We start from the raw sequence: 123,762 nt of genomic DNA on the forward strand, positions 1-123,762 counted from the left end.
AGGCGGAGGAAATGGTGATGCCGCGGGTGGGGCAGGGAAGGCATGGTCTGAGGCGGGCCCTGCACTCCTGCTGTTTATCTTGGGCTGCCCACCTCCCTCCTCTCGGCTGCCTGGAGGCCCCAGAGGCCTGTTTCTAAGGGTTCTTGCTATTGTCCATGAAGGATGAGAGCCCCGAGTGGCCAGCAGAGGGCCCAGGAGGCCTTCATCTTCCAGAGCCAAACCCAGGGCAGCGGTGCCCCCTCCTGGGCACGCAAGGATTTTTTTATGAACGCTCTCAGATCTCCATTTCCAAATGTTGGTATGGCCTGGGGTCCAGCTAGACCCCCCCACCTCACCCCCCCACCACCCCCCCGCCAGGAGAAATAAGATTGGCCGCTATCAGGGGGAGGGGAGCCTAGCCTCCCCCACCTCACACGGACTTGAGGGAAGGGAAACCATCTCGCGTTACCCCCATTTTACACATGAGGAAATCGGACTGGGGCTCAGAGAGGTAAAGTGACTTGCTCAGGTCGCACAGCTAATAAATGGCAGCCGGTGCTTTTCTCCCCACCTACTGGGAGGGCTGGCGAGGGTAAGGCAGTGGGGTCCACTTTGGTCTTGCTGACTGGCCTCGCCTGTTGGTTTCTTTCTCTCCTTCACTGTGTGGTCAGGGTTCTGAGCCATGAGAGGGAGCATCGTGGCCTGTTCTCGCCCTAAAATTGGGACCACCGGCCTGGAGGCCTGGCCCAGAGCTGTCAGGGAGGCCAGCGCCACCAGGCAGCATCAGAGATCCTGATGAGGCCTTGGTCTGGGACGCTTATCTCCCTTGGAAAAGCTCCGCTCTCCAGCCCAACAGGGAGCCCCCTGGAGCCCCCTGAGTCTGTGCTTTGGGGGTGCGGGGGGGGGGGGAGTAGCAAAGAGAGAGAGGCTGGTCCCATGGTTCCTGGACAAGTTCCTAGAAACGTGAGGCCTGTGATGAGCTGGGGTGTCAGGAACAACAGCCTTTGGGGAGAAAGGAGGCCCCAGATGTGTCCACTTCCTCTCCCCCAGAGCCGTGCGGGGAGTCCCCACCAAGAGCAGCCCCTCCTCTGGGCAGGGTGAGGGAGGTAAGGCTGACCGGTCTCCTTCCTAGGTGTATTCCCGGCACCAGGCCCAGTGCCGGCACAGCGTGAACACGCAGTGCTTGTTGAATGAGTGAATGAATGAATGAATGAATTGCTGCTGAGGTTATGCCAGTCTGGGCTTTACCACCCGGGGATTCATTCCTGGAAGCTGAGCTGGTGACCCTCCATTTTCTGCCTCCTTGGCATTTGGACATAATCAGCCCCGGACGGTTGTGAGGGAATGAGCTACCCCCCAGGTTTACAGGGGTCTGCCTAGCCCAGAGGCTCTATAGCGAGGGGTCAGTGTAGTCAGGAGCCCAGGCAGGGGCTGGACTTGTGGCAGAGACTCCCCTGGCCAGGCCATGGACAGTTGGAGTTAGTGGGTGACGTGACCTCCTGCTGGGAGTTCTAGCCACGGCCATGAGCTGCACACCATCCCCTCCACCGCCTGGGACTCCTGTCATCTGTGGAATCCGTGGGCAGCAGGGCTGGAAGTGGCCTTAAGGCATCAGACCTGACCCACATTGCTCAGAGGGGTGGACACTGGGGTGAAGAGGAACAGTGAGTGACTCGCCCAGGGTTGCACAGCAAAATGATGTCAGCAGAGACCACCAAACGCAGGTGTGCGGCCTCTCAGCAGCAAGGCACCAACCAGCTCACACGTGTTTACTGACTCGAATGGAACTCGAATGAAGACCTCGTCCAGGCATCTGTTCAGTTATCACTCAGCACACATGGCGATACCTACTATGCGTACACTGGCATCTGTTCAGTTATCAGCACACATGGCGATACCTACTATGCGTACACTGGCATCTGTTCAGTTATCAGCACACATGGCGATACCTACTATGCGTACACTGGCAACTGTTCAGTTATCAGCACACGTGGCGATACCTACTATGCGTACACTGGCATCTGTTCAGTTATCAGCACACATGGCGATACCTACTATGCGTACACTGGCATTTCTCAACCGGCACTAGTGACCTTTAGGGCCAGGTCACTCATTGATCACCCCACACCAGGGATCAAGCCCGCAACCTGGGCATGTGCCTGACTGGGAATCACACCGTGACCTCCTGGTTCATAGGTCAACCTCAACCACTGAGCCACACCGGCCGGGCTGTGGGTTTTAACTTCAAATCAGTGAGCTTAGCTCATATACTTTATTGTCACTTTTGTACTTTTAGGACTTATTTCTGTTATGCAATTTTTTTCTGTTAACTACATTTTCATTTTGGTCTGTCCTACCTTGCTTTGGCTGCATTGATTTTTATTTTTCTGATATTAAAATCATACAATTTATAAAATCCACATACTTATAAAGCCCATACTTACGTTTAGTTTTCACTATCAATTTCTAAACTTCATCAGTCTTCCATGCCTTCCTCCCACCACATCTAAAAGCCAAGCACTAGTGTCCTTTCACCCGTCACTGGTTTCTTGCTCTGGATTTGAATTCCAGATTGTCAGGAACACACTTTGTGTGTGGGCATCATTCTTGGTTTGATTAACAATGGACTTTTCTATGCTACTACCCATCCTTATTTCTCAAAGCTTATTGCTCAACTCTGGATTCATTTCTTTACTTGCTCGTATACTCAGAGAGTTTAGCTGGGTATAAAATTCGAGGTTCAAAGTTCCTGCAGCTCTGGCTCAGTTGGTTGGAGCGTCATCCCATACACCAAAAAGGTTGCAGGTTCAATTCCCACTCAGGGCACATACGTAGGTTGCAGGTTCCATCCCCAGTTGGGGTGTGTACGGGAAGCAGCCGATTGATGTTTCTCTCTAACATCTCCCTCTCTCTCTCTCTCCCTTCATTTCTCTCTAAAATCAATAAAAAACATTTCTGCAGATGAGGATTAAAAAAAAATTCTTTTTTTTTTTTTTTTTTAAAAATTCTTGCCTTTGTAGTCCAACAATACATTGAAATAATTACTTGTCTTGTTGTGTCTGTTGCTGCTGAAAATTTTAGTTACAGCTGATATTTGCTCATTTGTAAGCAATCTGGTTTTGTTTTTTAGAAAACGTTTAGAGTTTTATCATTAAGATTCTCAAATTTCACAAAACATATCTAAGAGTGGAATTTATGGCTTCAGTTTCTATCGTGTTTGGCATTTATGAGAAACCCCTTGCCTGCCTGCCCCTCAGGGAACCTCCTAACACTTTCCAGGGCAACCCCAATTGTAAGAGTGGAGCCCAGGGCTGGTGTGGGGTGTACTCGGCTCTCGTAGTCCTGGAGGCCTCCTCCCTGCAGTGTGCCCGGCCGGCCCTACCTACACGGCCCCCTGCTTCTGGCTCGCGATGTGCGCTGGGCAGAGTTAGTGAGAGGCAGGCAGGGAGAAGCCTCCCTCAGCAGGGCATCATCTCCGCTCCGACCCGCTCTCACTCCCGTCTGCACGTCCCTCCCACACCGGGTCCAGTCTTTCCTTTCCCCAAGGGTTTCTCATAGTCTGTGGAGTCGGGTTCCAGAACCTATCAACCTCTGAGGCCTCTCTGGCAACCAGGCCAGCCTGGGGTTTGTTGAGAAGAGGGGGGCCCTCGCCTCTTGGTGCCCCCTCCTGTCCCATCCCGTCCGGCACCTGAGTGGGTGCTCTGGACAGAGCAGGCTGGGAGCCCGTGTCTGCCCGTCTCCCACGCTGATTTCATCACTTCCTTTTGTCTCCTCCGCAGTCAGACTGGTTCTTCAGTGATGACGAGGACAAGGGAGAGAGAGTAAGTGGTGCAGAGGGCAGGCGGGGGGCGGGGGGGGTCCGGTCTGAGGTGGGCCCTCTTCCCAGGTTGGGGGCGGGGGAAGCAAGACTCCAGCAGGAGAAGGTCCCCGCCCTGTGCACCCCACTCTGAGGGAGGAAACATAGACCCACACCGAGAGGAGACACATCCTTGCCTCCGGGAGTTCTCAGTCGGGGGGCGGGGGCGGATATAGGCCTCTAAAGAAACAGTGTCCAGTAGCAAAGGCAGACGCCCACCTTGGAGTCTTCTGCAGCGGTGTAGCCTCAGGAAGGTCCAGGCTGGTGGGGGAGACACAGCTCCCTCAGCGGAGGGAGCAGCTCAGGACTCTGAGGCTCGATCAAGGTGTTGGGGAGGCACAAAACGGTCCAACGGAGACCTGCCCTCGAGGGTGCCTGCGTGATGAGGGAGACAGCACTGCCCGGCGGAGCCAGTCTGTGGAGGAGACGTGCGCCCTGCCTCCAGGGGACCCCGTTCTGCAGGGTCCAGGCTGGCCGTCTGAGGGCCTGGTGGCTGACCCTCCTTCTGTTTGCAGACCCCTGTGGATGACAAGGAGCCGCAGTCAGTGCCCAACATCGAGTATCTCCTGCCCAACATTGGCAGGACAGTGCCCCCTGGCGACCCAGGTCCGGGTGAGTGCAGGGTCCCGGGAGGGGTGGGGGTGAGGGTGGGCCCTGCATCCCTGAGGGTCCCAGATGCCCTGCACCTGCCCCGCGGGGCCCTTCCCTCCCCCACCACCGAGAAGGGGCTGTGGCAGGGCTTCTCTCTCTCTGGGGAGGTCCAGCTTGCCTGTGCGCCCACCTCCTCATCTGCTCAGCTGCCCCCACCCCAGGGCTGGGGAGGAGTTTTGTTCACCCTCCTTCACTGGTTTCTTTCCTGAGCTTTTTATTTCTCATGGGCTGTGTCCTTCTGGGCATGTTTCTCTTTTTAATTTTTCTTCCTTTTCTCCTTGCACCCCTCCATCCCTCCTCCCTCTTCTCCCTCTGCTCTCCTCCCACACCCTGGATCCTGTTCCTTCTCTTCTCCTCCCTCCCCCTCCTCCAGCGGACCTGTTGGAGATTTAAAGGGTACAGTGTGGCGTCGCGGCCTCGGTCACTAACAGTGGCGGGTGATTATAAGAAGGCTGGGCAGGCACGAGGGGCAGGCGGGGACATCCGGGCTGTGAGGACCTCACCCTGACATGCCAGCTCCCCATGATTGCTAACAACCCTGTGCCAGTCCCCTTCCATCTGGAAGGCCCTTCTCAGGAGGAGGGAGGCACTTGCTAGAGCTAGATCCTGTCCCCTGGCCAGGAAGCCTGGGCACCGCATGGCTGCCCTCCCGGTGATCCCCCTCCCGAGGCCTCTCTGTGCCCAGCTGGCTACGTCTGGTGATCTGGGCAGGGGGAGGCTTGGCTGGGAGCAGGACCCAGCCTCTCCGACACCAGTGACACCACCTTTCAGAAGCCTCTTATGGCTGTAGCTCCTGCCTCACTCCCCTTCAAGGACTGACTCTCTCTGCTTCTGAAACCAGAGCCCCTCCTATTTGCAGGCCTTCGGCCATCCTCATAGGAGAGCAGCCACGAGCTCCTCCCACCCTGGGAGTGACCTCACCTCGGTCCTTTGGTCCTGTCTCTGACAGGAGGTGTGTCACAGCACCCTTAGCTGCAAGAGGCAGGCTGGGGAGGGCCCAGACGACGTGGGTGGGGATGGCAGAGGAGCCCTCGTCTCTTCTAGTCACCCGCTGCCGCTCCCTGCCCCGTGGTGTGTCGCTGTGTGGTCAGCACATCTGCTCTCACCGTGTGCGGGGTGGGCTGGGGAGGAGGCCTCTAACCTGCTTGCCAGTGAGTGTGGATTAACTGCACTGCCCGCTGCCCCCTCGGGCCGGGGAGGGCACGCATCAGCTGCTCCCTGCCCGTTCTGGAGGAGACGCTGCCAGGCTTGGTTGTGGTTCCTTCTCCACCCCCGTCCTATTCCGGGAGCGGGACCCAGGCCCCACGGAGGCAATCACGACCTAACTCTCCGGTTATAAACGAGGGCCTCACGTCCCGACGGGGAACCCAGCAGGGCTCTAGCCCCCAGGCCACTCTGCCTCCTGTGTCCCACCCACTTCATGTCGGCCCTGCATTCGATCATTCATTCATTCACATGGTCCTCTCATGTCCTGCAAGTGGGGGGTGAGGGTGGGTGTCGGGCACCCTCCTCTGCACTGTGTGGTCTCCATTCTCCAGAGCATCTGTGATTTGCTGTGTCTCGCTGTTGTGGCTTCGTGGGCTGCACCTGGTACCGGGTGCTTCACAGTAACCGGGAGAGGAGGGGGAGAGGAGCTAGGCCCCCCAGAAGCCCCTCTTGCCCTTAACCCTGGGCACATGAGGCGTCAGTGGCTGGCAGCCTGGTGGCCCGTCCTGCCTCACAAGGAAGCGGTGACTGACATCCTACTCTGCTCCATCCCTATCCCATTGGAACTGGCCTCAGAGGCCCCGGATGTCCCAGGCCCAGGGGGGGTCTCCGGTTTCCGGACTCCCTGGTTTCCAAAGCCTTTGAAGAGGGAATGGTGTTCACACGTATCAGCCTGCTCCTGCCCCATCCAACGTTCCTTTCCTTTCTGTTCTCACCCACAGATCCCACCACCTGTAGTTCAGCCAAGTCCAAGGTAAGTGCCAAGGCGGTTCTGAAGGCTTTCTCCCTGGACAGGGCAGCCCCGGGACCTTTCAGCCAAGGGAACTGGGAGGATCGCCAGTAGACCCCGAGGAAAGCTGGTGGTCACTGGGAAGGAAGATAGGAAACACGGGTGTCCGAGAGACACTGAGAAGCGGCTCTCCTGGACCGTGCTTGGCGAGGCATCTGGTGCAGTGAAGGCTCTGGCTGGGAGGCAGTGTTGTCCAAGTGTTAGAAGTCCTGGGTTTGAATTCTGGCTCCACCACTTGGTAGCTTCGGGGCACTGGGCAAGTTACTTAACCTCTTTCAGATCCTCAACTGTAAATGATGGCTAATATTTATCCCCATCAATGGAGTTAACAATCAATATGTCCCATATAACAATGTTTAAGGTCTTTGGAGAGCCCAAAGCGAGCGGAAGGAAGGAAATAATAAAGATAAGAGCAGAAATCGATGAAATAGAAAGCTATTGAGAAAAATCAATAAAATCAAAGCTGGTTCTTAGAACCAGACCTCACCACCAGCTACTCGCCCACTCCAGCCTGCCCTCTGAGACAGAACCCGGCAGGCGAGGCTGCTGCCCCAGGCAGACCCTGCCCTGTGGTGAGCGTAGAGCTTGCTGGCCAGGCGTGTCCTAGTCAGCTCAGGCTGCTGCACAGAACACCACAGCGGCTTAGGCAACAGGAACTCATTTTCTCGCAGTGCTGGAGGCTAGATCCAAAACCCAGCCCTTAGCATGGTCAGTTTCTGGTGAGAGCTCCTTCCTGGCTTGTAGGTGGCTGCCCCCTCCCTGTGTCCTCAGATGGCACAGACAGAGAGCAAGAGACTTCCGTGGCGTCTCTTCTTATAGGAGCACTAATGTCACCGTAAGGGCCCCCCCTCATAGCCTCTTCTAAAGCTAGTCAGTGAAATCAGTTAAATACTGGCTGGTTGAGCTGGGCTCATGTCTGTCTGGGTCTCTAAGTACTGGCTGGGTCCCAGTGAGCCCACGGTGCCTGACACAGAGCAGGTACTCACTATGCGTCAGACGAATGCCCTGGAAAGAAGATGGCTCTAGTCTGCAGAGGTCCCCTGTGCCTTCTCCATAAAGCCTCCGCCGGCATACCTCTGGCGATGGGGAGCTCATTCCATCACAGACTTCTGTGGCAGAGAACAAGGTCATTAGAGTAGCCTGAATCCCACCCAGTGCACCTGCTAGCCTCCTGGTTTCCCATAGCTTCTCCTGGACTGACCCCTTGACCTTCGGGTGAGTCTGCTGACCTCTGCATTCACTGGCAGTGACCATTCTGACCTCATTACTTCTGTAACTAGTTGGCATGAGAGGGTAATTTGGTCAGATGGTCCCCCAGCCTCGAGTTTCTGAGAAAATGGCCAAGACAGAACGCGGCACTGGCCACCAGGTGCCTCAGACCGATCATCGCAGTGCTGCCATGTCGCAGAACCCCAGGGGTGCCTTCTGGAGTCGTGCAGTGTGGGCAGCCGTGGCCCAGGACCACGTGCCCGTGAGTCCCGAATCCCTGACATGCTCCGGCTTCCTTAGAACTAACTGATGTGAGGGAATGCATAGGACGCAGTGGCCACGCCGCCTTCTCTGTCTCCACTCATTGGTACACTGTGGCCTGTGAGGGGGTGTCCCAGGGCATGTCATTGCAGCCAGCAGGGGGATCACTCCCAGCATCTGCTTCTGCAGGGCTTCCTATGCTGAGGGAACGCCACTCGCCCATTTGCTCATTCACTTAACATTTATTATTTGTTGAGCACCTACTATGGGCCAGGCGTCATGGGTGGAGGCACAAAGAAGCCATAGACCTAGCCTGCTCTCAGAGAACTCAGAGTTTGATATAGATGATGCGGAAACAACGCTATTCTGATGTGAAAAGAGCTGGCATAGATGTATCTTCAAAGGGCTATGGCAGGGATGGGGAATGGCCCACCCGTGGGCTGTATTAGGCCCAAAAATTCACCTGGTCTGGCCCTGCCAAGGCATTAGGGGTGCCTTAATTAAATGTTTAGCCAAGGATAGGCTAATTTTTAAGTTGATCATTTTATGATGTTACAGACACCCCAGAAGAAAGGTTCCCCGGCCCTGGGCTAGGGGAACAGAGAAGGGGTTTACCAGCTCAAAGGAAGGGCTGGGAGGTTGCTGCACGGAGGGTGCCCTGATTGCGCTGGGCCTAGTAGGAGGAGTAAGAACTCATCCAGCAAATAGGGCACAGCTCCCATTTGGCAGTAGGGCTGGCCTTTGGACTGATCCGGGGTTAAGGGTTGCTGGGGTTGGGCGCTGGGGACAAGGCTGAAATGCAGCCAGTGAGGTGCGGCGGGAAAGGGAAGTGAACTTGAGCAGGTTGCCCTGGAGAGGCCTGTAGGCACTGAGGCGGTGGAAAGGCCGGAGGGAGGGGCTGGGAGCTGTGGTCCGAGAAAGGCCCCTGCCAGGAGCTGGTGCTTGTAGCCCAGGCCAGTCTGTGTGCACTGGGTTCAAACGATCCAGTATCACTGACGGCTGAGAGACTACTGTCGCCAGAGCTGAGTCTGAAAGGGTTTCTCTAGCGCTGCCTACGGAGCATGGAGCGGAAGTTGGGGGCGGGGAGGTGCCAGGCCAGCACCCAGCCCACAGGAAGGAGTTGAGAGTCTGGATTAAGACCGGAAGGGGTGCCACGAAGGCTTCTAGGTCGGGGGAGGGCGGCAGGGGTCCCCAGGGCGGAGGGACAGCCGTGCAGGGGACGGTGTGGGAGGCCTGCGGGGCTGGCATCCTGGTGGGCACGCGGAGGGCGCGGAGGCCTCCTGCCGGGGGCGGGGTGAGAGGGAGGCGCTGGCGCGAGTCTGGGCACCCCCTGAACCCCGACCCGTCTCCCCGCAGGGCTCGTGGGCCCCCAAGAAGGAGCCTTACGCCCGGGAGATGCTGGCGATCTCCTTCATCTCGGCCGTCAACCGCAAGCGGAAGAAGCGGCGGGAGGCGCGCGGGCTGGGCAGCAGCACGGACGACGACTCGGAGCAGGAGGCGCACCAGCCGGGGGCACTGCCGCCCGCGCCCCGCGCCCCGGACCCGCCGGAGGGCCCGCCGCCGGGCGCCGCCGCCCAGGAGGGCCCCGCGGCGGCGCGGGAGGAGCGGCCGGCGGCCGACACGCGCTCCATCGTCTCGGGCTACTCCACGCTGTCCACCATGGACCGCAGCGTGTGCTCGGGCGCCGGCGGGAGGCGGCCGGGCGCCGGGGACGAGGCGGACGACGAGCGCAGCGAGCTGAGCCACGTGGAGACGGACACGGAGGGCGGCGCGGGGCCCGCGGGGCGCCTGGCGCGCCGGCCCTCGTTCACCTCGCACCACCTCATGCCCTGCGACACCCTGGCGCGCCGCCGCCTGGCCCGGACCCGCGCCGACGGCGAGGCGGCGGGCGCCGGGCGGGGAGGGGCCCGCGGCGCCGCGGACGCGCCCGGCTCCGCCTCGTCCAGCAGCCAGGAGTCGCTGCGCCCCCCGGCGGCCGCGGCGGGCACCGTGCTGGGCGCGCGGCCCTCGCGCCTGGAGGCCCTGCGGCTGCGCCTCCGCGGCACCGCCGACGACTTGCTGGCCGTGCGGCTGCGGCGGCCGCTGTCGCCCGAGACGCGCCGGCGCCGGAGCAGCTGGCGCCGCCACACGGTGGTGGTGCAGAGCCCGCTGACCGACCTCAACTTCAACGAGTGGAAGGAGCTGGACGCGGGGGGCTCCCCGGCGCCCGCGGGCCCGCGCGCGCACAGCGACCACAAGGACTCGGGGCTCAGCAGCCTGGAGTCCACCAAGGCGCGCGCCCCGTCGTCCGCCGCCTCGCTGCCGCCCGCGCCCGGGGACCCGGGGGCCCTGCAGAGCCAGGCCCCGCGCCGCTCGGCCGCCGCCCGCCTCCACCCGTGTCTGTGACCCGCCCCGCCCCGCCCCGCCCCGCCCCGCCCCGCCTGGGACTCGGCCCCCCTGGGGGAGCGGGCGTCCCCGCCGGCGCGCACCCCCTCCCCTGTTTCCCGGGGCGCTGCGGCCGCGTCTCTCCGGTCGGTGCGCCGGGATCGAGAGGGAGCGGGCGGAGTGTGGGTGGGGGAGAAGGAAGAGGCTGCGGGGGGGCCGAGTCCCCTGGTAAATGGCAGGGTGTGCCCGTATGGGCCTCTCTGTGCCTGCACTTAAAGACCCTTGTTGGCCATGGGGTGTGGATAGGGAACCCCGAGTCTCAGACTAAAGGAAAGACACTGGGTGATGCTGGTTCTTCCCTTCCCTCCTCTGGCCCCTCCCCCACCCATTAGCGCCTAGCGAAGGGGGTGGGGGCGGGGGTGTCTGGGAGAGGGGGTAAAGGTGCTGGTGTCCGTGGGAGGGGTGTCGTGTGTGTAGTCACTGTCCAAAGGTGTTTCCAGTAGCGACTTCTGCCGCCCCTGCTTTCTCTGTCTCCCCACCCCCTGCAGGGCTCCCGCCCTTGGTACCCCCGGGGATCCTTCCCCCTGATGCTTTTCAGAGCCAGAGAAGGGGGGCGGGGCCGCTCCACGGAGGCAGGACTCACTCTCACCAGGTATATTCCCCCACCAACCTTTTGGCAAACTCTGAATCACCCCCCGCCCCACCCCCACCCAATAGCGCTTTGACCATGGGGAGCTGTCCATTCCCCAGTTTGGGGAGGGTCCAGGGTCCCTCCCCTACTAGACCTCCCTTGCCTCTCTCTCTGTTCTTCCAGCTGTGCCTGCTTCTTCCACAACTCAGGCACACAGACCCTCACCTTCTGCCCCTTGGGGGTTAGTAAAACATCCCGTCTCTCTCTCTCTCTCTCTCTCTCTCTCTCTCTCTCTCTCTCTCTCTCTCTCTCTCTCACACACACACACACACACACACTGATTTACGGGGTCTGAGCTGGGCTGGTCCTTCAGGATGGGCGAGACCCAGCCCCCTGTCCTCCTCCCTCCCGTTGTAAATAGACCCGCCATCCCCAGGCCGCCCACACACGCCCTCACTCATTCCAGGGAAGCCCGCGTGGGGCGTGAACCCTACTGCCACTGTCTGTCAGTCCTCTTGGTTTATGCAAAGATTTGCTGTAAAGTAGATTTCTCTCTCCTTCCTCCCCCCTTCCTTTTATTGTAAATATTGTCTCTAAATGTGTAACATATTATAAAGAATTTATAAGGATTTTTAAAGATGTTCTGCTCATTTAAAGAAGTGTTGTAACAGTGTTGGATAAGCCTCTGGCCCCACGTCCGCATGTCTCCTTTCACTGTGTCTTTGACACACCTACCTAGGCAACAACTAAGAGTTCCTGCTTCTGAAAAGTTCTGTCTTAAAAGTATAGTCTATATCTTGGAAATAAATGGCCTTCCTTGAGGCACAAGTCAGATGTCTCACTTGTTCTGGAGGGAGGAGAGGGCCAGAGGAGGTGGGGGAAGAGTGAGGGTTAGGGGGGCTGGACCAGGGGGTGGCGGAGTGGAGGCAAAGCTCTTCCGCCTGGTAATTTTGTGGGCGTCTTGTTCTGGGAGACGGGAGTGAGTGGTGGCAGGGGCACAGAACACAGGACGGAAGGGCAGGTGACGCTCATTGCGCGGAGGTTTCCATGCCTCTAGAAATACAGAGCGCGGGCGTGTTTTCCTTCTCAGGTCTGCCTGGACCTTCAGAATGGTCCAGAGGTGCTGCTATCACCGGACAAGCAATGGGTCCGGGCTGCCTGGCACTACTTGAGCCAATTAAGCAGAGACAGGGTTGAATCATTATGAGCGTTTATTCCAGTATTGCCGCAGTATGGGAGAGCAGCAGGTTATCCACAAAAACCTCTCTGCAGCCACCATAAGCCAGCTGCTTATAAGTACAAAGAAAAGTAGGCAAAAGGGCAGTTTACAGATATGCAAAAGGACTAGGGGTCTCCAAAGGGCTTCGTGATATGCAAGGTCTGGGGTTAAGTGGGGAAATAGCTAAAGGGAGTGCCAAAATTAACAGGTGAGCAGGCTGGAGATTTGCAAAGGCCTGCAGGTGTGCAAAAAGAGCTGGGACTCCTCAAAGGGCTGGCGATTTTGGTTTCTATAACAAATCTTTGTTAATCTTTCCATGATAACAGGCAGCTCCAAATGGAGAGGAAGGGCTGCATCTCTAGGTCAGCTGCTCCAGCCAGGGTAGAATGTGCCTTCTTTAATCAGAATAAAACAACCCTGCTTAACAGAGCATGATTCATATTTCTTACAATACTAGCTGGTTCCCCAGGATTCTATTTCTGCCCCCTTTCACTGCCAAGAAGACAGGAAGGAGGCTTGGACAAGGCGCAGGCCACTGATAGGGCCCATCCCAGCCAGCTGTCATCATAGGCACTCCAGGCTCTGACACTACCCCAAGGGGACATTACGGGTTCTGCCCACTGTCTTATTCACACGTGCAAACTCACAGCATGGTATGTTTTCCTTCTATGTCTTGGCTCTATACTTTTCCTTGCCAGCTTCCAGGCTGCCTTTGATGAGCCTAGTATTCCTATGTAAGAAAATCAGGTGACAATCATCAAAGATAACCAAGGGTTATAGTGAGGGTTAGGGTTAGGGAAAGGGTTGTTACTGTTGTCAAGGGTCTAGTTCAGTGATGGCGAACCTATGACACGCGTGTCAGAGGTGACACGCGAACTCTTTTTTTTGGTTGATTTTTCTTTGTTAAATGGCATTTAAATATATAAAATAAATATCAAAAATATAAGTCGTCGTTTTACTATGGTTGCAAATATCAAAAAATTTCTATATGTGACACGGCACCAGAGTTAAGTTAGGGTTTTTCAAAATGCTGACACGCCGAGCTCAAAAGGTTCGCCATCACTGGTCTAGTTCAAGGGTCAAGCATCAAGAGTTAGGGTAAAAGGTCATGTGTCAAAGTTTCGTGATCAAGGGTTGAAGGTCTGGGGTCAAGTGTCAACGTTCAGGGTTCAAGGGTCAGAGGTCAAAGGTCATGGGGTCTGATATCTAGGGTTATGCTGAGGGTTAGGGTTGTTAAGGGTCTAGGTCAAGGGTTAGGGTCAGGGGTCAAATTTCAGAGATCAAAGGCCAGGGCTCAAGGTTGGGGTCACAGGTTAAACACCATTGAGGTCAAAGGTCAGCTGTCAAGGGTCAGGGGTCAAAGGTCAATGTTCAGGAGTCAAGGGTCTAAGGTCTAGGGTTATGGTTAGGGTTGTCAAGTTTTGGGATCAAGGGTCAAAGGTCAAGAGTAAAAGTCAATGTGTCAAGTACCTAAGGTCAGGTGTCAAGGTCAGGGTGGTCAAGGGTCAAAGATCAATGGTTAAGGGTCAGAAGTCAAAGTGCATGGTGTCAAAGACTAGGGCTAGTGCTAGGGGTTTGGGGTTAAAGGTTAGGGTTGCTAGGATAGTTAAGGGTCTAGGTCGAGTGTCAAGGTTTAGGGTCAAAGGTCAGGGTTCGGGGGGGTCAACATTCAGAGGTCAAAGGTCAGGGGTCAAGGTTTATCATTCGGGTGTCAAGGGCCAGGGGCCAAAGGTCAGCAGGCAGGGGGTCAAGTGTCAGGGTTCTAAGGTCTAGGGCAAGCATGTCAAACTCGCGGCCGGCAGGCCACATGTCCTGTTTAAATAAAGGAGGCATTGTCTAGGGCTGGTCTATTGGGGGTAGAGGAGTCCCAGTAATACCCCAGGCTTCAGTGAAGCAGGAGAATGCCTAAGAGGGCAGCCTGAGGACCTTTAGAATGTGCTGGAACAGTGGTGCAGCCTTCAGAATGCCAGGCAAACCGAAAAGCCCATCAGGACATCTGGCCACTCAGTGGTGGGGCAGGCTGGCCTCTGCTATGATCACCTGGAAGGGTCCGGCAGCTTTCTGGCTACAGGGTCAGGGTCAGGGCCCCCACCCAATCAGAACCAAGAATAAACCTCCTCTCAGGGCTCTTTCCATTTCCGAGGAGAATGGGGGAAGTGGAGCCAGTAGGCCTTTGAGGAGAAGGCGGAAATGCAACATGGTGGGGGCTGAAACTCGACCAGCAGACAGTGTTTCAAACCGTGGGTTCTGACCCATTGAAAGGTCATGAAATCAATTTAGTGGGTTGCGACTGATATGTTTAGAATTTAACAGAAAACACCAGAGTGCACTGTCTTATGTCAGTGCCGTTTCACTAACTGTATGGGTGTGTGTGTGTGTACATGTCTGAGTCGCTGAGATGAGAAATGGGGACTATAGAGATAATCAGACCCTACTTCATTTGGGGAGAAAGCATTGGGTTTTGGGTCAGGCAGAGCTGGATTCTAATCCTCAGTGCACCTTACTGGCTATATGACGCTGAGCCAGACATCTAACATCTCTGGCTCCGTCGCCCACAGGAGTCAGCAACGCCAGTAGCGACCTCACCGATGGTGGTGAAGCAGCTTAGCCAAGAGATGTCCCTCTCCAGCCTCCCGGAGCTGGTCTCAGGCCCTTGGGGGCAGCTGCAGCCCCTGTGTGTTCCTGCCCCTCCTCCCCTGAGCCTTGCTTGTGGTGCAGTTGGCTCCCAGGGACCCCCCTCCTCTGCCCCACCCATCCCCGCACCTTCCAGGGTGACGCGGAGAAATGATGAGACAGCAGCCTATAGGAAGGAGATCCAGGAGAGGAAAAAGAAACAAGTTTTATTTAAGCCCCAAACACTCGGCTAGAAAACCGAAAAAGGAGAGCAGGAAAGTGGGGAGAAGAAAAAGGACATTAAAAAAGAGAGACAGAGAAAACACAGCAACCCTTTTCCATTTAGAAATTGTCAAGTTACACTGACAGAGGTCACAGAATATCCACAGAAGCCATCACTGCTACACCAACACGGGCCCTACGGGGTGGACCGGGCAGGGTGTGGAGCCAGGGCTCGCCCCGGGGGGGCCCACCTGGGACCCCTCTCCGAGCCCGAGGCTCCTAGGGAAACAGCATATTGTGGAAGGGGCGGGAGAGAGAGCCCCCGTGTGAGTATCACAGCACAGTGGGCGGGGGCTGGGAGGACCAGGTACAAGGGCCCCCCAGGCGGTTTAGTTTTCTCTTGGTCAAGCACACACGGATGGACAGAGCAGCGAGGCGCATGCAGCTGGAGGGGAGGGGGAGGCATTGACGTGCTGTGGGCTTTGAGAGGCCAAGGGGATGGGGGCTTGGGAGGGCGGCCAGAGCAAGTGGTGCAGGGATGATGGAACAGTTCATCACACAGGCACTTCCGCACGCCTGGGTCTACACACATTTGCACACTCCCACACAGGTCAACATGCACCTCCATGTACACCCCCCTGTCCACACATGTGGCCCACATACATACAGTCTCTTGCAGCTACACACATCTGCACACACACATCACACGCGCTCTCATATGCAAAAGCTCTTCCACACCGACGTGCAGGTGGGCAAGTGCTGATGCCCAAGCAGGTTCCACGCACCTACGGGCGCACACCTCCCCGCCTACGGGGGCGGTAACCCACCCCTGTGCACACACGCTTCCCACCACGCACGGGGAAGTGGATTTGTGCCGGTGTACACGGACACGCAGGCTGTGCACAATTCCACGCAAATGCCTCTCAGCCCGTAATGTGCAGGAGCCGAAGTGAAAGAAAGATGCGAATCCCGCTGGGCTCCACGTGAGCAGGTGGGGCGGGCCCAGGGTTCCCTCCCTCTGCCCCCTGGGGGATGGACACTCCCCCCTGCCCCCCCCTCCCCACAAAGGGACATTCAACTCAGGACAATGACGGTGGGGCACACATTCAGGTCACCGGGCTGAGGGTGGGAGGTGAGGGCAAGTGAAAAGTAGCAAGCGAAGAGTCATGGAGTGGAGGGAGGAGGGGGCACCACTCCCCCCTCCCCTCCCAAGTCAGGGGTCTCTGTACAGCCAAGTCAAACCACACCATGTTACTGGACCACAGAAGCCAGGCCATGTGCCCACCCTCCAGCCCCCCTCCCCCGCCAAAACAGCGGCCAGGGAGAGAGTGCCGTGGTTTTCTTTTTTTTTTTTCTTTTTTAAATATTTATATATATTTATATTACGTATATTATATATATAATATGTAAATATATTTTTAAAACAATATAAAATGTTAAGACACTTCACTTAAATGTAAAGAGTTGCCTGCAATTAAAAGTAATTGCATCATTTATGAGGTCCTTTTTTTTTTTTTTTCTATTTTCCAGGTTTTGTTTTTTTTCAGGAGGGATTTTTTTCCTCTTCTTTTGTTCTTTTTCAAAAAGGCTTACTTGCCTTTGTACAAAAATGATCCAAAGCTAGAAAACAAGAATGAATCAACAAAAAAAACAAAAAACAAAAAAAAAAGAGAAATGAAGAAACACAACCCAGTTTTCCCTCCCTCCCCAGCCCTCAACAGCTCCCCGGGAAGGGACCTTCCCACCAGGTCCCAGGGCCCAGAGGCGCTGCCTTCAGTGGCTCCTTCTTTCTGTGCTTCTCTCAGGGAGACTCATCCCAGCCCTCCCTCCCCTGCGCGTACCCCACTTTGTGCTCCAAACAGTACCCCTGCTCCCTGGGGCTGCACTCCACCCTCCTCCTCCTTCCGCACCCACAGAGTCTCCCTGTGGGCCCCTCACTCTGCCCTCTGCGGGGCCAGGCTGAGAACCAAAACTGGTTTCCCTCCGCCCCGCTCAGGCCAAAAGCCAGGCGGGTGTCCGCAGGTGGGGGCCTGGCCTCAGGGACCCTCAAGGATCTCCCCAGCGGTCACCGGCTCCCCATTCAAAGACCACGTCGTATCCCTTCCCTGAAAGCCCTCCGATCTCAAAGAGGATGGTTGAAGGTCTAGTCCCCCTACCCCTGGGGTCAGAGCCATCCTCACGGCTCCTGTCAGCCTCCTCTGTATTCCCCCCATTTCCCTCACAACCAGACCCTTCCCACCCACCAGGCCTCAACATCTAATCATCTAGGCCCTCCATTCCTGCCCACCCCGCCCCCTGAAATAAGTTAATGTCGTTTAAAGTGCTAAATTAGGAAACTAAAAGTTCCAAACACCCCTCCTGGGCTGCCGGCTCCCAAGGCAGTGTCTCCAGGGCCAGGCTGTCTGCTCCCCGCACCGTCCACAGCCAATAGTCCACAGGGGCCCCTCCTCCCCTTGGCGCAGGCCAGGTGGCCCCTCATCACAGGAAGGGAGTCCCAGGAAGCCAAGTCCTCTCCAAGGACACAGATTCAACGGCCCCACGTACCCCACACCCATCCTGAGGCCCCTCAAGCTCTGAGGCCCCTCCAGTCCCAAAATCTTGACTCCAGGCCCACCAGGGAGCAAAGAAACAGCCGTGTTCAGAGTTCAGTCACTGCGGAGCTGGGACAGGCGGGGTGCCTCCAGGGCCACGGTCTGCCTGCGTCCCACTTCCCAGCCTGGCACGGGTTGGTCCAATGTCCAGCTTCCAGAGGAGGGGGGAGCCGGGTCTTGCTGCTCCAAGTCTCCGGGGCTCAGAGCTTGTTTGGAGTGCTCTTAGGAAGTTGGGGGGAGGGGGGGAGGGGGGAGGACGGGGGAGGTGCAGGAACTTCAGGATGGACTTGGACAGAGGAGTGGACAAAGAGAAAAGGGAGGGAAGATGATAGGAAGTGGGCCATTTTAGAACAGGAAGTCAAAGGAAGGTGGTGTGTTTTGGTTCTCAGTTTTACTGTTTTGCTTTTTATTTTTAAAAAAGAACGATAATTAAAAGTGAATCGTTTTTAAAAAAAAAAACACCAAAAACACCAACAGGGGGTGGGGAGAGAGAGACGCGAGGAGGGCCACCCCTGTGGCAACCCTCCCCAGGGTCTGAGGATGGAGTGGGGATGGGGGGGAGATGAAGGGAAGAGCAGGGAGATCCATGTCGGGGGTCAGGGAGGGGGGCAGGCTGGGGTGGAGGTGCGAGGGGGCCTCTAAAAGGAGATGGAAGAATTCCTTGCCCCAAACGAAGTCAATACGGGGATAGAGGTTCTGGAAGCCGAGGGCTTTTCTGAGACTGGGCTTGAGGTCTCATTCGACCCGCTCGTCTCTCTAGACGGTTTAGTGGCCTGGAACACAAACAGGGGTCAGGGGTCAGAGAGAGGAAGGGAGAGCCTTCATGCTGGCCCCCAGCTGAAGCTTTAAAATAGGAAAAAACCTCCACATGTCCGAGAGAAAAGTAACTGCAGAAGGAAGAAACCGTCTGAAGAGAGTGGTCCCTTTGAGACAGGGCAGGGGGGGCACAGCAGGGCAGAAGGGGGCACGGAGTTGGACCAAAGGGCCTGGGAACTGGGGTGGGAACACAGGTCCAAGGTTACTGATAGGAAAGAGAGAAGGTGGAACAGAGGGACCAGAGAAGCACAAGGGAGACGGCACCAGGGCCAGCGGAGAGGGAGATGGGGCGGGGAAGAGGACAGGGGAGGGAGGAAGGAGAAATGAAACGTTAGCGGCCACGGCCACGGGGTGCATGCCCTGGGAGCAGGGAGGGAGGAGGTGGGCTCGTAGTCCCAGAGGGCCGCAGCCCAGCCCGGGGCCCTGCCGACCTCAGCGGGAGGCTGATTCTAAGCAGAAGGTCTTGGGGTGGCATCTGGGGAGCGTGTCCTCCCCGGGAAACACTTCGCTAAAGAGCCTCCCCACCCCCACCCACCCACCCGGGAGGAAAAGGCTCTGGCCGCACTGAGCCTCACTCCCACCTGCTTCCTGTACAGCTGCTTCTCCGGGCCTGGTGAGGGGGGCGCTCACTCCCCGGTATCATGTCCCGCACTCACCACTCAGCTCTGATAGTTAGAAGCAGCCCAACCCCTTCCCCGCCTCCAGCAACCCCTGCAGCTGGGCGGGTCCTGGAGGTTTGTATGGCTCCGGAGCCGCCTGCATCGCCTCCACCTCCAGGAGAGGATGTGGGGCAAATGCCGAGTCCCGGGCCGGCTCCAGAATCCGCCTCCGGCGTGGGCTCCGGGGCCTGCATATTGGGCAGGCGCCCCAACCGAACCTGCTGCTCACTGGACTGAGGTCCACGGGGTCAGGGCTACGCGGCCGGGTTTTCTCCTGTCCCTCCTGGCCTTGCTCAGCTACCAGTGTGACAGCGTATTTACTGATAAAGAAGACGGAAAGGGAGAGGACTGGAAACAGCCGTGGCCCCTGGCCAGAGACCTCCTGCCGGTTAGGTCTGCGCAGGTCAGTCTGTTTCCCACGACCTGTATTAGCAGCCAGCTGCCGGGTCAGCTCTCCCAGAGGCCTTGCCCGGGAAAGCCAGGCCGAGCCCCCAGCAGCCTGGAAGGGAAATGAGATCGCAGGCAGCCTGACCGCTGACAGCGAGCCCGCGTTTGCTGCTGGTGGTCATGTCGCCCCCCTGCCCCCCCCCCCATGAGCGCGTGATTCATCTGGGGTTTGCTCACCACACTGCAGGCTGCAGTCGACATTGCCCCCCACTCAAGGCACGTTCCCCTTTGGGTCTCCCGCCCTCTCCTCTACTGTGGCCGCACATTCCTTACTCCAAAGGGTTCAGGCACCGGGTCCTTCCGTTCACTCGGGCCTTTGCCAAGAGCCAGGTGCCAGGCATGGCCCCTTGATGGCAACCGAGAGCTCTCTGACTCCCTGTCACTTCCCCTGGGCTCCTGTCTGGCCCCATCCCCGCCCCTTTCCTATTTAAAGTTCTTTCTCCCGTGTCTCCTGCATCTCTTCACATCTCACCAAGTCCCGGGCCAGCTGTTTGATTCCCTCCTGGCTGTCCCCTTTGTTCTCAATTCATCTCTAGTTAAAAGCTTTTCTCTGTTCCTCCCCTTTAGCACTTGTCAAAAGCCTCCATCTATGTCTATTCTGAGCTTTGGTCTTTAAAACACCTGCCTTCCCACTTGGGCCTCTACCTGGCCCTGCATTCACCCAAGTGATGTCCCCCCACCCCCTGCCCACAGCGCTGGGCAGAGTCACATGGATGGGATGCCCCCACCCCCTGCCAACCTCTCCTTCACGGAGACCCCTTACAGTGGCTCTGTGAGCCTTTGTCTGGTCAAGCTCTCTCAGGCCCTAGTCCCTCTCGGGAGACTGACCGGCTGCAGCAACAGCCACAGCCCACTTCCTGAAGCGGAGGGAGCATGTCCAGCTGTGCCTGTGACCTCGCCCTGCACCCTGCGCTGCTCAGAATTCTCAGGTGGCACAGCTGCTGTCTCTGAAGGTTCCTGCCACTTGCATCTCCCCAGCCAGTCCGTCCCTGTTGCTCCCAATTATGCCCAGAGGAGCAGAGCTTTGTCAGGTGTTCGGCTCTCTGCTGGGGGAGGCCGGAACCCTTAGGCTGAACCCTGCACCCTCCTCGTCCTGTGGGACACAGGCTAGCGGCCTCTCCATGCCCTCGCACGCTGACCGGTCCCTCCACGCTATGACGCGCAGATTCCCATACGGGCTCGATCATCCTGACGCAGCAGACCCTGCTGGCCGTTCCTCCGGGCCCATCCCCAGGCCCACCCACCCGCTGCCCACCAGCCCTTCTTCCTTCCTATTTGCCTGAACCAGGCACAGGGCTGTCAGGAGAGACGGGGCTTCTCACAGCCCAGGCGGGGAGGGTCCTGAGAAATACTAGCATATGGCAATTTCAAGCAATCCCTTCTCCTTGCCAGTGGCGGATGTAGGCAGGGCAATGAGGCGAGAGGGGAGATCAGATGGGGGCTTCCGGGAACGATTCTCCTGCCCCCGAGAAGATCTGTGTCCTAGGGCCCCTGGAATGAAGGCAGCCCTGGGGGCAGGGCAGAAGGCTGGGCCAACAGGACCCAAATAGAAAAGAAACCTGTTTCCTGACATTCTTGAGCTGCTGAATTCCCCAGCCCTGGGTCCTCCCTGCCTCCAGACTTCTGTCTTGTTACCGAATACCCTCCTCATTGTGTAAGCCATTTAGAATTGGAGTTTCTGTGACTTGCCGCTAAAAGCATTCCAACTGATACACGAGGCCCAAAGCTGCTCCCCAGTGCTCCAGGCGACAGTACCCAGGTCACTGGTGCCATCTCGCCCACGCTCCCTGCGACCCAGAGCTCCTGCTCCCTGACAAGGCAGGAGACTCCAGAGGAAGACAGGCAGACCCGGGCCCAAGTCCCCGCTCTGCCACCGCCTCGAGTGGGACCCTAAGCAGGGTCTCCCAGGGCTTTCAGGTGCTCACCTGCATGGGACCTGCATGGCAGGGGAAACAGTCCCTGCAGCATCAGGGCAGGTGAGACGATGCCACACAGAGCACCAGGCTCGGTGTCTGTACTAAGGACGCAATACGTGGGAGCTGTGATTATTACGATAGTTTAACATTTCAAGTCTGCTTTGTCTATTTCCCCCTGGATTGGGCCTGATACTCGGCAAATTCATCCACCCATTCATTCATTCATTCATTCACCTACCCGACAAATATTTACTGAGTGCCTACAGCAGTGGTTCTCAACCTGTGGGTCGCGACCCCTTTGGGGGTCGAATGACCCTTTCACAGGGGTCGCCTAAGACCATCGGAAAACACATATATAATTACATATTGTTTTTGTGATTAATCACCATGCTCTAATTATGTTCAATTTGTAACAATGAAAATACATCCTGCATATCAGATATTTACATGACGATTCATAACAGTAGCAAAATTACAGTTATGAAGTAGAAACGAAAATAATTTTATGGTTGGGGGTCACCTCAACATGAGGAACTGTATTATAGGGTCGCGGCATTAGGAAGGTTGAGAACCACTGCCCTTCAGGGATTAGCAGTGACAAAGCAGATTGAGCACATGTGTTTTAAGATATAAAGTTATGAGGATTAAATATGATACATAAACTAGGTACATGGAAGGTGTACTGACTACTAGTATTTTCTATCTGCCTCTCCATCCTCCCCCCGATCCAAGTCCTGCCCTGCTCTGTGCCCTGGTTGGCTGACACCCCCACCCCCTGCCTTTGCTGACTAGCTTCTGGTTGGGTTATGGCAGGATGGAGAGAGAAGGGGTGATGTTTCTTCTCCACTACCTCCCTCCTTGGGGTCACGTTGCAGCCCTGCCCTCCCTAACTATAGCCCTGCTGTCCAGTCTCACCGGGCTCCCTGAATTCTATGCCTTCTGCCTCCCCCCTCCCCAGGGTGGTCCAGCTTTCTGCTTTCACCAGTCCCTGGGTACCTCAACATCCCTGTGCTTTCCCTCATCCCTCTGGGTGGTCCCTTCATTACAGTCCATCCATTTGAGCCATCTGAGAGGATACAGTGGGTGCTCACAGCGCTCCCAGCCCTCGAAGAAGAGGGGCTGTCCACAGGGGCACCAAGACTGGGGTCCTTGCACCCCTGGGAACCTGGCCGCCACGCCATCCCTGGATCTTGAGCACAAATCCAAGGGGTTTTTCTCAGCTGTGTCTCCGATTTCTGTGCAGCCTCGGGCACTGCTGCACCACCTCAGAACCCCCATTTCCCGGCCGTGAGGTGGGAATGACGTTGGGATTCCTGGGGGCCGCTCCTGGCTCTGATCCACCTTGCTCTGCACCCCGGGAAGTCCCTTTCCATCTCTGCGCTGTCCCCTCGGCTGTAAAGGAGGCGGCGGGACTCACCCATTTCTAACCTCCTGCCTCTGAGCCTAGAACCTTCTTTAGGTCCCAGCATCTGGACATTTCACAGCCCCAATGCCCAGAACAGGCCTGGCATCTGGGACCTGCTGAGAAATAGTCACGGAACCAAACAAGTGCCCTAACGGCCTCTCAACATCTAGGCCCAGGGGCCACCCTGCACCTCTGGGCCAGCCACCCTGGCACCCGGGCCCACAGGGCAGAAACACCCACGGTGAGGTCAACTCTGTACCCACGGCTGCAAATCAAATCTGAATGAGGGTGAAACACCCCCGCCGCTCCTTCCCATCTGGGGGTGAGGTCTCTCTCCTTCTGCACCCCCCCCATCCGACGTCCACGGGAACACACTGAACCCCAAGCACCAGACTGAGCTGCAGGTGCAGGCTGGCTTCTCCCTCAGCTGGGCAATGGCCTGGGAGCTAAGAGGGAGGCTGAAAGGAGATTTGGGGGGTGGGGTCCCACAGAGCAGGTGGCGAGAAGACAGTGGAGAAGAGGGGAGTGGCAGAAGATGAAGGGGCATCTAAGTCCCCCTCCCACACCCCAGGCAGGCCAGGTCTTAGAAGGACCCGTCACTGGGGCTGGTGGGGACAGGAGTCTACTCGCTCCCCCTCCTGCGGAAGCAGCTGCGGAGAGGGCTCTCTGGCCCTGTGTGAGGGCCGGTGCGGGGAGAGGCCTGGCTGCGAGCCTAACTCCTAACCCAGATCCAGAGCCCTGGGATTAGGGAGAGGAGAGAGGAGATGGCTCAAGGGGCTGCTGGGGCGGTCCTGGCAGGAGGACCTCTCTGGGCATCAGGTGGGAAGGCGGTCACGGGGACAATGGCAGGAGGCGGCCAGCACACAGCACTGCAGGGTGGGGGCGGGGGACTGGATGGGGCCGAGGGCCTGTTCCCGTGGTGCCCACCTTACCTGCTGCTGGGCCTGGATCCTCATGTACTCAGCCCTCTGCTTGCCATGCTTGCCTTTGTCGGGGCTGCCGGCCTGGCCCTGGGCTGCCTTCAGCCTAGAGGCCCCTGGAGTCACCACCTTCATGGGCGGCACGCTGCCTCCGCCACTCTGCAGGAAGAAGAGCCGGGTCAGGTGTGTGTGTGGGGGGAACAGGAGTCCCAGGCACTAGGCGGGGTCTCTGGGGCTAGGACCTCTTCAGTGGGCCCTGGAGACCCCTCCAGGCTCCACACCCCTGCCCAGGACTCAGGGCCACTCTCTGAGGCCAGGTCTAAGGCCTCCCTGAGAGGTGGCAGGGGTACCCGCTAGGTTCCTCACCACTCAGCTCCCCAGTGAGAACTCGGTGGTGGTTTCCTTGGAGAGCCCAGAGGCAGCTGGCACCCCTTGGGGGAGCCACTTCTAATGTAACACCCCCACTCCCAGCAAGGGGCACCATCCTGAGCCCAGGAGAGCAGGTCTGAGATGGGGGAGTGGGGGGGTCTTTATAATGGCAAACAGAGCAGGATTGGCAGCCCCAGGCCCACATCTCCTCCCAATGGGAGATGGGGGTGCAGTCTCCCTAAGACGGACCAGTCCAGCCCCCTGAACCACTCGAGGTACCAGACCTGCCCGGAAGGGCCCTGGGAGTCCAGAGGCGCAGGCAGAGAACGACAGAGACAGAAAGAGTCACACAGGAGGGGCGGGGAGCGGGGGGAAAGAGTGAGAAAACTTTATTTGTTGGTTTACAGATACAGAGCAGAGGAGAGGCCCTGGTCCCTGCCAGGCCTGGATGGGCTGGTCCCTGTGGAGGCCAGCTTCCCAGCCTCCAAGGGCTCAGCCTGCAAACCCTGCCCGTCGCCAGGCTCCCAGGAGGGTGGCAGGAGCGGAGAGAAGGCCAGTGGGAGAAGGGGGCTGTCTGGGTGCTCCTGCAGCCCCCAACTCCCTCCAGCTCTGAAGATGGAGAGACTGGAGCATTAAGGCAGGAGGGGAGAACAGGGGAGGAGGCAGCCACCTTGGGCCTGGGGGGCAGGGGTGGGAGGCTGCCAAGGGGCCTCTCGGAGGGGGCCGTGCCCATCTGGCTCAGCGTGGCTTCCAGCTCCCGGAGCGTCTCTTCCAGGCTGTCCATCCGCTGGGGGGTGGCACCCCTCACTGTGCCGCCGAGGCCAGCACCGGGCTGGCCCTCACACTGCCCGCTGCCAGGTGGGGCGTCGTGTCCAGAGTCCTTGGGGGTCTCCTCTGGGTGGTCTTCTCTGGTCTCGGCAGTGGAGGGCTCTTGAGTTCTGTCTGGGGCTGGTCCCCGAGAGCAGGGGACCCTGGCTCCTCCCTCTTCCGGACTGTAGCCCCCTGAGCCCTGTCTCTTCAGAGGTGCCCCTGGCTTCTCGGGCACCCAGCTGCTGCTGGGCCTGGAAGCCTCGGCCACCACCTCTGGCGGGGCCCTCCCACTGCCAACCAGGGTCCGGGGTCTGGGGGTGGGGGTCGTTCTGGGACCGGGCTCCTCCAGCCTGGCCTCTGGTGGGGAGGGAGGGTCGGGGGCACACTCCGTCAAGATGATCCGGGGGATGCACAAGGCCCTGGCACCCAGGGCCGCCTGGGGGGAGAAGAAAGATGAGGCAGAATATGATCCCTGCAAACTAAACCACCAGAGCTGGGGCTGGGGCTGGGGGTGGGGGGGGGTTAGACGATGGGTGAGCCCAGCCCCTTTCTCCCATAGTGGGGGAAACTGAGGCAGGGGAGGGGCCTGAGTGAACTCAGCAATTAGAGGCCAAGCTGGGACGAGGAATCAGGCCTCCTCCCACCACACCCTCCAGCCTCCCGCGTTCTGGCAGAGAAGTCAGTTTACCAAGAAGCACAGACACAAGCTGACTTCTCCTTGCCCGTGCTGAGTCCTGGGAGCAGCTCTCCCAGGCACCCCCCTCAGTTTGCCCACCTGTGCAATGGGATAGCAACAGGAGGGGCGGGCGGAGAGTCAGTGAGCTGGCACCCTGCACACGGCTGTTTGCTGGATTGAACTGAGTGACGGCCCAGCAGCCTGTGAGGGTGAAGACCAGATGTTGGCCTCCAGGTTCTGAGGGTTAGGCTCTCATCCTCACCACAGGCCAGAGACTCCTGGTCCCTCCACCCTCCACTTTCAGAACTTCACAAGGCGGGGGACGTGGGGGTGGGGGGGAGCTCGGCTGGACCAAGTCCCTCTGTTGCACACAGGCTCCGGCAAAGCTAGAGCACCTGCTTCTGTGTGAACATCCCTCGCTTTGGCTTTGGAGCGGCCACAGAGACCCCCAAACGGAGTGAGCCCTGGTCTAACTCTGAGCCCCAGTTTTGGGCCGGGCTCTGTCGCCTACGCCTTCACCTTTCATCCCTACTGTAACCCACCAGATGGCTCTCACCGTCTTCACGAGGTAGAAACCAAGGGTGGGGAGGGTCATGTGACTCGCTCAAGGTCATTTACCCACAGCTAGTTAGTGGCAGCGCCAGGACTTGAACCCAGGTAGTCTGGCTCCAAGTCCAGTGCTCTTTCCACTAAAAGGAGCCACAGGGAACATTTGGGGCGGGGGCAGCAGGTTCCCCAGCCTCCCTCCCACCCGCCCTGCCACCGGCTTACCTGAAGACGGGGGTGCAGACTAGGAAGGCAGAGAGGGTAACCCATGCCTGCCTGGCTCCACTGCCCGACGGTGCCTTGGGGTGCAGGGGTGAGCCAGGTCCCCAAAGGCCCACGGAGGGGCTTTGCCCACTGGGCCCCTTCCGATTGGCTCTGAGCCAGAAGGGGCAGGGGCTGGGGGCCGCAGGCACAGCCCTCTGGGGGCAGCCCTCCCATAATGCTCATCCCCAGACGGCTCCTCGGACAGCTCTGTGTCCATCCTGCACCCAGCAGACAGCACTGCCCCCCATCTGGCGCCTGTCTGCTCCCCCTGGCCAGGGAGACAAAGCACCACCAGGCCTCAAGCCAGGCCAGAAATCAGGTGGTGGCCGGCATGGAGCCCACGGTGGGCCAAGGAGAACCAGGGGAGGCAGGGGAGCCTGTGTGCGCGGGAGGCTGCCCGCCCAGCGTGGAGTGACTGAGCGGAGGGAGATTCCCAGTCGCCCCGTCCAGCCCAGCGTGGAGTGACTGAGCGGAGGGAGATTCCCAGTCGCCCCGTCCAGCCCAGCGTGGAGTGACTGAGCGGAGGGAGATTCCCAGTCCCCCCGCCCAGCGTGGAGTGACTGAGCGGAGGGAGATTCCCAGCCCCCCCGGCCCAGCGTGGAGTGACTGAGCGGAGGGAGATTCCCAGTCCCCCCGCCCAGCGTGGAGTGACTGAGCGGAGGGAGATTCCCAGCCCCCCCGCCCAGGTTGCCCTCCCGAGGCACAGTCCCCGAGGGGTGCAGACAGCAAGTCCACCCCCAAGTTCCCAAGAACGAGTACAAAGGAAATAAGTGCAGGGGACAGCAGCAAGGACTGAAGTCAGAGAGAAAGGAGAGCTTCCCAAATGCTGAAAGATACGGAGCCAGCAGCCAAGGAAGGGTGCGGGTTTCCATTCCAAGCTCCCTGACCAAGAGGGCAAGATGGGGCCAGGGGCCTGAGAGGGGCTGAAATGAGCTCCCCCTGGGGAGTCCTGGCCCCAGTGCAAGGCACAGGTTCCTGTGGGAGAAATGAACCCCCGCCTGGCACAGGCAGCAGAGTAGGGGGCATGGTGGAGACTTAGACAAGGGCTCAGGACAAAGTCAGATTTTGAGTTGGACTTAAAGTCACCTAGTGAACAAGGTCCAAACTCCCAAGGACAAAACCCAGGCTGCAGGCCAGACCTAAACTCGGGCCACAGATTGGAAGAAAATACCCAGACCCCATGGGCTGACCCGAATGAAGCCTGTAAGAAAAAGCAGACCCGCCCCAACCGGTTTGGCTCCGTGGATAGAGCGTCGGCCTGCGGACTCAAGGGTCCCAGGTTCAATTCCGGTCAAAGGCACGTGCCTTGGTTGCGGGCACATTAGTGGGGAGTGTGCAGGAGGCAGCTGATCGATGTTTCTCTCTCATCGATGTTTCTAACTCTCTGTCCCTCTCCCTTCCTCTCTGTAAAAAAATCAATAAAATTTATTATAAAAAAAGACAAGAAAAGGAAAAGCAGACCCAAGGGGCTGCTGGCGTCCCAGGGATGGAAGGAAGGGTTGTGCACCTGTCCTGGGGGGGGGGGGGGTCCAGGTGGGTGAGGCTGTGGCGGTGGTGGGGACCCAGGGGTGTGACTGGCATCTCAGCGGGTTAGCGTGACAGGTGAAGAGAGGAAGCTGTGGCGGCACAGGCAGAAAGAGCGCCGTGAGAGGTGGGGGCAGCCTGTTACCTTCCATGTGGGGCCGGGGGCTGAGCCCCCGGGGGGCCCTGAGTCCTGGGGGGGCAGCAAGGTAGGGATCGGCTGGCGGCAGGGCGTGGGGGGGAGGGAAGCCACTGAGCTTCTCTCAAACACCTGGGGAGCAGAAAGTGGGGGGCAGTTTGGAGGAGACGCACAGGGAGGACAACGGAGGTGCTGGTCTATGGCTCAGGCCCCACGGGAAGCGAGGGCCTGGGCTGGCACTGGGATCCCAGCTTCGCTCCTCGGCCCTTCACAGTCATCACTGGCCACTCTGCCCTCCCATTTATCTTGTCTCCAGCAGCCCTGGGAATCCAGGGTCTGCGGCCACTCAGAGAGGGGGCCGGGAACACTGGAGTCTGAGTGACTTGGGATGGGTTCGAGGCACCTGGGTATTAAATGTTCAAAGAACATTCAAGGGTGGGGGTCTCAGAGCACAGGGGGGGTCTCAGGGCAGTTAGGGGTGATTCACAAAGACTGAAAGCAAAAACCTCGCCTGGCCGGTGTGGCTCAGTGGTTGAGCATTGACCCATGAACCAGGAGGTCACAGCTCGATTCCTGGTCAGGGCACATGCCCAGGTTTGGGGCTCATCCCCAGAAGAGGGTGTGCAGGAGGCAGCTGGTCAATGATTCTCTCTCATCATTGATGTTTCCATCTCCCTCTCTCTTCCTCTCTCTGAAATCAATAAAAACATATAAAAATATTTTTTAAAAACCCAAACCTGCAGGGAGAGACTTTAGACCCACCCCCCCTCCCCCCCACACACACTTTACAATGGAGAGAAAAATCGAGGCAAGAACAGGGTCCCAAACAGGCCGGCACCCAGCGGGAAGCCCAAGAGTCCAACCCCTGTCCTAGTCCGGCCACCTCGCCCCAGGGTCAGCTTGGCAGGGAAAGGGAGCCGGGTCTGGCGGACGACCCGGGGGCCAGCCGCAGCCCTGACCCACCTCCAGCTCCGCGATGATGCGGTCCTCGTCGTCCTCGTCCTTGATGGCAGAGGCCATGATGGGTGGGGTGGAGGCCGGGCGGGCCACCTCGGACACCGTCCGGCGCAGCTTCACTTGGGGTTTTTGCACCTCCAGCTCCTCGGACTCGGCCTTCTGCAAGGCCCAGGCCCCGTCAAGCCCAGGCTCTGCCCCGCCTCCAGCATCAGCTCCCCTCCTAGGCTCCATGGGCTCTCGACCATCTCCCACCTGCCCTGGCTCCTCGTCCTCCCAGGACGGCCCCTTCCCATGGGGAAGCCCAAGCCAGAACGGAGTCCCCACTGGCCAGCTTCTTTCCTGCCACTTCCTCTGAGAGGGGACCGTCCGGGGGATCCCTGGAGGGCCCTCAGGAATCCCCCTAACCCCACCCCTCACGCCCTGCCCCAGGTGGGGCGGTACCTTGATGAAAGTCGAGTCCTTCTTGCTGGTGACCACAACCTCTCCGGTGCGCGTGGTGGTCAGGCCGTGGGAGGACGGGAAGCTCCGGCGGGGAGGGGGTGGCGGGGGTGACTTGGAGGGCTTCTCCGTGCGATACCGGGGCACCGTCAGCTCATCTGCAGGCAGCCGAGGGGCTGGAGGTCAGGGGACCTGTGCCACCGCTGACTCCAAGGGGCTAGACCTTGCTTCCTCCTCCAAGGAGGAGGGCACAGGACACAGCCCCCCCCTCCTCTCTTACCTCCCCCTGCAACCCAGCCCCAAGCCCTGTCACTCCTCTAACTGCGCTCTCATCCCTCCATACTCCAAGTGCGGTGCACGGACCCGCAGCCGCGGAGCGCCCGGGAGCTTGTTAGAAATGCAGAAGCTCAGGCCCCACCAGAGCCGCCGGATCGGAAGCCAGGTTCTGGCAGATCCTCAGGCGATGTCAGGTACACGTCGGAGTCTGAGAAATGCTGTTGTCCTTCACCTCTTTCCCCCCTGCCCCTCAGCCCCTGCCCTGGTCTGGACCTCTGTCCTTTTTCCATCAAAAGAGAACAATACCTATTGCAAGAGCCTGTCCCTGCCCACCAGGCTCTCCCCCTGATTTTTCTGGTGGTGGGGACTGTTTCCAGGGCCACGTGCAGAAGAGACACTCACACCTGACACTCCTCTGCCTGTGATCCTCCGTGGCTCCCCATTACCCAAAACCACATCCCACCGCCCTGTCCCAGCACCCTCTACACGTGCCAATCTTTCGGCCTCAGCTTGCCACTCCCTGGCCCGGACCCTGCTGGACCCTCCAGGCATGTGCACACGCCGTTCCCTCTCCCTAGCGTGCCCGCGCTCACTGGCCAGGGAAGCACCTATGTGTTTTCAAGGCTCCAATGGAAAGGGCCCTCCCACGGGAAGCCCTTGCTGCCCTCCCAGGGCTCCTCTGGGACTGCTGCACACCAGAGCTCACCTCCACCACTGCACTTAGCACCACATCCTACTTCTGCCCTACACACCAGCCTGGGACAGATGACATGACCACACTGGGCTTAGTGCCCTCGTCTGTACAATGGGAATAACCACCATGACTGCCTCCTGGGGCCATTGCAAAATTATAAGAATTAATATATAGGAAGCGTTTGGGGCGGTTCTTGTCACATAGTAGGTGCCTGATAAACATCTACGTTAGTATCAGTCCTCCACTAAATTTTAAGCTCCTTAGAAGCAAGCAGTGTCTTAGTCCTTATTCCCAGCACCTAGCGCACAGTAGGTGCTCGACAAATGTGTGCAGCAGGAATGAATAAGTGAATGAGTGATGATTGCCATTTCTGGTTCAGATTTGTGCCTCCCCTGTGAGCTCACAGGCTGGGGTGGGGGGCCGGGAGCACTGGAACCATGTCTATATGGATCAGCGATGCACCCTATGTCGGCACAGCCTGGCTCAGGGTACATGCTGGGTCTGCCTGGACTTACTCCTCCTCCCTGCGTGGTCCCCTCAGCAGCACTCAGGCCAATGGGGAAAGCCCTGGACGGGTCCAGCTCTAACCCAGACTCTGCGCTTCCTTTCAGTAGCTGAGGGTCAGGCTGCTGATGTCCCAGCCCCTCCCTTCTCCAACAGCCTGATCACAAAGATTCTCACTCCCCCGTGCTTCCCCCATCAACCTGAGAGCTTCTGAAGATGGGGCTTCCCTTCTCTGGGCTCCTCACCCGCCCCTATGTTCCCCCGTACCTGAGCCCCTCCTTCCACTGGGCTCCGTTCGGGGGGCTGCCTTCTGGCCGTGGGGGGCCTTCGGGGGCTTGTGGTCAGGGGTGGGGGCCGGGCCTGGGTGGGCCTTGCTCGCACAGTCCAGGTCAGGGATGGCCTTCAGCAGCTCCGCCTGTGTCTCCTCCAGCAGCCGATTGATGTCCTTGGCGCTATACTGGGTCAGGGCCGCCCGCTTCTCCTCCCAGTCCCGCTCAGCAGCCTTAAGAGGAGGGGGCAAGAGTCAGGACTACAGTGGCCGCCCGCTCCTGGGCCTTCTGGGCCTCAGCCCCTTCCCCCAGGCACACGTGCAAGGAATGGTAAAGGAAGCCCCACATTTGGCCCAGCCCCCCGGAGGCCTGGGAACTTCTTGAATATTACAAGCTTTCTCCATGAGTCTGGAATGCTACCTTCTTCACAGACTACTCTCTGGACACACTTAGACCTGTTTCGGGACGTTCTCTTTTGTTTCATTGATCACACAGTCTATTCTTATGCTAACGCCACACCGCTTTAGCTATTATGGCTTTATAATATGTTTTTCTGACTAGTCGGCTTCTCAGACTTCCTCCTTCACCAGGAGGAATTACCCATGCCACGTCGGCACTTCCAGCCGAGGATGGTGGGAAGATATGTGAGCCCAGCTGACCCCCTATCCCAGGCCCAGTACCTCCACAGACACAGCCTTGTCCACGCTTCTCTTGCCAAGAGTGTCCAGGCCTTTGGTGGGGTTGCCCCCCTTGGGGGTGGAAGGGGCCCCCTCAGCTGGCCCACTCAGCTCATGGAGGTTTAGCGGAGGGCTGGGGGGTGGCATTTCAAAGTCCAAGCTCTTGTTGAAGTCAGTCTCGGCGGTCACCTTCTTAGGGGACTGATTCAGGAGGTTGTTGGGGGGTGGCCACACACCCTCATCCACTTGCCTGGGGTCGGAAGAGTTAGAAGCAGCTGTGAGACCAGCAGGGGGGTGGGCCCACGGAAGGGAAGCCTGGCCTGAGGGAGGCGGGTGTAAGAAGGGCTCTGGGGTCTTGCAGGACAGAGGCAAGAGCCTGGGGAGGAGTGACTGCACCCAGCATTAGGGACAGACAAGCCTCGAACAAGTCGGAGTTGGGGTATAGCTCCAGCTGGACATCAGTGACCTTTAAAAGGGGAGTCCGGATAAGGGGTCAGGCTGATCTATCAATCTGGGCCCAGGGTGTGCCCCCGTGGGAAATCGGAGGTCAGAGGTCAGAGGCCAGGGGCAGAATGACCTTCGGATCTGGGCCAGCATGTCTGTGACCCCGCGGCAGCGCTTGAGCAGCCCATCCAGGCGCTGGGGCTCCTCCTTCAGGAACTTCACGGCCTCCACCTCCACGCGCAGAACTACCCGCATCTTGCTCTGTAGGCCTGGGAAGTGAGCTGAGGGCACCGGGAGGTGTGAGCTGAGGGGGGAGCAGCTCAGAGGAGTGGGGGGATGGGCAGCAGAAAGGGCAGTGCTGGGAGGGAGGGAGTGGGGGGTGCCGCGGGGACGCCCACCTGGACCACGTGCCACATCCACCGGCCCCCAGCTCACCCTTGAGCTCGGTCAGTGTCTCCCCGAGCTGTTTCAGCACCAGCGCCTTCTCCTCCAGCTCGGGGCCCGGCACCAGCCGGTGGTTGTGGGAGACATCCCTCTGGATCTTCTCCACCGACTTCTCCAGGTCACTGCAGCCACAGAGAGACCCTCTCAGCCCTGCTGGCCCCAGCCCCGCCCCCTGACATCGGGCAGCTGGAAAGAAATCAGGCCACCAGTCAGATCAAAATGAAAAGCCGTCCACCAGGCCACGTGCCCAAGTGAAATCGGAAATGCCGGCCCTCGGAGGTGAGACCTCAGAAGGGCCCTCTGATGGGGCCCCCGGATCTCCTTCTGAAACTCCGGTCTTTAGCCACATCAGCTCACACCTCCCTCCCGACAAGGCGCATCCTCCCATTCGCATTCTGCCGAGGAAGCAGCAGAGAACTTGGCGGCCTTGCAGAGCGCTAGCGGCAGCTACATGCGCCCAGAGGGGGGTCTCTTTTCTTGCAAGGTGGCACTGCCGTGTCCACCTACCTTTCCTCAAATGATCCAGACACTCAGCCTCTTTCTTTGAGGACAAAACCTCTTTTGATTTTCAACGGGCTTATGCTGAGCCTGTGTCGTTTTAAACCCCACATCTTTCTAAAATGTAAATCAGACCCAGCCACGACCCCCTGTGTTGAACCTTAAATGGATCCCATCGTTCTGCGGCGAAATGCCAAACTCTTCAAGGCAGTCAAGAAGGGCATGAGGGTAAGTAGTTGAAAATTTGGCTCCAGAGTCAGACAGACCCAAATCCCAATCCCAGCTCTGCCCGCCCCCGCGGAGAGATCCTGGACAAGTTACCGACTCTCTCCAGGCCTCAGCCTCCTCATCCAAAAGATGGGGTTGGTAAGAGCGCCTTCCTCCTGGGGCCGTGGTAACGATTAAATAAGCTAATGCAGCCGGGAAACGGATGGCAAGCCGTCAGGCCCTGGGGACTGCTCTTACTGTCCTTCCAGCCACATCTCTTGTTCTCGTCTCTCTCGCTTCTGCTTAGAACCGTCTGGAATTTCTCTGAGGTCCTTGCATGTGCTTTCCTCTCTGAGCTTTTTTTTGGTGCACCGTTCCCGGAGGTACTGCAGTACCGGGTCGATGTGTGGAGTGGACGGAGCAAGCTCCTATTCCATCTCCCTGCTCCAAAATCCACTTAATATACTTTCCTTGGATAGAGGATGTATCAGATATTAAACCGATACTACACTTGATCTTAGCCAAAAGGCCAAGAAGTGATCTCTGGGCTTTTTTTAATGCCATTTCCTCTGCTTAGAATATTCTATTCAAACACACACACACACACACACACACACACACACACACACACACACTCAGACATGTGTGCACATACACATATACGTGTGACTAATACACTTGTTCTCAGGCCTCAATGGGAACCTGTCCTCTACTCCTTACACTTGAGGTTGGGGGTCTGCTTCCTGCTCCCTACCCCCCAGCCTCTGGGGCTCCTGTTTGCTGGACTGTGCAGCACCAGGCAGGCAGAGCCGTGCCTTCCAGAGTCATAGCCGATGCCCAGCACCTGGCAGGGTGCCTGGAGCAGAAGAGCTTTCTAATAAATAATTGTGGGCTGAATGATTAAGTGAAAGAAAGAACTGTTGATCTCAGTGGGGCCTGCAAAAAGGACTAAAAAAAAAAAAAAAAAGGAACAAGAAAGAAAGAACCGCCGCCCGGGCAGGTCACCTCAATTCTGTCCTCGAGTCACTGGCACCCCTGACCCACGTGCGGGACTTCACATGCCTCCCTGACAAATCCCAGCGGCTGGATTTCAGCTCCACCGTCCAAGCGGAGACAACTTCTGAATCTCAGTTCTCCCACCCGGCAGATTTGCTCGCCCTCAAAGCTCTGTCATCAGCAAACCTGATCAGCATGCCTTCTCCATCTTCATCCAACTAGTGGGTAAAAGACAGGCCGCGCTGGCGCCCAGGATGAATTCCTGTGACTCAGCACGGCCAGGGAAAGTGCTAGCATGTCCCTAGCACTTCTTATATGCCAGGTGCACACTCAGCCCTCCCCTTTCGTTACCCGATTTCAGTGAGTTTTAACCTTTTCATCTCATGGCGCACATACACTAATGACTGAAATGCTGTGGCACACCAACAAATGTATGATTTTGCCGATCTGACAAAAAATGGATAAAATGTTGATCCATTCACACCAGGTGGCTATTTTTGTGTTGGCTGTGGTCATTTTTTTATTTGACAATCTAAGGGAAAAGACGTCAGCCCTCGCACTGAAGAGTCTCACGTTCCATTCCCGGTCAAGGCATGTGTGGGAGGCAACCAATCAATGTGTCTCTCTCACATCAGTCTGTCTCTCTCTCTCTCTCCCTCCCTCCCTCTCTTCCTCTCTCCCTCCTTCCCTCTCTCTCTAAAAATCAATGGAAAAAATATCCTCAGGTGAGGATTAACAACAAAACAAAAGTAAGCCCCTGCCCCTGACTAAATAGTCAGGTATTGCACGTTTTAAAAATTCTTGCAGCACACCGGTTGAAAATTGCTGCCTTATTTAATTCTCACCACAAATCCTGTGAGTGGGACCCATGATTATGTCCAATCTACACATAGATCAACAGTAGCTTAGACACCAGACGACACTTCCTAGCCTCGCTGGCAGTTAGAAGTGGCCGTAGACTGAGGTTTAGCCGATGGCATACGAGTGAAAGGGGTACATGCTGTTTCCAGGCCTGGCTCACAGGAACCTCCCATGTAAGCTCTCCCGTGCTCTCCCCCCTTCACGTTGGCTGAAAGGCAATGACCCTGTGGGTGGTCTTGGAAGGCACATATTGAAGATGGCGAAACCTCCATTAGCCCGGGTCCCTGGGTGACTACATGAAGGAGGGCCATCTCACTAACCCACCCGATACTTTCCAGGAGAAAGACACGTCTATTACTTTTGAACCATTATATGATTTGTTACAGCAGCTACCCTAACTAATCAATTAGCCACCTCAACTGATACTACTGGCTTTGGCATTTTTATTAAAAAGAGGCTCTGGGAGATTAAGTAACGTATCATACAGCTATTTTGTGGCAAAGCAGGACCTACTCATGTCTGACTTCAGCCATTCGGTTCCACTGCATCTCACTCCCACACTGGAGGACGCATAGTATTGGCCTTAACTTCCTGCAAGAGGCCAGGGCGAGAAGAAGGGGCAGAGGGGAGCCAAGGAAGAGCAAGTGTACAGGGATAAGGAGGGGCCTGGTCCACCTGATGCCTGGGGAGGCTCTGGGAGCTGGGCAGGGAGGGCCCTCATGGCCCAGCTGGAGCCACTGCAGGCCTGGTGTGCAGCACAGCCAGGCACCACCCCAAAAAGGCAGGAACCCCCTTCAAAGCGGGTGGAGAAACCTGCCAGAAGCAATCTATCATCCCCCAAGCTCTCGCAAGAGAGCGGTGTGAGTGACAGGTTTGCTAACAGGGCAGGGGGTAGTGAGTCTATGGGTTCCCGGAGAGCTGAGCACCAGACACTCATAGGACAAAGGCTTAAATCCATCCTTTCATTCCCTCTGCCTCTGTGCCTTTTTACTTCCTTTTATTTCCCTTTAATGTCTCAATAAAGGTGTGTGTGTTTTTTAATTCCAACCCAGCTCCTATGTGGTGAGTGAAAAGGGCAAGGAGAGAACAGAAAAGTCAGGTAACAGAATTCTCTGGGCTGGGCAGCCCCCTGGTCTACTTGGAGGTCGCACCTGAGTTGTCACTAAGCTTTCACACCTGGAGCCAGCTTGTTTCCAAGTGGGATGACCCCTGATTTCATCTCAGCTCCAGGGAAGTGGGCCCCAGGCTGAGGGGCAGGGGGACTTCTCAGGAGCCCCTTGCAAGAGGTACAATCAAATAGGACTTGGTGAGGATGCTGGGCTCCTCCGAGCAGCGTCTCCCAGCTCCCTGAGTCACTGTCCAGTTGAACCCATGCCCCCTCTGGAAAGAACTGCAAACATCTTAATACTTGGCACCAATGAGGAAGCCACAGCACAGAGAAGGGCGGAAACGGCCCCGATCACACAGCCTCTCGGTGCTGGAGCAGGACCTCAGGTCCCCTTGTGCCCGGTGCCACCAGGAGGGAGGCCAGAGCAGGGCCTCTGTCTCTGACCAGGGAAGGCTGCAGGGGGGGAAGGGGGGCTCACACAGTGGACCAGCAGCGAAAGGTAGCGTCTTCCTTCCACGGTGCCAGACAATCGAATCTTGGCCAGACAGCTATTTGCTAAATTTGGTTCAAAGACTGTCTTCTGTTAACTCTTCCACGTCTAAGCATTTGGGGGTGGGGTGTTCTTTATTTCTCATTCCTTCTGAAAACGCCAGATTTTTTCCTTGGCTATCCCTGGTCTCAGAGATTAGGGAACGGGGATGCTGGCAACTGTGGCTGGTCAGCGCCAAGATGACCAAGCTAGCAACACCTGCTCCTCCACCTGGATACTCTACCGGAGGGTCAGTTTACATGTCACAGGCCAGAATGAAAGCAGACAGACGGCGCAGTGAAATCAGGCAGCTGGCCACGTGAAAGCAAGGCTGCAGGCCACGGGGTATCCAGACTGTGGGCCATTAGGAAGAAAGATCATAGCAAAAGCAGGCATCAAGCCAGAAAAAAAAAGAACTCAGGAATTGCGCCAGATGGCCCAAGGTTTGTGGGTCACCGAGAAATCAGGCCACGCAGGAGAAGGAGAGCAGACTTCAGAACAGACCAACGTCATCTGTGATTCAGAAGGAAGGGAGGTTGCGCGCCACGCCGGCCTCACCCCCCGCCCCCCCTCCCTCCGCCGCCAGGCCCAGCCTCACTTCAGCTGCTGGGTGATGAGCTCCTCGTCGTTGAGGTAGCGCAGCCGCTCCTCCTCCACCAGGGTGCGCTGTCGCTGCAGCGGGTCCTCGTGCCGCCGCGCCGCCTCCGACACGCGCATGCTCAGCTCCGCCTCTGTGCCCTTCAGCAGCGCGCGCAGCGACTCGAGGTTCTGCAGCTGTCAAGGCAGATGGACCGATGGACCGGGGTGGGAGGGGATGGAGGCGCGCATCAGGGAAAGGGCCAGGAGGAGGCAGGCAGAGGACAGCCCCAGGCCGGGCGGGCTCCGCAGCATAGGCGGCTGCTCAGCTGCGGCCGTGAGCAGCTGCGAAAGGCTGGGATGGAGGAGCGCGGCGTGGGGGGTGGGGGGTGGGGGGCAGAAGCCGAGGGCTAAGTTCTGGAGGGCAGAGGCAGGAGGAGAGAGGCATGGGGGGTAGTGGGGGAGGGGTGCTGAGTGGCCCAAGCAGAAGGTGCGGCTGCATGACTGTGGACGTGAGCAGCAGCGAAGGGGTGGGATGGTGGGGGGCGGAGGACAAGGTTACTGTGCTGGGTAAATACAGAGGCAAGGAGAACAGGGTATTTGGGGGACAAGGAGTGGCCCTATGTAGGGCCCTGCCGACCATGGATGTGGCTTCGATGGGCTCAAGCACTGGGGTTTGATAGAGAGTTTCCATGGCTGGAACGGGTAGACTAACTTAACCCTCGAACCCAGCTCTAAGGCCTAGTTGGGGCAATGGTGGGGGGGCGGGCGAGATCTTATCTGTTGCCCAGATGGCAACTCGCTGCCCCCCTCCAGCCTGTCTCTGCTCATTATTCTCACCTGACGGGCTCTAGGGCCCTCTGGAGGAGCGGGCACCGCGATGCCAGGCTCCTGGCTGGGGGGACCATCTGCCAGGCGGGGCAGGGTGGGGGAGGGAAAAGGGGGACCGGGGCGTCCCTGAGTACTAGCTGGCGGGTGGGGGGGGGTCAGGGGGGCGGCTCCGTGGGCTGGACGGGGGTTCCAGGAGCGCGGTAAGGATTCAGGGACGGGGAAGAAGGGCTCAGTGTCGGGGACACAGCCGAGGGATGGGCTTGGTCAGGGCAGAGATTCAGCGAGGGGGCAGAACTCAAGGAAGGGGAAGGGGAGAAGCGTTCGGAGAGGGGCCCAAGAGAAGGGCCCAGTGATCGGCAGGGACTCAATAGAGGGAGTAGGGACGGGCCCGGACTTGGGGGGGGGGGGGTCCGCACAAGTGGGTGGGTTCAGACGGGGCGGGGCCCCGGAGGGGGCGGTACCTGGAGCTTCCGCAACTGCTGCAGCTGGCCGCGCAGGTCGCTGGTGCTGCTCTGCAGGCCGCGCAGGTGCAGCTGCATCTGCAAACGGCTGATGGCGGCGGGCTGCCCCGCGGGGGTGCTGCTGGCTGAGGGTGGGGGAGGGCCGGACACTGGGGTGGCCCCGCTGCTCCGGCTGCCGGACCCGCAGGCTGCAGAGGGGCCGCGCGGATGGGAGAACAAACCATGCGCTTGGAGGCGTTGAGGCCAGGTCGTCCCCCCCCACACACAGTAGCGACAGAGGCACGTGGCTCTGACTCCCTGCCCCAGATGGTAGTCAGCCCTCCTGTGGGGCGTCAGGGCAAAGACTTCTTGGGCTAAGGTGACTACTCATTTTCCTTTCAAGTATTGTTTACAGATTGGTAATCTGAGGCTCGGAACGTTTACGGGGAGGAGAGCAGGGTCACTCACGTGCTGAGGGCGTGGCTGCTCCATTGGAGCTTTCAATCTTCTCGCTGTGGCACAGGGAAAAGAGGGCCATCAGAGGGTCCGGGCTGGCCCCAGGCAGTCAAAGCTGGGTGCGACCTAACCATACTCTCCAGGCCCCAGATCTCAGGATGTAGCCCAGAGAAAGGCAGGGACTCACACCCAGAGTCACACGGAGAGACACGGGCAGAGCTGAGCCCGGGGCCCCTGCTGCCCACGCTCCCTCCCTCTTGCCCCAGCCGCGGGCCCTGCCTGGTGCTGGGAGCAGCCTCACCTGGGGGTCTCGGGCTCCGAGCCTCGCAGCAGGGCGCTCTGCACCAGGCCTGTGAGGCTGGCAATCTGCTTCTCCATGGCCTCCATGCGCTCCCTGGGGAGGACGGTGGCTTTGAGCAAACCCTTGTTCAGGCATGGGGTCCCTTCTGACCATTGCTAAGATTAATAATTAGAGGAAATACCATTCCCTCCAGCCACCAGCACACAGACAATTCCAAGGGCCCCAACAACTAAGGATCAAGCCCCCCCCCCAATCCCCATATAACATTGGTAAGCCCGTCTCCATCCGACAGTCACCCCCTCCCTCCGCAGTCTCATCTCTCACCACTGGCTCCCTAATGGGCCCCACCCTTGCCTCTCAATGCCTCCACGCGTTCTCCCTTTGCCTGGAATGTCCTCCTCTCTAAATCCAGCCCAGAGCCCCCAGCTGCCTTGAGGAATCCCTGTACACCCTGCCACGGGAAGTGCACGCATTTTTCAATGCATCTCGCCCACTAAACAGGGCAGAACCGGGTTTGCCCAACTTGGCATTGACAGTGTCCAGTGCACTGCCTGGCACACAGGCCACAAGAGAGCTGTGTGAATGCAAATCACTTCTCACCTCCCAGCAGCACTGCCCGGGGGCAGCGGGGGACAGACAGGTCAGTGCCCGTCACCTCCTCCAGCCCTGCATCCTTAGGAAGGAGCTGAGTGATGAGCACGAGTTCCCCCCAATCGGAGGCCACTTCACTGAATGGACCTCCTCCCCACCCCTACTTCTAACCAGCACCGCCCCCCTGGTGAACTTCAGCAGGCCCCGTGCTGGACAGCTCCGGGCTGCACATTCTGTTTGGGCAAGAAAGGCTCTAACGATTAGAGCTGATGCAGCCTCGGTTTGGGGGTTAGGAAAACCGGCTGGGGGACGAATGCAAGCCCAGGTCTCCGGAGGCCTTAGGGCCCCGTGTCCACCCCTAAGTGCTTGTGGACAGAAGGAAAGTGGCCCGTCCGTCTCTCCATTGCCTTCCTTCCCTGCCACAAGGTACTCCGGCGACACCCCCACGACCCCAGGTCTACAGAGGACTCCAGGGTCTCGGAGTCCAGAGCGCCACCCTCCACAGACGCTGCAGTGCCCTCTCCACCACCCCCACGGCCTGAGACTCGCCAGCTTCCCTTACCTGGTCTCTGTGTCCTTCGCTGGCACGGGCGGCCCGAACCCAACGAGCGGGCGCTCCCCGGGCCCGGGGAAGAGCTCGGGAGGGGGGACTCCGGCCGTCGAGGAGCCCCCGGCACTGCGGGCCTTGCCTCCCGGGCTCTCCGCGAAGACTGAGGAGGAGCCCGAGTCTTTGCGGAAGGATTGGCGGACGGGCGAGCCGCGGCTGGGCGGCCCCGAGTAGGGGCTGTGCGGCGGAGGGGGGCCTCCGGGGGGCGCGGCCACGTCGCTCAGCTTCTGCGGCGACGAGGGCGGCAGGCGGAAGCCGTAGCCGTCGCCGTAGAGGGGTCCGCCCGCCGCCTTGTACAGGGAGTCCTCCAGGTCGGACTGCAGCGCGGCGGCCGAGTAGGTGCTGAGCGAGCGCACCGAGCCGCGCTTGTAGAGGCCGCCGGCCCCCGGGTAGGCGAACGGGTCGGCGGCGGCCGCGGCCAGGCTCAGGCGCCCCTCGTGGAGCAGCCCGTAGGGGTCGGCGTAGAGGCCCTCCCCCTTCACCAGCATCATGCCCCCCGCCTTGCTCGCCAGGTCCTCGTCCGGCTTCACGTCTCGCCGCTCCAGGATGGCGCTGGGGCTGGGGCTGACGCCCTGGGCGGCGGGGGCGCCTCCCAGCCGCTCCGCCGCGTGGTGCACCGGGCTGCCCGCGTAGGAGGGCGGGCGCCCCCCGGCGTACGAGAGGCGCGAGCGCGACGGGGAGCCCGACGGCAGCCCCGACGGCAGCCCGGGCGGCGGCGAGCCAGAGGCCAGGTGCGGCGCGGGCGACAGGTTGTTGAGGCGCCGCGTGGGGGACGACTCCCTGGACGCGTACACCATCTCTCTCTGTGCGGAAGACAGTCCGGGACCCCACGGGGCTGGTCACGCAGGGGGTCCTTGCTTGGGGAGCCGGTATCTCCCCCCCCCCCCCGCGACTCTTGGGAAGTCCCTTCTGTTCTCTCCCTCCCCAGCTCCCAGATGGAGGGAGAAGTGGCACCCGACGGGACCACCCGCAGCCCTAGGGTGAGGGGTGGGGAGGCCCAGCGGGAAGGAGTGGTTCCTGGAAGGGTCGCCTAGGATAGCTGGAGGCCTGCTGGCGAAATCCTGAGCGGATGCGGGGGGGGGGGGGGCAGGAACCGGGGAGAGGAGAGACCCCCACATGACCCCACAACTAATGGAGGCCCCTCTGCTTCCGTCTCTATGCTCCTTTCTCCAAAGCTGGCCCTGGTCCCTGATGACAAGGGATTGAGCTCCTGGACCCCATCTGCCCAGCCCCTCCCATGCCCTGGGCACCCCCAGCCGTACCCGGAGGTCCCCGTTGGTGAGGTGTGAGCCGGGGAAGGCGGCGTAGAGCGGCTCCTTCCTATAGATCTTGATAATACTGCGGTCCTGGATGTCCCTGGAGGGCAGGAGGATCACAAGTCACCATCCCCCAGCTCTGCGTGGAGGAGGGGCGGCTACTCCAGGGAGAGGGGAGGGGGCTGGCGAGAGGGGCCAGGAGCCCAACCCCTTCCTAACCCCTGGCTCAGTGGCTCGTTTGCCTCACGCTACCTGCCACCCCCCCCCCCCCACACACACACCCAGCAGCCTCCCTCCCGTCACCTCCTGGGGCTCACAGCCCGTGTCAGGTTAGCTCAAGGCTGGGGGAGCGCACAGGGGATTCCGAGGGGAGGAGGTGGGCCTGAGACACCGGGGAAGGGGCAGAGCGGAGAGCCAAAGGGCTGGCGCTGGGTCGGTCCCCGGCTTAGCCCCCTGCTGGCTAAGGAATGGCCTTCGAAGTCAAGCCCGCCACCGAGAAGTACCGGGAGGCCCACCCATTCTCCCCACCCCACCCCACCCCCGCCCCCGCCGGGGCCACGCCCACCGGACGTCCTCCAGCTCGTAGAAGACGTTGCGGGCCTCGTCTTTGATGAGGATGGCGGTGTTGGGCGACTTGAGCATGCCCATGGTGAGCTTCTGCGGGAACATGTGCGCGATGAGCGCGTGCAGCGTGTCCAGGCTGCTGACTTCATGCGTGATGTGCACGCGCCGAGTCTCTTCCCCGAACTGCAAGAAGAGCACCCCTGCGAAGGAGACGCTGTTAGTGCGGCCGCCACCGCCTCCACGCCGCCCGCCCGGAGAGCGAGGGGGGCCTTCGGGGGCCACGCCGGTCCCGCAGAGGCAGGGCCTGAGACCCGCCCCCGCCCCCGCCCCCACCCCGGGGTGCAGGTGCACCCAGGCGCTCCTCATGCTGCGGGCCTCCCCGGGCACCTCCTTGACCCCAGGCAGCTTGCAGCCTAGAGAAGGAAATGGAATTGGGGGCGAGAGCAGGTGGGACAGAAACTGGGGAGAGTCGTTGCTGATGGGGAGAGGGGTGAGAAGGGAGAGTATGAAGGGGGGCTGCTGAAGAGGGCGAGTGAGAGGGCTAAAGGAGGGGGGGCAGGGGATGCTGAGGGGGGGGAGATGATGCAGAGGTGAGAGGAGAGAGCTGGAAGAGGGCTGGGAAGAGGAAACAAGGAGGGAGAGGCTCTGAGGGGAGGAGATCGCTGGGGTGGAGAGGCTGGGAAGGGAGGCAGAGGCTTCTAGGAAGGTGGTTGGAGAGAGATGGATGGCCCAGGAGAAGAAGAGGGCTACAGGGCGAGTGGAGCAGAGGGAGGAGCCACGGGCCGGAGGAGGATGGCCGGCAGGCGGTACCTGGTGAGCGCAGCTTGCTCTGGCTGGCAGATCGGGAGAGGGGCAGGCTCTGTCGGAAGCGGTTCATCCTACTGAAGCCCAGAGGCAGCTCGGCCTCCGACATGGTCTCCAGCGACTCAGCTGAGGCGTAGGACAGCTTGGCTGCCTGGTCTGCCAGCCCTGGCTGGGCTCCCTGAGTGTGGCGTGAGCTGCGGGTCTGGAGGGGCAAGGCGGGTGAGAGGAATGGAGCGAGAGCCCTTCGCTCTGCCCACTGCCCCCATCCAGGTGCGGGCACCTCCCCCCCACCCCCCCAGCCCCTGCCAGCGACAGACACGCACAGGAAGGTCTCCTGGATCCCAGACTTGGCTGTGTGGCTGCAGGAGAGTTCCCCGCCTCCTGGGGCCTGGGCCTCCCTGGGACACCCAGCAGGGAAGGACGGGGCCAAGGACTCGGCACCCTGGGAAGCCACACAAGAAGCCGGAGCAGGAGCCATGGGCACGCCTGCTATTTTAAGCTTCCAGAGAACAACAACACAAATTTGTCACCGAGGTGAGTGAGCAGCAGAATCGTTGAGCAAATTGGGGCATTAGTTCCAGACATTAATTAAGCTAAGCGGCGGGTTGGTGAGCGGCGAATTTATCCTTTGTGGAGTTCAGAGAGTTGGGTTGGGGCAGGAGGCAGGGCCCAAGGAGAAAGCACAGAGAGCTAGGGACCCCAGGATCCCAGCTCCGGGGGGTTGGGGCATGGGCCCTCACTGAGCTGTGCACAATGTCCACGGGTTTACTGGGAAAACCGTCCCAGCCCCCCAGAGCCAGTCGGACCCCAGTTTCAAACAGATGACCTGCCTATTACATGCAGTGTACATGCTAAGCCTGTGTGATCCACGCACATACATGGCATAAGTGCTAGGCCTCAGCCCCACCCTGCAAGGCACATGCTGCCACACAGCCAACCAGCTAGCCTTCCCCAAACACCTCCCCTGGAACCCAGCACAGCAGCCTCTTGTCCCAAAGCTACAGCTGAAGGTAAGGTCTGGCCGGGGCTGGGGAAGGGTGTCACCCAGGGCCCATTCCCTTCCCAGACCAGTCTGATTACTCTCTGTGGGGAACGAGTCACCCTGATTTCTATGGCACGTAAAGAACCTGCTTTTAGGGCTGTCACTCAACCACAGCTCCTGCCATTCTGCCTCAGCCCCTCCCCTCAAGCCTGGTCGTCGTCAGAAACTCATTTATTTAAGGGAGAAAGGTAATGAATCAGATCTACACCATCCCATGTTACGTTGCATGATATACATATATGTGCTATATATACATATATTCTCAGGAAAAAATCATTTTGCCCAATTCTATTTTTCCATAAAATCAATGGCCCATTTTAAACAAAAACCACTCAAAACGATTGACACTGGTTATCTCGGGGTTGAGACAGCTTTCCCTGTGACAAGTTTTCGTGCCATCCTTGTGCTAACCTTCTCCGTGCCATTCACAATTTGAGTACCTGTGCTGCCAAAGTGAGCAGTCGCTTTTTACTTTGTACCTTTTCTGCTGGGTGAATTTTGCACAATCAGAATAATCATTTTTATAATTTAAAAAAAAACACACAGTAAAAGTACCTCTAAAAAGGAATCATTTATTCTCCTCCCCAGCCCTCTTCTTCCCCAAATCCTGATTAACCCCTAATTAATCTCCATCTTCGTATTAACTCAATTTAATGTTCCAATTGGATTAGCACTCTTGAAACGAGAGAGCATCTTCCTCTGATGGGCAATGTGCCCAGCTGTCCCCAAAGTGGCCTCAAGGGCTCCGGGGATGTAGAAGGACAAATATGGAGGCCTCAGGGGGCCTCAAGTACAATGCCTTACCCAGTGAGTGGGCATGGGTCTGGGGAGGAGGAAGGCAGTGTAGGAACTGGGCGGGGGGGAGGGATGCCTGCGCCAAGACTGATCTGGGCTGACCACCAATGCCAGCCTGTGCCCTTCTCTCTCACCTCAGCCCTGAGGCAGTGTGGAGAACCATGTCTGGTCTGGTGGTCATGAGGTTGCCAGGCAACTGCAAGTTCAGTGGTTGCCAGGCTGGTGTGGATGAGGGGCTACAGAGTTCAGGCGGAATGAGCAGCTAGCAGGGATGAAGAACAAGGGATGGCCACGGTGGCTTGGGGGGGGGGGGGCACTAGTGAGGTGCCAGTAAGAAGATGGAACAGGAGCTAGAATGAAGGGGATCCTAGAGACCACTGGCTCCTGAGAAGGCAGGACCCTGCCCAGGGGAGCCTGGGAAAGAGATGCCCACATTCCCTGCCCCACCAGTTCCTCTCTCCATCCCGGCCCCAGGGGCACCTTTCTAGTCTCACAGCCCTTGTAGAAAACCCTCTTGAGAAGAGAGAAAGCCTGTTTGCACTTCTCTCCATCCCTAGGGTGAGAACAGGGCAGAGAAAAGAGGGAGATGGCAAGAAAGCCAAGCAGGAATTCAAGAGAGCCTCCCAAAGGCAGGAAAGGGGCTGCGGTGGGAAGCAGTGAGCACCTGTCACCGGAGATGTTCCGGGGAGCCCATGGCTCCTGGTCTGAGGTCAGGTGGGGGGAACCTTGAGTGAGGCCGTCAGACTAGGATCTGAGGTTCCCGAACACTCTCCAGACTGGGGCAGTCATTTGGGAACTTTCTTTTTCTTACTAATTTTTAAAATATATATATATTTTTTATTGGTTTCAGAGAGAAGGGAGAGGGAGATAGAAACATCAATGATGAGAGAGAGTCATTGATCAGCTGCCCCCTGTACCCACCCCCCACCCACACTGAGGATCAAGCCCACACTCTGGGTATATGCCCTGACCTCCTGGTTCATAGGTAGACGCTCAACCATGCTCAACCACTGAGCCACGCCAACTGGGCTGCTTATTGACTTGAGTGAGTGAGAGAGAGAGAGAGAGAGAGAGAAGAGAGAGATCCACTTATTTATGCATTCATTGGTGGATTCTTGTATGTACCTCGGCATATTGAGACGACGCTCTAACCAACTGAGCTATCCGGCCAGGGCCCCATTTGGGAACTTTTTAAAAACACTTTTGAGGTCCCCGCATTCACTGAATCAGAATCTCTGAGGGTTGGGGCCTGGGGTTCAAGATTTTTTTTTACAAGTTTCCAATGTGATTCTGATTTGGGAATCAAGCAGCGTCCATGATTCTAATAGAGAACGAGGTGAGCGACCATGTAGGGCTCCCTCTGAGCCAGGCACTGTGCCTGTGACATGCAGTATCTCATTCCTTCTCTCTGCACAACAGCTCTATGATGCAGATGTTGTTGTGCCATTTTACAGAGGAGAAACCGAGGCCCAGGGGATTAGGTAACTTGCCTCAGGTCACCTAGCTAGGTAGTAGCAAACTGGAATTCACCACCAGGTGGTCTGGCCTTCGGATTAAACCGCTACACGCTACCGTCCCCTCCAGAAAGGCCATGACTGCCGCCATGGTTCTATTCCACGATTCTCTAATTCAAGGACGTCTTCTCTCTGGGAGAATGCATGCCAACAAGATGCTTGGAGCAAGACGGCACTGGGGAGTCTGGGAAGGATACTTCCCACCCTGTCATGATGCTTAGGACTTGAGGGGCTGGAGACTAGGACACAAGCCTCAGTCTAACTTGGTTCAGCTCTGGGCCTGGGTGCCAGGAAAGATGGCAGAGGCACCCAAAGGGGCTCTCCCAGGGCTGCAGGATGCCCTTGGAGGGGCAGACAGCTCCTCGGCTTTTGACAGCCCAGTCTCTCCTGAGGAGGCAGGAAGGCACCCAGCCCTGAGCTCAGCCCTCCACGTGGGCAACAGGTTTGGGGGTGTAGGACTGTGAGTCTCTTGCCTGGCACTGACCAGCTCCCCATCGTGGGAAGTAAGAACAGGATGAGGGGCCCATCATAGTCACAGGCCTCCCTGGAAGATGGGGTTTCAGGATCTGAGTTCAGAGAACAGGCCCCTCCACAAGATGACGGGATCCAGGCCCAGCCTCAGAACCAGCAGGCCTGGCCTGGGAATCCCCACTCAGATCGCCCTCAGGGGTGGCCCAAATTCCAGCACTGGATCCACCAGCCCCTGGCAGGTGAACCCAGAGTCCCTCAAAGCAGCAGCCACAGCCTGCACCCCAAAGCCCTCCGCCCGCACCAGAAGGTCCCGTGCAGTCGCACACCCCTGCGCAAAGCGTGTGCAGGGAGGGGGGGGGAGGGCACATGCAGTTGTCATGGAAGCGGGAGCACCACACACTGACCTTGAAACTCCAGTAGTTTGGCTGCTGATGGAAATAAGAGAAGAGATGGTTATGATGGGGTTGGGAGGGGAGAGGGCGCAGGGGTGGGTTAGAGACCTTTGGAGCTCAGCACTCAGCCCTGGGACAGGGGCCCTCAACCCTCCCAGGAGCAGGGAGGAAGCTATGCCTGGGTACATCCCATTCTCTACTGAGACCCAGGCCGGCTCCGGGCCTGCCAGTGGGGAGGGGAGAACCCCTCCGACTGTTTACAAGCCGCGCACTCTCGTCACAGTAACTGACCTCAGAGAGGTACAGATGGGGAAAAGGCGCCGATGGCCGTGGCACAGGGAACCCAGGAGACCCTGACAGAGATGAACTGGAGCTGCAGGATCAACGAAGTGGCAGCTGGTTGTGCCAGGCCAGGGAAAACTTCCCGGAGGAGGTGGCATTTAAACTAGGTCTTGAAAAATGAGTAGCTCAGATTGGACAAAGGCATGCTGAGCAGAGGGGACAGCGTGGGCAAGTGCCCTGGGCCAGGCAAGAGGAGGGTGTGTTGAGGGAATAGTCCACTGTCCAGGCTGGCTGAGGCACAGGGTCTGGGCAAGTAGCAGATTAGGCTACAAAGAGGGGGCTGGGGCCGGATGAGTGGGCTTAAATGCTGAGCCAAATTATGTAGATTTAGCAGGTTGGATGCACAAAGGCATCTGAGTGAAGCACAGTGAGGTCAGAAGTGGACCCCAGGAGGGCTGATGGGGCAGGTAGTGGAGGGAGGCCTGTCAACATGATAGACCTGGATTCTAGAGGAAGGTGGACAGATGCCAGTCACCGTACAGCCCTGGGCAATGGGTGGGAGGCACGGGCAACAGAGGGAGTTGGGGTCAGTGGGAGCAGGGGCAATCCCTGTGGCCGGATAGATGAAAGAGGAGGCTCCTTGAGCCTCTAAAAGGGATGGAGGCTCAGATTCCTCCTCATTCACAATAACCTGGGGTCGCCCTGCCTTCCCCGGAGGCCAGAAGGCCCCTTCAGATTGCTGAGGACAGGAAGGCGTGGCCGGGGGCCTGGCTGGTTCTTGGCAAAGCTGAAGGCACCCTGCTGGCCGGTGCCAGCCTCAGCAGGAAGACAAGAGGCAGCAGATGGCCTGGCCCTGGGGTGCCTGGCACCAGCAAACAAGATTCCCCAAGCCTCAGAGCCCCTGGCAGAGAGGAGGGACACTGCGGGCCCCCAGTGGGAGAAGAAAACAACATTAGGGCATCCTGGGCCATCTGAACGCTTTCAAGACAAAGAGGAGTTGGTCAGGGGCTGCGTGGAGGGGCCTTGCTGGAATGGAGGCTTGCCCTGAGTCAGACCTTTAGGGTGTGGGTGGGATAATGAGGTTCACTCTCCAGGGCCACCCCCATCTACCCCCATCTGAGCCACAATCCCCAGCTCTCCTTTTGTCATTGGCTCCCAGAGATGCAAAAAATAGTAACATTGCAGGCAGGGGAGGGGGACAATGAAGTCTGTGCCCTAGCCAGTGCCTGGAACAATCTATGGACACATGCCACCCCCATCGGTGCCAGGGGATGCCCACAGGTGCTGAGGGGAGGTGCGGGGCTGGAGTGACAGGCTCTTGCCACAGCCGCCTGTGGCCTTGGGAAGGGGAGGGGTAGCAGAGAGAGTGGACACGTGGGGGCCAGCAGAGCCAGGCAGAGGGCATAGGAAGGTTTATGATGAGAGTCATGTCTGCAGCCCCAGGGATGATGGACGGCTCTGCAGAGAAGGCTGCTGTCCCTCGTCCACCGCCACCATTACCCTGAGCACACAGGGCCCCCCACAGCGCCCGGCAACACGCAGGCCCCACGCTGAGCCCTTGCACAGACTCGAGAAGGACATCACTGCAAGCACAACCAGAGCAACAAAACAACCCCCAAAAGACACGCGCATCCCCCCGGTCAGAAACAACCCCGGAAACAAGCAAACTCAGAGGCAGGGCTATCTGTTCGTACACCACCCCCACTCATTCACAAACGGGTACACTCCCACAGGACCCTGACTTGCTCACACACACTCCAGTCACAAACAGAGGCACCGGCACCATTCACACCCCCCACCCCAATGTCCCCGCCAGGGTCACAGAGCCCACTCACGTATGAATACAGACACACGCCAGATGCAGAAACACAGGAAGCAGTACCCACACATACAGAGGGAGTCTCATCCCTCCTCCCACCACCACCCCCAATAGCGAGGTCAGGGGTCTCTGGCCACCTCAGCCACTGTCCCATGCCCATGATCCCAAACATAATGTGTCAGGTGGGTGCACTCCTGATTCAAAAGAGGCAGAAGATGGCCCCCTCCATCCAGCCCCCAATGTCAACACAGCCAATTCGGCGTGTGCAGATGGCCGGGCCCACCTCATGCTTCTCAGGGGTGACAGGGATGGGGCCTGTCCACAGCCACACTGGCTGTGCCCTCAACACGGGCCTACCTCGGGGTCCCAAGACTAGGCACATCCATGGGGCAGGCAGACCTGCAAGAGAGTGGTTACAAGCTGGGGCCGGGGAAAGGACTGAGGGCATCGGTGCCACAGGAAAAGTCCCACTAGAGGGTAGAGATGGGAGGGTTGCTGTGCTGGTGCTTGGCGAACTTGGAGTGAGGCTACCACCACCGTCCCGGGCTTTGGGCTCTGCCTGTAGAGCACGCGGAGTGGATCCTGCCCATCCTCCTCTGCAAAGTGGGAGGAACGAGCCTCTTCCACGTTGGCCCCATCAGGAATGAGACGGTCTCCCGGCAACTCAGGGTCCTCGGAGGGGGAACTTAGGGGAGGTCCTTGGGGATGCTCTGTCTCTTCCCAGGGTGTGACACCCGTGGGACAGCCGTGGGTGACGGAGCAGAGGGCTCCTCCCCTGTTCACTAAAGCGGGGCTCCCCATCCAGCCTCCAGCACCCTTTACCTCCTCACCCTCTTCCTGGTTGTCTGTTGCTCCTGCTGTGCCCATCACAGTGCCTGGGATATAGCAGACCCTCAACAGATATTTGACTATGAATTAATGCCAGGAGAATGGGACCAGCCCATGGGAGGGGGGTGTGTCTCTGATCACTCTCATCCGGCACCACTCCCTCCATCTCCTGGGACCCGGCACTGCTCAGCCTCTGGGCCATTCCCTAGGGCAGCGGTTCTCAACCTGTGGGTCACGACCTCTTTGGGGGTCGAACGACCCTTTCACAGGGGCCGCCTAAGACCATCGGAAAACACATATATAATTACATATTGTTTTTGTGATTAATCACTATCCTTTAATTATGTTCAATTTGTAACAATGAAATTGGGGGTCACCCCAACATGAGGAGCTGTATTAAAGGGTCGAGGCATTAGGAAGGTTGAGAACCACTGCTCTAGAGATTTCCCAGCACAAACCTCCTGGAAGGAGGGCAGAGGACAGGGAGGGCCCAGGAGAGGTGGGACCCCCAGCCCAAGCCCAAACCTCCAATACCTCTAGTCAGGGAGGGGTCTCCCTCCCAGCAGACAGTGAGAGGGCAAAATAACAGGTTGAGTAGGGAGACCCTACCATGGCTAACAGAGTAGCAAAGACTCTTCCAGGCGCCAGGAAGCTGTCAGCTGTTATCAGAGGGTAACGCAGAAGCCCTCCATCTCTCTCTAGGGAAAAGGCTTTCAGAAACGGGGGAGGGGAGCTGCTCCAGGACCCAAGGGAGCAAGGCCAGGGAGTCCTCAAACTCCCCAGAGAGAAGAGAAAACAGCTTCTTCCCTCTGGGGGAGGGGGAGTTAACTCCCTCCCTCCCCCGCCCTGGGGTCCTTAGTGGGGTTCTTCCTGTCCCTGGCAGCTGCTCCCCTCTCCGCGGGGAGCCTGAGCCCAGCCAGAGGCTGAGGTCTTGCCCCGCCCCTGGGCAGATGCCCCCTGTCTGCTAGGTGAGTGCCTGACCCCTCCTTGACCTCGAGCCCCTACAACGCATCCTCAAGGGAGGGCAGGGCGGACAACCAGTAGGTCTCACCCCGGCTCCTCACTCCCTGGCTCGCTGCACCGGCGCACACACCCACCTCTCAACTCCTGGGAGCACCGTCCGCGTCAACACCGACCCCTCGGCTGGGCCACAGAACGCGCGCGCCCTGCGGGCACCACCTCCCACCGCCGCGCACATGCACGACCCTCCCCTCGGTGCGCCCCCTGACACTCATTTCCCAGCCATTCCCTGCAGAGTGTGTGTGTGTGTGTGTGTGTGTGTGTGTGTGTGTGCAGGGGGGGGGGCGGGGAGGGAGGCTGCTGTGGGACCTGCGCCGGGGGCGAGGTGCACCCCCGGAAGGTCATGACTTTCCGAGGTTGGGGGAGGGGGCGCCCACGGCATTTCGGGGTGGGGGCCCGGCCCACGCCGAAGGCTGTAAACCCGGTGGGGGAGGGAAGGGGGCGTTTCTCAGGGAGCTGGAACCGCAACGGCCTCCGCAACCCCACCCCCGACGGCGCCTCGCCGCCTCGGAGCGCGCCCCCCCCCCATCTCCGTGTCCCCGCTCCCCGCATTGCCCGAGGCGGCGACCCCGACACCCGCAGCCGCTCCGCTCCCCTTACCTGCGGCCACAGGTGCCTGCGCCGGGGCCCCCGGCCCCAGGTTCCGCGTCGGGCGGGGGAGGGAGGGCGGCCCCTGCTCCCACCCGCCCGGGCTCTCCCCTCCCCCGGCCACCTCCGCAGCCGCCGCCGCCGCCGGTGCCCTTTGCTGCAATGCGAGAGCCGCCGCCGCGGAGCGGGCCCGGGCCCCGGTCGCCTCGGTAACCACGACTCCACCTGGCGCGGCGCGGCGCGCGGCCGCGCACATCCTCCCCGGCCCCCTCCCCGCGCGGCCCCGCGGGCGCAGCCCCGCCGAGGAGCCGCGGAGCCGCGGAGGGTAGTGGCTGCGCTGCGGTCACCCGATACTCCGGCCCGCCGCCCGGGACTCGGGTTGCAGGAGGGGGAGGGAGGTCGGCCAGCCCGGTGGAAGCGGGGGCGGGGCTGTGGTTTGAATCTCGCCTCGGCCCGGGCCCCAGGGTCCTCGCCAGGCCCCCACCCCACCCCCACAGGTCTGGGCAGGGGGGGCGGAGAATGTCCTGCCCCCTGACCCGCCACCAGTGAGCTCACAGCCTCTCCCCCCAGTGCGCTTGCACCGCGGCCTTTGGTTCCACCAGGACTCAATTCCCAGCCAAGTCTGGGAGGCCTAGGATGCCTGCTGCCTTAATGGTTTCTGATCCTGCTCGGCTGTGGGACTGGCATTTGCTGAACTCTGGTCCTGCGCTTCACAAAAGGAGCCTCCGACTCAGCCATGGGGACTGCAGCCTCCGATGCGCACTAAATATCAAGTGATGACAACATCGTGGGCACAGCCACTTCTCTCAGCGACTCCAAGGTCTGGGGCGAGGTCCCTTCAAGCTCTCCTGCCTCCGTCAGAGGCAGAGGCTGGCAGGCCTAGAACCCCTCATCTTGGGACAGCTGAGCTCACCAAGCCCAACCTCACTCCTCGCCATCACCCCACCCCCATCTAACCCAAGACACGCCATCTAGGGAGGCCTCTGCATGCCCCAGGCACAGCCTGTGTCCGCTGCCTCATCACCATCCCTGTTCCAGCCCCATTTTGGCCGCCACGTGCACTTGGCCACGCAGGACAAGCCTGTCCCACTTGCCATTCAGTCTTGGGGGCAGACACATCTTTGTTCCCCGAAGTTCAGTCAAGATGGGGCAGGATGCCGGGAAGGGAAGTGGGCTGAATGCCCTGTGAGTGATGCCAAGACATGCCAACCTGTTGCTAGACTTGAGTTCACTCGGCTAAACCGACGGTGCTCCGGAGCCTCCTCCTTCCCTAAGCTGTCACATTTTTTCTTCTAATTCTTACCAAAGTCCAGGCTTGCTGCCCCTCCCCCAGAGGAGCCAGGTGTGTGAGCGACCCGTTGGGTCCCCTGCCTCTACACCTCCTCTGCCGCCTAAAGCTGAACGCCAAGTCAAAGCCCCTCCGGGCTGCCCTTCCTCCTGGCAACTCGGACTCCCTGACGCCCTCCTCCCCGTTGGCCCTCAGATGCCTAGCTTTCTCCCATAGCCGTGTTCTGGCCTGAGCTGAGAGCCCACGCCTGCCTACGTGTGCCCCTGTCTAAGGTAAGATCCATCTTCCCATCAGGGAAACAGGCCTGATGGAGAAGCAGGAAACCACTTAAGGACAAATGCCCAGATGCCAACATCCTCTTCAAATTTTGAAACTAAGCCTTGAACGTAGCAAGAAGGGTGGGAGAGAGACACCATGAAGAACTCCCTGATGATAAGACATCAGGGAAGGGTGGGTCTGCTCAGAGATGGAAGGGGGTGGGGGGGGAGGGGAACGAGATGACCTGCAGTCGGTGGGAATTACATTCAGGGCATAAAACTCCTGGGGGAGGGACTCCTGTTTGAAGAAGAAAAGAACACAAAAATGTTTCCAAAACCTGAGTATTCCCCCTCAAAAAATTCCTTCCCCAAAGCCAAACCTTGGCACGGGTCTGGAGAGGGAGGTGATAGGAATTAGGCAACCAGCGGGGAGAGAACAGGGCATAAGAATCTCCTGAAAACGGGAGAGTCCTGCCTAAGAGAAAAGGATGCAAAATAAAACTCCTGGGTAGCCCCCCTCCAAAAAAAAATCCTCCCCAAAGCCAAACTCCGCCATGGGTTTGGGGTTGGGGTGGAGGCGGGTGACTCACCTGGGCCGGCTGGCCAGCCCCGGAGGGGGCGGAGTCGCCATGGAGGTGGGAGCAGAGGGAGCTGAGAAGGCACACGGGGTCCACGGTCCAGCCGCCAACCTGTGTGTGCGAAGGGGGGGACACCCCATTAGGGGGAGCGGGCAGGAGCCGCTGGGGGGCTGTGACGGGGCAGAAAGGGGCGTTCTCTCCCCGGCAGAGGGCCCCTGCAGCATGACTAGTCCCTTCCGGAGGGGAGGCGGGTCTCTAAGAGCCCTTGGTCTGTTTCTGCACGTCTCCCTCCTGTCAGAGGAGGGGCTCTCTAGGCCAGGGGAGAAGCTACTCCTGAGGTCCTTCTCTTCACTTCTCGACCGCCTCCTCGCACACTCTGCCAGGGAGCTGCTCCCCACGTCGCCCCTCCTCCAGTTCTCATTCCCTCCTCACTGAGGGTGTCACTTCCTACCTCACAGAGATGAGAACCATGGGCAGGGGGCCTCGCCCAGCGCCCAGCGCCCAGCACCCACTGTGCCTCCTTCCCTGCCCCGGCTTTCTCCCCAGCCTTCTCAGAGGGATCGACTCTCTTCCCACCTCAAGGCCACACCACACCTAAGGCTCAAAGCCCATCCCCTTCTGATTCCCATGGCCCTCTCCCCCTCCGCATCTTCAAATTCTCCCATCTTCATTCATTCCACAAATATTGACTGAGCCAGCACGCCTTGGAGGCACTGAGCACTCCATGGCCAGCGAACCGGCGGCAGGTCCCACCCACTTACACTCGGGGAGGGAATGAATGAGTTGATGAATAAAGGAATGAATTTGAGAGTGAATGGCTGGGCTTTGATTCATTTCCTACGTGTTTACTGGATGCCTCCTCACTGCCAAAGAACATGCCAGACACGGACGAGGCCCTCAAACTCACCCACATCTTCTCTCACAGGCCTGCTGCCCCTTGTGGCCACCACCTTGGCCGTCAGGTCTGCAGCCAAGGATCCTGTCCCTTCACCACCTCCCATCTGCTCTGAAACTGGCCATGAGCTCACCACACCTCAAGACATGAGCTCTCAGTCCCCTCTGAACCCAAGTATCCTGGCCGGTCCCAATAGCCATTTCTCTCTCCATCCCTCCTGACCTCGGAAGTGCAGGGGGCCCTCCTGCTGGGCCTGTCTCCTCTCCCTCAGGTGCAGAACTCTTCCTGGCCGCCCTTCCCCAACTGCCATGGCCTCTTCACTCTCAGGCTCCATCCTGCCTTGGTGGCCAGGCTATGCGCCAGGTCCCACTTCCATTCTGACTCGGTCGTGCTCAGCCCTGCTCCTGAAGCTGTGGGCCCTTCGGAGCCTTGAGCTGTGCACAGCGGTTAACAGACATCCTGTGAACACCCTACCCGCTCCTCAAACTCTTCTCTCTGTTCCTGCCCCCCCCCAATTCCCCTCCCAATTCTCTCAAGGCACCAACCTCTCCCTGTCACCCAGGTTTTTCCGTCTTTGCCTTCTAGACCAAGCCAGCAAACAAGCCTTGTTCAGTCTTCTTTCCAACCCCCCTCCCCATCTTTTCCCTTTGTCCTCCATGACACTCTTCTTCCTCTCCTTCTCCTGCCTCCAGCCATCCTTTTGTCCCCTCCTATTCACCCTGAAAAACAACCACAGCCCTTCTAGCTACCACCATCGGGCCCCACTTTTCCAGTCAGAGCCCCTCCCCGCCCCGCAGCCTCCTGCACCAGCCAGGTGGAGCTCTGTGCCAGTCCCCAATCCAGCTCTGCTCAAGTCTATGCTCCCCTCTGCTCCCCAACACCTTATAAAACACCTTTCTCCTTCTGGATGCCTCATCAGTCCTTTTCATCCGTCTACACCTAGTTTAGGTACCTCCTCCTCCAGGAAGCTTCCCCTGACCAGGGCTGCCCAGCTGACCCCCCTCCTCCAAACCCTCTCCCAATGACTGTGCTCCTCATATTTAGGTTTAACCATCCCTCCACCCCATCTAGATCACAAATGCCCCTGCTTCCTCTTCCCAAGCCGGAGCAAACAGAGGGGACCCACAGAGGGGACCCACAGAGGGGGACCACATCTCCCTCATCTGTGACTCCCCCTATTCCAATCACAACTCTGCTCCCAGGACAACTCTGGAGCTGGTAAAAGAAAAGCCGGACAGAACTAGAGCTGACATCAGGAGACAGATGAGGTACCAGAAATGAGCCAATGCAACCTTATCCCCTGCAGTGAGGATGGGTAGGGACACTCTTCCCCTTCCCCAGCCACACCCAGCAGTGCCTGGAAACGGGGGACAGAGCAAGACAGGCAAGGGAGTGGGGACTGACACCTCCAGGCTGGACGGAGAGGATGCTGATGGCAGGGAGCACCCTCCCCGCGGTCCCTTCCTCCACAGTGGACAGTGCCTGAGTCTCACCAGCCACCAGCCCTCGCCCACGTGGGGCTGTAAGCAGAAGGCTGGTCCCCAGAGAGAACTTTCCTACAGACAAGATGGCCAGGTTTGGATGGAGAGATGCATCCAGGAACCCAAGGATCTGGGGGAGGCTGACAAGGGAAGCACCCGTCACCCCAAAATCGAAAGGAGAGCAGACAGGCCCTGGACAAGGCAGGAGCCCCAACCCCTCTCTAAGCCTTACTAATGGCAGGAGGTAAACCAAGGCACAGAGAGAGGGGGCCTCTCGCTCAAGGTCACACCGAGTCCTGGGGAAAGGATGGGGGTGGGGTGGGAGGGAAAAGACCCCAGGAGTTCAGGCTCTGTCCCTGCCAGGCCGGGGGCACATCAGACCCAGCCTGTGAGGTTCCCACGGGGCCACATCACAGAGGTGCGGACCCCAGGCCTCTACTCCGCCGCTGATGGACCCGCAGAACAGTCCTGGGTTCAGAACAGTCAGTCCCAAGGTGTTCCCTCCTCCTTCCCCATCGTGCGCGCCCTTGGCCTCCAAGGCGTGCCTTCCTGCCCTCTGCGCAGCCCATCAGCCTGAGTTAGGTGCCCAGTCCGGTGCATGCAGAGGTCTGGAGGCGGAGCCCCATCCCCACCCTCCCCAGGCTCCAGAAAAGGCCAACCGGGCCACTGCCCAACTCTCCCGCCCCAGACGCCCCTCACCTCTCAGAATCGGAATGAGCCTGGGGGCAGGGGAGCACGGGGGGGGGGGGGGGGCCAGACCCTCCCCCGCCAGCTGGCCCGCCCCCACCCCGCCCCGGCCAGCAGCCAGCCGCTAGCCCCCAGCCCCCACTCACCTGCTCCCGAATCCGGTCCTGCTGGCCGCGCAGGGCCAGGGCGTGCTGGGGGTACTTGCTCTTCAGGTGGTCCATGAAGGCATCGCGCTTGCGCTCGGCGTCCGCCTTCTGGAGCCCGCTGAGCGCCTCCAGGCTCTGGGCGGCGATCACCGTGTGCCTGCGCTCGGACGTGTGCACCAGCCCCACGTTGGAGAAGCGCCGGCCCCCGCTGCCCGCACCGCCCCCGCCCCCCAGGGTCCGGTACTCCCGTGGGTACTCGGCATCGTCCGCAGACAGCATGGGGGGGCTGCTCCGCTCCGGATCTGCGGGAGGGGAGAGGGGACACGGCGGGGTCACGGCGCGCCGGGCCTGGGGCTGCCCAGCCCCAACCGGAATCACTATGGGGAGGGGCGGGGCGGGGAGGGGCGGGGCCAGGCCTGGGTGGCCGAGAGGCACCTGGGGTGAGGCAGGTGCTGCCCAGCCCCAACTAGAGGACAGAAGGAGCGGGGAGGGGGGGGGAAGGGGCTGGAGGGATGACTGCAGGTGAGGTGCTGTCCTTTAAGGCCAAAGAGGGTGGAAGCTGGGGGTGTGGACACCTTTCTAGCCACACGCCCCTTTCTCCTTCTTAAGGCTGCACAGGTGGGGGAAGGGGGTTCCTTTGAGGCCTTCCTGAAAGGTGTAGCAAGGAACCTGCACTGTCTTCCTTTCCCACGCCTCCTGGACAGGTGGGGGTGGCAGCCTCCTCCCTCAGACTAGCATGTCCCGGACATTCTTGTCCTAGAGGCTGGGGGTTGGCCTGGAAAGGGGCCAGAAGTAGGACACGTGGGGGCTGAGACATGGGACCCTCTTTCCCATCCCTTCCCAGAGACAGACAGGTGGACAGACAGGAGAGGCTGGGCACAGAGAGGACAGGGAGCGGTGGGTTTGGGGTAAACTCAAAGGAAAAAGAAAGCAGACAGAACAGCTCAAGCCCTCCTCCTGGGGCCCTCCCCGCCCTTTCTTCCCAACACACACACACACACACACACACACACACACAAGTTCAACACCTACAGGGACAGAGGACAGCACAGAAACGAGGAAAATGAGAAGGCCGGGGGTTGAAGTCCCAGAGAGAGCTCTGAATCCCTTCCCCACATGCTCACCAGCCCTGAGCCCCTGGTGAAGTATGGTCCCTATTTGCTTTGTTTAACAATGGACAGGTTGTTTTGATTTTCTGAATTATATAAATCATCCCATTCGATTGAATACCCTATTGATTGTAATGTGAAATCCCATTTGTAGTGGCCATACTGGTCTTAGAAAGCGCATTTTTCCTCCACCTGGGAAGGACAGCACAGTTATCCCAAGGTCAGAGGGCTCCAGTTAACATGTCCTTGTTGACTCAGTGTTCCAGAGACCCCAAACTGTAATTTAGATAACATGCCTAAGTTTAACCCAAGTTCCTCATTCCAGACCCAAGGGCTCTAGATAATGTGTTTCTGTCAATTCAGTGACTCCGAGACCCAAAACTATAATTAACATGCTGCTTCTGCTTCTGTAAACTGCTTTTTTGCAAACCAGGTTCCTCATTCCAAACCTTGAGATGTAATCAACGCCTTTGTGATTTTTTGCCTATATAACCCTGGAGCTGCGACCATCTTGTTACTATGAGATTTGGGGAATGGCCCCTCATAGTCCCGGATTGCAATAAATGTGACTCTTTAATTCCACTTCTTGAGGCGTCCTTCTGTGATTCGCGGGTACGTTACAACACTGGCCTCCCCAGGCCTAGCCCTGCAGACTCCCACCCTGAAGTCTCAATGTTGGCCTTCCCACAGCCCAGCAGGGGGCAGTGGTTCCAGAGGGCTCCAGGGGTGGCAGGAGTTGCTGGGGCTCACCTCGGCCATATTCCTGGGCATAAAATACATTGCCCTCCCCACCCCCAGAAGTCAACCACACTGGGAGACCAGCACAGTCTTCCCGGCACACCCCCAACCCCACAACCAACCAGCCTCAAAACAGTACCCCCCAAATATAGCCTTGGTCTGGGGGTGTAGGGCACTGCAGCAGACACATGCACCCCCTCAAGGGGCTGACTTGAAGGGGACCCAGCCAGATTCCATCCAGGCCAGCCCCTCAGCCCCCTCCCTCCACACACCACAGTTCAACAGACCTGTGGCCAGGCCTCCATCACCTCCCGTGCACCAAAGGGGGAAAGAAGAGATTCGGACAACTTTCAGGAAAAGCCACTCCTCACCCAACACACACACCCACTCCTCCCTGGGCTACGCCTGAGGCGTGTGGATCTGAGGGACAGAGCCCAAGAGGACCCAGCACCTCACACCAAAACCAAGGGAACACCGGCTTCTATGGACACAGATTCCCACAGCTTCCAAGGGTCTGCTGTCATCACAGCCCAGGCGTCTCCCAGGACCCCTGTCAGGGGGTGTTACTGTGGTCCCATTTCAGAGATGGGGCTACCGAGGTCAGAGAAGTCAGTGACATGACCAGAGGCCAGATTTGACCCCAACCCCTATTAGTTCTCCCCTCCCCCTTCCAGCACACTTTCCTGACATGTGACAATTGTTATTGATGGAACACCACACACACACACACACACACACACACACACACACACACACACGACACACACACACACACACACCGCCTCCCCCGCCAGGGGCTCTTTCTTGTTTACCTGATGTCTCCCCTGGCGCTGGGTCTGGGGTCTTTCCCTCCTTCTTCCCCTGGGCTTCTGTCCCTCTCACCACAGTCACCCTGCTGTGCTCCCCAGAATGAGGTCCAGGTACACAAGAGATGGCTTTGGGGGGAGCACCATTTTATACTTTAATCATTTTATCTTTATTTGCATAAGGGTTAGGAAAACCCCAACTAGAAGGCCCGACCACTGATTTCATGACTAGCATTGTCTGGGGTGGCAGAGAGAGAAGGTTTCCTTTCAAGTAAATGTATTTAAGTTCCAAGTGAGCTAACGAAAACCATATTGAGTTAATACAGCGCAAAGGTTCCCTGACAGGGAGGAGATTCATGAAGATGGCTGCTGACTGAGTGAGGCTGGAACCCTGACCCAGCACCTACCCTGGAGGAGCTGGTGGCCACCCAGGATGGCCAGTGACTGGATGATGATTATCACCCTAATAATCACCTGGGAGAAGGAGGGGCCCTGAAGAAATAGCCCAGAGTCAGGGGGCTGAACCTCCTGTGGCCCCAAACCCCCCTCTTCCGCTCACCCTCAGCACCAGCTGGCCCTTTGCAACCTCATCGGGTACAACAGGGCAGGAGGCGGCCTCTGTGGCCAAGGATCCTGGACACCCGTAGCCCCCGCTTTGCCCAGGCGGGAGCAGACCCTGCCACGGCCTTGCTGCTGGAGCCGGGTCCAGAGTCCTGCCCAGCTCTGCCTGAGCCGCAGGGACCTCTCCCGATGCCCGACAGCCAGGCCTGCCGTGCCCTCCCAGCGCTCTGGACACACACAGGCGCACTGGGACAGGTTTCCAACTCCTGTGTGCCCTCCGGGGCCCAGGAGAGCTGCTCCTCCCGATCCAAAGACAGAAACTAGCTGGGGAAGAGGCGAGGCCCCTGCATAGGCCAGCGTCCTAGCCCCTGCCCTGTGCGTGTCCCCTGCTTTCTGCAGGGCCCAGTGGACTGGGAGGACTGGCCTGCGCTTCTGGGCTGAGGGCCTTCCTGTTCCTCTTAGGACAAGGCCCCTGGGAGCGCGGGCCCAGGCACTTGAAGTGAGAGCACCGCTAGGAAAACCCGGGGCCAGGGCCACCCTGGTATAGAGTCAGCCCCTCCCCTGAGGGACCCTGGCTTAGGGTTAGCCATTCATCTACTTATGGGTCTATCCACACGCCTCCTCCCTCGGGGAGCCTGGGCCCCTAATCTGTAAAATGGGGTGTTAACCTCTAAACCCTGCCCGTGGTGCTGAGTGAGGAGCTGGAGAGACAACGGAGGAGAAATCTCTGGGGGCGATAGGGTAAGGCCCCCGTTTACCTCTTTAGACATTCCTGGCGCAGAGCTGTTGGGCCCTAGCAGGACAGCCTTCCCATTTCATTACCCCTGACCTGCTCCAGCCAACACCAAGTCCTCACAGCCTCCCTGACCCTGCCCGGACTCAGCAGCCCAGCGAAGAGCCCGGGAGATCGATTCCAATCTAGCAAGCAGCAGGCTCTGGGAACCACAGCCCTGAGCAGGTTGATGTTTCCTGTTCAGTGACCGGGAAGGGGGAGGTGGGGAGGGGTCTGTCCAGGCAGGGGTCTTGGGGGGTCAGGGAGGCCTTGAGGGAGTAAGCAGGGCTGGGTTCTACTGGGGCAGGGACACAGGCATTGGAGGACTCAGGTGGAAAGGCAGAGAGCTCTGAGGGAAGGGGAAGGTTTGGAAGGAGGGGAGCCGAGCTGGGGTACATGGGGAAGGGGCGGACTCTTGAGACTGAAGGTCTCTGAGGGATGGAGGCTGGGGGAGCCTGAGAGATAAGTTGGGGCTGGAGGGTTTGCCATCTCTCCAAGGACCCTCGGCGTCCAAGGCCGACCATCATTTTGGAGTCAGAGATTCAAGCTACAGGGAAGATGCCCGGGACTGGTGAAATCCAGGTCAGAATAAGGGGGAGGGGAAGGTGGGGCAGGGGGGCTCTGGTCACCCTCAGCTCAGCCCTCCCAGCCTGGGCAAGGGGGGTGGGGGGGAGGGAACAGCCAAGCCTGGGGTGATCAGGAAGGGGTGGGCGCCCCCCAGTGGCGGCTGCAGGAAAAGGCGCAGGGAAGAGGGCTACATTGTTATTTGTTCCACCGATTCCAAATTTCATGTTTATTTATGAGCCCGATTTATTTTTATTCTCCACTGCATTCTATTACATGAGATCACTGTAACTCACGATGAGAATTAAGAGTCCCTAAGTCTTAGTGACACCGTCTGGTAAGCCGTCAAGCCCAGCCCCACCTGCATCTGGACCCGATGCCACCATTTACTCTGGTTGCCCAGGGGCAATGTTCACACATGACATCATCTTCAGAGGAAGAGAATGTGGAGAAGAGAGGAGGGGGAGGGAGAGGGGAGAAGAGAGAGGAAGCGGGGACAGTAGAAAGAAGAGCAGAGCTACATGCTACCGGAGAGAGAAAAGGACTCTGGGGTCCCCTTTTCGAGGACCCCAAGCTCAAGACCTGGAGTTCAGGTCCCCATCTTCCTCTCCCTGGAGGTGGGGAGCTGAGAGGCCTACAGGTGTGTCCCCGCCCATTGCCTGGGCAGAGGTGGGGGTGAAGCACCAGCTCAGGCAGCCCCCTGGGCCTGACTGGATCCAGTGAGACCCGCAGGCAGGGCAAAGGGAGGGGTGCGAGGCGATTGCCGGAAGGGTGGAGGGCCTGGCGCAGACCCCACAGTGCCTCGCCCAAACACACGTACTCGCAGCTCGAGGCTCCCCCTGTCCCACCGTCTGCAGCCAAAGCAAGAGGAGCCCAAGTCACCCAGGAGGAGCCCCGAGGCGACTGCCACCATCGATTGAGCCTGACAACTTCATCCAGCGGGGTGCCTGCTGCAGTCAGGAAGCACAGTGTGCTGGGAGGTCAGAGGCCAGAGGCCAAAGGTCACGCTTGGCAGAGGCTCTGGGCGGCACCTGGACCAGGTGAGGGGCTCATCCTTTGCCCCACCCGCTGTGTGCCCAGGCCCCTCCGTCCCTGCTGTCTGTCTGTGGGTCCTCGGAGCAGAAGCCCATCTGTGTCTGTTTGCTAAAACCATCTTTTCCACCCCATGCCACAGCGACCAAAGTCATTTTCCGGGCAATTGCCTTTCTGTAAACATTCCTGTGTAACATCCCCCCAAACTGCTAATGCCCAACGCCCTGTTGAGTCTCCCTGTCACTCCAACCGGAGCCCCAGAGGTGAGGGTGGGCAGGAGGGGAAGGGTAGTCAGAGAGGACGAGGCAGCTGGACTGAGAATTAGGGACAGGACTTCATGGCCAGCGCCTGGCACAGAGGGGGTGCAGAAACCCCACACCTGCCCCCCATCTTTCCACATTCCCCACAACCCAGCACCACCTCCCTGCATGTCAGCCACCTCAGGAGAGCCTGTTGGGCCGGGAGGGGAGGCAGAGAGGATGGGGAAGGGGAACCCCTGGGAGGGAGGCTGGGCGGAAAGGCAGCTGACTTAAAAGCATGGAGGAGATGGTTAGACGATAAAGGTGACTTCCTGGCGACTGAGAGCGAACTGTCATCACTGGGTCCCCAGGGAAGGCCAGCTCCCCTCCCCCTGAAGTGTGAGAGGGAGGACAGAGAAATGGGAAGAGGCCAGATGGGACCCATCTCCCCGAGAGGGACCACTAACTGCCTGGGCACCGCAGGGGTGGGGGAGGCACGCAAGGCACAAGGGCATCAGAGGCCGGGTGATCCTTGGCTGGTGACACAGGTGACGCCCCTCCCCAGCACCCGGCACTAATCCACAGGGTCACTGGGAATGGCAAGGGAAACTGAGGCCCAGGGAGGCTGAGTGATTTAATGAGAGTCACTATGTGGACTCCCTTCCTCAGAGTTGGGGGGGGGGGGGACGCGGAGAAAAGGGCTGTGGCCTGTGACCCTCTGGCCTCTCCCACCCCATGCCCAGGAAGCCCTGCTACCCCCAGCCCCCGGGAAAGCTGAGTATCTACTAGTAGACCCAGTGGGAGAGTGCAGGGCCCTGCCAGTCACAGCTTCATGCAGGCAGAAAAATACAAACCAATTTGCGCAGATTTAAAACCCACGGAAGGCCACTTAGCTGGTAAACGAGTTGGAATCTAATTAAAGGCCCTTGCAGGGCTGGGGAGGGAGAGCTCACCTGCCCGGGAGGAGCTGTTGCATGGAAAGCAGGGGTATGGGGGGGGGGGCTCCCAGCAGAGCCTCTGGGGCTTTCCCCAGGGAGAGAACGGGAGGGGGTGCTGCTGCCCTGGGGGTGTGGGCCTGGCCCTGCCAGAGGCCGCCTGGCCAGCATCTCCCCCTCTCCCACCCCCCGGCGGGCTCTGTCCACTTGCTCAGAGCGAGCACCCCAGGCAGGGCTTCTTCACCCAAATGGGCACATCCATCTCCCCGGGAGGGACCACCCACGGCCCGGGCACCGCAGTGGTGGGGACGGCGGCAAGGCACAAGGGCAAGAGGACGGTGGTCCTTGGCTGGTGACGCACGTTCCGCCCATCAGACTGGGGACCGAGCCTTGCCTCCTCCTCAGACTGGACCGTCCCTGAGAGCAGGGCCTGCGCCCCTCTCTGGGGGCGATAGGGTAAGGCCCCCGTTCACCTCTTTAGACAGGGGGCTCCCTCCAACTGGGGCCTCCTTGACGGCAGAGGTCCCACTCCGAGCGGATGGGGTGGCCTTGCCGTGCGGGGCGAGGTGAGCGGACCCACAGCCAGGTCAGGAGCAGGCTGGGCCTCAGCAACTCCCCCCCACCCGCCAGCGGCCAGCTCTGCAGGGCTGTGGGGTTCGGGCTTCTGCTCCCTGGGCCTCTGCCCCCCTCTCCCCACGTGCACAGGCCACAGGCACGGGCACCCTCTGACCCTCCTCGCTTGTCTCCGAGGCGGGGAAGCCTGATGTCTGGAGACTGCTCTGCTCACCTCTCTCTCTGTGTGTGTCTTGAAAACCAAGCTCTGCTCTCCCTCCAGCCAAACGCCCTTCGCAGGAAGGAAACGGAGGTGCAGAGGGCACGCACACCTGACCAGGTCACACGGGAGCTGTCGGCAGAGCAGCAATGGGATCCAGGCGTCTCGTCCCCAGGGACAAGGATTTTTCCGCCCACGATGTCACTTCCCAGAAAGCAACTGCCAAAGGCGCCCCTCCCCTGGCGGCAGCCCCCGGAGGGCACAGACAACACCCTCCTCAGGAAGAATCAGTATTGAGGCGGAAAGGGCCACAGAACCCTGGGCCCAAAAGAGAGAGCTGGTTGGGGGTCACAGCCCAGCCACACCCCGGTGTGGCATCTCCAGCCAGGCCACTCAGAATCAGGGTCCTCGCCTGGTGTCCTGATCACCACACTCCAGAAACGACGCTTCTCCTTGCAAAAGAGCCAACAAGCCAGGCCCTGGACCAGAATTTCAGAAACACAACCTCCCTCTCTCCCCGCACACCTGCCCACGCGGACCAGGCCATGGCATCACCGAAAACCCCAGAACGAGGGGGGGGGGGGGGGGACGAGAAAGCTCTGTTCAAGCCCAGCTCTGCCACCGACTAGATGTGCGACCTTGAGCAGGTCAGCAGCCGTCTGAGCTCCAGTCCTCGCATCTGTTTTGGTTTTGGTTTTAAAGCCGGGAGCACGGACAGGAACATGGCTGCGCACTGCACGGAGGCACCAGCTGAGGGAGCGCGCGAGGAGACAACTGCCTGATCTCCCCAATTGCCTGCGTTCCTCCCCCTCCCGTCAGAAAGTGATCGGACCCAGGACTGCGGGGGTTTTGATTTTTAGCTACTGATGAAGAAGATCTGGCTAATTGGCTTCCTGGGCAGGGAGGGGGCGGAGCTGCAGAGGGGAGCACGCCCCCCCTGTCTGAAGCCCTTGCTGGAAAAGCTGGGGACAGCGCTGGCGGGGGCCCACATGGCACCGCGCTCACAAGCAGCTCCCGCGTGGCATCTCTACCATCACGCGCCCGGGAAGGTGTCCTGTCAGCTGCGCATCTCCTCGGAGAGGCAGCAGAGAGGAACACAGGCCGCAGGAAGGGACGGAGTGAACCCCGGAGCGTGGGAAGAGGGGGTGGGTGCCGGTCCTCCCGGCTCTGCCACCTCTCCCAGGGGCTAAGGCCAGGGCAGTGGGAGTGGGCGAGGGGCCTTTCCTGTGTCCTTTAACCTGCCCAGAGGGAGGGATCCTGTTCCATGGGAGAGACCCCAGGCTGTTGGAAGTGAGGGGCAGAAGGCCCATCCACCACCGCACCTCCTCCAGGGAAGTGTTGTCAATACCCAGTGATCACCCGGCGCCTCACATGCTGGGCAGGAGCCTCCTCAGCGACACCACCCGTCACGGGATCAGGTTCCCTCTAGGAGGCCAGTTCTCTGCCAGCACCCAGACAGCTCCCTCCGTCACCAGAATGGCCAGGGTCCTGCTGCCTCCAGATTCCCGCACACGCCCGGTGGCTCACACACGCAGGCACACACGTCCGCTCACCCACACATCTATGTCACACTTGGGCACGGTGGCACCTGCCCACCTGCCCAGCACATGCTCATCTCCATACGCGCAGCCACCCTCCACAGGCATCTACGTGCAGAGGGGCACCCCCAGGCCTGGGAGGGCTGGGGTTACGGCACAGACGCCCCCCCCCGACTCACCACTCTGCCATCTCGTCTCAGATGCCACCAGGACAGACGAGGCGCTGGGCCCAGGCCCACATGTCACGTACATTTAAGGCGCCCCGAGAGATCGCAGCACATCTGGGAGCCCCATCCGGCGCCGGGTCAATGCCTCTGCAGCTTGGGTGCCAGACTGTGGCGACCCCACTGACCCTCGGAAGGCAGCTTCCTGGGGCCCGCTCCTACTCTGTCAAGTTCAGAGTTTCTTTCCTGAAGTGTTTACATTCTGTCTCGAAATAGACGGATGGGCCTGCTGACCTCAAGGCCACTCTACTCTGACCAATGTTTAACCAGCAAGGCCATGCCAGGGCCTGAGATGCTCCTCTCGGCCCGGGACCCAGCCCACGTCCGGCCTCTACAGAGCTCAGCTCCTCCCCCAGAGCACAAGGGGCCAGAGTGCTCGTGGCCTGCTCCCACCTGCTGCTGCAGGGTGAGGGCAGGGCTCAGCCCTCAGCTCATGGGTTAATCACTCCACTGCCCAGCACGCCAACCAAGAATGTAGGATGTCAAGGTCAGTGCTACCACGAGAGACTGCAGAAAGCAGGAGGACGACAGCCCCGAGATCGGAAAAGGCAGGAGGAGACTCAGCGGACTTCCTGCCAGGTCCAGGCTGACCCGGGAAGCCAGATCCGACAGCAAGGGCAGCTTTCAGCAGGTCTCCCTGTTGTCCAACCAGAACCTTCCCAGGATCCGGGAAGGTGGAGCACAAGCTGGAAGGCAGGGGAGAAATAAACAGTCTCCCCTTCCAACCATCTGCAAAAGACCCGAAACCTACCCCCCCCCGCCCCCCCCGCCCCCGCCCCCAGTCATGACAGTCTAAAGGGCTCTTAAGCCACTATGGTTCCATTTTAGTCCCCTGGGGAGCTGCTCTCCCCACCCTACAGGTGAGGAAGCGCAGGTTCAGGAAGGGGTGACTTGTCCAGCGTCAGAGTGGAACCTCATCTCAGCTGTGGGGGTTCTCAGCACAGATCCCCCTACTTTCCCTGTGCCCTGCTGCCCCCGGGGGAGATGCTGATTCCGCCACCATGGCATCCCTGAGCCTCCGTCCCAGCCATTGAGCCAAGCCCCTGGCGTCTCCTCCTTCCGTCCAACTCCCTGAGAAGGGGGCACGCAGACAACGCTCTTCCCTGAAAGCAGAGGCCCTCAGCCCCCTCCTCTCCAAGGAGGCCTTCACTGGGAGAGCCAAAGGGACCCTTCCCCAGGACACGGGGCCCAGGTGCATTTGGTTGCCCAGGCCTGAGAGAACCTCTGGGGAGCCTACCCTTCCCCAGCCTTCTTCTCACCCCTCAGCTGGGCACAGTCTTCCCAGGCTGTGCCGAGACAGGAGAACTGCAAGTCCTCCCCGTTTCAGGAACACCATGCAGCCAGGGCTTGGATACCTCCAGGAACGGAGACCTCATTACATCCAAGGCACCGATCATCTGGTGGGGCTCCCGCTTCCTTAGAATGAGGCAGCATTGTGTCCATGGCCCTCACAGGGCCCCGGGGACACCACCTCTCCCTTCGGAGCGTCCTGAACCCACAGGTTCTCTGCTGAGCCCAACACCTCAGGTCCTTCTTTGCAGGGCCTCGCTCCTGTCCCCGTGCCCAGCCATCTGCACTGCCCTCTGTTGGGTGAGCCCCCTGTTGTCACCACCCCTCTTAGCTGGTGGCCTCAAAACGACTCCAATGATCCAGATGATGTCCGAGCCGCCCAGATGACCCCTTTCTAGGTCTGTCCTCGCCAACCCTTCCCTGCCCCCAGCGTGTGTGCCAGGGATGAGAAATGCCCAGGGCGTGCACAGCCCGGCTCTGGGACCAGACTGTTCCTTCCTTGCCTCCTGCGCCTCACTCTCGGGCCTCCCCTGACCTCAGGCCTCAGGGGCCAACTGGACTCCTGCTGCCTGGAATGGGTGGCTCTCCCGGCAAGGTCACCTGACCCTGCCTGCTCCTTCCAGGCACTTCCATCGGCCCCTGGTGACTGGCTTTGCTGGTGTGAGTCAAGGAGTCTGCTCTGGGTTGCAGCCGCTTCCTAACAGCTATGCCCCTCACAGCCCCAGCAACGCAGATCCAAGCTCGAGGCACCCAAGAGCGTGCCCAGGAGCCTGAGTGGCGCAGGCTGCTCTGCCCATCATTCTCTGGTTCGTGGCCTGAGGCCCTGGATGCCCTGTCCAGCTGCCAGCCATCTCGGGGGTATAGCCCAGCCACACAGCAAGCACTGGAAACCGCAGCCCACAAGAGAGTGTCTGAGACACATTAACCACACAGTGCTTCCTCCCGGCAACCTACTTCCTCCTCCCCAGTGCCAGCCCTGCCCTGCTGCCAGAGGGCCCAGGCTGGGACCGAGAGGCTCCCCACACCCACCCCTCGCTGCTTCCCTCACGGTGCCCTGTGTCTGTATCCCATGCTCACACAGTGGCTAATTCTGGCGTCTCATCAGACAGTAATTATGGGGGAATCAGCAGCGCTGTCATCGCTGCATCTCGGCACCTGTCACCACGCCGCCATCCCCAGGCTGCTGGGATGAGACCGGAAGCTGAGGGAGGAGGGGTGCACTGGAGTGAGGGGCGTCTACTCCCTCCTTGCGTCTGCAGCCCCCACCTCCTTCAACCCTACCTACCCACAGGCATGCAATGCATGCCAGCCAGGAGGCTACTAGCCTCCCTGTTACCCAGGGCGGGCACTGAATGCATGTGTCATGTGTCACACGTACACACACCCTTGACCAAACAGAGTGGGAAGGACACAGCAAGCCACGGCTGGAGTCTTGCCTCGGCCACGTCCCCCACACATGACCCTGCACAAGTCATCGTACTTCTCGCTGTCAGGCTCCTCAACAGCAAAATGGGGGAAATCGCGTCTGCCTTGGGGAGACGGGAAGAAATAAATATGTAAAGTCTCTAGCGCAGCACCTGGCACATGTACGGTCACACATTCACTCAGCAAACGATTAGTACACATCCACTGTGTGCTGGGCCACGTGCGAGGATGCCAAGATAAATCAATCACAGTTCAGCAGGGACCACACTCGGGCCGCGCGGAGACGCGGGCGTGGTGTTTGGCGCGTGCTGGTTTGCTTTGTTTTCTTTGAATTTTAATGCCGTGAAGGGGCACATGTGGTCTTGTCCTCGCCACAGTCCCCACCGTTCCCTATTGTCCTCACCCACTGCTTCACCGTGTCTTGCCCCCAAGAGTGAACCTGGACTAGTAGGCTGTGGTACCCGGAGCCAATGGCCACGAGAGATGTGACACGGTGCTGGAGAAGCTCACGGGGCGGCCGAGGTGGTGCAGGAGGGGCACCTCAGGGAGGTGCTGGCTACAGGAGGAGCAGGAATGGGAGGTGGCGATGGGAGGGTGCTCCTGGAAGAGGACTCACAGAAGCAACGGCTTCTGGAGACAAAGCTGTCCCAGGGGGTCCCTCCTGCTGTTAGGTCTCCAGGCCCCAGGCTTGGGCACCTCCCACTTCTCCAGAACCCTCCAGAATGCTCTCCTGGGTGGTCTTATTGGTGGAGCTATGATGTAAGACCACCTCCCCGTCTCACAACCAAGCAGCTGTCGCAACCGAGCCAGCCACTGAGTCACTCTGTGGGTCTGTTCCCTGGTGGAACGGAGCTCTGCTAGCACCAAAGCAGCTCTGCACGTGGGAACTCTCTAACGTCCAGTCCCCCTCCCCCTGCCACCCCCACTCCTCAGTCCCCCCAGGGACAGAACCAGGAATGGGGCTGGGGAGGAAGAGGAGGTGAACCTCACAGTTAATTTTCAGTGGCACGAACCCTGCTTATGAAAGCGCAGACGTGAGGGGAAGGTGCACCGCTCTACATACAGCACGAGGGAGTGAGGCTAGATCTGAGAAAGGTGGGAGGAAGGAGGAGGAGGGGGGCTGAGGCTGCCCTGAGGGCTCATCTGTGTGACCCTGGGCATGTTACCTAACCCCTCGGGTCTCTCCCCTCCCCTGTTCATGCGACAAGAGCGTAGCGCTCACAGGATGGCTGTAAGGATGAAATGAACTAACGCGTGGACAGAGCTTAATGTAGCATCTCTCTGGCTCATATATTATGGGTCGTTAGTATCTGCATTATGGCTAGGGATGACTTTTCCCCCCAAACTCAGCAATACTACATGAGCCCCGACCCCTTGCCAACCCTCCACCCTCCACTCCCTTCTCTTTCGGAGCCCACAGAGGGAGCTTGAAGGTCTCTTCTAGCCGAAACCAGCGTCCACACTGAGGGGCGGACCCAGTGTGTCCACCTCCACGGATGCCTCCCCACCCCCACCCCAGGCGTCACTCTAACAATCCTCCACAGCCCTTGTCCAACCCACCAACGTCTCATTCCACTCCGGGTGGAAAGGCAGGACGGGTTGCCACCCCTCTTTACAGATGTAGAAAGTAAGTCTTGAAAGGCATGGAGCCCCTGCCTGTGGAAAGATTCCAAAGAGGGGGGTGCAGGGGGGGAGCATTCAGGCCTCAGGGCCGAGGTGGCTCGTCGCTCCGGCCTCCTCCTGGCAACAGCGAGGATGGGGAGGGAAGGGAGCGGCACTGTTGCTCTTTGAGGAAAACGGCAATTTTAATTAAGAGGCAGACGAACGAGCGCTCTGCATTTTGTCTCCGAGCAAAGTTATTAAAAAGCCATCAAGGCGGAGGCAGCCCCAGTGGCCAGGAGGGCTGCCTCCCCAGGCTGCCTGCCCGGATTGGGGCCAGAGCATCCTGCAGGGAGCCGACAAGACCTGGAGGACATGGAGACACACACCGCCAAGACGGGGTTCTGCAGCCCCTCTCCCAAAGTGGGGGCAGGGCAGCGCCCGCACAGTACCCAGGGCACCGCCTGCCCAGCCCCGGGGCAGGCCAGGGCTAGGGAGGAGGGACAGAAAGGGAACCAGCCATTGGGCGGGCCCTGCCGCGGGCCAGGCTCTGGACTAGCCACTGCTTTCCCTTTCCTCCGAGCAATGAGCCTGGTAGGTGTTCTTGGAGGCTCAGAAAGGGACAGCGGTCTGCCCCAGGCCACACAGCGAGGAAGGGGCTTTAATGAGGTTTGGAGCCCAGGTCAGGCTGACTCCCAAGTCCAGGACTCCAGGTGGCTGGTCCTGGCACAGAAGTGGGGGGTGGGCTCCCTGCCCATTCTCCCTCCCCCAGCCTTGGCTCTCAGAGGCCCTCTGAAGTGGCCTCAGTCCTGGCCCAGCAATGCTGCCCATAGTCCCCAGGGTCACCATGGACTTGAGGGGAACTTGGTCTTCTTGCGTAGGGGTGGGCACACTACGAGAGGGGTGTCATTGGGTCACGGACACTCTACGAGGACACAAGGTACAGAGCATCCGCCAGCAGAGGGAGCAGGGGCGGGTGGGGCATCAGTGGACATAGAGTCATGGCCCTGGGAAGGGGCGGGCACACTACAGTCAGCTGGCCAGGCCACGGGCCCAGGCCCCACAGCTGGTGAATGCAGACAACCCCTTAAACGCTATTGGCCACTGTTGGGCTCTGAGCCCAGCCCAGTGCCTGGCACAGAGAAGGCATTCAGTAGTTCTTTTTTGAATGAATGAGTGGATGAATAAATGAAGGAATGAACGAAGGGCTGAAGAAATGAAATGAGATCTCAGGTTCACAAGTATCTATACGCTAAACAAAGACGTACAGAGGTCAGACGAGCTCCCAGCTCCTCCCATCCCCTGCCTTCTGGCCATGGCTGGACTGTGGGCTTCCTTCCCCTCCGGAGAAGGGCCCTTGCTCCTGACGCCCTCCCCCAAAGCCGCCAGTCCCCTCGGCAGAGGGATCCTGTCTCCTCTGCCCTTCCCCGTTACTGGGAAGCTATGCCACACACGCTAACTCACCTGCGCACACACGCACACGGACACATTCGCTACCAGGCCAGGTGCCCTCCCCAGGGTCAGGTCTCTGCTGTCCCCTCCCAGGCGAAGGTCTGGCCCACCAGGGATGGCCCCCTCCCCCACTTCTGGCCTCTAGGCTGGGGAGGGGCACCTGGCTGAGGGGCAGTGGGAGTGGAAGGGTGGGGGAGGCCTCCCTCCTGGCTTACGCACCTGGAGACTTTAAACAGAGGGAGCAGAGTCCTGGAGACTTCCCTCCCGCTGCACGCTGGAGCCCTGGGTGAGGGACAGGAAAGGAGGAAAGTCGTGAATGAATGCCCAGAGCTGGGGGAGAGGCGTTGGAGAGAGGAAGGGGCTGGGCAGGGCTCCCAAAGTGGGCTGGGCAAGGGCCTTGGGCCATGGGGGACATGGGGACTGGGACAGCCAGGCAGAGCCTTAGGGGCGGTCTCTTTGGCGTCCCTGCGGGCTGAGGGGAAAGGCAGACTAGAAATTGGGTGTTGGAGGAAGAACAGGGGCTGAAGGGGCAGACACTGGTGGGAGACAGACAGGAGGACAGACAGCAGGACAACACAGAAAACACAGGGCCCCCAGAATGAGGTCCCCAGGACAGACAGCCTACACGCTGGTTCTCCTCCCAGAAATGGGACAGACGCTCTCCTGGGATGCCCACACTAGACCCTAAATGACAGCACCTTGGAGGGCTCGTCTGCCTCCCCCGCCAACGTCACCCTGTTCTGGAAGGTGGGTGGGTGCAGGGTCCTGCTGTCATTGCTCCACTCACAAGCCTCTCCCCGCCCGGGACCCCAGTCTGCACCACTCAGCCCCCAGCCCTGGGGAGGGTCCCCCCCCGACGGTAACAGAAAAGGCCTTTTTTCACACCCAACACGCAGTCACACACTGTGAGGGGCCGTGCAGGAAAATGGCACCCCTGCCCCACACTGCCCGGACCCCTGTATCTCACTTCTGCTCTACACCCGCCTGACCCTCAAACTGCCTCTTCTCGCCCTCCAGGGCGGTCCTTTCTAACCGTCCTCTCCCTCCCTCCTGCTGCAAGAGTCACCCCTGATTCCCAGCTTCACTTTCTGCAGTTTCAGTTACGGGTGGTCAACTGCAGTCTGAAAATATTCCATGGAAAATTCCAGAAATAAACAATGCACGTGTTTCCAACTGCGCGCCTTCCCAAGCAGCACGATGAGACCGCGAACCCTCCTGTCTGTCCCACCTAAGACGTGAATCATCCCTTTGTCCAGCGTTGCCTGTGTACACTCCCCTCCGGTCAGCGGCAGTCTCGTTATCAGATCCACCGCCCCCGTCCCAGCCCCCGTATCGCAGAGCTTGCGCGCAAGTAACCCTTATTTTACTTCATAAAGGCCCCAGAGTCATTCCCACGATGACTCTTTCAGGGTGTCATTATGTTTTATTATTAGTTATTATGGTTCATTTCTTACTGTGCCTAATTTATAAATTGAACTTTATCATAGGTATGGATAAGAAGCAAAAAAACATAATATATATAGGGTTTGGTACTATCCGTAGTCTCAGGCATCCGCGGGGAGAACTCCTATATCTGTCTATTGCCTCTGATCCTGGGGCATGAAGCATTAAGACCAATCCTGCCTGGAGATACTGTAGCCCGGGCATCCTTTTGGGTTACACTTGGCTGACCCAGACCCATCCATACCCACATCACGTCTGGCTGCCAGCATTTGCAGAGCCCCCTGCCAATCTCGTGGTTCCAATTTTCCCACCGATTACCCAAGACGCAGGCGTCCCAGGGAGAAACAACTGTCGTATCCAGATGTTGAGACACTGACTAGGGGAAGAAATCAAGAATGCTCACTAACACGTCTAGCCCCAGAGGGCTTCCTGGGTGCGGCAGTGGGGGTTGCGAGTGGGGCGTGGGCAGAGGGCCACCGGATAGGGGAGAGTGAAGACTCAAGGGGGAGCGGGGCTAGCTTCCTTCCCACCTCCAGCAGTAATTGGCAGCCCCGGGGGCCTAGCCCCAGACAGGCTGAGATCTAAAACCCAAATCTCATTTTCTCACATAAGCCCATTCCTCCAGGAAGAATGGTCTCCCATTCAATCATTCAATTGGATAGAGAGGAGGAAGATGAAGACAGAGAAATTAGTACTTATTGAAGGTTTACCATGTGCCAGGAACTGAGCCTGTGGCACCTCATTTAATCCTGGTTCCCGCCCAGCGAGGAAACCGCTGTGATCAGCCCCAATGTAGAGATGAGGACACAGAGCTTCAGAGAGGTGGAGTGAGTCAGGGCTTCCCAGCCCGGACCTGTCTGGCTCCAGAACCTGAGCTCTTGACCACTGAGCTAAACTGCCTCCCATCCATTCTCCCCAGTCTTGGCTGTCTCCCATTCAGTGCCCTCTGGGAAGTTCTGCTTAAAGTCTAACTCCTTTCCGTCCCATGCTTCCCTATAAACTGTTTCTTAAGGACAGTAAGTGGCAGTGAAGGCTTTGCTTCAGTATCATTCTGCTTCGTCGCAGGGGCGGGAGGCAGAGGATTCTAACCCTGAGCTGCTGATGGGCCAGAGACCAGGGGAAGGAGGCGAGCCGTTGGGTTCGGGAGAAGTGGGTCCCGGATTTCCTGAGCTCCATGGTCCAGTGACTTCTGGCTCTCCCGGCGCCCCTCTCCTCCTCCCCCTCCTCCAACATGGCAGCGGCTCAGAAAGGCCCTCAAAGGCCCTGTTTTGACATCCAGAAACCCCCTGAGCATCTTGGTGAGGGAGAGCTTAACAAGTCGGGGGCTGGCAAGTCCTAAGATCCCTCACCTTTCCTCAGAGCCCTAACTTCCAACTTAAGAGGCTGGGACAAGAATGGGGATCCATCAAGCCAGCCTGCCACTGGGCGGGATGAGTAGGCAGGGAACCGCCAGGACAGCAGGCAGAGAGGCTGGGCGTGTCTGCAAGGGCCTCAGGACGCCTGCCCAAGGAGCAGGGATCCTTAATTCTCCCCCAACGAGGCAGATGTAGGTGCCTGGGGTGATGCTGCCGGGGACCCATGTGTCTGCGATGATCTCACACCCTGGGGTGGGTGGAACAGCCCCTCCACCGCCTATGCTCTGTACAAGCCCCTGTAGCTAGGGCCTCTCCATGGGGTCTCTGTGTCTGGGGGCTCCCCTGGGGGCCCCTGGGTCTGGGCCTCTAGCATGCTCTGTGGCCGGGGAGAAAAAGAAGCCGGTGTCCAGGCATGGGGATGTCTGTAGAGGCGAAGAAGGCAGGCGTGTGAAACCCCAACTCCTTCCCGATCTTACGGGACTCCACACCGGGACATGCAGGCCACTGGGCCAGGTGGCGGAGGCTCCCAGGAACCAGGGAGAGGTTGTCCGGGAGATGAGCCACCACCGGCTGGAGGTGCCTCCGTGGAATAAAATGCGGACTGGATCATAGTTGCTGGCTGGAATGGAGTGTGGCAAGGTAGTTCTGCAGGGCTGGGAGGAAAACAGCTAGTTTATGTTCAGACGATAGCTGAATCCTATAGCCACTCCCTTCTCTTTCCTCCAGGCTGAGAGGACAGATTTAGGCAAGGTATGCCTTTGGAGCAGGAGGGACTGTTTGTAAGGGGTGTGTGTGTGTGTGTGTGTGTGTGTGTGTGTGTGTGTGTGTGTACGCGCGTGCATCAATATTCTCTGGGGCCAAATTTCCATTTTTCCTGCTTCAGCTGGAGCTGGGAAATATTATTCCCACCCTCTGTGTGGACAGGCATGTATTATCTCAGGGGAGAGGAGGTGGGTACGACCTGTGACAGCTGGAAGGGGCTTTCGAGACTCTCCAGTTCCACCTTCTCCTCTCACACCAAGGACACTGCAGACGAGGGGCCAACTAACTTCCCCCATGTGACAGCAGGAGGGGAGGTGGCACGCTGACACCAGTCCGACGCTTTCTCTTTACGTGCCCTTCACCTCTCCGCCCTTGGGGATCAAAGAGTGACTTCCCTGTCCCCATCTTTTCCCCCGTAGCTCCAAACCCCTCTCCGTCATGACCCCTTGCACTCTGCCAACAGCAACAGCCACGAGAGGTTCAGCCGAGCTCCTCAGGTCATCTCGAAGGTCATGCCAACCAGGCCCCTGCCCCTAGCCTACTCAGGTCAAAGGTCATGCCAACCAACCACCTGCCCCTAGCCTACTCATGCTCATACACACCCAACATCGAGGGAAAAGATGCAAAAATACCACCGGAGCTCCCCACCCCGCACAGCCACCCTTCACACACCACAGCCACCAGGAGATGTTCCTTCCTATCTAACCTCCATGCCTCCGACTGCAGCGTGGGCCTGCTTCCTCTCAAGCTGTCCTGTGCACAGATGGGGGAGGGGGAGAAGAACAGGATTCCTCAGCCTCCAAACCCTTCTGTTTGCCCAGCAGCAGCAGCAGCAGAGACACGAGGGCAGCGTGTCCCAGGGTGGCTGGGCCCTGAGCCCAGTGCACGCGTGGGGCATGAGGGGTGCAGTGAGGAGCCAAAGACGGAGTGTGGGAGAAACCGCTCTTCTGGGAATGGTCCCTCCTCCGACTCCTCACCCGCCGGAGAATCCTAAATCTCAGGCTCAGGGGAGGGTCTTCTCTGAATTCAGAGACATCTGTTCCCACACTCACACCAATTATTGAGTGTTTATTATGTGTCAGGCACTGTGCCGGACATTTTCACCTATTATTTCATTTAACTTTCACAACAATTCCATGGCATGAAACTAATCTTCCCCTGGGACAGTCCCTCCCTGAGACTAACTCTAACCTGATCCCTCTGGCTGCATTTCCTCAGGCCCAGTTCTCCTTGGCGGTGAAGGGCATTTTGGCTCCTGTCTTTAGAAATTCCCACCATTACTCAGTGGCCCCACATTATCTCCTCCAGGCATCAGCCTTTACCCCAGTGTTTCCCCCATGTGATGGGCATTATAGGGGTGAAGGGCACTGAGGCAGGACTAGAGGCTGGGATCAGGGCACTGGCCTACGCCAGACACAGATAGAGCACATGCCAGGTGGCTGGGAGGAGGCCCAGAGGACAGGCCCCAGGAGATCAGGCTGGGCCAATGGAGGTGGGGGAAGAACTGAGAGCAGCAGGTACTCCCCTCCCTCCTTCCCTGATGACATCTGTGACCTTTGCAGTGTGGTAACGAGGCAGGACCCAGAGATGCAAAGATCTAGTTCTCTCTCAGTGACCATCTCTTAGGTCCAAGCTCCAACGCACACCTGCCCAGAGCCCAGGGGGCTGAGCAGAAGCGGGCAGGGGCACAAGGCCGCAGGACTGGCCCTGGGCTGTGGGTGGGAGCTGAAGCCAGAGGATGAACTCTCACACCTAGCTCCGCTCCTGGCATCTAGAGGGTACTCAGGCCTCCTGGTACAGAAGGGAGACTCCCAAGCCCACCTGCCAGCCTCATGGGTTTCTACACACCCTATGGTAGCCATGGGCACCTTGAGTGAATGTACACACCACTTGGCTTTCCTGTTTGGACCTTTTAGGGCAAAAAGGATGAGGGCAGGGGTCCCCTCCACTAGGGTTTTCCCCCATCCAGCCTCCGGAACAGCTGGAACACAGGGGCCAGACCCACCTCCCCAGGGAATGCTCAGGCCTCAGCTTCTGACCATTCCCAGAAGAACGGTTTCTCCCACACTCAGTCTCCCATTGGGAGAGTCAAGCAGGGAAAGCATGGGCCAATGGGCAAGGGGAATGGGAATGGTGGGTGGGACTCTGGTCCCTGTGGGTGGCACCCTCTCCCTTCAAGCAGGCATCATTAAGATATGCAAAGCATATGCAAATCATCCAGAAGAGAGACACGACTCCGGTGGAATGTCAGAAGAGACCTTGAAGATGATCCAGCCCATACCTCCTCCTCCATTCACAGGTGAGGAACAGAGGCCCCACCAGGAAGGGACTTGCTCAAGGTCATTCAGACATTGGGCGATGAGGAAGGAGCCTAATGAGGGATTTACTCAGTCCAGTGCTCTTTCCATGGCCGCCTTATCTTTCCTGGGGGGGGTTTACAAGGTGGCAAAGGGAGCACAGGGTCTCGATGGGGCTCCAAGGAGGCTATCAAAACCCCACCTTCCTGCCTCTGAGCCTGGAGACGGTGTAGTGAGTGTGAGGGGAACAGAGGGCAGAGATGTCCGGGAGAGTGGGTGACCAGACGGGTGGAGGGGCCAGAGCCGGAGGCACTGTTTTCCTGCAGCCAAGCAGCAGAAGGCAGCCGAACTGGAGCGTCTGCAGCCCAGTGTCAGGGCAAGGTGCCCGCTGTGGTGTGGGGAGGGGATGACGCCCTTACTACACACGCAGGCCTAAGTGCCCAGCAGCCCCTTCCGCCTGGACTCTGAAGACCATGGCAGCTGACAGACCACAATGAACCCAGGCCCTTCCTTGGCTGCTGCCGTCTTCCCACCCCCCCACCCCCCAGCTTGGTTTCTCAACCTTCCAGACAGTCCTAGAAAGCAGGACCCAGGCTGGGGAAAGGAAGACAGACAGATGGGAGGAGCCAGACTGAAAGAAAAAGGGGAGACTGAGGAGCAGAGGGGGAGACAGGGGGGAGAAAGCATGAAGGGCAGAGCAGGAGAAACAGGGGCAGAGGGAGGGGAGGTCACGAGGAAGGGAGTCGGGGAGACTGAGGGGCATGGAGGGGACTGTGGGAGCAGCGGAGCAGCGAGGGGAGGGCTCCCAGCCTCCGAACCAAAGGACAAAGCTGGAGCGGGGATATGGGGCACAGGAACCCCATGGAGGCCTGGGGCTTTCTGGCAGGAGTTGGGGACCATGCCCCTGCCCCTCTGCCCACCTCCCCAGCAACTCTCCAGGCTGCCAGGAAATCAGTCCTCCCTCCTCTGCCTTCTTCCCTCCCTCTTTCTATCCCTCCCTTTCTCCTCCCTCCCTCCCCCTTCCCGGGGCTGGTAGGGTGGGGGGGGGGCGGGGGGGGGGAGCCTGCTTCCTCACCAAATCCAAAGCCTTCATCTCTGCTTTTCAGAGCTGGGCATGAAAGAAGGGAAGCGAGTGCAGCCCTCAAACCGCTGACGGCCAGATTTTTATTATCTTTGCTCCAATAGGCCCTAGGAAGTCAACAAGGGAATCTTCAAAGAGCATCTCCGCGGCTCACTGGAGCCGGCACCTGCACTGGCCCACTCACGGCAGGCAGCCAGAGCCTGGGGGACACAATCTGTCCCCCAACTCCCACCAAGCCCAGAGCCCAGATCCGAAGCTGCCAGGAGCCTCACCCTCAACCTCGTGCCTAGGCAAGGGCCACTTGGCCGGGCAGCCGGGCTCCAAGGCCAGGCCCAGGGCCGCTCGGCCTCAGAGACAGTCTCTGTCTGCCCCTCTCTGGACCTCGAGGACACAAGCAAAGGAGGAAATCAGATCGGCTTGCCAGGGCTCGGAGGAGATAAGTGCTTGGGATTCCTAGAAAGAGAAGCTTTTGTGGCAAGCCCTAGATTCCTCCCCAGATCCTTCCCCTGAACTGTCTGCCTGCCCCACCCCCACAGACCCCTCCGTCGCCTCCTGACTCCCCCTCCTAGAAGCCCTCCCAACCACAGCTGCCCCTCCTGAGCTCCAGGCCCACTACTCAGGATGATCCTAGAACCCCAGATAGCTCCCTCCGGACAAATCCTCAACTCCACCTGCCTTCTTTCCCCAAGACCAACCTGGGGTGGGGGAGGGGCTAAAATAAACCTGCTACTTCAAAAAACCCTCCCCTCCTAAGCTTGGATTTGTCAGAGAAAGCCAAGGTTGGCATTGGGCAGATGTCCAGCGGCACCCCAATCCCTGCCACCCCCCCCAACTCTAACCACACCATTGAGGTCAATGCCTGAAGCCAAAGAAGGAATCAATGGTTCTAATGCAGCGGTTCTCAACCTGTGGGTCGCGACCCCTTTGGGAGCCGAACGACCCTTTCACAGGGGTCGCCTAAGACCATCAGAAAACACATATATAATTACATATTGTTTTTGTGATTAATCACTATGCTTAATTATGTTCAATTTGTAACAATGAAAATACATCCTGCACATCAGATATTTACATGACGATTCATCACAGTAGCAACATTACAGTGATGAAGTAGCAACGAAAATAATTTTATGGTTGGGGGTCACCACAACATGAGGAACTGTATTAAAGGGTCGCAGCATGAGGAAGGTTGAGAACCACTGTTCCAATTAAACCCTTTTTCCAGGATGGGTTCCTGGCCAGAGAGAGAGAGAGAGAGAGAGAGCACATCCGAGCTCTGCATCCCAGCACCCAGCCCCGTTTCCTGTGAACCTTTAAGAAACCTGGGGTCAGGTCTTGAAGACCCCAGAACCCCCACATTAGGCTACGAAGCAAGCAGCAAGCCTGGAGCTGGGGCATCTCAATCCCAGGGACCCTTCCCCTAGGGGAGCTCCCCCTAACACTCAGCACAGCCTGAGGACCACAGTTGCTTCTTCCAGACCCCAGAGCACACGGGGGACCCGAGTCCCCATCCAGCCCCCAGGGTCATCATGATAATGGACCATCATGGTGAGGACGGAAGCAGCAGGGCTATGGGGGCCCTAGACAAAGACCCTCTTGTCCCCAAGGAGGGGTGGCAGGAAGCCAGGGCAAAGCCTTTGCACTCGCTGCCAGCAGTGCCTGGGTGCCAGGCAGTCTGGGGTGTGGGGGGGTCTTATTCTGGGAAGCCCCTCCCTCCCCGGAGGCCCACAGCCCTCACCCCCATCCCTGGCGTTGACACCAGGCCATCAGCTAAGTCTCTGCCCCCCAACAGCTCTCAGCTTGCCTGGAGCCCTCCTTCCTAGGCCGGTCCAGACACTTGCCCACTAGAGCCCCAACACCAACCAGAAAACAGCCAAAACCCTCGCACGGAAACCATAACCGCCCTCCGCGTACAAACGCACACCCTCGCCAGAAACCACCACCGGCACAGCCGCCGCCAATCATGACAGAGCCTTATGTTTTCACGGTGTGGGTCTCCATCGAATGCATCATCAGTTCTTTAAGATCGCCGACAGAGATGCGGAAGGGAAAGAGGGAAACTGAGGCACGGGGTTAGGCAGCAAAGCCGCTGGCTCAAGGTCACCCAGACCAAGATATCCACAGTTGCACACACGGCCCCAAGTGCTCGAACGCCACGCCAACAACACATTCAGACCCGCAGCCTGAAAGTCCGTCTGGTCAGCTACTCCCCACTCCCAGCCCTCCTCTGGTTCCCAAACATCTTCTGAAAGGCTTCAGCCAGGAACCCTCAGCTCAGGGAACCCTCTTCCCTTCAAGTTGGGGGCTGCCAGACCTCCTGGTTTCACAGTCTTGGGGGAGAGCGAAAGGCAGTCCGGGACCCCCTCCTTGCACCATCGCGGCTCCTGCTCACCTGGCTCCCTTCGGCCCCCGGGGTCCTTCGGTCCGGCCTCCTCCCTGGGAGATCGGGAGCTGCCCTCAGCCGTCCGCTCCCACCAGGCCAGGGCAAAGCGCCGCAGGCACTGCCAGGGCTGCATGGGGAGGGTTGGGGCGGGGGTGCTCGCACCGGCAGCCGCACACACCGCGCTGGGCCCTGCCAGCCGAGCTGCGGAGGCACCCGGCCGGCCCCCTCGGCTTCCACCAGCATCCTGCTGCCCCCACCGACAGGACTCGGAGCTGGTCCGGGAGCTTCTGACGTAGCAGGGGGGTGCGTGGGAGGGGAGGGGGAGCCGCGGCGCGTCCCTCCCCAGCCCCGCCCTCTGCCCCCCTCCAGCGGTTCCTAACTCCACACTAACCCTAGATGCTCTGCCCAGCTGGGGGCGCCCTCCCCTGCCCTCTTCAGGGGAAGGGCTTAAGAGCAAATAGCCCCGCCCCGGCCCCTCCCTCTCACGGCCCCTTCCCACCGGCCAGCTCAGCTGGGAGCAGGTCCCCAGTTTCTGCAACTGCTGCCTCGGCCCCGAGGTCTCCAGGGCTGGGGCCTCGAGGTGAGGGGGGTGGGGGTGGGGAATGCAGGCTTGTATCCTGGCAACACAGCCAACACCAGAACGCACTCGTCCCCTTCCTTCCCTGGGGGACGGGCTCAAAGCGCTACCACCACCCAAGTGCACCCACCCCGTTCTGGGACCGGAGGAAGAGGCCTTTGCTGCTCCCCGACTTCTCCAGTGCCTTCGCCTCCCTTTCACCCTCCCCTTCCTCCATCTAGGATGGTCCACTCCCCTCCCCCACTGTCCTCAGCATCCATCCCCCCTCCTCCCCTCCCCTCCCCTGCCCCCTCCACCCACACCCCTCCAAATTTTAACCCCTCGGGCCCCCTCCCCCGGCTTTACGAGACCCCCCCCGCCCCCCCCCCCGGTCTCCAGCCTCGCCAATTCCTGAACCCCTCTCTGGTCCCAGCACTCCGCTCGTCCGGGTCCTTTTCCCAAGCCGGGCGCGCCGCGGTCCCCTGCCCGCTCCCCCCCTGCCCCCCCCCCCCCCACACACACACACCTGCGCCCGGAGCATCCCTCGCCCCTCCGGCCGCCGCCTCCCGGACCCGGCCGCCGCCCCCGCCCCCGGCCGAGGGGAAAACACACAAAGAAAACAGAAATACCTTCCACTTAAGCATGGAGGCACATTAGGGAGGAGAGAGACAGGGACATGCCTTGGGACGGAGCGTTCCCCATCGGGCGGGGCACGGGGGGCGGGGGCCCCCGGGCCGGCCTGCCTGGCGCTCGCCCTCTCGCCGCCTCGCGGGCTCCGTGCTCTGCCCCAGCCTCGGGGCGCGGTGCCAGGCGGGCAGGCCGGGGGCGCGGGCCCCGCCGGGGTGGACCAGCTGGGAGGGCGCCGGCGGCCGGGCGTGTGGGTGCGCGCGCGCGCGGGCGTGTCACCGAGTGTGCGAGAGCGAGTGTGTGTGCGTGTGCGTGTGTGTGTGTGTGTGTGTGTGTGTGTGTGTGTGTGTGTGAGTGCGCGAGAGAGCCGGCGCGGGTGTGTCACTGCGGGCGGGAGCGCGCGCGGCGCGGGCACGAGCGTGTGGCCGGAACGTACAAAGGGCCGCCCGGGTGGCAGGGAGCGGGGAGGGGAGGGGGCGCCGCGCCTCGTGCCCTCCAGCGGTACCCGCGGCGCGCGGCGGGGCCGGGGTGCAGGGCGCGCTCACGGTCCGCTCCCCTTTCCACCTGCCTCGCCCGCCCCAGGCTTCCCTCGCGCCACTAGAGAGGCCAAGCCCGCAGGCCTGGAGCCGCCCCGGGGAAGGGGCGCACCCCGAGGACTGGAGACGTCTCGCCCTCCAAGCCCCCGCGCGCCTCGGGATGGAGACGCTTTCGGGGAGGCGAGGCAGGGCGGCGGGAATGGGGGCCACTCTTTAGCCAAGGTGACCTCCGAAAGCCACAGCCGCGCTGTGCATGGAGAGCCTGGACCCCCGGCCGCCTCTGCCCGATGCTCCCCTCCCCCCTTCCTTCGCCGCCGCTTAGACGCGGGAACCTAGTCCCCCCGGCGCCCCCTGCTGGGCTGTCTCCTTGCCCCCCAACTCGGGTTGCGGCCCCTCCTGCAGGCATCTGCTGGAACTGCAGCGGCCTCTGCTAGTCTCATCGGTCAAGTAGGACCCCAAAGGAGGGCGCTTCAGCTCCTGCCCCTCTCACACTTCTCTTGGCCTCGCCATTGCCACCTCCACCTTAGCCTGCAGAAGCCAGCACTGTCCCAGCCCCAGCCTTTCTGCCACCCGCGCTGTTCTCCCACCCCCTCCTTCCTCCTACCTTGGCCTACCTGTGAGGTCCACAGACTTTTCCCACTGGGACCAGCACCGGCCCCTCCTCCTGTCTTGGTTGCTGGCACCCTCTCTCCCTCCGGTTTTCTGTCCTGTTTCTTCTCTCCGAGCTTCTCTTGAGGAGGGGAAGGGAGGCTAACTTCCCTGCCCCTTATCAGCATCCCCACAGCAGGTTAGCTGATCAGGGAAAGGGCTCAGTACACCTCTTCGCTGCAGGCCTCCAGGCAGAGTGGCAGGCAGGCAGGGAGCTGAGAGAGGAGACCCCACCCCACCCAAAGAGGCCCAAATGACAAACCGGTTTCCCCACTTCCTGTTCTACCCAGTTGCAGCCTTACTCTGGGCTCTCCCACTCTCCTGCCCGCCCCCAGACCTGCCCCTGAACCAGCCACATGCCTGGCTAAGGGCAAGTCCCTGATGCCCCTTCGAGATTAATCTCCAGTTGCAGTAACTCAGATGGCAGGGCCAGTGCGGGAGGAGGAAGGGGGCCCTTCCCAGCTCCAGGCGAACAGCTCAGGAGGGCAGCCAATCTTGGACACACCGTTTGGGCACACGACCCCAGCAGTCGGCACCCTGACGTCTCCCCTCCTGAGCCAGCTGCCTCTCCCTCTGCCAACTGGACGGTGCCCATCTTTTGGCCTCTGAGTGCACAGTGGGCACTTGTCCAGCTCCCTGCCTGGCTGCCTGCCCAGGATGGGCATGGGAGGCAGCAAGCCCTGTGTAAGGGAGGGGTTGACAAGTGGAGGGGTAGCTTCCCCCTCAACTGCATGGACACCACCTCTCAAGCCTCTCCAAGCCCCAAAGTTGGGGACTCACACTGCTGGCTCCTCCACATTCAGTCCCCCACTCAGTCCCTGCACAGGACGCTGTCCTTTGCCCCTCCCGGGTGCCCCCATGAGACAAGGTCTCTTCCCTCCCCTGCTTTGTGTCCACCTAAGAGGCAGGGAATCAGCAGGTGCTTTACCCATATTCCCTAACTTAACCCTCTCACAACCCTGCAGAAGCGGGCGTTTTCAGCCCCATTTCAGAGAGAAGAGTTGAGGCTTAGAGAGGTATAGCCACTTGTCCAATCTAAGAGTAGCAAAGCTGAAACTCAAGCCCAGATCTGCCTGACTCCACGGCTCCCAGCTTCTTTTCTATCAACATCACCATCTCCTAACCCTGTGGGCTGCCAGACTCAGGGACCAACCTCCGGCACAGGGCTCATGACCGACTGTATGGTGGGTGGGAGAGAGTGGGCTCTAGGGTGTGGCTGAGGGTTGACCTTCATTCATGTCAAGGTTAAGGAACTGGCCCTTACTCCCTGGAGGACCATTGGAAAGACACTTGTCCTGCCACCTGGCGGTTTTGCTGTCCTTGTGCTGAATGACAGGAAGCCACTGCCTCGGGGACAGCGGGAGAGACTCCGTGAATCAGGCCTTGGACATTAGAGACAGTTCCAAAGGGGCCAGCAGGACAGGGTACCCATCGTTCCCCCTCTAAGTTGCCCTCCTGCATCTTGAGGGCCCCCTCCATAGCGAGCCACTTACGTCTGACTCAGGTAATTTTTGTATGTATGTACCTTACTTTGTAAAGACAATCCTTAACATTCCTGATCCTCTGCAGAGCTGTGAGCTCATCTGACTCCCTTCTCTCCTCAACTACTTCGTCCACACCCACCCCACCCAGGACAGTGGCCTCCCAGTGTCCCAAGGAGCGGCGAGAGGCAGACAGCTCCTGAACAGGAGCACAGACCCCGAGGCTCCAAGTGGAGCCACCAGGGCAGATGGCCTGGCATTATCTGACCCTCATATCTACCCGATCCTCTGCCCCCACCCCCAGGGAAGATAGATGCCCCCTCCCTGTCCCATCAGATCTCAGAAGCAGAGGCTCCTGGGGGAGGGAGAAGACTGATCAGGGCAAGAGCAACACAGGTATGGTTTTTCCAGATGAGAGATGAGACTTGCTCCTATAAGCTTGGCAGGGTGCCTGGCACAACCAAGGTGCCAGCTGCCTCCACCTGAGATGCCTCAGGTGCCACCCGCCCCCACTCCCATTCTGCAACAGGTAACTTCCCCCTGGCCCTCCTCGCCTGCGTCTCTGGCTTTGCTCTCAGTTGGGAGGGCGCAGCTGGCACTGCCCACCTTGCCCTTCTTAGTCATCCCACCCAGCCTCCTCACCCGCTCCTGGGAGCCTGTGGAGGGAGGTTATGCAGGAGCACCCACGCTCAGCCCCGCCTCTCCTTCCCCCAAGGTCTGTTGGAACAGGGGCTGCACCTGGGCACACATCTGGACAGGAAGAGGGAGATGGGCCTGGGGTGGACAGAGAGGGGCGCATGGACCTCTGGGGAAAGGCACAGAGAAAGGGGTGATGTAGAAATTATGTTTGGACCCCTGCACTACTCCCTCCGCCACCTCTGGAGCCTCCCACCCAGATCCTGGAGAAAGCCCCCTGCCCGAGCGGCTATGCATTGCATGAGCCCCCTTTGGACCATCCAAACTCCAGCATGAGTAGCCTGCGGCAGTGAGGGGCTGGGGTTTGGCCCTGTTCTGGGGAGACAGTGACTAGGGTAGACGCTGGTGTGGGGGGGCACTGAGGAGGAGGCGGGTGCTTGCCTTTGCCCAAGGCCTGCACTCTAGACCACAGCTCCTCTCCTACTCTCCCCTGCCTCTCCCCCACCTAGGGGAGATGAGTGAGTGGCCCTAAGTTTTAAAAGACCCTCCTGCATTCACAGGGGCTCCTCTGCTCCCCTGCTTGTTATTCTAATGAATGCTAATAAAACTCAATAATTGATGCCCTCATTAGCACATCAAACCGACTTTCTGTGGTGAGAACGTGTGGTTCTCTGGGGTCCTGAGTGCTGCCAGCCCCTCCAGAGAAACTCATCTGGTGCCTCCCGCTGGGAGGGGCCTGTAGAGGCGCTGGCTGGCGGAGAGAAGCCTAGGAGCCACCCTCCGATTGGGAATTTTCTGAGCACAGGCTCTGTCTCCCCTGTCACCGGGCGAGCAAGGTCCTGTCTCTCCATAAGACAGTAGCCAGGTTAACCAGGGCCCCCCTCATGGCAGGGCAGCGGCTCTTACACTAAAGTGAGAATCAGAATCACCTAGAGGGCCTGTTAAAGCAGGGTTTGCTGGTCCCACCCCCCAAATTTCTGATTCTCTAAGTTTGAGGAGGGGCCTGAGATTTGCATTTCTAATAAGTTCCCAAGTGCCGTTGCTGCTGCTGTTGGTCGGAAACCACACTTGCAGAACCCATGGGGCAGGGGCTGGCTCCCCCCACCCTGCTGTCCCAGCTTAGGGCTTTGCCTGCTAACGTGGCTCAGCTGGCCTGTCCCTGCTGGGCCTGGCACACAGGGAGTGGCCTCCCCTTTCCTCAAACTCCCACCGAGGCCACGTCCTGCGTAAACGCCCTTGACAACTCCTTTCTCCCCAACCTTGACCATTGATCCTGACGGACAGAGATGACTAGAGCTGGATCTTTTCTTTTTTCTTTTTAAATTTTTTTTTATTGATTTCAGAGAGGAAGGGAGAGGGAGAGAGAGAGACAGACACATCAATGATGAGAGAGAATCATTGATGGGCTGCCTCCTGCACGCCCCAACTGGGGATGGAGCCCGAAACCCCGGGCATGTGCCCCTGACCAGATTCGAACCTGGGAGCCTTGCGTCCACAGGCCGACGCTCTATCCACTGAGCCAAACCGGCCAGGGCTGGGTCTCCTTTTCCCCAGCTGCTTGGCACGAAGCAGGGGCGCTGCAGACACAGGTGGGTCTCCTCTCCTGGGAGGAGGGAGGAGTAAAGGTGAGGGAGAGACTTACCCACACTCCTTCACTTTGGGGTGGCCTACCAGGGCCTAAATGGGGAGAGGAACTCATGGAAACAGCCCATGAACATGCAAAAAGCTCCCTACCTCCTTCCCTCCCACTCAGTCCCCTAGGATAAGAATTGTCTTCGGGGAGTAAACTGCAGCCTCAGTGCTCTTGGTGGGGGCGTGAATAAGACTGAGACAAGAATGTAGAGCCCGAGCCAGTGTGGCTCAGTGGATAGAGCGTCTGCCTCCGGACTGAAGGGCCCCAGGTTTGATTCCAGTCAAGGGCACATGCCCAGGCTGCTGCGGGATCGATCCCCAGTAGGGGGCGTGCAGGAGGCAGCCGATCCATGATTCTCTCTCATCATTGATGTTTCTATCTCTCTCTCCCTCTCCCTTCCTCTCTGAAATCAATAAAAATATATTTGTAAAAAAAAGAATGTAGAGATGGAAGGGGAGGGGAGAAGAGTACAGGCAGGAGTGGGAAGAAGAGAAAATGAGGGATGGACAAAAACACAGGAGAAAAGGAGAGAAGAGGTGAAAAAGAGGGTGGTGAGAAGAAGGCAGGGAGAGAGGAGGGAAAGGAAGAGAGAGAATAAGGGTGTTGGAAGCCCGGGAAAGGGAAAAGAAGGAGAAGGAAGATGAGGAGAGGGAACTGCAGCAGGGAGGAGTAGGGGGAAGGCATCTGTATCTATCCTTGAGAGAATATATTGTGAGCTACTGGGGCCCAGGTGGACCACGAGCCCAGCTCCTGCAAGACTACATCAGGCTTGGCTTTGAGGCTCTAGATTTCACCATCTGATCCACATGCCTGGTGAAAAGCAGACACACACACACACACACACACACACACACACACACTGCCACTCAGGCTAGCAGGTGGGGGGACAACGCAGGCCTCGTCCTGACCCGTTTTACCCACCCCAGCACCTGGTAACCATCTCCTTGCCTTCCAAGGCCACAGCAATCACCCGTTTAATAATGAACGTAGGTGGAACCCTCATATACTGCTGGTAGGAATAGGAAATAGTTCAGCAACTATGGGAAACCGTTTGGCAGTTCCTCACAAAGTTAAACATAGAATTACCATATGACCCAACAGCCATCATGTCCTTCAGTGGGTGATGGATAAATGATCTGTGACATAGCTTTACAACTGAATGTTGTTCATCCATATGAAGAAATGAAGTACTGCCCAGTGGGTGTGGCTCAGTAGTTGAGCTTCGACCTATGAACCAAGAGGTCATGGTTCAATTCCAGTCAGGGCACTCACCTGGGTTGCGGACTCAATCCCCAGTTGGGGGCGTGCAGGAGGCAGTCGATCAATGATCCTCTCCCTCACTCTTCCTCTCTGAAATCAATAAAAATATATTTTTTTAAAAAAGAAGAAATGAAGTACTAATACATGTTTAACACGGATGAACCTCAAAAACATGATGTAAGTGAAAGAAGCAGGACAGACACCAAGGGTCACATATTGTGTGATTCCATTTCTGTGAAATATTCTGAATAGGCAAACCCGTGAAGAATTGTTGGGGGGGGGGGGGAGGGGAACTGGGGAGCAGCTACTTCGTGCACAAGAGTTTCCTTCTGGGGTGATGAGCATGTTTTGGGACCAGATAGATTTGGTGGCTGCACAGCACGGCGAACGCCCTAAATGCCACCGAGTTGTTCACTTTAATTCTATGTTATGTAAATTTCACCTCCATTTTTAAAAGTAATAATGAAAATAGGCGTTTTCCAGGGAGTTCATCAAGCCAACTGCAGTTTCAGAGTCTCCCTCCTTTGGAAACGGGTGCTCGTGCCCGCATGAGACATGGACTTCCCGGATGCCCGGGGCACCAGGCCTCTGCCCTGAAGACTGGAAGATGCTCACAGAACCCCAGGGTGCAGTGTTCCGGACCCGACCTGCAGCTCTGCAGCCTCCTCCCTGCCTGGCTCCCACCCCAAGCGAGGCTCCCCTTCAGGTTCCTGCTTCCCTAGCAGAGCAGGTGGCAGGTGTGTGAGCTGGCGCTGAGGCGCTCAGCTCCCCATCTTCGCGGACATCCTGCAGTCGGCCCAAGGGGCAGCCCCCCTCTCCGATCTCGCTCCAGTTTTCAGAAGCCCTCTGGCTTTCCTTCCCACAGAATTTTTCTTCTCACCCGCTAAATGGACTCCCTGCTCTCTGGACTCTCTTACTCCCCACAACCCCCTCTCCATGTGCTAGGCGCTGGGCTGGCTCCCAGGATGAAGCAGACACATTTGCTTCTCCCCACTGCACTGAAGCCCCACTAGATCCTCCACTCAAAGACCTTTTTAAAAAATATATATATATTTTATTGATTTTTCACAGAGAGGAAGGGAGAGGGATAGAGAGTCAGAAACATCGATGAGAGAGAAACATCGACCAGCTGCCTCCTGCACACCCCCCACTGGGGATGTGCCCGCAACCAAGGTACATGCCCTTGACCAGAATCGAACTTGGAACCCTTGAGTCTGCAGGCCGACGCTCTATCCGCTGAGCCAAACCGGTTAGGGCTCAAAGACCTTTTTTTATTTCTATTTCTATATATATATATATATATATATATATATATATATATATATATATATATATATATATATATATATTTCAGAGAGGAAGGAAGAGGGAGAGAGAGATAGAAGCATCAATGATGAGAGAGAATCATTGATCAGCTGCCTTCTGCACACCCCCTACTGGGAATCGAGCCTGCATCCCAGGCATGTCCCCTTGGTCAGAATCAAACCTGGAACCCTTCAGTCCACTGCACTAAAGCCCCACTAGATCCTCCACTCAAAGACCTTTTTTTATTTCTATTTTTAAGATATATATATATATGTGTGTGTGTGTGTGTGTGTGTATATATATATATATATATATATATATATATATATATATTTCTTTATTGATTTCAGAGAGGAAGGGAGAGGGAGAGATAGATGGAAATATCAATAATTAGAGAGGACCATTGATTGGCTGCCTCCTGCACACCCCCTACTGGGAACTGAGCCCACAACCTGAACATGTGCCCTGACTGGGAATCAAACAATGACCTCCTGGTTCACAGTTCAATGCTAAACCACTGAGCCACACCAGCTGGGCTCAAAGACCTTTAATGACCACTCCTTACAACAGGGAATGTGGACCCTGAACCCTTTGTGTCCTGATAAAAATTTTGCACCCTCTCCCTAGACAAATGAATACACATGCCAGTCCACAAGGAATTGTGGGTCCCCTGACCTCCACAGCCTATCCAAGGACCCCTAAGGCGGGGCTGTTCAAAGCGTGCAAAGTCAGTTTCCCCACCACTGCCTCTGCCCCCGGCCACCCAGGTCCAGTCCCGGAAGCAAACACCATTCCCAGGTTCTTGGGCCTTTCAGACTTGCTCCTGTGTTCATGAGCACTTGTTTAAAAATACATATTTTTTTATTGATTTCAGAGAGGAAGGGAGAGGGAGAGAGAGAAACATCAATGATAAGAGAGAATCATTGATCGGCTGCCTTTTGCATGCCCCACACTGGAGATCAAGCCCACAACCAGGGCATGTGCCCTGACCGGGAATCGAACCATGACCTCCTGGTTTACAGGTCGAAGCTCAACCACTGGGCCTCACCGGCCGGCCGAGCACAGACACTTTCTTTGTGTGCTCGACCCGGACAGCGGCGCACGACACACTCCTCACAGTGTGAACTGGACATTGTTCCGCCTCAGCACCTAGGAAGGTACCCGTTGGCGGGTATTTCGGTTGTTTCCAGGGCAAGAGATAGCCTGGGGGTTACTTTGTTTCACACAATGTGTGCATGTCCGTAGAATTAATTCCTAGAAGGGGAATAGCTGGATAAAGGGTATGTGCCTAAGTGTTTGAAATGTGAACCATCATGTCTGTTTGGGCCCCGATTAGCGAATGCACAACAAACAATGTTTCCCAATTCGGCCGATTGTTACCCTTGTGCCGTGCCAGCTGAGGAAACTGAGGCAGAGACTGCCCATCTCCTCCCTGGAAAAAAAAAAAAAATTGGATGAGGAACCTGACAGCAGGAATAAGCCCAGCTTCATCGGTTAGAAAAATGCCCCAAAGATCCTGCCCACCCTTTGGAAACAGAGGGAAAGAGGAGGTGTCTAGCCTGAAAAGGGAGAAACTAAATAACCATCACCTGTGTGTGAACAAGGAGACAGCTCAGAGAACACCCACGGTCCCATGGCAGCAAGAGAGACCGGAGTCGGCTGAGTGTGAACCGCCTGCTGGTGCAGGCGGGATGCTGAGGGCCTGGCTCCAAGGAAGGACTGTGGGCGACTCCCTGCCCAGAGATCATTAAGCCAGGATTAAGGGTGGAGCGCCTGCCCGGCCTGCTGGGAGCAGAGGGCTGGAGCAGGTGACCCTGCAGCCGAGTGAGTGCACACCCTAGCCTAGGTGAAAAGGCAGAAAACTGGATTAATAAGGCAGGGCCCAGAGCTTTACAGTCTTCAAAGTAATCCCCTAAATCAAGCCTTCGAGGAGGGCAAGCGAGGATTAGAAACAGCCCATTTTGCTGATGAGAAAACTGAGGCCCAGAGAAGTTAAGAAACTTGGCCAAGGCTTCACAGCTGAACCAAGACTAGAACCCACGCCTGCAGCCCCCAAGTCTAAGGCCCTGCCTCCTTGGGACTGGAACGTCCCAAGATAGGATGGAGGCCTCCGTCCTCGGTTCCTCCACCAACTTCCCCAGGCCCTCTGCACGCCACTCCTCTCCACCAGCACCCCAACCACAGCGCCAGCACAGGGTGGAGTCCTGCTGGGAGAGGCTGCAAGTCCCTCTCCTGTCTGACAACTGAGCTGCAGGAGGAAGAAGGAGGTGGGAACAGGTCCCAAACTCCCATCTCACTTGTCCTCGCCCGTCTCCGTCTCAGACTCTCTCGTGATAGGAAAGTAGGCCAGTTTGGAATATGTCACGGATATTTTCGACATCCCCATCTGTACTATAGCTTCGCACACAGCCAAGTGGGGTGGGGCTGGAGCCTTCCTGCCGGATGAGGGGCACACCTGCTACCTCTGGGGCTCAGAGCCCAGATGGGGGCTGGAGGCACACAGGAGACCCTGAAGAGCACTGGGCAAGCACCCAGAAGCCTGGGCAAGGTGGACCAGAGATCAGTAGTGTCTGCCCTCTTACAGAGGAGCAGGAGCAGACAGCTATGACCTGTGGATCACTCCCCCCGCCCCCCAACCTGGGGATGGAAGGAAGGAGCAATTAGTCCTGTGGGGAAAGGGGTCTGGAAAAGCTTTTATGGAAGAGGTGACTGACGTGTGAGTTGGGCTTGAGTGGGAAGGAAGCAGGACTTTGCCAGGTGAAGAAGATGGGGAGGGGGCTCTCGGCCAAGGGATGTGCTTGGGGTACGCTGCAACCTGTGTGCCCCGCTGGGGAGAGGGCTGACCAGGGAAGGGCAGCGAGAGAGACGGAAGGGGCAGGCTAGCATTGGCGAAGGAGCTGTTCGTGGTGAATGCCCAGCTGTGAAGCTTGGGGTGCAGGTGCCTATGGAGGCTAAGGGCCATGATTCAGAAAGAACAGGTAGCCGCGGGCAGGCAGGAGTTACCCAGGGTGGGTGAGAGCCCTCTTGGGGCCACCAGCCACCCTGACCACAGCCTTGCCCAGTTTGCTGGAGGGGCACCTCTCGTGGTTGGGGGAGGGAAGGCCAATATGAGAAACGAACTCCTTGCAGAGGCGTTAGAGACTTGCCAGCTTAAAGGGGCCAAGGTCGGGTGGGGGTTGCATATGGAGACACCTGGACACTGTGCTGATTCAGCACCTACTGCGGGTATTTGTGCCTCACTTAATCCTTACAACAAGCCCCAGAAGTAGACATGCTTTCCCCTTCTTATCGATGTGGAAAGTGACGTTCAAGTGCCAGGAGTAACGGGAAGTGTAGGGCCTGGCTGGTGTAGCTCAGTAGTTGAGCATCAACCTATGAACCAGGAGGTCATGTGTGCAGGAGGCAGCCGGTCAATGATTCTCTCTCATCATTGATGTTTCTATCTCTCTCTCCCTCTCCTTCCTCTCTGAAATCAATAAAAATATATTTAAAAATAATAATAAAGGGAAGTGTAGGTCTTTTCCCCAAGGTCCCTCCGCTTGTAAGTTGTTTAAAAATTCTTGCCCAAGCCGGTTTGGCTCAGTGGCTAGAGCGTTGGTCTGCGGACTCAAGGGTCCCGAGTTCGATTCCGGTCGAGGGCATGTACCTTGGTTGCGGGCACATCCCCAGCGTGGAGTGTGCAGGAGGCGGCTGATCGATGTTTCTCTCTCATCGATGTTTCTGGCTCTCTGTCCCTCTCCCTTCCTCTCTGTAAAAAATCAATAAAATATATTTTTTTTAAAAAAAAATTCTGGTCTGTCCATCCCAGAGCCCATCCCCTTCATCTCTCACCACCTCCCAGATAAGAGCGAACCTTCACCCCTCGCTCACAGACTCCACCCCGGACCTGCTCCAGGGCTCCAGGGCCCCACACCAACCGGTCACAGCTACATCAGGTGAGAAAACCGGAGGCTCAGAGAACTTAAGTGACTTGCCCAGGGCACAATGCTAATTAGTGGTGGAAGCAGGATTCAGATCCAGATCCCTTTTCATGCCTAATCACTCTGCCTTATTCCTCCCTAAGCCTCTTCATTCCCCAGTTTCCTCTTCTGTGACATGGGGCTGGGTTCGAGGGACTGCACAGGGCGCTGTAAGCCACTCGGCACAGCGCCTGACATTCACGCCACAGTTCACAGGTGTTTACTGAGCCCCTCCTAGGGGCGGGACGCTCTCCTGCACGTTGGGAGCTAACAGGAAACAGAGAGAAACCAGCCCCTGCTCTCCTGAAGTGGCGACTAAGACAAGGGCTGAGAGGAGGATGGGCCACGCGCGTGCAGAGAAAGCACTCAGTAATTGCTCCCTCTAAGTCCTACCTCCTGGTGGTGGGAGCTTGGGAGTGGCACTCCGGGTATTCCCTCCTTCCTGTTCTAGAAGACAGGAGGAGCACAGAGCGGAGGCGCTTTGCCCGGGGAAGGCTGGCCATGCATTGCTTCACTGCCAGCCTCCCAGGTGAGCAGCCCTGCTCCAGCCCCTGTGAGATCAGCAAGGCCCCTTCCTCCCCGGCCACGCCTCGCCCAGGCTGCACCCGACCGTATTCATATTTACATGAAATGTCAGTAGCCCGGCCGGAGTGGCTCAGTGGTTGGGCATCGACCTATGAACCAGGAGGCCCCTAGAACATTCTGATTTTTGAGATCACAACAGGTAAGCCTATATCTGTTAAGGAAAATGAAGCCTTGATTTAAAATCTTCCCACACCCCAGGCCTGTGCCCTGACCAGAATTGAACCGTGGCCTTCTAGTTCATGGGTCGACGCTCAGCCACGGAGACACACCAGCCAGGCTTGCATCTTTATTTTTTATTTATTTATTTTTTTGGTGCATCTTGATTTTTAAAGTGGGCTTCTTATGTGATTTAAGCCAGGGGTCCTCTCTGAGGTAAAGGCCCAGCCCTGAGGGTCTGGGCTCTGTGAAAGGGGCAATTGGTGCATCCTAGGACATTCTGGGCAGCCCTTCCTTGGGGGGAACTGGCACAGGACTGATGCTGCAGAAAACATTTTTGGTGATGTGACCAAAATTCAAGTTGGCAAGCATTTTAAGAACTGCCTGAGACGGCCAGTATTTGGCCTTGTTTTCTTTTTCCTGCAGATCATGTGAGAATCCTTTCAGGCAGCAGTTCTTGCCCCCAGGGGTCAGGATTTGGGGAGCAGGGGCAGGAATCTTGGCGGGAATCTGGGGACATGTTTGGTTGTTAGGACCAGGAGAGGGTGCCGTTGGGATCTAGGGGGTGGAAGCCAGAGCTGCTGTTGAACACCCTACAGCGCACAGAACAGTCCCACAGGGAACGATCAGCCCAAATGTCTACAGGCCCACGTACAGAAGCCGCCCTCAGGCCTGGCCCAGCAAAAGGCGACTGTATTGGTTCATGAGAACTTTAGATTTTAAATGGGCTTACATTTGTTGTATTTTTTTTTATTTAAAGGGAAGCTAAATAGCTGATTTTTAAAGAGAAATAAATAGCCCCAGCCAGTTTGGCTCAGTGGATAGAGACCTAGCCTGTGGTCTGAAGGGTCTCAGGTTCGATTCTGGTCAAGGGCACATGCCCAGGTTGCAGGCTTGATCCCCAGTAGGGGACGTGCAAGAGGCAGCTGATCAATGATTCTCATCATTGATGTTTCTAGCTCTCTCTTCCTCTCTGAAATCAATAAAAAAACATTTTAAAACATTAATAAAGATAAATAAACACATAAAATGAAGTGAGCTGCTTGTAGACAGCATATAGTTGGGTCTTTCTTTCTATCTGCCTTTTAATTGGATCGTCTAGACCAGTGGTTGGCAAACTCATTAGTCAACAGAGCCAAATATCAACAGTACAACGATTGAAATTTCTTTTGAGAGCCAAATTTTTTAAACTTAAACTATATAGGTAGGTACATTCTTATTAACTTCATTAGGGCCCTCCTAAGCTGGCCTTTGCTAAAGACGTCCTCAATCTGATTGAGGTACGTTCGCTGAGGTCGACCCCTTCCAACTCTCCCATCCACACGCGTCTCGTATACTTATTTCGTCTATCTCCTTTCCGAAAACCGACTTCTACGCGTGGGCCAAGAAGTTTCCATCGCACTGTACGTGTGCGCCCGCACGTGGTATTTTGTGGAAGAGCCACACTCAAGGGGCCAAAGAGCCGCATGTGGCTCGCAAGCTGCGGTTTGCCGACCACGGGTCTAGACCATGGTTATTGATTGTGATTATTCATATGGTTGAGTTTAAATCTACCATCTTGGTTGCAAAACTGTATAAATTTTCTAAAACTCAAGTAGACCTCGGGCTCTGAGTCACCCCTCCTGTGCTGTGGCCTGGAAACTCACTCCGGTCTGTAGGCTGGGACAGCTGCAGGGCCTGTGGCTTTGCTCTCCTCTGTCAGGGCTCACTGTCCTCTGCTGCCTGATTTCTAATATCTAAGTGCTATCATTTCATACGTTTTTGTCTATTTTTTTTTATTGTTTAAAGTATTACATATGTCTCCTTTTCCCCCATTGACTTCTCCCAGGCCACTCCCACCCCCCACACAGGCCCTCACCCCCTACTGTCTGTCTGCGGGGTGATCGGCAGGGCAATGGCGCCTCCCCTCACACCTGCCTTGGCCTGGCGCCGCCCACTCACCTGCTCCACCATCCTGCCGCAGTCCCGCTCTCCTCGGGGCCCACTGTGGCTGGCAACGCCTCCACTGCCACCCGTTGCCAGTGCCACATCGCCAACGCCCACCATGTTCTGCGCCGCCCCCTGGTGGTCAGTGCACGTCATAGCGAGCAGTCGATCTACTGATCTAGGGGACAATTTGCATATTAGGCTTTTATTATATAGGACGATTGATTTTAGAGAGAGGAAGGGCGAGAGAAACATCGATTTGTTGTTCCACTTCTCCATGCATTCACTGGTTGATTCTTGTCTGTACCCTGGCTGGGGACAGAACCTGCAATGATGCTCCAACCCACTGAGCTACCCCACCGGGGCCAATTCTTTCTTTTAATAACTATTAGAGGATGTTCATTATCAGCAATGAGGAATGTGTTTAAGTTGGTTGGGTTTTGTTTTGTGTGTTTTTCTGTTTTCTTAGCTTTCCTTTTTCCTTTTTTCTTTTATTGATCTCGTTCATGCCGGGAGCGTAGCAGCCATGGAAATAGACCACCCAGATGACACTTCAAGAGAGAATTTGCCATGAGGAGTGCTGTCAGCTGACAAACTTCAGCTGCAACCCTGTCTCGATCTACTGCAGCATTTGAACTGAGGGACACATGTTCCCCAGGCAACTCCAGTCAATCACTGAGCATGGTGAGGTGAAGGGGGTCCCACGGGGGCGGGGGGGGGGGCGCATTTCAGCCCAGCAGGCTCCTCTAGCGGTCAACCTTTGCTCTGAAGCTGGCTGAGACTCTCTCGGGGCTGCACCACAGTCTAACTCTTCTCACCTGACCATTCTTCCTTCCCCTCTTCTTCTTCTTTTTTTTAAAAATATATATTTTATTGCCGAAACCGGTTTGGCTCAGTGGATAGAGCGTCGGCCTGCGGACTGAAGGGTCCCGGGTTCGATTCCGGTCAGGGGCATGTGCCTGGGTTGCGGGCATATCCCCAGTGGGAGATGTGCAGGAGGCAGCTGATCGATGTTTCTCGCTCATCGATGTTTCTAGCTCTCTATCTCTCTCCCTTCCTCTCTGTAAAAAATCAATAAAATATATTTTATTGATTTCAGAGAGGAAGGGAAAGGGAGAGAAAAAGAGAAACAACAATGAGAGAATCATTGATTGGCTGCCTCCTGCAAGCCCCCCACTGGGGGATCGAGCCTGCAACCTGGGCATGTGCCCTGACCTCCTGGTTCATAGGTCAACACTCAACCACTGAGCCACCGTGGCCAGGCATTCCTGCCCCCTCTCCTTTCTCACTTACCAGTCCTGCACCTCAGTCTGCAGACTTTCCCTGTCAACTCCTGTTCCCTCTTCTCTTCACTCATCATAAGCATCACCCCCAATGGATCTCATGTGCTCCTCACTGTAGCTGGTGTCTGTTTCCCGGAGGAATGGCACTGACGGGAGTTTTCTTCATTTGTCAGGTGACTCTTGCTCGGCCATTTGTATGTAAGGGGGAGGCATTAACCAGCAGACGGCAAGTTCCATAGGCACGAGGGAGGCTTTTCTTACCGGTGGATTTTGCTTTTCAGTCATTGGGCCAAGAGCCAGCGGTTTCACTGGAAATCCTCCAAATGTTAGTATATGGGATTTTTCTGTGGAGACGTTCTGTTTCTGCAGATAAGAACCTTCTGGTGTTCTGACTGGAGGGAGCAAGCTTGTTTCTGCCCTTGCTGCGCAGGACAATGGTGGAGGGGTCAACGGTCCTTTCACGCCACGCCTCACCGCTGCCCCTCTGCCCCTCTGCCCCTCTGAATCCCTTTCTCCTTATCGCCTGTCTTCCTCTGTCCTGGTAGCTAAGTCTATGATTCTTCCCTGATCCACATCCAATCTTCCAAAACATCGCTGAAATCCTCTCTCTGCTGAGATACCATTTTCTCTGTCCTTGTGGATTTATGCCTTCCTTCTCTCTTTACTACCATTTCAGCGGCTCTTAAAAGAAAGAGAAGATGCAATTCATCACCATGAACAAGAAGCTCCCACATCTGCCTGACACTGACCCGCGGCCATCCTGGCTGCTTCGTGGAGAGTGGGTTGTAGAAGGGCAAGAGTAAAAGCTAGACGGTCCGTCCAGAGGCCACTGCCATGGCAGAGGTGAGTGATGCGGGTGACCAGGACTGGATGGTGGCAGTGGAGAGGAAGAGAAGTAGCTAATGCGAGCCGTATTCAGGCGATGGTTTTTAATATGACCACAACTTCAAAACATGGAACTTAATTTTCCTCCCCCTGAATGCAGGCCGGACTTAGTGACTCATTTCTAACGAATAGAATACAGCAGAAGTAACAGTGTGTGACTTTCAACACAAGATCAGAAAAAGCATTGCAGCTTCCTCCTGGCTCGCTCTCTCTCTCTCTCTCTCTCTCATCACTTGCTCCAGGGGAAACCAGCTGCCATATTATGAGGACCCTCAAGAGCTCTATGATGACCACATGGCAAGGAATGTAGGCTTCCTGCCAACCATCAGCACTAACCGAACAGGCATGTGAATGAGGCCCCGTGGAAGCAGGTTCGCCAGCCCAGGCCAGCTTTTGAATGACCGCACCCTCGCTGGACATCTTGACTGCAACCCAGTGAGAGACCCTGGGCCTGGTCAAACCGCTGCTGGATTCCCGACCCAAAGAAGCCCGTGTTAGCGAGATAACCAACGCTTATCCTTTTAAGACACTAAGTTTTGGAAGTAACACGTTATGCAGCAATAGATAACTAACACAAGAGGTGAGGGAGAGAAAGGAATCCAAGACTGACTCCGGAATGTTGGACTTACAGCAACTGCTTAAGTGACTGTCACTTACTGAGCAGGGAAGCCGGGGAGAGGAAAGGCATTTGAAACCCCAAGGTGGGTTTTGAGAAGCCCGTAGACATCCAAGCGGAGCTATCAGGCAGGTGTTGTTATAAGCCTGCAAGCTGGAGAAGTAAGGGCAGGGGGCTGGTGGTGAAAGCCGTGGACACCCAAGGGAAGAAGCTGAGGGGTCCTGGTACCAAGCCCTGGGGGTCCTGCAAACTCGAGAGGTCGGACAGAGAAGGAATCAGACTAAGAAGAAGTAGCCAGCAAGGTGGGAAGAAAACCAGAAGACAGTGGCAACTCGAAGGCGAGAAAAGAGAGTTTCAGGAAGGCAACAGAGATCCGCTAAGGCTGTGGTCGGCAAACTGCGGCTCGCGAGCCACACGCGGCTCTTTGGCCCCTTGAGTGTGGCTCTTCCACAAAATACCGACTTCTGCGCATGGGCCACGAAGTTTCAATCGCACTGTACGTGCGCGCCCGCACGTGGTATTTTGTGGAAGAGCCACACTCAAGGGGCCAAAGAGCCGCATGTGGCTCACAAGCCGCAGTTTGCCGACCACTGCGCTAAGGGACTGGCAGCAGAGCAAGAAGCCCAGAGGAGCAGTTCTGCCCCAGTGACAGCTACTTCACAGAAACCCTGCGCAATAGTAAGCAGTTACCGGTTCCCGAGTGCCGACCCATCGCCTGGCACTTGAATCGACTTTCTTGTTAAATCGTCACAGTCATTCAACGAGGTAAATATCATGACCCCCATTTCACAGATGAGGGGGCTGAGGGGCGGGGGGATTAAATCACTTGCTCAGGTTCGTATTGTTTGTGGAGCGGCAGAGGCCATGTTGAAACTCAGGTATCAGAGACCTCAAAGGCCTTGATTTTGACCACAAGGGATGGGCAGGATGCGAGGGGCCTGGGGGGTTTGTTTGTTTGTTTGTTTGTTTGTTTGTTTTGACATCTCCCTATGAACAGGTTTCCTAAGTGATTTGTAGCCCCTGAGGAAGCTAAGCAAATGTGGGCCCAACAGGTGGGCGTTCCCCCAAAGAGTCAGAAAAGAGAGAGGAAAGGGGCAGAGGTGGAAAAGGCAGGGGAGGGGGAATCTGTGCCTTTGACTTTAAAGGAGCAACATGCAAATTATAGTCAAAGAAGCATGCAAATGATATGCAAATTGCTTCGTGGATGAGCATCTGTTCTTTTTGAGTCAACAGCTCAGGCACTTTTGGGTGAGGCCTCCTCAGCTTCCCCCAGGGCTGCCCAGCGCCAGGATCCCCTGCGGGGTCTGGGAACTCCCCAAGGCAAACCGGGCTCCGGACAGGGAGGAGAGTGGGGCCTCACGTCCAGGTGAGTCCCTGAATCACCCATTTGTCTGACAAATACTTGTAAAGGACCTAGAGCCGCGGTTCTCAACCTGTGGGTCGCGACCCCTTTGGCGGTCGAACGACCCTTTCACAGGGGTCGCCTAAGACCATCCTGCATGTCAGATATTTACATGACGATTCATAACAGTAGCAACATGACCGTTATGAAGTAGCAACGAAAATAATCGTATGGTTGCGTCACCACATGAGGAACTGTATTTAAAGGGCCAGAAGGTTGAGAACCACTGACCTAGAGGCAGATGAAGTAGACAGGTAGAAGACTCGTTATTTCTAATTTCTGGGAACATAGTCTAGCCGGGGAAATAATAGATACAGTGAAGCCTCCGGTATTCTCTAGAGCCTAGCCAAGTTTTCTCAGCCTCGGCACTGTGGGCATTTTGTGCGGGCAATGTTGAGGGGACTGTCCTGTGCATGGTGGGATGTTTAGTGGCGCCCCCCGGTCTTTATCCATTAGATGCCAGTAACACCCCCTCCCTAGTGGTAACAACCACAGATGTCCCCAGACATTGCCAGATGTCCCCTAGGGTGGGGTTGAGGGAACCAAAATCACCCCAGCTGAGAACCAGGGCTCAAGACCCTACGGCTCTAAGCTCCTCGAGTGAGTCAACACTCAGTGAGCTCCGGGCTCGCCTTCGAGAACCCACGTTGTTCCATATTTTTGTACCTTAACCTTTGTGGAGGGCAGTCTTTCGGAAATCTCTCACCTAATTCCTTCCCACCCAACATGACCATCCCTGGGCGCCCCAGGCCTCCGCTCTGAGCACGCGCTGTTACTCACTTTGGCCCCCAGAGATGCTGAGGAGCAATCAAGGTCACCCCCAAACTCAATGGCCCAGCCTCGAGCCTTCGGGCTTACATGTCTCTGCTCCACATCATTCTACTTCTTCTTCCCTTGTCATCGAGCTGCCGCCTATGGGACTGTCACTCACGCTCCTCTCTCTGCCTGCGCCCATGCCCTTTGATTGGCAGCTTCCAGGAGTTAAGAAACTAGATTTTGCAGATCAGTGTTTTTCTCACTGTGCGCGGCCAAGCACTGGAGTCCTGCGGGGCCTTCAGACGCCCCTGGGGGCCGCGGGAGGGGCAGGGGGGCTTCGGAGAGGCAGGAGGAGGAACGCAGGCCTGTCCTCTGGCCCCCACCCTGGCTGCCGCCACAGCAGCTGGACTTTTCTCAGGGTTGTGTCCCTCTGCTTCTGCACGATGTCCTTTGGACAAACAGTCCCCAGGGTAAAAGGTGTTTGCAAGCCTCTGGCCTCGATGGGGGGCATTGAGAAGAGCAGGGGGCTGGCCCAGACAGCCGGCGTGGCTCAGTGGTTGAGCATCGACCTATGAACCAGAAGGTCACAGTTCAATTCCCGGTCAGGGCACACGCCCGGGTTGTGGGCTCGATCCCCAGTGTGGGGCATGCGGGAGGCAGCCGATCAATGATTCTCTCTCATTGATGTTTCTCTCTCTCTCTCCCTCTCCCTTCCTTTCTGACATCAATAAAAATATGTTTTAAAAGAAGAGCAGAGGGCTGGCTCCCCAGCACCTAAAATGGCTGTGCTTTGGTGCACAGCTTGGCGGTCGATCATGGCTGTCTGGAGGCCCTTTAAGCTTCCTCCCAGCTCCTAACCACTGGGTGGGTGATGGGGGTGCCCCCAGGAGGGTGTCACTTTACATAGAGACCAAGCCCTTTATGTCCATGAGCAGGGGGCGAATGGCCCCAGAGGCAGACCAGGCCTCCAGGCTTCTGAATCAGACCAGAGCGCCTCTTCCTGGGAAAAAAGGCAGGAAACCCCAGGCCTGAGGGCCTCACCCACCCGGAGAGCAGAACCGAGAGTGATCGCACTGCAGTGGCCGCGGGGCAGGAAGGAGCTAGGCCGGACCCCAGGAAGACCTTCCCGGAGTGGCACCAGGGGAGGAGCCGTGGGAGCTGCTGTGGACCAGGCAGGAGCGTTTCCCAGTTCCAGGCTGAGGGATAATCACACCACCCTTCCCCCCACACCCCTTCCTGGCCTCTGCCCCTAACCGGGGCTCCATCCTGAACAGATAAACCTCCAGGCGCTGAAACTTGGCAAGGGGTGGGGAGCAGGGCCTGGGGCCATGCCCTGTCCTGCCATCTCTAAGAAGCCCTTTCTGTCCGAGTCTTGCCAGGCAACGGCACAATGTGTGGGGATCTTGTTCCCAAGGGGATGGAGCAGGCTCTCCCTTCTCCCCGCAACCTCCAGGCCCCACTGAACCCTCTGGACACGGGCACAATCAAGCATTTCATGCCTCCCAAGGGTCAGAATGAAAGGCCTGTGTCTGTCTGCGCTCTCCTCCCCCACTTCCATCTTCCGATGTTTCCATCTGCCCTTGAGCCAGAGCCTCTTCTTTCTCCCTCCTTTCCCCCTCCTGCCTGTTAAATTCTTCACAAATATCTGGGAACAGAAGAGATTGCCTTTAATACTCAGTACCGCTAACTCAGGTCTCTAACCAGCCAGGGAGGGAGGGAAGATGCTAATGATCCTCTCCTGTCACTCACAAAAACCTGGAGAGTTCAATGACACTCCAAGGTCATACAGCACCAGCCAGACCCGCTGTTCTGCCCACCTCCTCCCTCCCACTCTGTCCTCCTCCGTGGTTTGCCTGGATCTGGGGTGACTTCCCACTGGAAAATCCCCAGGCACTGAAATGACCAAGACCTGGAGGAGCCACTGAACCTAAAACCCAAGTTCAAATTAGAGTTCACCCTCCTAATGGCTGTGTCCCAAGGAAGGGCGGCTCTCGGTGCAGGCTGGGGGTGCTGATCGCTGACACGCCCCCCCACTCCCACCCCCATGCCGAAGCCAGACAGGCAGCCAGGAGCTGGCGTCACTATTCTCCAGTCCCCACCGCCGCCCCCCGCCATCTCCCGTGAGCAACCATTCCGGGGCCTGACATTCTGTCGGCTTCACACCACCTCCCAGAGCCCCAGCCAGGAGCGCTTCCTGGATAAAATATTAAACATGCAAATCGGAGACAGTGCCTTAACGAGCGACAGACTGCACGACCACAGCCTGGCAAAGGAGACACACGCCGTCCGGGGGTGGGGAGGGGGTGAGAAGTATATATAGATATAGACTTCGGCTCTATCAGTGCAACGTGTGTATCAGGCAGAGAACAGCAGGGATGGAAAACTACCGCAGCAGCCTCCCAGCTGGGGTGGCCTGAGGTCGGCAGCAGGCTGGGGGGAGGCGGGCCAGGAGGATCCCCAAAGCAGAGAGCTCAGAATGAGGGATGACAAAAGCCTTCTGTGCTTGGGTTCTGGGTGGAGGGAGACTGGGCATTTGGATTTGGAGAAGGAAGTTGGTTAGAAGCAAGGCCTCGGGGCGGGCGGAAGAAGAGAAAGATGAGCGAGGAGGAGGCGGAGGCCTGGGGGGTCACCGGGACAATGCCTCACGCCCACGGGGTGCTGGAGGCTCCTCACAGGTGCCCACATGGGCCTGGGCGGCATTGGCTCAGTGTGGTTCCACCTTGGTCCAGGTGGACAAGGGTGCTGTTCACACTTTAATGTGCACGTGAGTCACGAAGGTCTCACCACAACGCAGGCAGCTCTGGTTCAGGTCTGAGGCCGGGGATCCTGCATTCCCAGCAAGTCCCAGGTAATGCCAGTGCTGATGTCCACCAGCCCCAACCAAGCCGCGCGATCTAGAAGGAATTAGAGCAACACGGAGCTCACCGTGGCTCAGACAGAAAAGACGTCACCGGAGGCCCGGGGGGCCCAGGGTGCCGATGAAGATGGCGTCTGTTGATGCCACCCAGCAGGTCAAGGAATTAGCACCACATGGCACCTCCCTGGGCCTGAGCCGACCTGGAACTCCCAGCCCAGAGTGTCAGGGCTCCCACAGCAGCGTCCACAGGGCTCCAGACCGCCTGGAGCTCGCAGGGCCTGGAATGACACGGAGGCCAGGGGGGCTTGAACCAACTAGTATGGAGCCCACAGGAGTTAGATGGAAATAGAGCCCACAGTGGCCACGGGGTCTGGCTGACTTGGAACCCACAAAGGACTCAGGTGATGGCCACTTTGGCCCAGGGTGACAGGAGCTCACGGGGCTGGGTGATGTGGCTCCCAGTACAAAGCCCTGCCCTAGAGAAGGCCCGCGGGTGGGCCCCAGACCCAGCAGGAGCTGTCCACGGACTCCCCAGGATTTGGAAGACAGAAAGGGAGGGGCCGAGGAGGCTGAAGGTTGGTGGGGGGCGGCGGGTAGGAGCCAAGATGCTGCCAGCGCTGGGACTGTGCGTGGGCTGAGCGGGACTTGGCTGGGCCCTGGGTTGGGAGGTGTTGAGAGAGAAGCTGCTGCTGCTGCTGCAACAGCTCAGACGGAGGAGGAAGTGGGAAGCTGGAGGCAGGCCTGGCAGAGGGAGGGTCCACGGCCCTACCCAGGCCCTGGCATTCAGACTCCCGCTCCCATTGCCTGAGGGAGACTTGGGGAGTGGCGGGGTGAGTGGTTAGGGACCCCAGATGGAGGGGTATCCAGCACGAGGGGGCGGGACAGACAAAGAAGCATCTCCTTGTTCGGGAGACTCGGGCCGCAGAGGAGTAGGGTCCTCACTCCCTGGCCTGGGACAGGAGGCCCGTCCCCTGCAGCCAGGTCCCTGGGCAGTGCCCTGACCCTATTGTGACCTTTCTCAGGGGACAGGACAAAGCAATGCTGGGTCCCCTCCCCAGGGAAAGACCCATCAGTGTCTGGAGATAGATGCTCTCCATCCTTTTCTTAACTAAATCGAGCCCTCAGGCCCCATCTGACCAGACATCCCTCAGTCCCAGGCCCCGCCCAGGGCCCAGGCGAGAGGCTGCTCAGGGTCTGCCTGCAGCTTGTCTCTACTGCCCAGTTAAGGTGACCGGGGAGGGGGGTGGGACGGAGGGAGGGGTGTTGCTATGGGAACTGGCTACAGCAGATCTGGCAGTATCAGGCAGCAGGGACACCAGACTTTTTAACGAGGGAAAAAGAGACATTTCTCTTGACCAAAGCCCCAGAGGGCTGTTCCGTGCAACCTCTGGCCCCCAGCCCCACTTCGCCAGGCCAGGACCGCCACCCCAACATCTCCACCGCTCTGCTTGCCTCCGCCCGCCCACGCCCGCCCACTCTTTTTTGAGCTTGCTCCTCCCAGAGCAGGTGTCAGGAAGAATGGAGGGGATGAAGCAGGAGGAATCTCCAGGGCCAAGGGTACCTTTCCCTGCTCCCTCCCCTTCCTCCACCCTGCCCCTCTCCCCATTCAGCCTATTACTGCTGGCAATCGATCCCCAACTCCGCCGCCTCCTGCATGCTGACCTACTTTCTGGCTCAGTGAGGAGGGGACGCATCCTTACACAGTCCCAGACGGACACAAAGCCGCGCACAGCCAAGGGGAGCACGCTCAATGCACGTGGGATAGCCTGACGCAGGACGGTACCGCTGCTACCCCGAACACACTCGTGCACACTCAGAGACCCCCCCCCTCAGGAACACGCTAGGGACTGCCCCCCACACACGCACACACAGGGCTCCGTTACTCATAGGACCCATGGACACATGTTGACAGACAGACAGGTCTTCATGAGCCACAGACAGCTCCCCACTGGGCCCCCCAACTCCAGCTCCAGCTCCAAGATCCCCATCCTCCAGAGCAGGGCCCTGCTGCCACACTGCCCTGGCCATGGGGCCTGGGCCCTCCCCAAACCCAGGAACAGACCCAGCCTCCCCTCCCCCCTCCATCTACGGAAGCTGCAGGTGACTTACTTCCGGAGTCAGGACCCTGTTCCTCCATGGAAGGGATCTAGGGGAGGGGACACTTCCCTTCTGTTTTCCTGGCAGCAAACTTAAGATTCAGGTGACCTTGGTCTGTGGCGATGACTGGAGGTGGGGAAAGCAACCCCACCTGTGAGGCCTTGAGCATTTTACTTCATCCCTCTCAGCTGCTCCTCTGTGCAAACAGACACCTGATTGCACAGGTAGGGAGCACGAAAGCCTTTGTCACGGTCAAGCTCAAGGCCATAAATGTAAGACCGTTGTTTATTCTGCCTGTTCATGTCCATATGGTGGGCAGAGGGGACTGTCCCCTCCCCGCCCAACAGCCCATCCTGTCCTGCAAGGAGCCACTCAGGGAAGGCTCATGTCACCAGCTGCCCTGCCCACACCCCTCATGTGTCAAAGACTCTGGCTCTTGACTCCCAGAATGTCTCTCCAACCCAAGTCCTGCTGTCATCCTGGGGAGCCTTGGGGTCCCAGCAAAACAGGAAAGGTGGGCAGCCTCCATTGGCCAACCTTCATCTTTCCAGGACTTGCCTCCCTCCGTCTGTCTGTCTGTCCATCCATCGCAACCGCTCTGTGCCTTCCCCAACACCCCACACCCTCCCTCACCCTTCTCAATTCTCTACTGAGTTCTTGCCCTCCCCCTGCGCCCCCCACCCCCATGCCTTCAACTTCCTCCCCTGGCCAACCCCAGGACCCACACTTCATACCCTCACTCTCACGTTCTCCTTGACTTCTGCTGCCTGCAAGGTCCTGGGCCCACCTACCTGCCCGCTTGGCTCCTAGATCCCAGCGGCTAAGCTCAGCTGGAAAAGGCCCCCACCCCCAGGAAGTCTGGTGCCTCCACCCATCCCCAGCTTCCAACGGCCTCTGTATGGTTAGCAGATTCCTTCTCCTGGCCTCTGTTTCTCCGAGCTCCTCCGTCCCCTACCCACCTCTCTCCCCCTCCCCCACTGCGCCTTCAGCTGGTCTCTCACTTCTCAGAGAGAGGGAGCTCTCCAGGAAGTGCTCCCACCCCTCCCACAGCTGCCAGCACACCTGTCCCCGCTCCTCTGCGGAGTCTCTGCCTGGGTGTGAGGCAGAGTGAGGCACACATGTTCCTCCCTGTCCACCCTGGCCCAGCCCCTGCCCCTGCACACAGGCCTCCCGCCCTCCCTCATCCTTTCCCCAGGGTCTCCCTTAGCCCCTCCCCCCAAACTCCACTGCAGTCACGCTTGATGCTGAGTCCCCTCTAGATGGTCCCCATTTCTTTCCTTCCCACCCCAGTTCCTCAAACGAGAGGCCTGCATTGGCTGCACCTGCTTCTCTGCCTCCTGCCTCACCCCCACGCCCCTGAAAGGGGGCCGTTCGAGCCTCCTGGTGCCAAGGCCAGTGGGCCTCTTCGCCCTTATTTTAGCTGATCTTTGTGCAACATTCAACACTGTCCCCCACTTTACCTTCCTTTTCTTTCTTCTTTTATTAATCCTCACCCGAGGATATTTTTCCGTTGATTTTTAGAGAGAGTGAAAGGGAAGGGTGGAGAGAGAGAGAGAGAGATTTATGTGAGAGAGACACATCGATTGGCTACTTCCCACGTGCGCCCCAGGCCAGGCTGGCCTAGAGCCTGCAATCCAGGTACAAACCCTCCGGTCCCGGGCCTGTGCTCTAACCACTGAGCAACCAGCTAGGACCACTTCATCTTTCTTGATGCCGTCTCCTCCCTTGTTCTCCTATTGGTTAGGGTAACTTATATTAGTTGGGCTAATTTGTTGTGATATTGTATTTTAATTTTATACTGTACTGGTTAGGCTAACAATTTTTATTGTATTAGTTGGGTTATGCGGCTAAGCCGTGTTAGTTAAGCTAAACTTCTGAAACAAAGAGATCCAACTAAGAACTTGGCTTAAAGAATATAAGGTCTTGCCCTAGCCGGTTTGGCTCAGTGAATAGTGTCGGCCTGCGGACTGAAGGGTTCCAGGTTCGATTCTGGTCAAAGGTACATGCCGGGGGGGTTGCAGGCTTGATCCCCAGTGGGAGGCAGCCAATCAATGATTCTCTCTCATCATTGATGTTTCTATCTCTCCCTCTCCCTTCCTCTCTGAAATCAATAAAAATATATTTTTTAGAAAAGGAAGAATGTAAGATCCTGCTCTCATGTCCCCAGTGAACCTTCCAGGTCAGTGGGAACTCTGCTGCACAGACATTCCAAGACCAGGTTCCCTCCTGGTGTGGCTGCCCTGGCCCCCAGGCATTGTGGGTGATCTTAGGCTGCGGCTGGTGACAGCGCAGGAAGGGGGAGGATGGGTGTGCCTAGGGCCCACAGCCTTCTCCTGGGCCTCCCCTGCTGGGAACGAACCCCATGGCCACACCTGGCTGCGAGGGAGGCTGGGAGGCCAGTGTGGGGGGCACAGACTTGGGTGGAGGACCAGCAGGGGTCACCAGAGGCCCCAGCGGCCCGCCTGCCCCCGGACAGTCCTCTCAGCTTGGTTCCTGTCGCTCAGGGTTCTATTCTTGGACCTCTTCTCCCTCTGACACGCACCCCTTGGTCGTTCTTGCCCGGTCATATGATGCTGACGACGCCAAACATTGCTGCCTCCAGCCTAGATCGCCCTCAAGCAGCAGCGCCAGGACCAAGAGCCGGGATTCAAGCCAGACTCCTCCTCTCCCTGACCCCCACCCTCAACCCCTCACCCAGGCGGGCAATGGTCCCTCCTCAAGGCCTCCTTCTCCTCCCAGCGGACTGACTCCCTGTCCTTTCTCCCAGCCTCCACCCACCCCCACACTCCACCGCATCCTCCAGCGAAATGCAGGCATTTGCCCCGTCCTGAGCCCTGTTCCCTCCTCACCTTTTCATCTTTCCCTGACCTCCCGGCACCTCGCCTCCCACCCCCATCCCCGCGGACACCCAGGCGGCTCCCACGAGTGTCCCTCTGCCCCTCCCTCTCCTCTGAGCTTCCGACCCAGACATCCACTTGGATGCCTCAGAGGCACCTCGGACTCTCCATGTCCATGTCCGAACGCAGGATGCTCCCCACGTCCCGACCCCAGCACAGCATGTCCTGTCTCATCGTCACCCGGTGTCTAAAGCCAGAGTCCCAAGGCTGACTCCTGTCACCTCCCTCACCCTCACCCCCCGGATCTAACCCTCAGGCAGCTGGCCAATTGTACCTGCGTCCACTTCACGCCACAGCTGCGTCCCCACCCCTGCACCTGCCCTCCCCTCGCAGGCCACCATCCTCTCTTGCCTGGACTACGACAGTAGCCCCCTCACCAACTCCCCTCGTCCGCCTTTGTCCCCATTGTCCACACTGATCCTCTCCAAACGAATCTGATGGTCACAGCCCCTGCTCAAAGCCCGCGGCTGGCTTCCCAGTGCTGTCAGAACAAGCCCACATCCTTGCCTTGCCTGCAAGGCCCTGCAAGATCGGCCCTCCCCCTGCCCCTGCCCAGGCTCCAGCCACACGCAGCTCTTTGGTGCACCTTCCTCCAGCGCCAGGACCCTTAGCCGCACTGTCCTCTCCGCCTTGGACACCCTTCCCTCCCCTCTCCTTGTCCCAATTCCTAGTCATTATTCCAAACTCCTCTCAAGCATCACTTCCCCAGAGAAGCCTCCTCGGCTCTCCCTGCCCAGGTCAGGTGCTCTGGCACCGCCCCCAGGCCTGGCACTCCTCTGCCTCCCAGCGCTGCTCCAGCTGCAGGATGCTCCATTCCCATCCCCCCCACACACTGCGAGCTCCAGAGGGCCAGCACCCTACCTGTTCTGCTCACCATTCTCTCTCAGTGCCTGCCACAAGGCCCAGCACAGAGTAGGGGCTCAATGAATATTTATTGAACAAATAATAAGTAAAGTTTATGGCCACCATGGTCCGGCTGGGTCATGCCTCAGGGGCTCAGAATGAACTCCTCACGCTGATCTTCAAGGCCTTTTGTAATCTGGCCTTTCTCTGCCTCATTCCTCGTGGCCTGCCCCCCGTGCTTCAGGCAATAGGACTGTTTGAGTCCCGCTCACTCAGGCTTCTGTGCCTTGCTCTGCCCTCTCTGTCCTCAGCACCGCCTGGGCCTTCCTCCCTTCATGAACTCCTGCGTACCCTTACCATTCGAGACTCAACTCAGATATCCCCTCCTCCGGGAAGTCCTCCCTCCCCCTCCCCATGCTCCTCCCACCTGCTCCACTGTTCCCTCAGCCTCCCTGATCTCCACCTCCATCTGGACGGTCCTGCTGTCCGGTCACTGTTTACTCCTTTGTCTCTCTCCCTTACTCAGCTGTGAGCTCTGGGGAGAGAAATAGCGATTTTTGGTCATTTCTTACATCCAGCCCTTAGCCCATTGTCCAGGACAGTTAATGTTTGAGTGAATGTTAACACGCTCCCCTCTCTTCACTGCCCCTCCCCATCCCTTTAAAACGGTGTCACATGGCCCTCGCCGGTGGCTCAGTGGTTAGAGCGCTGGCCTGCAGACTGAAGGTAGGTCATGGGTTCGATTCAGGTCAAGGGCACGTTACCTCAATTGCAGGAGGCAACCAGTCAACGTGTCTCTCTCACATAGATGTTTCTCTCTGTCTCTCCTCCTCCCTTCAACTCTCTTTAAAAATCAATGGAAAAAATATCCTCAGATGAGGATTAGCAAAAAAATTAAAATGTAACACACAGCTTTATGCATAAAGCTGACAGTGAGGCTTACCTAGACCTGGGTGGTGATCACACAGGTATGTGCCAGTGTCAACATTAATCAAGCTGGACTTTGTGTGCTCTTTAAAAAAACATCACCTCTATGCCGAAACCGGTTTGGCTCAGTGGATAGAGCGTCGGCCTGCGGGCTGAAGGTTCCCAGGTTCGATTCCGGTCAAGGGTATGTACCTGGGTTGTGGGCACGTCCCCAGTGGAAGATGTGCAGGAGGCAGCTGGTCGATGTTTCTCTCTCATCGATGTTTCTGACTTTCTATCTCTCTCCCTTCCTCTCTGTGAAAAATCAATAAAATATTTTTTAAAAAATCACCTCTATTTTTTTAATGCTGTAATTTTTGCAATAAATCATCATGGATAACAAATGTCTGTGTCTGAGAGTCACTTCCTGCTACAGAGTCCCCTGATTCTAGGTGGTAATACCGAAGCCCAGAGAGGGTAAACCACTCCGCTGGGGTCACCCAGCACCTCTGTGGAGAGTCCATACCCTCAGGAGACGACTGCGTGTCCTGCTTTTCCCAGGCAACTAAAGGTCTCTCGGGGCAGGCTCTGTGTCTGTGTCTCTGGCACAGAGCTCTGTGACGTCCAAGTATTGGGGGGCTACCTCCGGTGGGTAACTGGCTACGGCTGGGTTGGTGAAACATGGCCGCTGTGTGGTCATTAAGAGCACAGACTCCAACGGCACTATTCCGCAGCTGTGTCAGCTTACCCTCTGTGCCTCGGTTTCCTTAGCTACAAAATGCCTTTCTCACAAAGTCGCTCTAAGGCAGTGGTTCTCAACCTTGGCTGCACATTAGAATCACCTGGGAATCTTTTTTTAAAAATCCTGATTTCTGGGCCTCATCCTCCAGAAATTCTGTTTCTTTGTTACTAATGTTGTGGCCCCACCCCATAACAAAGAAACAGAATCTCCGGAGGATGAGGCCCAGAAATCAGGATTTTAAAAAGATTCCCAGGCGATTCTCATGTGCAGCCAAGGTTGAGAACCCCTGTCCTAAGGATTAGATGAGTGACTAAGCATAAGGCACTCAGAACAGTGCCTGGCTCCAAGGAAGTGCCATGTAAGGGTCTGCTGTGATAAATGCTGTCAAGGGGAAACTCACGCAGACAGACCAGAGCTGCTCCGCTCCTCCGCTGGCTGTGTGACCCCGGGCCAATCAGCCAACCTCTCTGAACCTGCATTTCCTCATCTATTAAACAGAGATCATAAGAGCTCTCTGTCGTTACCAAGGCAAATTAATGTATGCAAAGCACCTAAGTCCTCGTGTGCAAGGAGCATTTCTTATCTCCCCCACCCCCCCACCCCCCCACCCCCCACCCCCAGCACTGGGAAGTGCTCAATTTCTCAGAAGAATTAATCCGCTCGCCAGCCACCGGGCATCCTCCATCTAGTGCTGGAAGACAGCATCATCTAGTGGACAGCTCCGGAACTGCATTTAGCTAGTCCGCCGGCCAAGCTGCTGTGCAGTCCCGGAAGCCTTTTTAAATGCGCCCTCTGCATCAGACAGGTATTCGTTAGGGGCCTGCTGTGACAGAACACGGATCCCGAACTTATAAAAAGCCAGGATAAGTCAAGATGGCTTAGAGGAGTGCAAAAAAATTACAATTATCATCAACGCCCTATTTTTTTTATCTTAAAGAAAATATAAATACCATGTAGAAGGGACTTGGAACACGGGACAGTGTCTTCTCGGGAAGTTTTTACAATTTCAGGAGTGATTTTGAAATGGCCATTTTAGTGTCGGTGGCTCCAAAGCAATGAAATGAAAGCTTAGGTCAGAAAGGCGATTCCCGAGGGGAGGGGATCAATGGGGGGAAAGGGGGGACACCTGTAATATTTTCAACAGTCAAGATACATTTTTTTAATTGCAAAAAAAAAAGAAAGGTAATTACCCAGGCTAGACTGACTTCGTTTGCCAGGTTCTCCATGGAGAGGGGAAGGGAAGTGTTTGGCTCTGAGTCCATATTTTTCCACCACACCCCACCACCCCCACCACCTCCCAGCGTGAAGAGGTCTGGAGTTCTTCATAAAAAAGTAAGAGGGTCTGGAGGTGGCAGGCTCACATCTAACCGTGGAAATCAAAGACGACTTCATGGAAGAGTTGGCCTTTCAAATGGGCTTTGGGGAATGAAGTGGAGAAAAGGGTGGGTGGGTGGCTGGGGAAGGAAGGGCATTCCAGGGTGATGGATCACATGGTGTATAAAGTGAAATCACAGGGATAGGAGGAGAGTTAGGGCCAAAGCACAGAGGGCCCCAAATGACAGGCTAAGGAGGAGGCCTGTAATAAAGTCAGGATCCCCACTGAGTAAGGAGGCAATCTGATCTGAGATCAAGAAAAACCAGAGACACAGAAACTAGTTAGGTGGCTACTGCAATAGTCCAGACTCGACTCACTGGGAGCTGCACTGTGGTGGAGAGGAGACAGGAGACACCGGCAAGAAATGTGGTGACATCAAGAAGGTGGTGAAACAGGTGTCGGAGGGCCCCTCAGGGGCATCTGGGCAACACTGAGGACCAAGCTGCCTTCCGCAACGCTAACAGTGGCACCCACTCTTCCACCTTCGATGCTGGGGCTGGCATCGCCCTCAATGACCACTTTGTCAAGCCATTTCCTGGGACAACAATGAATTTGGCTATAGCAACAGGAATATCCCTAACGGCCTCCGAGGACCACCGGCCCCAGCCAGAGGAAGAGAGGCCCTCAGATACTGGGGAGTCCTTGCCCCAAATAGATCCCCCAACACACTGAGAACCTCCTGACCTCCACAGTTTCCAACTCTGACACCCTGCTGAAGGGGAGGGACTTAGGGAGCCCTACCTTGTCATGCACCATTAATAAAGTACACCAGAGAGAGAGAGACCAGAGAGAGAGAGACCAGAGAGAAAGAGAGAGAGAGAGAGAGAGAGAGAGAGAGAGAGAGAGAGAGAGAGGCAAAAAGCAGGGAGATGTTCAGAAATAGATGGCAGTGGGTCAAATGAGAAACAGGGTGAGAATTCAGGGTGCTGAGTCTTGGGGAGGGAATGGGAAGAAAGACAAAACTGTGACCAGGATGGAGACAGGACCTGGGAGGTTGATGTGGGCAGGGGATGGAGACAACCAGTTTGGTCATTAATCGGGGAAAATGAGTTGCCGGTATCCACAGGGAGATATGAGACCTTAGCTCAGGAGCGGGGCTGGCTGGGGGAGGAGGAGGCAGGGACAGTCTTTTGGGAGTCACTTACCCCTGCACGTGGGAGCTGAAGATCTGGGAGAGGAAGACAAAGGGAATCACGGCGGGGGGGGGGGGTGTAAACCCACTGGCCATCATTGGGCTCCCCTTTTTTAAAGCTTCCTGAGGACAGAGGAGGAAGAGGGGGCGCAGACGACAAGAAAGGGACCTTGGAGAGAGATAGGGAGACCTTGGCGAGTAGCCAGCAATGCCATACCTCATGGAGAGATCCGGCCAGAGCAGCCAGGAGGCAGCCATTGGATCTGTGGTTGGGGTTGTCAGGAGTGACCCTGGGAAAGTGGTTTCCGCAGGTAGAAGTCAAACGGGAAAGATTTAAGAGGCGAGAGGCAGAAGGTGGGGGCAGTGGCTGAGCCTCCCAAGAGAAGGGAGTGATGGTGAGCAGGGATGGCTTAGGGTGAGGTCGGCCCCAAGGCCTTGGGGACAAAATTTAAGGAGCCACTCACTCTGGGGACTGTGCTGGTGGTCCTGATACAGAGGGGCAGACCAAGGCCCCGCAGCTGTCGAGAGATAGAGGCCCATAAAGAGCGACCCTCTGAGCCAAAAGGGAGAGAGAGAACCCTGGAAGAGAACTTAGAGACCCAGACAGAAGCTAAGACACCCCTCCCCCCCCCCCCTTCTCCATACCCCACAGGACACACCGGTGGCAGAGCCTGGAACCTCGGAGAACATGAAGGATGGGGGATGGGCAAGTGAAGGGCTTCCCCTGGACAATCTGGGAACAGGGGTTTGGGACACCCGACCTGGAGCAGCCAGGAAACCGGGGAGGGAGGGGGGAGCGGGGAGAGGGAGCTTCCTTGGACCTTCCTGGGGAGATTAGATTGAGCTTCCTTTCCCCGTGAGTATTGGGGGGAGGGGAGTCCCAGCATCTTTGGGGTCAGCCTGGGAAAAGCCAGTTGCCCAGCTGGACCCTCTCCCCAGGCTGCTCCAATTCAGGGAGACCTGTGGCCCCAGCCCAGAGGGGCAGCACCCCACACCAAACTCAAACACCTTTTCTTCTTCCAAAAATGACGGGCAAGTTTCTCCTTCTCCGAGTTCAGTCTGTAGCCGCTGAATGGATGGTGGCACCCAGAAAGGGATGTCCGTGTCCTCACTCCCTTCCCTCCCGACCTGTGAGTGTGACCTTCTTAAACAAGTCATTCCATTCGGTGTCAAAATGACCTCAAGCTGGACTATAGGGAGGGGCCCTGAACCCAGTGACAAGTACCCTTGTAAGAGACAGGGGAGGGCAAGGCCCTGTGAGGATGGAGCCAGAGGGATGCAGCCACAACCCAAGACACGCCTGGGCCCTCCGGAAGCTGGAAGAGGCGGGAAGGGACCCCCCTGGAGCCGTCACAGAGCCCGTGGCCCTGCCAACAGCTTCGTTTCAGACTCCGGCCTCCAGAACCGAGAGAGGAAACATTTCTGCTGGGAGGCCGCCCTAGGAAACTCATACAGCTCCCTAATCCGTAAAATGACTAGAACGTTCTCAGGGTGCTTCCAGCCCTGAGATTCTCCCAATTAAACCTTTCAGCGAGGGGAGTGCCAGGTCTGGTCAAAAGGTGTGCTCACAGCCCTGCCCCCTGCCCGCTGCCCCACTGAGATTTCATACATTCACTTGAGGAGGAGGATGGCCCACCTCCCACTCGTCCTCGTCCGAAAGACTATTTCATGACCCACCACCCCTTCCTCCTTCGCCCTGAGCTCAGGCCATCCTCCCAGGCTGGTCAGGGGCCCGAGCTGACCCGGCCCACACAACTGAAAGCAAGAAGCTTTTTCAAAACAGGACCCGGCCTTTCTGGATTTGTCCTTGCAAACATCTCCCCTTCTTCACAGCGACTCTCTCCCCACCCCCCACGTCTGCCTTCTGCCTCCCTCCCTTAGTCTTGGGGAACAAGATAAGAGGGACACCCCCAAGCACGGGAATGGAAGGCACTCTCAGGCCCTCCTCCCTCTTCCCAGACACAGCTGGAGGGGGAGGGGAGGTCAGCAGGGTTCATAAAGGCCAGATGTTGAGGAGAAAGAGAGCAGGGCCCACCCCACGCCCACCACCCCACCCCCACCCCCACCCCCAGCAAAAAATAATCGAAAGACACGGTCTGAACAACGAACCGAAGTTTGTGGTCCAACACAGTATTTATAGAGGATCTGCTCTATGCAAACAATAACTTTTTACAAAGCATTTTCACAGAAAAGGAGACAAGTCCTTCCCCAGGATCATGTGTGGGAATTGTTCCTCCCTCACCCTGTTTTGCGGGAATGGGGGGCATCACTCGCTGGGGTGGAAAGGTCACTGGGTCCCCATGGGGTTGGGCAGATCCTCAACCCCCAGCTTCCCCTCACACCCACACTTGGACCTTCCCTGAGCTGACCTCCCCTGACCTCACCTGGGTGGGGAAAGCCGCTCCATCCCTCCCGGCTCTAAGGGACCCTCCGGGCCTGAGGGCGTGGTCCAGGCCTAGCTCTCCCCTCCCCCCAGAAAACAGAACCTCTGACCTCAAAGCTAATCCCCTGGCCCTGCCCCCCTCGGATCCATCAGGTCCCTGACAACTCCCAAAATGCCTGAAGGAAAGGGGCGAGCTGAAGGCACCGCCGCCCAGCTCCCATCCAAACCCAAGCTTTGCCCTTTCAAACCCCCCTGACCCTCGTGTCCAGGCCCAGAGCCCCTCCATTTACCCCTCCGCCAAAGCCGCGGTCTGTGTCTCTCTCTCAGGGGGGCTGAGTTTCGTGTCCAAAGCAGGACCCGGGCCTCCCCTCTACCTCCACCCCCTCCCATCCATACATCGGTGGAGAGGACCGCAAAAGGCAACTTGTTTGGTCTGACTTTATTGATTTCTTCCACCTTCCATTACTTTCCCTGGGAAAACCTCTGGCCCCTTCCCCAGGCGCAGGCTGCACTTTGGAGGGGAGGAGGTCCCTGGCCCTGCCCCTCCGAAGATCTCATCTGAGGAGTAAACTAGGGGAGGGGTTTGGTTGACCAAGGGGCATCCTTTTACCCATCAGACCCCTAAACTGCAAGCAAACGGGAAAACTGAAGAAGGAAACGCCAAAACTGAACAAAAGGGGAAAGTTGGTGGCTGAGACTGAGGACCCCCCAACAATCCGGGGTCTCCTGACCTGGGGGCCCCTAGGAAAGGGGGTGATAGTCCCCTTGCTCAAGCTGCCCTTTCCCCCAAGAAGGCTTCGTGGTGCTCTGAGCGCTGGGGAAGGCCTGAGGGGAGTGAAGGGTTAAAGGCCTAGATGGTGGGGGTGGGGGATGCCCCCAGGGAGCTGCCAATCACCTCCCCACCCCCATCTCAGCCCCTCATCCCTGAGCTCGCCCACAACAACCGGTATGTCCATCACCAAGGTCTCTCCATCCTTTTCTGCCTGGTCTCCGCGGAGCACCCTCCTTGGCTGCCTCTGGGGTGAAGGCACTGCCCCCAGAGATCCGAGATGGAAGAGCGGGGGGACTGGCATCCAGGTCATCCAACCTCCCTTGCAGCCTGAGATCACCTCGGATGGAGGAGGGGGTGGGGGTGTCGCCCCCACCAGTGGGGCGCTTGAAGATCATTGTCACTTGAGGTCCCTCTGACCACAGCCCATAAAACATCAAGGGGTGAGGAAGTGTGAGATGCCAGCCAGCAGCTCGGCTGTGGCCCCAACTTCTCCCCTCTTGGCAGCAGAGGTCTCACGTTCAGAGGTCCTCCAGGTTGATCCCCCAGAATTTGACGCCGGGGGGCTCCGGGACAGCGGGGCCCCCCACCTGCCACCTCCACAGCGGGTGGGCAGGCGGCGGCTTGGAGTCCCCCTGCAGGCGGAGCGAGGACGCCGGCCCCAAGTCCCCGTCCTCGCCCACGACCAGGGCCGGGGGGCAGGGGAAGCAGTCGAGGAGGCTGAAGGTGCTGCCGGTGGGGAGCGTCGGTGCCGGGCGGCGGGGCTGCGCGGGGCGCTGGGGGGGCGCGGGCCGGCGGCGCTTCTTGGCGGCTCCCCGGGCGGGCCCCTTGGCGGGAGGCCGGTCGGGGCCGCGGCGCAAGCTCGGCGTGTCGAGGGCGAAGCCCTTCGCGTAGCACCAGAGTTTCGACCGGCGGATCAGGCGATCGAAGTGCTCCTGGCGCAGGTTGCCGGGCGCGGCCGCAGCTCCGCGGGCCGTCGAGGGGCTGGCGGCGGGTGCCTCGGGGGCGGCCGGCGGCGGGGCTCCGTGGACGGCGGCCGCTGGGGCGGACCGGGGCGGCTCCGGCGCGGCCCCCGGCGCCGCGGGCTCGAGGGACAGGCCCGCAGGTGGCGGCGGCGGCGAAGGCGGGGAGCCGGGCTCCGGGTGCGGGCTGGCGGCGGCGGGGCCGGGCGGAGGGTCCAGACCCGGGGCCGGCCGAGGCGGGGCCGAGGCGGGGCTGGTCGCCGAGTCCCGCGGGCTCCGGGGCGCCGGGCAGCGGCCCGCAGGGAGGCCGGAACGAGCGCCCGAGTGCGGGAAGCTGCCTCCGCCCTCTTCCTCCTCGCGGCGGGCCCGGCTCGCGGCGGCGGCGGCGGCATCCTGGCCGGCAGGGGGGCTCGGGGCGCCGCACCGCCCGGCCGGCCCCGCCAGGGGTCTCAGGCCCTCCGGGGCCCGGCTGCCGGGGCGCGGGGGGGCGCGCGGGCCCAGCAGCAGCGGAGCCCGCGGCGCCGGCTCCCCAGGCCCGAGGCCCAACGGGGACGCCCGGGGCTTGGCGAGGGCGCAGAAGGCGAGGGCGCGCAGGCAGAGCGGGGAGAACTCCCGGGTCCCCCGGCGCGGCTTCCTGGGTGTCGGGGAGCAGGGCGACCCTCGCGGGGCCGCCGGCACTGCCAGGCGGGGCGGGGGGCACAGAGTCTCCATGGAGCCGCCCGGGGGGGTGCCCGCGGCGGGGGCCCGGGTCCTAGCGGCGGGATGCCCCGGCTGCCCGAAGAGCCCACGGGCGAGGGGAACATCGCCCCCCCTCGACGGGGAGGTCTCTGCTCACGGCCGCCCCCGGCCCGCACACCTGGGGCGCCGAGCTCAGCTCCCTCCTGGATCTCTCACGCGGGCCTCCCGGCGGCCGGACTCCTGGGTCCCCGCGAGTCCCCGCGCGGTCGGCCGCCCTTCCTGCCGCCGCGATCCCCGAGCAGCCCCCGCGGGAGCCCCTCTCGAGGAGCCCGGAGCGCAGAGGCGGGGGAAACAAAGCGACCGGCGACCGCAGGCGGCGGGAAGGACCCCGGGCCCGGCACCCGGTGCCCGGGCCCAGGCGGCGGAGAGGGCGCCTTCCGCCCGCTCGGCTCCTTTCTTCCCCGCTGGCTCCCGGAGACCGCGTTCTCGAGAACTGCCCCCTCGCTGCCCCAATACCAGCGCCGGGGCCGCGAGGCCGCCGCTGATTGGGCCGCGGCGCCCGTGACGTCGCCCGGACCCCACCCCTCCGGCGGCACCGCCCCCGTCCCCATTCCGCACACAGACACACACACGTGGACCTGGCGAGGCCGGGACGGGGAGGGAGCGTGCGCGGGTGGGTGTCGGCAGCCGCGAAATGCCTCGCCGCACGTGGCCGGGTGCCGGCCCGGCCTGGAGTCGTCGCAGTGCAACTCATCCTGCCCCTTGGCCGCCGCGGTGTTCGCGTCTGTAGAATGGGGATGTTCCTGTCTGCCCGCGGGGGCTACTGGAACGAAAATAGAGGAATCGCAAGAACAGTGTTGAAGGGAAAGACGGGATGAGGCGAGGGTGGCTTACAAGCTTTAGAGAATGTTCCCTACCTCTCTGTTCCGCTCCCCTAGAACAGCACCTGGTACACAGCGGGTTCGAAACATGTTGACCGAGTAGTTAGGAATTGAGGGAGTGTGCCAGGTGAACACAGGAAAACATAAATTCGGAGCTGGGGGGGGGTATTATTACATCACGGAAGGCTTTCTGTACCCGGTTCCATTTGTCTAATGCGGTTTCTAAACGGCCTCTCGATCAAATTCCGAGGGGCTATCTCTGCAGTCCCCCTCAGATCCCAAGACTCTGCCCTCTGAGTCTTGAATTTCAAAAATTGGTGGAGGAGGCCAGAGGAGGGGATGCACAGACCCCCAAAACAGTAAAGCAAAGAAAAAGTGAATCCCCAATAAAAATCCCCATAATGGAGGACCACCTCTCCACAGCGTGGTCTATTTCTTACCCTTCTTGAGTTTCTGTATAGCCTCCTGTGAAATGAAAGTCTCGACATGCTTATTCTTTATTGTCTGTCTCCCATTCGTATGGAATTGAGCTGATGAGCACTTGGTCTTAATCACTACTGCACCCTCACTGCCGAGAGCCATGCCCAGATGTAATAGGTGCTCAATAAATACTTGTAAGTGAATGAATGACTCCCCAGAGTATTTTTCTCTTGATAAAAGTTAGGATATTGGAATATGGCCGCCTCCCATCCCCAGAAATATAAGGAGAGCTTGGTACGATGGCTTGGAGTAAGGGTGTAGAAGGGGGTGGGGGTGCCACAAAAATATCTCATTCTGGGGCTGGGGTAAGGGTATGAGTGATGTGACTTCCATCCGTCCCTCCTGGCCATGACGACAGAAGCAATCTTTTCCTACACGTCAGCAAATAACATTAGATGAAAGGAATTAGGAAAGCTGGCCTCCCCACTGCCCTTTGCAGAGGCCAGAGGTAAAGGCCCCAAGTGGGGCTGGAGTTTAAGGAATGGGGGAGGAGGCGGTTCTGTTGCTCAAAACTCTCACCCCCTAACAGGTTTCCAGTTCCCATGAGAGGAGAGCCCAGGGTCCTGCTGGTCTAGACTTCAGGTTCCTAAATGCCCCAAAGGTTCCCTGCCCCCTCCCCCCCAGAGAAAAGTTCTAGAAGGATGATGATCTTCACCGCTGCTCTTCTGGGTGGCTGTGCTAAGAGCTCTTACCCTGAGACAGCAGTGCCTGCTTTCTTCTGCTTGTGGGGCAGAAGGGCATCTGCTTCCATCCAACGCAACTCCAGCCTTTTTGCAGCTGCAATGCCTGGAGAGAAGGCTTGGGCCCCACGTGCAGGAACCTGGACAACGCAGATCAACGACCTCCTCCTTCTCCCACTCGGAAAGCCACCAGTCCCCCCAATTCTGAGTTTAGGGGCTTTATCGGTGCCCCTTGCTATTGAGAGTCCTTCCCCGGAGAAGGAATTCCCTCCACCCCTGCTTCCCCTCCTTTCCCTTCCTGGAAGCAGGTCCCCCGGGGATATAGCTCAGGTGGCATGGAAGCACTTTGCAAACAGCAGGAATCCGCGCACCTGCCCAGCTGAAAGGACCTAGAATAACCCCGCCTCCGTTTTCAGAGCCCTTGAACTGGGGGAGCCAGCTGTCCATCCTGGGCCGGTCACCTGGACACTAGGAGTCTCCATGTCCCTATCAGAGAAAAGGGGACAACAGTAGCTGGCTCACCTCACCGCATTGTCAGGAGGGTGGGAACATGATGGGAGAGGACTGGCCCCCCTCTTGCAATTCCCGTTACCTACAGTAGAGGTCACTCGACCCCGTCCTCAGCCAGTGGGATGAGAAGGCAACAACACCCTTCTCGGAACCCCTGTGTCCCCATAGAAAAGGGGACAAGGCTAGATGCGGGGTTCCAACCGACACCTCCGAAATAAGGCGTATTCTATACCCCGCGAGGGACCTGGAAATCAGCCCTTGTGGGACCGTGGCCCAGAGGCCTGTGTTCAAGAATTTGGGAGCCAGGCACCTGCCTAGTTGCCCTTCCCTGGAGGAAGGCAGGGCAGGGAACTGGCCCCAGAGATCCAGCCCAATAATAATTCCTATAGCACTCACTATATTCCAGTCTCAGGTCTAAGAATTGTATGTTACTTTATCCCCACAACAATTTTATAAAATTCTATGTATATTGTATATACATATATTTTTGTTAATTCTCACCTGAGGACATTTTCCCATCAGGGGGAGAAAGAGAGAGAGAGAGAGAGAAACTTTGATCGATGTGAAAGGGACACATCGATTGGTTGCCTCCCGAAGGCGCTCCAACCAGGGCCAGGGATCGAGCCTGCCACCAGGTCCCTGCCCTTGGCTGGAATCGAACCCCAATCCTTCACTCCGCAGGCAGACGCTCTATCCATTGAGCCAAGCTGGCTAGGGTGATGCTATATTTTTTAAATTTTACATACCATACATAACCCAATTTCAGTGCCCAATTCAATGATTTTTATTAAATTTGTAATTCTATGACAATCACCACCATCCAATTTTAGAATATTTCCTCATTCCTCCCCCTCCCCCCTTTAAACTAACTCCTCATTCCTACCCTCAGCCCCAGTGACCAATCTACTTTCTGTCTCTCAGAGCTACCTTTTCTGGACATGTCATAGAAGCAGAATCACACTATGTGTGGCCTTTTACATCCGACTTCTTTCACGGAAGCATAGTGTGGGTTTTTTAATCTCACCCAAGGAGGATATGGTTTTTATTGATGAGAGAGAGAGAGACAGAGACAGAGACAGCAAGAGAGAGAGAGCGAGAGAGAGAGAGACATCAATTAGTTGCCTCCCAAACAGACCCTGTCTAGGGATTGGACCTGCAGCCTAGGTACGTATGCTGACAGGGAATCAAATCCGCAACCTTTTTGGTGTGCGGGACAACACTCCAACCCACTGAGCCACCTGGCCAGGGCAAAAGCATACTGTTTTGGGGGTTCATTCCTGCTGTAGTATGTATTAGAGCCCCTTTTACTGCTGAGTAGCGTCCCATGGTGTGGAGATACCAGTTTGTTTATCCATTCACATTCGGGTTGTTCCCACTTTTCAGTTACTGTAGATAATAGTTATGAACATTTGCATACAAGTCTTTGTGTGGACATAAGTGTTATGTGAAAAG

The 123,762-nt window shown here is 58.2% G+C and overlaps 3 protein-coding genes and 1 pseudogene across 16 annotated transcripts in view; 1 reads left to right on the forward strand and 3 right to left on the reverse strand.

Moving 5' to 3' along the window:
- Positions 1–11,775, forward strand: part of ARHGAP23 (Rho GTPase activating protein 23) — a 75,271-nt gene extending 63,496 nt beyond the window's left edge. For all 7 annotated transcript variants that reach the window (XM_059670794.1, XM_059670792.1, XM_059670796.1 and 4 more), the window contains 4 exons: positions 3,759–3,800; positions 4,351–4,447; positions 6,415–6,446; positions 9,309–11,775. In XM_059670794.1, the coding sequence (XP_059526777.1) occupies positions 3,759–3,800; positions 4,351–4,447; positions 6,415–6,446; positions 9,309–10,337 (1,200 nt within the window). In that variant the 3' untranslated portion in view covers positions 10,338–11,775. The remainder of the gene's footprint in view (positions 1–3,758; positions 3,801–4,350; positions 4,448–6,414; positions 6,447–9,308) is intronic.
- Positions 11,776–17,834: 6,059 nt separating this feature from the next.
- On the reverse strand, positions 17,835–82,178 carry SRCIN1 (SRC kinase signaling inhibitor 1). Of its 8 annotated transcripts, none has more exons than XM_059670804.1 (21): positions 81,878–82,172; positions 57,492–57,793; positions 54,295–54,393; positions 47,635–47,658; positions 43,415–43,610; positions 42,606–42,804; positions 42,047–42,140; positions 40,740–41,587; positions 39,587–39,679; positions 39,298–39,341; positions 38,851–39,038; positions 37,581–37,756; positions 32,775–32,905; positions 32,473–32,620; positions 31,899–32,145; positions 31,217–31,451; positions 29,479–29,633; positions 29,044–29,196; positions 28,090–28,212; positions 23,768–23,914; positions 17,835–18,365 (listed from the first exon to the last, which is right to left on the reverse strand). In XM_059670804.1, exons 1-21 carry the CDS (start codon positions 81,999–82,001, stop codon positions 18,231–18,233), a joined length of 3,861 nt encoding a protein of 1,286 aa, XP_059526787.1. In that variant the 5' UTR covers positions 82,002–82,172; the 3' UTR covers positions 17,835–18,230. The 8 variants fall into 8 exon arrangements, with proteins under 8 accessions (XP_059526787.1, XP_059526788.1, XP_059526790.1 ...); XM_059670806.1 differs by having other exon boundaries at positions 18,250–18,613; XM_059670805.1 differs by lacking the exon at positions 28,090–28,212.
- Positions 33,850–34,029, reverse strand: LOC132219493 (U2 spliceosomal RNA; annotated as a pseudogene).
- A 34,903-nt stretch (positions 82,179–117,081) lies between the features above and the next one.
- EPOP (elongin BC and polycomb repressive complex 2 associated protein) lies at positions 117,082–120,242 on the reverse strand. Its single transcript, XM_059670808.1, has one exon. It carries the CDS (start codon positions 119,790–119,792, stop codon positions 118,641–118,643), a length of 1,152 nt encoding a protein of 383 aa, XP_059526791.1. The 5' UTR covers positions 119,793–120,242; the 3' UTR covers positions 117,082–118,640.
- Positions 120,243–123,762: the final 3,520 nt, after the last annotated feature.

Source organism: Myotis daubentonii, chromosome 16, assembly GCF_963259705.1.
Source record: "Myotis daubentonii chromosome 16, mMyoDau2.1, whole genome shotgun sequence".
Lineage (NCBI taxonomy): Eukaryota > Metazoa > Chordata > Mammalia > Chiroptera > Vespertilionidae > Myotis > Myotis daubentonii.

Excerpts from the sequence above, each read along its gene's own strand:
- SRCIN1 (XM_059670800.1), bottom strand. The coding sequence starts at position 82,001 with ATGCAGCCCTGGCAGTGCCTGCGGCGCTTTGCCCTGGCCTGGTGGGAG. Across the intron at positions 42,805-43,414 it reads GAGCAAGCTGCGCTCACCAG|GGGTGCTCTTCTTGCAGTTC; the intron begins GTACCGCCTGCC and ends TCTCCTTCGCAG. Across the intron at positions 25,371-28,089 it reads CCCCCGGCCCCACATGGAAG|GCGGCCCTGGGTGCCAGGGC; the intron begins GTAACAGGCTGC and ends TTCTCCCCCCAG.
- EPOP (XM_059670808.1), bottom strand. The coding sequence starts at position 119,792 with ATGGAGACTCTGTGCCCCCCGCCCCGCCTGGCAGTGCCGGCGGCCCCG.